Genomic DNA, 139,388 nt, shown 5'->3' with positions numbered 1-139,388 from the left:
CTTTCTTTCTTTCTTTCTTTCTTTCTTTCTTCACACACAAAATGACCAAAGAAGAGGTAGGTATTTCACCCTTGACCTCTGACCCGGTGCATTATGAAGTTTCGTCTTCTCAGGTGGACGGGTTCAAACTGGTTGAAAGGTAACCGACTAATAGCCCCCCCGCCCCGCCTCTTTACCACCCATACACGCTCATTAATTGCTTGAGTGAAAATATGGGCGAGGGGGTTGTTTAATTGGCGAAAAAAGACGAGGGAATGAAAGAAGATCTGTTTGCGAACAAATCCACTGCTCCTCAATGTCATTCACAGGCTAACGCTATTTGCGCTACATTGAACTGGAGGATTAATATACGGTAGCAGTAAGAGAGACAAACACTAACTAGCATGCCTGGCTTCATAACGGAACATCCACTTGTGTCTCACCACTTACTCAATTGCTGGGCTTCAGTGATGACAAAATAAAAGCGTGATGCAGTGGGTGAACGACGTCATCATCGTGCAAGTGACCAATCCATCATGAAATTTAACAACACTTTTAAATCGCCAGCCCCAATCAATTCATTGTGTTGTGTTAGAATTTATTGACACTCTTTTCCAAAACTTTGAGCCTGCATGCAGTGTGTGTACAAAGATATATGTATGCGTAGTGTATGTACCATTTGCGATACACTGAACACCGCCATGATGGCAGTAGAGCAGACAAAAGTCTTTTTTTTTTCCCCCTCATCTCTCATCCTGACCTCCTATATCCTTTGGACATTGTTCTCTGAATCCTATTGAACCAGGAGTCCACAGAGAACACCACAATAGAGTATAATTATGTGTCCGTGTGTGCGTGTCTGGCTTAGTCCTTTAGAACAGTGTGAGGCCGGCCGGCCGGCCGGCCCAGCCAATCAAACAGAACAATGCCTTTTGCGCGGAAACCTTGTGATCTCTTTAAATAAAAGCCTCTGGCTGGCGGCATTGTCTCTTTGAAAGAATCATAAGGAATGTGGACGTTCCAACTTAAGTGCTTGACTGAGTGATCAGCACGGTGACATTTGACAACTTGATCCACATTGACTGAAAAAAACGTCAACCCCCTTATCTTGTTTTTGCAATCCGATGCAAAAGCAGCCACTGATTTTGCTCTTTGCATAATTGCTAGTGAGCATGACGGTGTGCAAGTGTGCATGGTCAAACTACAAGCTTCTACAGGACTAAGGTGTGTTTCATGAAACAGTATTGAAAAGAAAACTTTTGTTGGGAGCGGTTGCAGTTGTTTCTTAATGAAGCTTAACTGCTTTCTCTTCTGACGCACTTCCAAAAATGCTCATCGCTGGATTCGCTTCTATTATTTGTATCATAGACATGTCTGCGCACGTTTATGGGCTCCAAACGCTCAGTGGCCGTAGCATTAGGTACACCTGCATTCCCTTGATGAGCAGAGATGGGTAATAACCAAATACCCAAATATCCATTTGGCGGCATATACTAGAAATGACATTTCTAGCTCATGCATGAGGCTAGTTTAAAAAAAAAAAAACAGTCAACGTGATAGCGTAAATAAGAGCCGCTAATACTAATACGTACATTGGTTCAACGACTGCAGTTTTTGGAGATTTAAAAATAGTAACTGCAGAAGACTTATAGTGCTTGATGTACACCAAATGTTGCCCAAAACATTTAATAAAGCACACCAAATGTTGGCCAAAACATTGAAAAAAGCCAGACATTCAATTATTTCAAATCGATCAAATATTACAAATGTGCTGCCGTAAAGAAGACAAAGAAACCTAAAATGAACAAGCTCTTCCCACTATTTAGTTTGGACCCATATCGGATGCATACATTTGAATTCTCAATCTCATTTAATTGAAGCACTTTGTCCCTGTTAATAACGCTTGCAAAAGAACTGCCGTCGTCAAGTCAAATGTTCATCCTAATCCTAAATGTGGGATTGAAGATGCCTAACCTATTTCAGTCTATGTGAGTCTGTGGGCACAGCATGTGTGCAAAGCAAAGCGTGTGCCATTAAGGTGCTCAGTGAGCAACTTCAGGCATGATCTCTGGCTTATTGGCGCTGGTTAAGAACTGTGCCACAAAGTTGTTTGCAGCACATATATATATATATATATAGTTATATGAACCCGCACACAAAGACTAATGGCCTCCTGTCGCTTCTCACCGTGGAGATGAACAGGCCCGCCGCAGTTGAATCACCTGTTGTGCTCAAAGGCGTTTCCATAGTAACAGCCTTGGCTCCTTGCCCCGTAAGACCCTCAACAAACACAGACCCCCACCACACTTATTTGGAATGCCATAAAATGCGCGCGCACACGCACACACACACACACACGCACACACACACACACACACACACACACACACACACACACACACACACACACACACACACACACACACACACACACACACACACACACACACACACACACACACACACACACACACACACACACACACACACACGTGGCTGCTCTTCAGAAGAAAGGGTGAATGTAGTGAGGATATAAAGTGTGCCGGGCTAAAGAAGGGAGCACATTGTGAGAGTCAGGCTTTCTTTGTGTGTGCTACCCTCAAGGAGCCCAGCGTGGAAAGGGTGGGTGGGAAGGGTGGGGGGGAGGCGCCTTTTGTAAAGTAAGTTAAAAAAAAAGTGGCCTTCATACACATCCTTTCTTCCCTTTCTCTTTATTGGGAGCGTGTTTTGTCTCCTCCCTCCCTCCTTCCCGTCTTCCTCCTCAACCCTTCTTCTATAAATGCCACAGTAACGTCTTGCTAGCTATCACAATAGACGACCTGTTTTATGGACAGTGTGTGTGAATGTGTGTTTGGAGGGGCTTCAGGGAGAGAAAGAACGAACCTATGCCTCCGAAAAAAAGACTGATGATGTCTCAATGATGGAGGAAGGGGCCTATTTTGACTGTACACAGTATACGGTCTCCTTTTCAGCGAGACATCCAACTAGGCTCTTTTTAACAAAATGTTCCTCTACCGCGTTTGATGGACATATTGACGTAATTAGAATGATTTTTCGGACGGATGCCCAGAAGCTGGAGGATGAGAAGTTTTGAAAAAAGGACGGGCCAAGCAAAGATGGTAGCGGCTTTTCCTCCGTCTCTGGTGTGGAGGGACGGACGGAGGGACGGACGGGGCCCTCGGCCAAAGGCTCCCGCAACCGTGCCAAGATTGAGCTGAATGATAATGATTATTATTTGGGTAGGTAGCACCTGGACCCGATGAGGGAAGTTGCCATCACTAGTTTTTGTTTGATCCAGGCGGATTATCAAGGTTTGATATTTTCTCCACGTACACAAATTTAAATAGTGAGCATCTGTTCTTGATGACTTGATTCTTTGGATTGTCCTCAATGTTTCAGTACCCTTGACATCAAAAGGCCAGGAGAACAGAGGAAGAGGGGGAATGGAAGGGTGAAGAGTGGGAGGCTTTTGTGTCTCCAGCCTGGAGAGCTCCTTCTCTAATGAGGCCCGGCCACTAACGCAAGAAGACTGGGCGTGCGGGCGGGCGAGCGAGCGAGCTATTTACTCACCATTGTCCAACATCCGTCCGTCCCTCCCTCCCTCCCTCCCTCCCTCCCTCCCTCCCTCCATCCATCCATCCATCCATCCATCCATCCATCCATCCATCCATCCATCCATCCATCCATCCATCCATCCATCCCAGCTGACTTCGGGCAGTGACTGTGGACGTTTTTGTCGTTTCACTCAAAAGCAAATTGGTCCAGAAGTCTGTGAAAGGCCGCAGCCTATAATTGTGTTTGTTTACTACCACGTGCACCTACCTAGCTACCGCATCAACAGTTAGTTAAATCTGCCACTTGGCTCTCTCTCACTTTCTTTCCATTGTGCTTTTCCGCCTCAGGCACTTGAGAAGAGACAATGTAATTCCAACAACAAGTTGCATGGCTGCGTGCGGAGACGGTCGATGTACAAGAAAGGAAGGGCAACTGCCATGGGGGGGTTTGACGTGTTCCGACTTGTAACTTGTAAAAGTGTTTCACGAGAGGATGCTTTCAATGCTCAAAGCAATGGCTGGATTTTGCTTTGGGGTATGCTGGTTCCATCCCCAGTTCATCTGAAGCCCAACAACAAGCTTTTGAAAACTTTAAATCTGATACTGTGTATGTTTCCACACTAAGCTGTTTATTTATATCAGCGTCACTTCCTTGTGGTGCCTTCGACTTAAAGCCTTAATGACTGCATGTCTTTGTTGTGCTTAGTGGATGTGTCTGAGTGAGATGAAAAACAAGTGTTAACTCCAGAGGCCATCAGCTCCGCAACCCTGGACCATTTGGTGCGCTGCCACATTGGGATTGGCATTTTGGGGAAAATGGAAGCACATCAAATGAAAAGCTAGTTTGGCAAAATGTGAGAGGGTCCCCCTTTCAGGACTGCCAGACTGCAATGGGCAACATATGTATGTAATATGAAACAGTATGGACAACACACAATGGAATATGAAACCATATGAAATAAAGTCGCGTGGAATTCCAATGAATCAATTGAGGGTGTCCCCCGCCTACTGGCCAAAGTAAATTGCTTTATATTTCTTGTTTTGCACAATATCGCAACTTGATTGGATCCATTCAGCTCATATTGCTCACTGTCCTTTGGCATTGGTGTATTTCTTCTTGATAAGACAATGCTCAGAGTAGCTTTTAGAAGTCCGCTTAGAGCTCAACATCTCGTTTGTGTCAGTGCAAAGTGAAAAACAGCAAATGATGTTCAATCAAAATGAAAGGTGTAAGATAGCAACTCTATTTATAATGGTGCCTAACGCACTGTATACAGATGTCAAGATCAGGTTCCACTCGGGTGTGCTCAGCTGCAGATATCTATGTATCTATCTGTCTGTCTGTCTGTCTGTCTGTCTGTCTGTCTGTCTGTCTGTCTGTCTGTCTGTCTGTCTGTCTGTCTGTCTGTCTGTCTGTCTGTCTGTCTGTCTGTCTGTCTGTCTGTCTCTCTCTCTCTCTCTCTCTCTCTCTCTCTCTCTCTCTCTCTCTCTCTCTCTCTCTCTCTCTCTCTCTCTCTCTCTCTCTCTCTCTCTCTCTCTCTCTCTCTCTCTCTCTCTCTCTCTCTCTCTCTCTCTCTCTCTCTCTCTCTATCTATCTAGCTTGCATTGTTGCAGTTGAAGGTCTTGTTTTACAAATTCACCTTGACACATTCCTGGCTGTCAACAAGTGAAATTGTGCGCATAGCATTGCGTCGCCGGATGACACAGTGGCTCGCTGGCTCTCTCGGGGAGCGTGTGAACACCACGTGTGACAGCTCTACTCATCAGACTTTGTGAAGACCCAGGAATAACTAGTATCAGCGTTGGACAAAGCACACTGTGTGATAGCACGCCGTTCATTCACCAAATTGCACAATCAATACATCAGCTTAAGCACAAAAGGCTGGCGTGTATTTCTTGGCTAAACATTGTTTTCATCGTCAACGCTCTTTACTTAGCGAGAACAATGCTTCCAACCAGAGTAGACACGCAGGTGCATCTGTAGTTTGCTCAACCTGCGGCTCTTTTTATTGTTCTGTCAAGCTTTTGTTGCTTGAATGATTTCATGGTTTAGTTTCAGAACTCACACACACACAGATATGCTACGCATACTGATACTCAATTTTCACGTTTGGAACAATTACGGTCGGTGAAGCGACTTTTTGAAGTAATGCGGCTAACAGGATGACAGACAAACAATAAGACGTATGCTGTAATTGCTGAGAGTCCAGTCCATTCTACAATTTGTACAAACATTCCAGAAAACATTTTTTCCTTTTGTGTGCTTTCAAGAAATGATTGAATAGACAAGATAGTGGGACTTTTACACCATTCAAAAGTAAAAGTAACAGCACACACACCGTCTTTTCTGGACTATAAGGCGCACTTGAATATAAGCCAACCGGATAAAAATGTCAGGAAAGAGATGGCTCTTTGAGGACAGATCCCTTTTATTATCATTTATCATTTGTGTGAAGAAAGATTCATTCTGACGATTCTTTTTTTTTTTTTATCTCAAACTTATGCAGCTCTTGGCTTTCAGTAATAAACTCATTTTGAAGTTCTCATCAATAAAAGGAAACCACTCAAGAGTAATCGATGTGCTATATGTGCTGCTTTAGTTCATATCATATTGTTGACAAAGAATAGTTAGTGTATATTTATACTAGTCTGAAATGCAGGCAGGCAGGCAGGCAGGCAGGCAGGCAGGCAGGCAGGCAGGCAGGCAGGCAGGCAGGCAGGCAGGCAGGCAGGCAGGCAGGCAGGCAGGCAGGCAGGCAGGCAGGCAGGCAGGCAGGCAGGCAGGCAGGCAGGCAGGCAGGCAGGCAGGCAGGCAGGCAGGCAGGCAGGCAGGCACGCAGGCAAGCAGCCACGCAGGCAGACAGGTGGCTTTGTTGAAATTCACAATGGTGTTTTGGAGAAGGAGGGGCTCCAATCATCATTGTGTTTCTGCAGAACGCTTTGCATTTTTCGCCGTGTTCCCAAGTCGGTCGGCACATTCCGCTGGCATTGTTATCCGGCCCGTTTCCTACGGCCGGCGGCTTTTGTCTGTCTCTCCCTCATTGTCCTTGCTTCCTTTGTTCCGCAGCTCCAACAATGGCTTTTTTTCTGCCTCTTTATATATATGTGCACTTTTTGCCCTTGTGTGTTCAGTTTGTTTTGTTCTGCTGTCTGCTCTGTTCTTTCTTTCACCCAGTTGCAGAAGTGGCAATTGTAAACATATGGCCATAAATGGACACACCGGTTGGTTCAAATGTTCTCACTCTCACAATGGTTGATTGCAAGGCCTAGCTACACTGAGGTGTGTTCTCTTCTCTTTTGCCTCATATTATCACGCAAACAATAGGCTTTCGGTATTTTTGCAACCAAACCGTCAATTAACCCTCAACCGGGACTTCAACAGTGAGTTGCGATAAAATAGCGATGTTCTTCCAAACACGTGCTTGGAGTCGCCGGTCTGTCACTCGAGGTGAAACTGATCTCGAAATGAACACAATGAGCAAAGGTTCCCAGGTGTCAAATGTATTTGTCAAGATGTGATCAAGGAAAACGAAGCGCATCAATGACTCATAAGGCCATTCAGTCCCAAGTGTGACAGTTAATGATGTGTTATTATTGTCTGAAAGGAATGGTTGAGCCCAGCCCTCCAGCGCTAGCGCTGCGCCTCCTCTCCGATGTGGACGGCAGCATGACGTGTGTCAAAGTGGAACAAGAGGAGATTGCCAGAGAAAGCGGGCTTGCCAACACCCAAGCTACTCTCAAGATGTCTCCCTCTCGCGACTGGCTGCTGGGGAATCAGCCTCTGGTGGCCCGTCAGCTTACGCCGCCGCTCTCCTGTTCGCCTTTGGTAAGTAAGCAAAGACAAACTTGAATGCATATTGGCAATTTCATTGAGCAATATTTGGAGGCGTAGCAAAATGTTCAATTGATAGCACGTTTGTATGAAAGTTGATTTTGAAGCAACTTGTAGTGTCGCTTTGTGGTATAAAGTCAACAAGTTCATTCATGGAACACGGCTGGAAATGTTAAGTGTTGAGCAGGCACAAATTTGCTCCGATTGTTTGACCAAGCAACATTGCACTTACTGTATACACAGCCACTTGTCGCTAGGCGGAATACTTACTACGTGGAGCGCAATCCGTTGTAGACACACACCCATGCAATACAAATGGCAAATGTCAGTCACACCCACTAGGCTAGGGCAAGGCTGGAGCTAAGTTGTCGGGACTAACACACCAGGCAATTTCTTTCAAAACAGCACAAAACGTTGATTTACTATATTGAGCAAATGGACTCTGTGTTTGTTGAATGAAGATGTGCGCGTGTGGCCTCTTGTCAGGAGGATTCTCCGGGTAAGGAGTTGCCACACATACAAAGCCCGGTGACAGTCAAGATGCAGGATCCGCCAAAAGGACAATCCAAGGAAGGTGGGTCCAAACTCTTTCAAGCTCTTTGTCCCCACTAAGCAATTTGATCAGACACAAATCAGTCCACGAGTGATTCTATCCAGTTTGTGTCAGTTGTGTGCAGACATGTCTAACCCAGGTCCAGAAAGGTAAATGAGCTCCCGACCCGACCCGACCTGACCTGTTTTGCTTGAATCAACCAGCAGGAAACCCAGAGTCTCTGGCGGAGAAGGAACTTCAGTTGTTGATGATGATCAACCAGCTGAGTGGACTGAGGGAACAACTCCTGGGTGCCCACTCTGAGCAGAGGAACATGGCTGCCTTGCTTCTGGAAAAACAGCAGCAGCAAATGGAGCTGGCTCGGCAACAGCAAGAACAGGTAGGGATACTTATTGGCACACTATCCTGATCCTGCATAGCACATACAATGGCATACGTATGTGTGTTTCAATCACGTGGATTGTGTCTCAGATTGCTAAACAACAACAGCAGCTGATCCAGCAGCAGCACAAGATCAACCTTCTTCAGCAGCAGATTCAGGTCAGCTGAATTTGGAAACTTTCCTTCCCATGTTCAAAATTGTTGGTGCATTGGACTCATTGGCCATTTCAACCAGACTTTCTTTCCATTTGTAGTGATTTCTCTTGTGACATTGTAAGTTGAATTTGTCCTCCCTCCCTTCCCCCAGCAGGTCAACATGCCCTACGTGATGATCCCCGCTTTCCACCCCAATGCCCAGAACCTTTCAGTGCCCTCTGAGCCACAGATAAGCTTGCCGTTGCAGCCCATCCCATGCAAGCCAAGTTAGTCAATGCTGTCTTCATGTTACAAAACATTTCAGATGAAATAGGTTGGACTGTACCATATTTAGCCATTTGGGGAATCGAGTAGACTGGGAAAGCGCTTCGTGAAAGTGATGTGTTCCAAAAGGCAAATACTCTTTGCTAAATATGCCAACGACATGGCAATGTGTATTTTTCCCCCACTCAATTTGAATCGGTTTCTTTTTTTCCCCCGTCCATTTCAAACTGTCATTTCTTTTTCAGCTGTCGACTATCCCATGCAGTTGCTGTCCACACCTGCCAAGAGGAGCGCTGGTTCCTTCCGACAGGTACCATCATGTTCAAATTGCCGCTCTTTCTCTTCATTTCAATTCTACTTTTATTATTTATCGATTGTTTTTTTTCATCGGAAAAGCCCTATTTAAGGTAGAAATATCATTGAGGAAGCAATGAATGATTAAAAGTCAGCATTATATGTATATACTGTGCATCCAGATAGTGTGACTCTACAGGTATAGAAATTGTCAAACACACCACACCCTGTTTTCAAAGGCTGCTGTCTTTTGTTCATTTGCGTTTGTGGGGACGACATGTTCTCAAGTGGATTCCCGGACCTCGTTAAACAAAAGACAAGTACAAGATGCTGCAAAGGGCGTGACAGATACGCTCAGACATGCTTGCTTGACACATAGCTGTCACGGACGAGGCAGGGCAACCGTGTGCAACACGGGCTCTTTATTTAGGGGAAGGGAGAAGGAGACAAGGAGGAGAGCAGGTGCACAAGGCGGTGGCAAAGCAAGCTCCTGCGAGCGACCCTTTGCTTTTGACATACTTTTCTCACACCATTGACTCCATCTGGCTCTTCCTTTTTAGGAAGCCGGTCAGCCCTTGAACCTGACGTCCAAAGCTGGAAAAGCCCCCAGTCCAAAATGTATGGAGATGGCATATGTGGGGATGCAGAGCACGTACAAACACAGGGATCTGCCAAAGGACGCATCAAGCAGCCCGCCACAGTCCACCCTCAGTGAGTTGCGCTCAATCGCATCATTTCACATTGTAGCAAAAAGGATTAGTATCTTGAAGTCTTTGAACGAAAACATTCTCTCTCTCTCTCTCATGTCTGGCTCAGCTTTACTCCGAGACAGTGATGTGGTCACCCAGGCCATTCATGATGCCCAGCAGCTACTGAGGAGTCACAACGCTGGAGGGCACGAGCGAGAGAAAGAAACAGACACCAGCAGAAAAGTGGTCAGCCAATCTCCAAATATTACAAACCTCTCTTTTTCTTGACACCATCATCAGCATCAAACTTATCTTTTTTTTTTTTGGAAACACGAGTTCATCTCTAAGCAGCCCCTTTTGCATCCACCAGCGCAGCGCACTATTTGAAGGTCACATGTAAAACTTCTATTCTAGTCTTTGAGGTGGCTGGCGTGGCTGGCGTGGCGTGGCTGGCGTGGCGTGGCGTGTTGGTCCGAGTGTGGCACTAAGGCCACAGCTGTTGCACAATACCACAAAGGGCTGTGTGTGTGTGTGTGTGTGTGCCATTGACGTAGCCACCTGCCTCCTCCTTTGTCTACTGTAACATTGTAGATCCAGCTCCACCTTGCCTCTAAATGTCCAAAATCACTGGACTGTTTTTTTTTTTTACTGTGCAATGGGAATAAAATGTTCATCAATGTGAGCTGCCGGTCACATTCCCAACACCCTGGTCTCCTTCACCTCCTTCTCTTCCCTCCCTCCCTCAGACAATAAACACCATTTCTTTGTCCTCATTCTCTTTCTTCTCATTCACAGCTCTGGTTTTGAACAGCTGCCGACGTCGTACTTGTCCGCTGTACATTCCGTACGGCAAAATAGCCGGCTGGCCGTGCTACGCCTCGAGCACGCCCTTCGAGCAGCTCACCTACTATTTTCTTTGGTACGACTCCAATTCCAAGTTTGTGACTTTTCACGTGGCTTTTCTCGACAGGAGTGCAAATATCCTCCTTGCGGTGAGAGAAGCCTTCACTCCGAGCGCCGCCACGCATTGCTGGCCACTGACGACCACCTCAGCAGTGACTCTGAGAGTAAGTGGAACCCAACCGGCACGACAGGAACGGTGACATCATCCATGTGATCGTTACAGAAATACCAAATAGCCATCGTGACGGACCTATTGTATTGTATGAACTTGATTTAGGTGCCATGCAGGTCCCAGGCAGCTACTCTGAAGCCCGCCCCCTTCCGTCCGCAGGCCACATCAAGAGACCCATGAATGCCTTCATGGTTTGGGCCAAGGATGAGCGCAGGAGAATCTTGCAGGCCTTTCCCGATATGCACAACTCCTCCATTAGCAAGATCCTGGGTGAGTAGTATCCAATCTTTATGCTCATTGAAAAGTAGAAACCCGAGCGACTCGCTCGAAACCTCACTCCTGCCTGCCCACTCTAGGCTCCAGGTGGAAGTCCATGTCCAACCAGGAGAAACAGCCCTACTATGAAGAGCAGGCCAGACTGAGCAGGCAGCACCTGGAGCGCTACCCGGACTACAAGTACAAACCCCGGCCCAAGCGCACCTGTATCGTGGAGGGGAGGAGGCTGCGGGTGGGTGAATACAAAGCCATGATGAAGAGCCGGCGACAGGAACAGAGAACAACCTACGCCAGGAGGTAGAAATACCACCCACCCGCGCTTCATTTGTGCTATCCACTACTACTAAATAGCAGTGGCCGCTTGCCACTGCTATACTGAGGACAGACAGAGTGAGGTGGAAACAATTGATCTGCTGTGGCGCCCCCTAACGGGAGCAGACGAAAAAACAAGGATCTGGCCCATGACGGACATTGGTCAGGCGCTTAACAAATTCACCTCACAATTGGAAACCGGGCAATGTATGGATGACCGTTTTTTTCCAGTCACATTTTGCTCCAGATAGCATCATTTAGGTTTGCATTTGAAATTTTAGGGACTGCAGGCGTGGATTTGGGTGTGCGCCCGCTCACACAATGCCAAGGAGGAAAGACATAAATAATGACCTTAAGAGAAACAATCATTGCCAGACACCAATTTGGTCATTAGTGCAATTTCTACATTGACGTCACAGGAGGAAAAATCGTTCACATGCAAAACATTTGATTCTTATTTTTTAGTTATTTTTTTTCCAAAGAAGTGATTTTTTTTGGTGGTCTATTTAGTCCAACAGAACCACAGAGCATCCACTACTCTCACAACGACGCCTTGTACCCGGCCGGCGGCGGCGGCGGCGGCGGCGGCGGCAGCTCTGTCTCCGTGCCGTCCATGTCCTTTCACTCCTCCCTCCTGGATCATTACCTGCCGCAACCTCCGTCGGCATCCCATGGAGTGGAGGGCCCGCCCACAGCCGCCCCTCTGAGACAGACGGACAGACAACGACAGCAGGCACCATACAGCGAAGGAGAGGAAAGTGACAGAGGGGATCCGAGTGAGAGGGAACTTTTGCTCCTGACGGATTGAATTCCAAAGGAACTGGAAATAAAAGAAGTCACTGAATTTTAGGAAGCCGCAATAGCTGTATTCTCCAGTGACACACATCCAATGGACAGAAAGGCAAACTCTTATCTCACTCATTTCATGGATGGGTGGATGGATGGATGGATGGGTGGATGGATGGATGGATGGATGGATGGATGGATGGATGGATGGATGCTTCAGGGAAAAGACACGCCATGCGCTTTTGATAAGACGTGACTCATTTGTACACCAGCACCGCACTGCCTCCTGCTGATTGGGCTTGGTTGGCACAACACAGACAAAGCCTTCTTCTTGCTCGTGTTTCTTTCAAATGACCTCATTTGAACAATTTGGTCTGTTGCTTCATGCATAGCGTGCAGAACTTGGCCTTGTGTATTTTCCTTTTACCTCTGTGTTGACTTTGATGAATGTTTGACTGTTTGGTAGACCTTTGCTGTGTATACTCCGGATGTGCGTCTTTGGTCAGATACTTCCCAAAACTAGATCTATACGTATTAGAGTTGCGGAAAGCATGAAAAGACCACCTTTATGCTTCAGTTCCTTCTATTTCAAATGACAAACTGATAGGAAATAAAATGTGCCTTAAAGCACCATCTTGGCCAGCTACTTCATGAGAAGTCATTTTGGTCATGATCAAAACAACTTGGAAAATGTCTCGATCAGTTCTTCAATTCAACTGTCAGGAGCAGTTTTTTTTGTCTTTGTTATATTGGTCCCCAAAATGTACCTTTAGCTGTGCAATGCTTTCAAAATGAACTGAAGAAACAAGGGTGGGCTCTTGGTTTTGTTCGGCGGCTGTACATATGTGAAGCGATGGTATTCTGGTGCAATCATCTGCACTTTTTCAAAGTTTTGTTCAGTGACAGATTCGGTCTTATTTGTTTGTAATTCCTTTTTGGTCGGATTACGCCCACATTTCGTTCCTAGACAACTGTCCAAAGATGTTACGTGTGCCGGCATCTGTTTTACTATGATGAGGTTATGCGTTTCAACCTTGGCTCAGACCTCCTGCGTGTTGTCCAGATCATCTGGCTTCTTCCCACACTCCCAAACACGTGTGAGCTCCATTGAAGCCTCTAAATGATCCATGGCTGTGATTATGAGAGTGAATGTTCTTTGTCCAAATGTGCCCCGCCCGGGTCAACTGGGATAGGCTCCAGCTCCTAAGAACAAGATAGGTGGATGGTGATGAAATGCCATCGGAAGTGTCGCTACGGTTGCATCTCAGTGCTCACTTTACAGAGAGAAATGAGAAATGATAGCGTTGACCTATGCTGGAAACCAAATGTGGACTTTTTATATTCATCCCATTTGTCTGTATTCTGTCTTTGCTGTAAGAGTTTTCAGAGTTTCTGATTGTCCATAAATAGTCGGTGTGAATGTGATGGAAAACAAACACAGCTGCTCCATTTCAAAACACATTGCTGGACACGTGCATTCTTTTGCATCTTCTAATTGCCCGACATGGGAATTACCCCTGGATTGAATTTCCCTTGGGCCAAATTCCACCTTGACTCATACAAATGGTGAAACCTCTGTGTTGAGGACGCTGCACTGAGAAGAGATGGACATCCCCACTCTTATTTACCTAGAGACATATTGATAAGGCACTGATCGTTACCCCTGCTGATGTAAATACAGAAAGATACTTTTATAATAATAATAATAATAATAATTTTGTTTTATAAAAGGTTGTGTAATTTAAAAGTGTACTTTTCTGTTTTGTCAGAAATAAAAAATGCATTTTGCTCTGTGTGGGTGTGCACTAGTGGAATTTATCAGAGTTGAGTTTGCGCTAGAGGCGGGGTAACGCCTGCCGATCACAAATCATTGTGTAACAATTGTAGAATCTTTGCATTCCAGCTGGCAGAGTTCCAGATGAAAATATTCCCACAAGAACTTGTCGAACCAGACACACCTCTAGAGGAGGAATGAGAGAAGGGCACTGCACCGCTGGCTGCTTCAACGCAGGCAGGCGCTTTGAGATTTGACTTTCTCCAGTACAGCTGATCATATCATAGCAAATCAAACTGGGGTTAGAGGTTCAAACTAGGCTTAGGGTTTCAAACTCGGGTCAGGGTTTCAAACTAGGGTTGAAATTGCTCAAGGATGCTACCATTTGCACAACTGTCGTGGTATCAAAATGATTCCTATATTTTGCTGTCCACGCCACTGCATCATTTCCAACCTTTTTTGCGCCACGTGTCAGAAATATTCTCGCGGACCGGCCTTTATAAAAAGAAATCATACATTTATAATAAGCTTCTTGACCTGAATTAACCTGTGACAAGAGACACAGGTGCACCGACGGATGTAATTGGGAGAGAATCGCCATTTTTTCCCCAAAATAAAATCTTACTCATTTTTGCTAGCTTTGCGGGCTCGACTGGGGAAACATGTCACGTGACCGGGACGAGCGTCTTGACCTGAATTCATTTACATATATATATATATATTTCTGTGCGGCTTGGCGGCCCACGGACCGGTGGTTAGGGACCACTGATTTACATCTCACTCTGTGTGATAGTTGCTCCTTTCTGCAGTGACTCAAACTACTGGAGACGCTCACGTTTTTCTATACGCGATATACCTGATTTTGTGCTTTCTTCCTCAACCCGGTGGCAACATATAGAGGCAGCAAAGGGACAGGAACATGTGTGCAGTTTGTAATATATGACACCATCAACCTGCATGTCGTTTTTAATTCTATGCATTTTATTAAGCAACAGCCAATACATGTTAAATAGATCCTGCAAGTCCCACCAAGGTGTAAAGAATCAATGTACACAAACATTTGACAGTATAAGACTATTTACACCCTTCATCATTTGTCACTGTCAATGAATCTGTACGTGTCAAGGTGACGAACCATCACTAGAAAGGAAAAAGAAATAATCCTTCATGTGTAGAGTGATCCTTTAATGATGTCAAGTCTGACATCACATCTGTACCTCAAATGAAGCGTTTGCAAGCACACCAAGCGTTTCAGTGGGATTTCAACACAATAAATAAGACAAATCCAATGCACACGTTAACAGTATTTCGCTTTTAGAATTTGTCCCCTGAGTCAGCACTCAAAAGAACAACTGTTTGATTCATTGTCAGTTGCAATGTTAACTTGTGTGGGAAACATGTTGAACCCCAAAACTGTATCAGAGCACAAACCTCAACTGCCCTTGCCAACTACCCATTTAACTACATAAGTTGACAATACAGTAGTTCATTTAAAAAGGGGAGGGGGGGGGGGTGGATGAGAGCAGATCTCAGTGTAAAAGAAGAGGTTGGCATAAATTGAGAGCCTTCCCTACATTTAGTCATTTAGAAGAAACACCAGGTCCCTTGCTTGCTCTTTGTGGTCCATATGGAGGCAGTGCAACATGAATGCCTTTAAAAATGCTGACTTAGCACAGATATTGCGCGTTAAAAATAAAGTTGAAACGGTTTGCATCACAGTATTCAAGTCACAAGGACTTTGTCTGAGCCGAGTGTTGCGGGGGAGCCGAGGCGGTGATTTTCCATGGTCTGAAAAGTTCAGAAGGAATGTTCAACCAAGCGGATGGCTCAGTGTGACCATAAAAGTCAAGATGGTGGGGGGGGGGGGGGGGGGGGGAGAAAGCGGTTTAAGGTCAGATCCCATCCAACTTCATACAGCAGCGTCATTGCACAGTCAACGCAGTTGCTTGACCAGAGATGTTACACGAGTCTTCCAATAAATGAACAGATGTTTTCCCTCCTTGATTGCTCCGAGGCATTGAAAAGCTTTCCCATTTTGCACATCTCCAAACATCACTCGGTACATCGACAAGTAGCGGCAGCAGTGGTGGTGGATTAGCGGAATCTTAGCACCAGAGTGGAGGTAACAAAAGGAAGGAATGGTGTCAAATGCACACTCCACAATCTGACAAATGTTGATTGGTCCACCTAAGCACTTGTTCTTAATGGCTGCTGAGGCACTGATGAAGAGGAATTAAGTCAAAAGATCACGCAAGAGCTCAGCTGCCTGGAAGCAAGACCTCCAGTGTTTGTAAGACAAGTGGGGGAGACAAATATTGAGCTACATTTGGGGAGGAATCAAGTCTTTCGGGCAAAGTGCCATGAGGAAAAATCAGTGGTCCAAATCATCGTTGGCTGCCACGGATGTCGTGGCTGCCTCCGTTTTGGGTCACTCTGGAATCTGCAAGGCCATCACTGTGGGTTTGATCTTAAAGTATTGGTTGAAACGCAACACAGCGTACCTGTGAGAAGCAAATAGCTTGAAGTTGCGTTCCTTTTGACATTTTCCGAAGCGCACGCCGCCACTTACCCGAGGAAGTCAAAGTCGATGGAGGAGTATTTAGCTTGAATGAGGGCCCAGAAACCCCAAAAGAAGTGAGAAGCCTTCAAAGAGAAAGTAGAGTTCAATGACGTACATCACAGTGCCTTTGACCAATGTCGATTTGCTTCCTTACCAGAGCAAACTTGTTGACCTGCACATAGAGCGTCTCTAGTTCTTTAGCGCTGACCTCTTCGGTTTTCTTGGTGAAAAGCTTAAAGGCTTGCAGGTAGAATCGGAGCCAGTCCATCTGCATCTCCCGACTCGGGTACAGCCCATAGTCCAGATCTGCCATGCCTTGTCACAAAATCAAAACCAGACTCTTATCATGCATGCATGCATGCATGCACCGTTCCACGGGCCATCGTGGTCCATGTCGTTCGCTGTTTGCGTGGTCTATCTTTTGAAAGGCAAAGGCCCGCTTAAACAAGTGGATTTGAATTGGGCCGCCATGTCACCCTCGAGGAAAACATTTCCACCGGCATCATGACGCCTGCCCGGCAACCACACAGCTGCCCACTCAAATGGACATTTGGGATGAGCAGAGAGATTCAGACAGTTGATTACACGTGGCCACGGCATCAGACATCTCCCTCCGTGAAATGAGGAGATGAAGTAGCGTATGCCCAAAAGATTTCGACCCCCTGTCCATTGAACCTGGATGGAAAAGGTCACCAACCTGCAAATTCGTTAAAGTGGTTGCCAATGTCAAACGCCTGGTAGTTGTAACTGGAGTATTCATAGTCTATGAAGCGAACATGAGCTGAAAGACACAAGAAGAAGAAGAAGGCTGTCAGTGCATTTTTGCAAACGCACGCGAGGGAGTTCATTAAGAGGGTACATTGGTGGCATCATTAATATACATACTCGAACTATAAGTTGGTGGGTTTATTGCAAATAGAAATCAATATCAAATATCTTAAATGTTGATATGGTCAAATGACACAACTCCACAAAGTGTACTATGGACCCTCTTTGCTGTTGTGTATGATGTTCTTGCAGAGCAGGTCATTGTGGCAAAGCACCACAGGCGATCCCAGGGTGGAGAGATGCTCCTTCATCCACACCATCTCCTGCTCCAGCACTTCCTTGCTGGGCACTTCTTTTTGGATTCTAAATTGAGGAGAAGAAATTCAGATTTGCCACTTGAGCGACGATTCCAAACCAGTTGACAATGTCACAGCAACGGAGGGCGGGCGACAAAGTCAAATGAACAAAGTACAGGAGGTCTTTGCTTTACGACGGCGTCCCGGGAGGTGCTTACGCAACAACCTCAAGCTTTACGCACGGTAAAAGTGCGCTCGTCTAATATTGACCGAGGCTAATGCTTTCGTTGAAATCACAGTCAATATTTGCATGTCGAAAGCCATAAACATAAAACGAGCAGGTCATTGTGTCAATTTAGGGCTTCGTTAGAACTTCAGCCGAGCCAATGACATGTGTGATGAGGAGTTGATCATGCAAGTCCTCCTTGGAATTTTGCTGCTGCTTCTTTCTGGTCATCTGTGGAAGCTTCCAGACATTTGCTCAAACTATTAGGCACCAGTTGTCTATTTGTATCTCACTAGTACAAAAAAAGAAAAAAAAGATCGGTTGAGCAATTACCGCATCGTAACATCCGACAGACTCCAGAACATATTGTCTGAATGAAACTTGAGACCATAATGGTGCTCAAACAATCTCCAAGCAAAGTCGTATCGACTAACAAAAGCGGCAACATCTCACCTGATGTTGGAAGCTTGTTCTGTGAACTCCGTCGCCACAAGGGAGAAATATTTCTGCATCTTAATCCAGAGGTTGGCTTTGGGGATGCATCCGTTATGCGCATGAATGGCGTGGATATGAGCCATCTCTCTGGCTATCAGTCTGCGGGAGCGAGGGAGGCCAAATATTCACATTCACGGAGCAATTGTGCTGTCAATATTGTGGCTATGGGTAGCTGCTTCCAACCTGAGCAAGGAAGGATCCCTGACATCTTGAGGCCCGAGCGCTTCCCCCTGCATGTATTCGTAACATATGCCATTTTGAAATGTGCAGTAAAGACGGGGAGCGCAACCATTAGCATGCAGCACCTGAAGGAGAAAAGGAAAACATGAAGTGGAACACTACCCATGGCTAACAACATTGGTGGATGTACCTGAAAGCTTTTAAGCTCATTGTCTCTGTCCACAATTAGCTCCGTCTTGTTCCCATAAACACGCACCAAGACCACATGTTGGGGACTTTCCTCCACATAGCAGCCCACCAGTTTGTTGGTTGTCCCTTCAGTGAAGAACTGAAGAAAGAAACAAAGAAAACATGGGCTCTTTTTCCAGACGCTCAATGTAAACACGAGTACAACACTAGGTCTTTTCCCATCACACAATCAAGATTTAAGTAAGTGGGCCAATACGTTCAACTGCAGCCAACACAATAACACAGACACGGTGGTCAGGTGGTCACTGACGCATATCTGGCATTCCACGCGTGGTCCGTCACAAAGGTGGGCTGGCGGGCGGGCGGTCTGGCTGGCGTGTGGCCATCCTTGTTATGACTGCCGACACACTGGCAAAAACACTGTTGTCTACTACATGACTGATCCCTTCCATCTGCCACACAATACGCCGCTAACACCGGTGACCCATACGTCCATAGACAGCAACTTTGGAAGCAGACGGACGTAAACATTGAGCCAAGCCTGGTTGGTTGGTTCACGTGGCGGCGGTGGTGAGGAGGGAGGGACGGACGGACGGACGCTGTTGGTGGAGCAACTTTGGAAGCAGACAGACGTAAACATTGAGCCAAGCTTGGTTCGTTCACGTGGCGGTGGCGGAGCTCATGTGTGCCCTGGCGACCAGTTGGCCTGGCCTGGCCGGCCTGCCTGCCTCCCACAAACCGATAGACGGGTTTTGCCTCGTCACAAGGTTTTGACGTGGACAGGTCAGTGGCCCATTTTCATTTGATCTCCCACAGTTGTACAAAAGGACTTTGGGCAAAATACACTTAAAGGTCACCCAAGCTATGTATAAAAGCACCAAGTCAACACTATCTCTAAACAATATTTATTCATGATATACGATCTACTCATTCTTTATAAGTAGAAGATATTTTGGTGCATCCGTACATGAACACTTGTTTTCTCTTCACTGACTTAGATGACTTGTGCCAGGAATGTCGTTTGGAGAGTAGACGCTCGCTCGCACACTTTTCAATCAACATCAATCAGGTTGGAATGGAATGGAATTTGACCAGAAGGTTTCTACCAATGGTCCAAAATTGCTGCTCAATATTTTTCTTCATGGCATATGGCGCTAAGTAGTAGCTGGGTCTTGGACTGTGTTAATCCATGATACAAATAATGCAGATCCGGTTTGGAAGATAGATCGCTCCATTATAGTACAACTTGAATTCCCTGCATACTGGACCCAAGACTCTTTCTTTCTCAAGTTTGTCAAGACTAGCCTTTGCATTGAATTGTTCAATCCTTTCACTAAAATATAATAGTATTTTTGCATAAAATGGAATGTGCTCAAATAGATTTGCAACTACATTTAAGTTGCCTTTCGAGAAACAACCATCAATTTAGTACATTTTCGGTGTATTGCAACCAAATGTTCAACTACTTTGCAGCTATAGAGTACAGGGAGTCTCCCAGTGTTATTTGTTGGACTTTTGCTGTTTGCCCTTGACAAAAAGGGTCAAGTAGTGTGGGAAGAAAATAGCGTATTGTCTTTTTTTTGTTCCTGTTTGTCCCTTGTGATGCACAAACACAGTAGTGTACTGTCAACATTAGTTTGAGCCTAGCATACAGCCAGCCAGCCAGCCAGGCAGGCAGGCAGGCAGGCAGGCAGGCAGGCAGGCAGGCAGGCAAGCAGGCAAGCAGGCAGGCGAGCAGGCTAGCAGGCTGGCAGGCAGGCAGGCAGGCAGGCAGGCAGCCGGCCGGCCGGCCAGCCCATTGCTAGCTTCTCAGTTGACATTTTGTACCTTGGTCTTGACACGGTTCGTGTCCCACGCCGGTCTCAGCTCTTTAATGATCTTCAATGCTCCTTCCGTCACGTTGTGCTCGTCTACAAAAACGTGAATCTTTGGTATAACCGGCGAACCGACAGGCACATGGATCTGCGTTTCCATCCCACCGTCTGATCTCCGTCCCCGAGTTGGTCGTTGTGAGCAATTTGGAGGAAGTGGAGCATACAAGTGTCGCCAAGTCAACGCGTTTAACGAGATGTGCCGTCCGTCCGTCCGTCCGTCCGTCTTCTTTGATGCTGCGGGGGGGGTGGGGAGGGGAAGTGTTGTCGCTGTGCGGACGTGGGATGAAAGGCGTCTCTTCACTCTGCACTGCCTTTGGAGAGAAGATATACAACGCCGGCGGGTCGGTCGGTTCCGAGAGGCTGTCAGCGGCGGCGGCGGCGGCGGCAGCGGCAGCAGCAGCAGCAGGAGGAGCACTGTTAACGCTTCCTCCTACATGTCCCCGCCCATTTGGCATCATCCGATTGTACCGCCATTTGAGACGACACGGCCGAGCACGCCCATTATTTTCACGAAGCTGCCCGAAGTTGGACGAATGGAAAGGCACTGCAGTCTATTTGTCTTCCCGTTAGAGGTCGCCACAGCTTCCCTATTGGACCTCCAACTGTCGAACAGATGGAGGCAGTAAAGTGATATCATAGGGTTTGTTACTAAATGTAAAGGGCGAAATGTATCCCTGTAATTACCAACCTCAAATTAGTGACATGGCAGCAATTTCAAAAGTAGACATTTTGAATTAGAAATGGACTTGAATGGGAAATGGATATTATGTATATCAATTTGGTAATCGCTTCAAATATGTGGATGCTTTCATGCTCCACACTGTACAATAAAACTTGTCAATAAGACTTTTAGTGCAGTCCTATATGCAGATTATTTTTTTGAACAGCTGTTCAAAAATAAATTGAAAGTGAAGATTTTTATCAAGACAAGCCATGCTAAATTGAGTGCAACAATAGCTGAGTTGCAATTTATTGCTTTGTTTCAGTATTTATGGTAGTACTGTAGTATTTCAATTGAATGTATGTGTGGGGATTGCTCAGGGCTCAAGTCTTTGTACTTGAGTTGTTGATTTTGTGATTGTGTGTGAAGACAGACAGACACACACACACACACACACACACACACACACACACACACACGCGTTGTAAGCCATGTTACTCAGCAGGTTGTCAAGGAGTCAGCTGAAGCTTTTGGGGGCCCAGTGCCCCCCATATTCTTGCTTTCACTGGTTTGCACAGCTTTATTTATACAAGTAGGGTGCCAGATGCTGCTTTGGCCTATAGCAACCAAACTCCGACAAACTGTATTAATTGTAGTTACTGTATATTCCTATTTCTTTTCAACCTGAAGATTGTTTTCATTTGCAATGTGACTGCACGATGACGAGGATTGCCAATGTGAAACTAGTTGCATAATTGCACAGAGGCATCTTTCCTCTGCGCCATACAAATAGCATTGCTATTTTCTGATGAAAAGGGTCATTGAGAGACAAAAAAGTGAATGAAAAAAGCGTTAACATACTGTTTGTTGAGTGAGTTTTCACTGATGGTAGGCGAAATAGAATCATTCTTTTGGGACTGCAACCACCACATTCTTACGTTGATGACAAGGAATATTATGAAATGAAATCTTTTGAAGTGAACAGATACTGCTATGAAAAACAACTTGGATACTTTTGACCTGGAGAACACAATGTGCCAAGAGAAGCATGTGGAAGGAGGAACAAACTTAGGACAACCTAAGCTGGAACATCCAAACAATTATATTAGGCCCTGATGCAAGCACTAGAATTGTCCAAAACGGACAAATTCGCAGAGACATATATGAGTGTTTAGTCACACCCAGGCAGGCTCAATGTGGGAGCTTGCTACATGTAGCCACATGCCTCATCTGCTCTCCATAAACTTCGGCCAGGCTCTTTGCTCGCTCTAACGAACCTAATTGCAAGTCTCGTGGAAATATTAGCGAGAGGGCAAACCTTTCAAATTGAATGGCGCTTTTCAGGTACGCATCCTGGACAGCTGAGAGGTCCACATGTTGATCTGGCTATCTCAGGAATGAGGAAATGAGCATAATCTTTAACCCGCGCACACACACTCACCGGATCATAAATCACATCTCTGTTGACGCACTCAACTCTTACTAGCCAACTTCCATTCGAGCCTAATTTGTCATGTCAAAAGTCCTGTTGACACACTCCTCATCTATCACTGATTGCATGCTGAGGATGGAGGAAGACTCGGGCAACTTAACACGTGAAGAGTGATTATTATCGCACACACCGATTTAAGAGGGTGTTGTTCAGGATGTTGTTCTTTCTCCCAAGGTTGAAGTGGGGCTGAGAACATAACATACGTATATGCTGCATTTTAGAAGAGTCAAATCAAATGCTGGATGTGTGCTGAAGTGGAGCCGCTGGAATTTCTGATGAAGCACAATGTACTGGTGGGGCAATAAGTATACCCATGCGGCCTGCGCGCGCTCGCTCGCCCCTTTGGCCTCCCACATGTGGTAAGGGTTGCCATTTGGGGCTGTGCTCTGCTGGGTGCAACGGAGCCCCACCTCCAGGTTGGGGGAGGGCGGCGACCTGCGTCCAAGCCAGGCTCATGCTTGTCCTTTGTTTTGACATGTCATAAAGTGGTGTTACCGGACAGGCACAGAATCATGGCAGTCAGTGGCACAGTCTGGAAAGCGGAAGACCTTCAGAAGAGCATACGGCAGCCAACACAAAGCCCGAAAGCCTGCCTGATCCATAATGTAGTGCGGGCGGCGGCGTCACTCCTCCTCCCAAAGGTGAAGAAGCGGCCACTTGGGCACACTCCAAAAGCTCCCCAACCGCCTTTTTATTTATTGCCCCTTCCACGCTCCCATCCTTTCAATTTGAAATAAGGTCCTTTCACCCCATGCAGGCAGCAGATGACAGGTCAGGAGAACAACACAAGGGCCTGCTGCTTAGCATTTTGCACACATACACACACACATTCAATCAGGGACTACATAAGGAAGCATGTCATCCGAATGAAAGGGTGGAAATCCATTCCCTGGGTATTTCATAAGTTACAGCAGAGGCAAGTTCCACCCACATACTGAAACTTGAAGATCTGAAAAGTATTATTTCCTTTTCATGTCCAAAGGGGATTGGATTATTCCTGGTGGGTGGATGAGGTTTAGTATATGCATGTTGGCCAGACTGCACGCTTGCAGAATGTCCACTGGGAAATGGCCATCTGTAACCAAGATGGATGTGAAGAATGACTCCAGTATACTTGTATTGTTTCCACTTAAAAGTAGCTGAAATACATGTTTTTGTTGATCTAGTCTTCTTTCATTGCATCTGAAACCTCCTTTCCTTTTTTCATTGTTTGGAATGTTGGAAAAAAGCTTCAGATTCCAAGTTTTGAGGAAGATCATTTCTGGAACATCTGAGTATTTGCATAATTCTCATACTTGGAAAGTATCACTTGCTCCCCCCCTTCTTTTGAACATACCCAATCGCATTTTTTAGTTACAATGTAATATAGTCCAGTCAGTGGAATGCATGTGATGCAACATGCATGGCGGGCGCGGCGCGGCGCGGCGCGGCCTAGTCATGCCCAGGTGAGTGTCTCAAGGCAATCTTTGCTTTGGCTGTCAAACAAATGACAAGTGGTGAGGTCAGGTATTTCCACTAAGAGTTCACACACACACATTGACTTTGAAAGGGAGCCTGCTGATGCCAATCCAAGTTTCTCTTCCTCGTCGGCCACGGACCAAACTGACAGCCAGTGTTATATTTTGATTTGTGTGTCATTGCCGCAATTGAATCCATGAACGTTCAAAGTTAAAGACACACGTTTGGTACAGTTGCCCCCAGTCCCCCCGACTACTAGTAACGCAATACACATTGGTATATGTTACTACTGGTAGCACGCAGTTGTGAACTAGTATACTTGTCTATCTTACTGTAATAGAAAGTCAATAGTGAGAAAAACATGGTCAATTCATTCTACTACTAGTCGTCCTGTTACATACGCATGTTCAGCGCACAACTAGGACATGAAATGAATGCTCAGAGAGAGAGAGAGAGCTTGCTCTAAACTCCCAGGATCAAACCAAAATCAATCCAAAAGACAGAATCCAACAGCCCCCGTCCCGTGCGGCACCTTAGTGGTGGCTGGCTGGTCGTCAAAGAGAGAGAGGAGAGCATCGCATCGCCTCGCATCGCAGAGAATTTGCATTGGGTGGGTGGGCGGAGTCAGGCTTGAATGGGACTTTGTTTTCTCCTCTCGTAGGGATTTGCTCGACTGGGAAAGAACGAAAGAGAAAGAGTGTGGGAAATAGTACAAGTGAATGCGGCATCATGGAGCGCACAGCTTTCGCTTGGAAGCACGTCCAGCCTTGGCCGAGAGCAGCGCGGAGGAGCGAGTGGCTCCGGAGCGCCTTGGCCCACCATCACTGCCCCGATCCCGGCGTGGAGAACGAGATCGTCGTTCTGGCCACCGGAATAGACCAGTACTTGCAAGAGGTCTTCCACCATCTTGCCTATCCCAACCGGGACGATTGTGTGTCGGCGGAGGACTTCAGCACCCTCTGCGCCGTGCTCGGTGTCACCGGAGCCCAGAAGAGCATTCAAGGAACCGGGGCTGCTGCGGCTGCTGCTGCTGCCGCTGCCGCTGCCGCCGCCGCCGCCGCTGCTGCAGAAGGCGACGAAGACGAGCAAGAGTTCATCGACGTATGCGCCGGGCTGCCTTGTCAGATGACTTTTAAGGACTTTCATTCGCGTCTGTGCGGCTTCTTTCGCGTGCGCTCTGCGCCAAGAGGCTCGTCCTCCGGGCCCGGGGAATGTGTGTGGCGACTGCCCGTTACCGAGGAGACGGAGCTGGTGGAGAGACACATCAGGCTTCGGTGGCCTCGTGTGAGAAGGAGAAAATCGGTCACTTTTGATCGAACAAGGAATCACAACAGATCCACAGCTGGCCGAACTGCTGACGAGACTTCTTCGGGTACGCGGAGTTGGGCATGTTGACCCACCTCCTCTTTGTTCATTTGACATTCTGTTAAATCGACCAAGCCGCAAACGGCATCTTCTATTTCGGGGCCGTAGATCTGAGGGCATGTTGAGGGGGACCGGTGACACCCCGCATAGACAGACCTACAGTTTTTTGAATATCTGGTCTCACCCACTATGGAATGTAATGCTATTCTCTCGATGATAATAATCTGTCATCATTCATACAATATTGCTCCTGCAAGGGATGGCTACGAAACGTAGTGTCGACGACAAATTGCATGGAAAAGCCCCAAGAGCACGCTTCTTTGGGAAGCAGAGTCCTGAATGGACGTAGCGAGTGGCTACAGCGGCAGCCGAATATGAAGGTCATTTTCAGCAAGAGCCTATGCTCATCAGTTCCCTTTTCTCTTCCTTCATTTCCTCAGACGAGTTAGCGGCGCTGAGGGAGTTGGTGGAGGACCTCCGATCGGCGCTGCAAGGTAGCGACGCTCGCTGCTTGGCCCTGGAAGTGGCTCTGAGACGAGAGCGGGGACGCTCACAGTCGGCGGCTCCCGTCGGCGTGTCGTCGCGCGCAACTTCCATTTCCCTCATCCCCACACGGCGGATTAAAGGACAGCTCAATGTTGCTGGAGGAAATGCTGGGAGGAGGTTTGGCAGAAAATGGGACATGAGGGACCCGCTTTTAAGAGAGTTGCAGCTGATCCGCTCCTCACGTGACGGACAGCTGGAGGAGGCCATCAAGTTCAACCAACGTCTCGAGGAGGAGCTGCGATGGGCATACCAGGAAGTGAGCAAGCTTCAAGGGGTGGAGTCTGCGCTCAGGAGGGAGAACGTCCACATTAGGTTGGCTTTGGCTTCAATCAAATGCTCAGCTGGTTGATTCAAATGTCATGGTGTTCGTGACCCCCACCAGGCGGCGAGCGGAGGAAGCCAGGGAGGCTTTGAGCTTGGGCCTGGAGCGGGTGCGAAGGATTCAGGAACAAGCCCAATCTGTGCCACAACTCCAGTCCAAGATCAGCCAGCTGGAGAAGGAACTGCAGCAGTACAGGTACGTAGGTTGATACGGCATCTCGGTCGTCATGCAAGCGCAAGGCTCCTTTGACAATTTGGTGGCGACACATTTTGGTGGATTTGATGCAGGTGCAGGCCAAGATACTCCCAGCTCTGTGGGCAGGCTCGATGTCATCATATTCCATTCATAAATAGGAACACAGTTGACGTCCATCATCAAAGCGGCCAACTTTCAGCGTTGAACTTGAGCGTGATCCCAAATATCAGTGTGTGTGTGAGAAAAAAGTCACATTTCTCTTTTTTCCTTCCTTCAGATCCGGCTGCAGTTGTCTTCCAAAAGGAGAAGAATTATGCGGTAAGTCAGGTGAGGGACTGATGAAGAAGAAATAGATCTGACTTTTGTCATCAAAGCCACTTTGATGGATTCCTTCACAAATTTGGACTTGCCATGGTTTGTGTCCAAATTTGAGACACATTCATTCAAACTTCCAAGGTCTCACTTGTTTCATTGCGCATTTGTCCACGTGCTGCTGTACATCTCAAGCAACCGGTTGGAGTGTTTGCAGATGCCGAGTGTCTGCAGAGAGCAGTCGAGGGAAGAGCTGCCTCTGCCGAAGAGGAGGCGGCTGACCAAGGACCACGCTGCCTATCTGAGGCGAAGAAGCACATCAGGCCATGGCACGGATGGCCCAAAGGGTTAGCTCATTCTTAGCGTCCAAAGCAAACATTCTCATCATTGCTGTGGTTCCAAAAAGGTTCCTCTTCTGCCAGGTTTTCGCCCAGTCACGTGGTCTTGTTGAAGGGCCACCTGCACGACAGCACTGATTCTAAAGGCAACGTCCGATGCTGCACCTGGAAGGGACAAAAGCAAGCGGCAAGCAGCCAAGGCTCTGAGGACAATGTGGGTGAAGTGGAGGAGAAAAACAGCCTCACTATGGCCATTCCACAAGCTGTTATTGTGGAAACCTTTCAAGGAAGAAAAAATGCCCGCCTATAATATTCTTCATCCCAGCCAAATAATGGCATATCTTTTTGATGACATTTGGTTATTGCTCCTTTTTAGAGGCCGGATCAAAAGGAGGAAAGGGCAGAGAGAAGGGAGAGTGTGTCTTTGACGGAAGGAAAGTTCAGAGATGCCCTTATGTTACTTCTGGAGTTACGCAATAAGGTCAATCTCACCGCCCCACCTCCATTTGGTATTATTAGAAGGAAACTTAATCATATGAACATATTTCTTGTCTTTGTAGAATTTATCCCGCCGGGAGCTGGGAAGCATCGTGATGGATACTCTAGATATGTGCACTCAGGGAGATGGTACACAATATTCTGCCAATATTGTTTTCTTTCTTTTTTGTCATTTTTCTTTTTTCTCTGTCTAGGCCCATCCCAGGTATTGCAGGTCGCTGATGCCCTCTATGTGCAGTTATCCTCCACTGATCATATTAGGGAAGAAGGTGAGGCCAAAGGAGGCGAGAGGGAAGGCAAATCGTCAGGGCATCAAACTAGCAGCAGCGGCGGCGGCAGCGGCAGCAGCCCGCTGGTCATCTCCTGCTAATTAAGCGGAACTTTTTTTTTCTCTTCTGCTTTTGCAGCAACGTAAATGTTATCAAATCTATATACAAGGTTGAGTTTTCTTCCTATCGGCATTTTCTCGAGTTAGAAAGGGGCATTTGCGCCGTTGTGGAAGTGAGCACAGCCAACTTGAGTCCCAACCAATGGAGGCGGCTCCTCTCACTTTCTACTGTACGCAAAGTACTTTCCTCAGTACTGCATAAAAGTTGCCCGCTGCGCAGTCGGCACTTGGAGACAATGCCCCCAACCAAGGTTTTCAATCGTTTTCCTACGTTGATTTGAAGCTCATTCCATATCAATCGTGTTAATGTACACAAGTGAATTGTGTGTGTCCATTTTCTAGCAGTATGCAACGCGGAAGAACAGTGGATGAGTCAATGACAGAAAAGTGTTTTTGAACGCTGCTGTATTTGTGATACATTCCCAACATAAAATCACTGTGACTAATAAATGTTCAACTTAATTCAAAACACCAGTTGTGGCTAAATCATACAACACTAGGACTTTTGGGCCCAATACAAATTGTCTTATATCATTTAAAAAAAAAAAAAGTGAAGAATTTTTGTAATTCTTACCAGATATTTGCAATCATTTTTCGAGCGAATCACCAGATTATTATTATTTTTTTACCTTTCTGAGCGGTTCGGTTGTAAAAGGTAGCTTGTCTGTGATGAAATCTATAAGAAAAGACGAGACAGTTGACACAGTTGACTGGTATGAAACAAGACAGTCGTTTATTCCCAGCAAGTCATGAAAGAACCCACAGGAAACCCACAAGCTTTAGCCCTGGTGTGAATATACATGCCACCCCCAAATCTCATATTATTATTATCATTTTTTTTTTTTACAATTTAGCCTCGTATGCAGCAAAGATGTGGATAGCAATAGCCCGGGCGGGAGCCCATCTGGTTCCTTGTGAGTTCAACAGGGTTGCAGCGCTGAGGTTAAAAAGGCAGTAGGTGGGTTTTGGTTGGCTCTTTTACATTGCGCAACATGCAACACTGCACTTTTTTAGGCTTCCTGGTGTTTGACAGACAAAATCTTTCTTTTGTCCTTCCCAGGCCCTTGACAAAATGCATAGCCAAAGGGCTGAGGTGTTTGTGCATGGCATGTAAGCAATGCTTCCAGTCCTCCACTACAGCTAAGTTACCGTATTACATTACAATGCATGTCACAATCAAGGAATTGTAAATCGTCGACTAATTTAAGGCGCTAAGCTTTTGATTGGTTACTCTTAGTTGAGCTTGGCTCTCATAGAAGTTAAGGCCATTTTGGGTCATTATTAGGCACTATGCAAACATTTCACCACGACTGTGGCAAGCAGCCAAACAAACAAAACTAATGGCCATTTGCAAAAAGAAAAGAAAAATTTAAAAAAAGAAGGGAAAAACAGGTGACACCGGGGTGACAAAGTAACAGAGCCACAATGACAGGACAAAATAAACAATCTTATATATAGAATAAATATAGTATGTACAAATTGCTTTGTGTGCTTCTAATAATAAATAGACAAAACCATTATCTGCCCTCTTATAGAAGTATTCACAACTCTCCATTAACATAGACTAGAAGAATAGGCTGGCCACCTGGTCAGTAAGAAGCGTTAGCAAAAAAAAAAAGAAAAAAAAAAGGAGAACTGAACAGATGTATGGATAAACAACATGCAGTTAAACCCTCGAAATAATGTTCCTCAAGGTCATTTTGAACGGGGGAGGGGGGGATCTCTAGCGCTCTCTAGTGTCAAATTAGCAAATTACAGTACTTTGTGTTGTGGCCCGGCTTTTGAGAAATTGCATCTTTACAAAGGTTTCTTTTCTTCAAAATCTTATTTGTGACACAAATCACCAAGGAGAGTTCAAGTGATTATGTTAAAAGGAAAAAAACAAAAAACAAAAAACATCCACTTTCTCCCCAAACAAAAGATTGACTGTATATTTTCACATTCAGAGGATGTGCACTGCACATGTATACTTCTGGCCCCTTTGAGATAAGACAGAAGTCTGAGAAGTGGCAAAAAAATTCAAGCATCTCATGTGAGTTTTAGCCAAGACATCTGGACTTTTTGCAATTGGTCAAAATGCCACTTTACTTTCTCATCATAAACTGCATTTCATTCTTCATATTCAGTGTCACAAAAACAAAGAGATGAAAATGGGGGCAGTTGGGAGTTTGTCGCTCAATTTGATTCATTTTGGGCCTCTGAATTTTCCACTCAGGATGTTCTCTCCAATTTTGGCAACAGTTGTGGCTGAACATTATTCTTCAAACTGACTTCTTCATTCCAGTTTGAGAAAATCCAAATGTTGCTTTGTAGTGTAGGCAGAGGGGAAAACAAGTATATTGTTCACACTTAACTGACATCCATTAAAGGCTTTGCTCGTCTTGAAAAACCTCCTGACTTTATGTACCACAACATACTACGTCAAGAACACTACCTAACAACATGGATATATCGGAGCTGAAATCAAATATTAGACATGAACTTCCTGGAGGCAGCCGTTTCAAATTGGCTCGATGAGGACTGATGGTAAGTCTTTGGTGCTGTTTTAGCCAATGGGCCAGGCCCCCAGTAATGATGAGGGCTGCTGGCCTTATAAATGAAGCGGGGACCCAAAATACAAAGAATAATAACACAAAATTGCCATCATGCATGAATTCTTACAAGCACAGCCATGGTCATGTGTGAGGAGGACATGAAGGTTGAGTGAGCTGAGCGGAGCTGACAGGTTTCCTAAGTGTCTTGTTTATGACTGAAAGTGTGACAACTGGCCTGCTTTAGGGCACAATTGGCAAAATGTTTTGCTGTTTCTCTTCACAATACCTGGCTTGTCTTGATGTCAAATACGAATGGAAAGAGCATTATAAGCCGCCTTGTTTTGAGAACAGCCAATGAACAAACATTGTGATCCTATGGACTGACGTTCCACTTTTTACAAAACGATATTAAACCGTGATTTATTTTGCTGTGGAAAGAAATATGAATGACAGTTACATGGCTAATTCCGTCTCAATTTGCGGTCAAAAAACGAAGCTAAAACAGAACAAAGTATAGCTTAAGTAGCCAGCCATATGCACTCTGTTAAAGCACTACGATACGTACAATTGCATTTCAATCATTTCACAGAATTTCAAGACAAAGCACTTGGTGATTAAGGAATATTGGCTTGTTAGGGTTTTTTATTTATATATACTATATATATATATTTTTTTTTTGCTCTTTTTTTTCTTTTGCAGATGATCATGTAAAACTGATTTCTTGGCATGATCCCCCATTGAAAATAATGAGGGGAAAGCCTTTCAAAATAGAATGGATATCAATTTACATCAAGCAGATTTTTTTCCCCATAATAACACTAATAATAATCATCATTTACAATCATACAGTAATATCAAGAGTCAGGTGACTGACTCTCTTATCATCAGTCTGTGGGGCTGAAAGAGACCAAAAGAGTTTCCAATGTGTCCACAGTGCACACAGTCATTATTGTAAACCGGAGCACTATAGCATGTATTTTTAATCAGAAGCCTCCCTCCAAGGGATTAGCCCTTTCATAGGAAACATCCAGTTTTCCATCATTAGTGTTGACGTGTGCAAGGAAGGAAGGAAGGAAGCAAGGAAGGAAGGAAGGAAGGAAGGAAGGAAGGAAGGAAGGGAACCCAATCAGTTTCCCAAATCGGAGTCTCGGTCACCAATGAAAAAGCGCATGTGGAAGCAGAGGGCGAGGAAGCCGGTTCCCAGCAGGTCACCCAGAGCGGTCAGGTAGGGAATAGAGAAGTTGTCGGGGTCCATCCCTCTGCCCCACATCCAGTGGACCATCCAGTCCGCTAGATAGAGCAGGATCATCACCTGCCACAGAACAAACACGAGTCAACACGCACAGACTAAGCCCTTCCGTACCGTGACGTATGCGCGCTTTCCAATTTCTTTGTGGAACAATAACATCACTAAATGCACAGACAAGGTGTGAACAGCATCTTGTACCGACTTCATTCAATTCATTGCGTGAATGTAGGAGCAACTTTCCACCACTAGAAGTTACTAATAGACTGTAAAAGGGGTCACGAGGAGCTCGCGTCACCCCATTACGTATGCATCTGCGTCCACCTTTTTTTTCATGTCAACTTATCTGACCGACTCAACTTCTTTGGTTCATTCCTTTACAGCATAAAATAAAGATCAGCATAGGGCTGACAAGAACATCCACAGCACACTACTCAGGGGGGTCATCCAGGCAGTCCTTATGGATTTGGGCACAGCCAACACTAGTGTCATCCAGGCAGTCCTTACGGATTTTGGCACATCCAAGTGAATCCTGCTAAATGAATCAATAATTCTCGAGTAACATGCGTTTGTTTTTTTTACCTGCAGCAGTGCTGCGCCCATGTAGAAGGTGATAAAGACGGGGGTTAGCGTGGTGTGTCCCCCCCTCAGCGAGTTGATGGTGTAGAGGAAAACCAAGTGACCCGGGGCAACCAGGAGGAAGAGCACACGTGCTGAACGGGAGTTCACAGCTAGGGAGCAACGAGTGAGCCAGTTAGAGTCACTTAGGTACATAAATTGCAGCATTCACTCTGTGTTTGAAGAAACACATTCTTTGCACTTTAAATCAATGACCATTCATCAACTGAGAACCTACTGGAGGTGAAGAAAGCGGTGCAGGGTGTGGGGCACTTCCTGTTCCGGGGAGTAGGGTTGGGATCCCCCATGGGGATCCCATTCATGTGCAGGTAGGTGGAGATTCGACTGGCCTGAACAGCAACCAGATTACCTCCCACACCTGACAAACACAGACCAAGCTTGTAAAGGCTTAGTGAAGGGAAGGGAAAGGGGTAGTGGAGACCAGGTCACGCAACAGACAGGTAGCATGTCAGTAGTGCAAGAGAACAGGACCGACACAGAGGGCTAGGTGTGCTGGTTTATAAAGGGCGGCTAACGAGCTGAGAGCAGCCACAGGTGCGGCCATGAAGGGAGTCGCTTTGATTGGCCAAGCCTGAAATTGGCCACTCCCACAGCGACGCAGCCCTCCCTCCCTCTCTCCTGACCTTTGCTCATTTGGAAAGAGGTCATAGTCACTACATTGCTTTTTCGGATCATTTCTGAAGACCGAAAATACAACAAGCATCGAGTCCTCACCGTTGATGACTGGAGTGAAGACAGCCATGCCAGCAAAATTTGGGTTGGTAACGGTCTTGTCAAGAATAAGACCACCGACACTAAAACACAGCAAGTTGATACGATTAACGATCATCGGTTTTGGAAGTAGAACGAACATAGTAACGATGAAATAATACGAGCGAAAACAAGAGAAAGCGTAATGAGCTGCGTCATACTCTATTTATGATTATTTGACATGTATTTACGTAGCAGGCGAGCTAGCACAAAGTAAAGCAGAGAAGGACATACCTGCTAATGGCCATAGCGATGATGACTGGCTCCCATCCGGAGTAGAGGACTTCCCTAGTAGATGGGATCTTCCTGGCTATCAGCACCCATATCGGACACAAGGCCACAAACACGGCACACACCAGAGGATTGGCGTAGTTGTTGTAGTCTGCATCAGACGAGCACATTCTGTCATTTACATCCATTTCATTTGGTTTGGGCTTGCAATTCCAAAGTCAACGTTTCAAAGAAATGTGAACTGGGACAGCAGGGTCGTAATACTTTGAAACCGGGATGTGTCAAGTTGGATTTATGCGCGTCACAATGCAAGTCAGACCGTGTGTAAACACGATAGGTATGAGGTGGGGTGAGGTGACACCTCAGTCGAGTCACAAGGTTTTGGATTGTTCTAAGAGGTGTGCTGTGTTTGTCCTGCCTGCGTGGCTGCCTGCCTGCCTGCCTGCCTGCCTGCCTGCCTGCGTGCCTGCATGGCTGCCTGCGTGGCTGCCTGCGTGGCTGCCTGCGTGGCTGCCTGCGTGGCTGCCTGCGTGGCTGCCTGCGTGGCTGCCTGCGTGGCTGCCTGCCTCCCTGCCTGCCTGCCTGCCTGCCTGCCTGCCTGCGTGCCTGCATGGCTGCCTGCGTGGCTGCCTGCGTGGCTGCCTGCGTGGCTGCCTGCGTGGCTGCCTGCGTGGCTGCCTGCGTGGCTGCCTGCCTGCCTGCCTGCCTGCCTGCCTGCCTGCCTGCCTGCCTGCCTGCCTCCCTGCCTGCCTGCCTGCCTGCCTGCCTGCCTGCCTGCCTGCCTGTCTGTCTGTCTGTCTGTCTGTCTGTCTGTCTGTCTGTCTGTCTGTCTGTCTATCCGATGATGGAAGAGATGTCTGTCTATCCGATGATGGAAGAGATGTTGGAATAATAACAGGAGATAACGTCACAAGACCGGGTGTGGCGACAATGAAGGCAAATGGTTGACACTTCTTTCACGCATCGTTCAACACTTGAAACATAGCTGTACAATTCAGCTCAGCGCAGTATTGTTTGCAAATAAAAACCTCATCTGGCTTGCCCTTTGCAAACACGTGACAGTCTTACATCCTGTCGTGCCATTGAATGCAACAAAATGGAGTCATGGGACACGCAGTGGAAGAGAACAATTGAAGACATCCACCGTTACATGTTCTATTGTCGTGGCTTTTATAAAAAAAAGTGTTTGGTTTGTTCGGACAGTTATCTGTCAACCCAAAAAGTCATGCGAAATAACATCAAGCTTTCTTTAGTACTCCCAAAGCATTGAATGTTCCAAGCAGCATCTTCTGCAGTGGTGGCGACCAAAACAACATTTATTGGGTGCATTGTTGAAGAAATTGGCTCCAAGTCAGCCCTACCATCATTCAGAGGTTCTAAAAGTGCATCGCTGAACTGACTCAAAGTGGCTGTCTGGTTTCCACACCAACGAGATCTGAGGTAGACCACCTCCTTGCAGGCATGACACAAACCCAATCGCGGAGTATTACGCATAGTCCTCTGATTGGTTTACCGCCTTGCTCTACGTATTCACATTTTAGAATTTGGTCCACACAAAAGGCGCACCTTATTAAAAGGCGCACCTTTGGTTTTCGAGAAAATGAAAGGCTCTTATGGTGCGGACAAAACGGTCAATACATTCGACTCGACTTGATGAGTACCGTATTTTCCGCCCTAAAAGGCGCACCTAAAAACCTAAAATTTTCTCAAAAGCCGACAGTGCGCCTTATAGGCCAGTGCGCCTTATATATGGATCAACTGATGAATTTGTTGATCCATACTGGTTGTACACAGTGCTCTGCCAAAATGTTTCAGTACGTTTTAGTACGACTAGTAAATTACAAGGTCGCATCGCTTCCCAGCATTACGGCAACTGTAGTCAGGGGGCGTCACCGAATAGCTGTTGTACCCGCGAGGCTATTTCATGTCAAAATAGGCTGCTCTGTTAATGTTTCGAGTAAATCTACGGATCGATATGGAAGGGAAACATAGGTAAGTAGTACCAATGCGTTAGATCGAACTTTAGTCAGTTCCGATCATTTTATAGGAGATCGTTGAGAAACGCGATTGTTTACACTTTGCTGAGGCTCATGGGAGATTGCGAGCTGAGGCTCGTGAGACTTTGCGGATGGCTAATGCTATTGCGATAGCTGCTATACGTACCAGGCTATTTCATGTCAAAATAGGCTGCTCTGTTAATGTTTCGAGTAAATCTACGGATCGATATGGAAGGGAAACATAGGTAAGTAGTACCAATGCGTTAGATCGAACTTTAGTCAGTTCCGATCATTTTATAGGAGATCGTTTGAGAAACGCGATTGTTTACACTTTGCTGAGGCTCATGGGAGATTGCGAGCTGAGGCTCGTGAGACTTTGCGGATGGCTAATGCTATTGCGATAGCTGCTATACGTACCAGGCTATTTCATGTCAAAATAGGCTGCTCTGTTAATGTTTCGAGTAAATCTACGGATCGATATGGAAGGGAAACATAGGTAAGTAGTACCAATGCGTTAGATCGAACTTTAGTCAGTTCTGATCATTTTATAGGAGATCGTTTGAGAAACGCGATTGTTTACAGAGGGCTCGTTGGTTATTGGCTAGTGGATGCATACCGCAACCCTAGTCAACCTCAGTTTGATGCAGTATAGCTTCTATTTTATGCGCCTTATAATCCGGTGCGCCTTATATATGGACAAAGTTTTAAAATGGGCCGTTCATTGAAGGTGCGCCTTATAACCCGGTGCGCCTTTTAGGGCGGAAAATACGGTAATTGTTGGCGTTTCCAAAATGTTTGCTCGCCGCTCCCTCTCTCTTTGTACCTTGTTTGTTCCTGCCTTTCGCTGCTTCAGGCATGAAAATTGACATTGCTTGTGCTTCATTTATTCATTCATTCATTCATTCATTCATCTTCCAAACGGTTTTTCCTCGGGCCTTCTGGAGCCTGTGTGCGCTATCTTAGGGCTGTGGGTAGGGTTACACCCCAAACTGGTCACCAGCCAACCAACCGCAGGGCCAAAAGTTTGCATAAACATCTCCCATAATTCAGAAAAATGTGTGGGACTGTTAAAACGGTCAACAAAGCCAGCAATTAGCAATAACAACCAAAATGTCTAATGACGTTCAAATGTCATTGGAGAAAGAGGAGCTCCTCTTCCCCTGTGTAGTTCTATGCAACACAAAAACATGCGAGAAGCGCAAGGGCCACGCAATATTTCCTTTTTGTTCTGAACCTAGCATCAAATGGAAGTCAACCCTAAAATTGTCTTTACAGTAGTAGTATGTGGTCTTTAACGTTTTGCTGTGGTTACCAAGTTCCTTGTACAGCCCCGTGGAGATGCCAGCCAGCAGCGACAGGGTGATCAGGTCTCCGAGGCTGGCAGCAATCGGTGTGGCCACATTATCTGGGTTGATGCCGACCTTTCTGGATGCAATGATCACGCCAATCATGATGAGTCCTGCGGGCCAAAGCACGGAGACGGTCACTTTTGCTTATTGCCGTGACATCGACGTTCCCCTCCCTCAAAAAGAAAGGAGACCAACGAACAACATTTCGGATGTATCGCCACGTTCACGGCGGCAACTGCAAATTTGAAGAGAATAAGATCTGTATTTGTGAAAGAACACTCTCATTTCTTTTCGACTTCCAATAAATTAGCATAAACAACCAAAAGTCCTGGTTCGACAGGCTTTTGTCACACCCTCGTTCTGTTCCTGTTTGATTTGGGGTGGGAGGGGCACACTCTTTTGCAAGTCCTCTTTAGCGGAAGCCATGAAAACACGCCAAGTGCATACCTCCGATGCGTTTCAAAGGCAAAACTAACATCTGAAAGTGAATGTGAAGTGAATTCATCGTTGTTCATTCATCAATACTGTCAGTCATATGGTGGAATAGTTTCGCTCTGACGGAAAATGGCAAGGTGCTATTTTCTCAGCTGTGTCCAAATGTCAATTCCTACGTAATCAGTTCACATACCTAGTAGCAGAGAGGCAATAAAGGCCGTGGCGACACTGGAGGCACAAAGCAGCACTGCATGGCCCAGCCTTAAGTGGCCCTCTGGAATCCAACCAAAGATGACAGCGGCAATGGAGGCCAGGAACCCTACCACTGTGGCCTGGACCTGAACACATGCACACAATCGGCAAAATATTTGGACATACATGAGATGTTTGATTTTAAATTGGCTAACCCTAAGCCCACAATGGTCTCTTTGTTAAAGCAAAAATGACACGTGTCGTCGCTGCACGGTTGATATTTGTAACAACCCGATCCGCATCGAAACCGACAATTCCACGCGCTACAATGAACGCGGGCGAAAACAAACAGGAGTTGTTCGCTATCTCTGGCCTTGGCGACTTCCAAGAAGAAGCATGCAAGTTAACCATCACATTCTATACCTGGATGAGAGCCAGGTTCCCCATGATCATGTTCCACATGTCCTTGTTGGTGTCCATCAGACCAATATTTGCCTGAAAGACAAAACACAGCCAGTTAGTTGTCACTCGCACACGTGAATCTGCTTGTGCACGGCGTTGCCTCTTGGCCCCATCGGAACAATAAGAGATCAGTTTTCCAGACAAAGATGCTCTGATCTCGGATCCCCACCCCGGCCCAATCCACTTATCTCATCTCCTTCCTCTCTTGCACACGGAAATGGGATCAATGGCTGGTTGGTGGTCACAGTGGTCCACTGTGCAAGAGCCACACTCAGCCATGACTTTTCATAAAGCAGACTTTGAAAAAAGTGGATTTAGTGGCTCACCCCGCTTTTAAAAGTTTGCTTCCCCTCCATCCGTCTGTCTCTATGACACGACTGCTCTGACCTTTTGGTTGTTGTGTCATCTAGCAAATATCATATATATCATATCGCTTCCTCCTGCTCACATTTGATGAAGTCAAACTACAAAGGAGTTGATGGTTTCTGCACTTTGCCACCAACTCCAAAGGCCCCACCCACACAGAAATGGAGCGTGTCTATTTTCATGATTTCAAGGTTTTAAGGAATGTGGGTCCACGCAGAAACAAAAAGTCTGCATTTCATAAGAGGCAATGCCATAATAAATCACTGAAAGGAGAACGTAAAGCTATTTTAAAGTCAAACCAACCTGTAAAAACTTGCATGTTTTTGGTCTGTGGGAGAAAGAGCGAACCCATGCAGGCACATTGAGAACATGTCAACTCCACTCTGAAAGGCCCCAGCGGGCAGGTTTGAACCCAAAACCTTCCTGCTGTGAGCGGACAGTACTAACCATCGCGCTACGCCAATAGACAGCAGGAGGAGAAAAATGTGGATCGGTTGACTGGCTTTAATACAAGCAGCAGTGCTTGCGTTACGTCAAAGACGATGCATGCGTGGCCATGCGTGGCCATGCGTGGCCATGCGTGGCCATGCGTGGCCATGCGTGGCCATGCGTGGCCACGCATGGCCATGCATGGCCATGCATGGCCATGCATGGCCATGCATGGCAATGCTGCTATGCAACTAAACGTGGACTGCATGTCTGTTGAGCACACCAACCAGGCTATCAGGGCCATGTGCATAGAAAGCCCTCCCTCCCTCCCTCATAGAGTTGCTCAAAGAGGGCAAACGGCCAGGGATGTGGGGAGATAAGAAAGCTTAGGTGGATGGAACAGATAAGGACATATTCGGCAAATATCAGCCAATACAGAGCAGAGCACTGGGGACTTTCAATGAACTCCAAATACAAAGAGGCAGACAGAACATTTCTTTTTGTAGCCTTTTCCTACGCATACAGTGAACTAATGCAAAAATGCAAAGCGATTTGCAGACCAAAATGGTCTCAACTGTGGGAGGTTGAGTGAGAAGGAAGGTGAACCAAAAGCTTCATGGAAAGGACGTCAAGTGCAATGTAGTCTCTATGGAATAACGAGTACAAGAAAAATCCCAAAGCTGCCTCCATGATGCTTTTAAAACATATCAAGGAAAGTTACAGTCGTTCTAATCTCTTAATCAGCAGTGACGTGGAAAGAAACCGCTGGAGCCAACCAATCAAAAGCTGACACTAATGTATCAAGACAAGCTCCCAATTCTGGCCCAATTTGTGAGGATTGACGCATTGTAGGCTTAAACAGGTTTGAAGAGCAGATCTTGGATTTCATGCACCTGATCTCATGTATGTAGTTTATGTCTGGACTGTTTTTCTTTTGCTGATTAAACAACAGCTGTAAATATGCAGGAGATTCATTTTTTGCCCATTGTTAACAATTTGCTGGTTTGAGCAAATGTTGTCTCAATAGCTTAACAACAGCTTCTGGAAACATAGGCCTTTGCGCGCCAGACGTCACATTTCATAAGAAGCTTGGAACCTCAATCGGTTACAATGTCACCTTACTCATTTGAGCCATGGCAGTTGCACCCAGAGGTAGGTAATCAGCATTGTCACTTGTTTCCCACACATGAGTGGAAAGGAATGTGAGGATTGCGCCGCTTCGCTGCAATTCGGCTCTAATTCTCTTCAAGGAGGTGGTGCGCAATAGTGAAAGGCCGCTGGCCTCTCAGCATGTCAAACGGACAATCATGTTTCAGTGTTGCAAGCTCAAAACCCTGTCTCGGTCATGAGATCCACTGACGAACACACTTCTCAGTTGACTTTTTGGGCTTGAATGTTATGTTAAAATCGAAAGAACAAATTGGAACGATTCGCATTGTTGTAAGAAACGACTGTCTCCGTCGCTGCATATTCTGATCAGGGTGCATGCTGGCGAGTTCATGGAATGTTTTATCATACGGACTTGAAAAGTATTTGAGTCAATATTGTAGAAGTGCTCAGAGGGAAGCCAGCTGACGACAAGTCCAGCCCAAAGGCAAGACTTTGGACTTTCATCACGCAAGATGTGACAAACTGACCAATCAGGTTGTAACGTCAGTTGGCTGTCATGTGCGTGCTCGTTTGAGATCAAAGAAACAACAACAAGCCGTATGGATGGTAGAACAGGTTGAATTGAAACAGACAAGCAAGAGGAATGTTGCTATCAGCTACTCTGAAACTACTTTGTCAATAGGACCTCTGACCTCACCCCTTTACAAATGATTGTCAGTTTTGGGATTGCCACAATTAGGCAACTCTTGGGAAACAATAGAATTAAAGACATATGGAAAATAAAGCCAAACGTTACTTACTGCTGTGGAAAGTCTGGAGGCTAGCGTCATCTCCAGGTTGCCTTTTAGCCCCAGTAGTGCAGGAACCAGGATGAACACCTCGGAGACCTCCGTAAACACAGTCCAGTGCTGAAATGATCACAATGACATCAGATGTGCAACCCAGGCGCATCTATTTGACAAATTGTTTTCCTCGGTGTGTCTCTTGACTTGACACTGGTGAGGCCCTCGAGGCGATGCTTTTAGACCCCTTCATGTCAAACCTCTAACGACAAGGTCAAGTGAGGCTTCATATTGGTCATTGGTCATCTTTGAAATGCTTTTTACCTCCTATTTTCTCTGTAGTACTATCTACCTATACACCACGCACACATATCACATGCAGTGTATATAGTATATACTGTACATACATACGTATGTGTCGATAGCAGACCGACGGATGGACGGATAGGTACCTAGATAGGTACGTAGATAGATCCGTCGAAAGATGAGTCGATAGATAGATAGATAGATAGATAGATAGATAGATAGATAGATAGATAGATAGATAGATAGATAGATAGATAGATAGATAGATACCTAGATGGATAGATACCTAGATAGATACGTCGATACGTGGATAGATACGTGGATAGCTACGTAGATTACGTCGATAGATACTTTTAGGTGTGCCAGTGAAAGACTAGCAGTTCCACGACTCGTGACTCTGCTTTTGCTGGCTCCATCCAGCTAAGACTTGGCTTCCGCCTCTGTGAGCACTCCTCTTTCACAGCCACATGCTTTTAGGCCGACTCCATCTCACTCTACTTGTGTCTCACAAGCTGGCTCTCCCGTGGTGATATATGTTGTTGTCTCCATCCAAAACGGGCTCTTTGCCAAAGCGGGCTCTCTCTCTCTCTCCCTCCCCTCAGTTCTAGGAACGTGACAGGACAACCCCAGTATCACTGTGTCCGGACCTATAGGAGTTCTGGAATGCCATCCTTTCAAGGGTCAAGTAGCCCGGTTAAGTAACATGACTGAATTGCACTTGCAATCACTTGCTGTACCAATTGGGCAGCTGAACCTCAAGGCACGCAATGTTGACGCAACTCAGCGCCGTCGTGGGCTCAGTTTCAGTTTGCTACAGTTCTGGAAGATACAGTTGAGATAGGACCCCACTGAGGAGTTTTTATCAAGTTCATGATACACTACTTCTACAAATGCACAAAATATCTTCAAACGCTCTTAGCAAAATGAAACATCTAGAGTTGCAACGATGAATCGATTAATAATAAAGGAAAAAATCAGAGATTAATAATAGTAAAGAGTAAGAGCCAATTGTCAGCCTGTCAATAGCTAATATGCTCTAATCTCCATGAAAGCGGATTCATGATTATATTTGTCAAAAGACACTTGCTTGGAAAACAAAAATCTGCAGGTTATGAACTAAAACAATAACTGAATCATAATCATTTCAGATGGTTCGTACAGAAAAAGTCAAACGAGTTTTTGAAATAAAGAGATGAAATGGGAAACATGATTTTTGATACAATTCCTTGATTAATCGAATTAACCACTGAACATGACTTGTGATTCGTCCACTGCCAAATGACGACATGTATCATGAATGCTTCTAACCGTTGGGGATCCACTTCCATTTGCGTCCATTTCTCCAATCCAACAGCGAACGTTGAGTCATTCACATGAAAGTAAACACACGCCTCGTCGCCTTCGGGGCCCGATTGTCATAACTAAATAATCCATACGGCAAATATGGATCTTTGATGACAACACACTAACTTTTGTCAGTACTTAATCTCTCTTGTTCTATTTGTGGGCTGGCTAATCCCGTAAATAGGGGTAACGTAGGCCGTGAGCGGATGCAAAAACCACCCGCAGGGTTTGACTCCAAAAAGTGTCAACAACTGGCAGCGCCTGTAGAGCTCCGCTCCTACCAAGGCCTCTGTGTGACCAACACCTTCCGGACAAGATCCTGGCCACATCCTCGCTCCAAACGCTGGCACCATGCTGGATCATGTGCTTCTCACACGCACTTGCCACAGCTCAGACTCATTCACCGGTATGCTGCGAGATTCACCTGATACCAAAGCAACTCCATCCCTCCAAACATCAACGCTACCAAGATGCAACTTGGTCCCGAGGCGTTCGTTCCCAGGCCAGCTGAGAGACGTCCTGGGTCGTCCCCGGCCGGGGTCTCCTGCCGGCAACGTCATCAGATGCCCTAGCCACCTCATTTACGTATCTGCTGTCAACGTGGAAGAGAAGCGACTCGACTCCGAGTCCCTCACGGATGAGCTTCCCACCCTATTAAATATACTATTAAGGTCATCCGTTTGAGGAAAGGTATTTTGAGCAACATAAAGCCCAATAGAAGTCTTCTGCAATGACTATTTAGCGCGAAATACGCGCAAAACCCCGGAAATGACGAATCTACTCCAGCGTCGTTCCCTAACGTCGCCAGAATGCTTTGCATTCAAGTTGCCACAGCTGAAGCAAAATGAAAGCTTCTAGTAAATGTTGAGGAGGCTTTCAAGATTTCCATTCTCACGATTGACACCACACGACCTTTAAAAGCCATATATAACCCTGTATAACCTCAGTCTTGAGATTCTCGCCTTGGCAGTGAGAGACTGACACTTTTAGGCCATTCGACTGCCAAGTCACCGAGCGGAGTTACGCAGACATCTCCAGACCACTCCGGACAGTCTTTCTTTTCTGGGCCAGGCTCATGTGGGAATGATGCCAGAAACTCGGCATGTGTGTGAGTGAGTGAGTGAGTGAGTGAGTGCTGTAGGAAATCAAAGTGACTTACAGTAAAAGGTCACATTTCTCAAAGCCCTGCTGAAAGGCAAAGTCGGAATGTACCAGGCAGGGAGAGAGAGCTAGTTAGAAAGGACATCGGGGATTAGCTGAGTTAGCAGTTAACAATGTTATGGAGGGAAGAGACTCCACAGACTAGTACAGGCAGGCAGGCAGGCAGGCAGGCAGGCAGGCAGGCAGGCAGGCAGGCAGGCAGGCAGGCAGGCAGGCAGGCAGGCAGGCAGGCAGGCAGGCAGGCAGGCAGGCAGGCAGGCAGGCAGGCAGGCAGGCAGGCAGGCAGGCAGGCAGGCAGGCAGGCAGGCAGGCAGGCAGGCAGGCAGGCAGGCAGGCAGGCAGGCAGCCACGCAGGCAGGCAGGCAGGCAGCCATGCAGGCGGGCAGGCAGGCAGGCAGGCAGGCAGGCAGGCAGGCAGGCAGGCAGGCAGGCAGGCAGGCAGAGGGGAAAGGAGCAGCCCTTAAGCAATGGCGGCTGTTTTGGAAAACAGAGACACCACAGCAGCATGGGGCCTAACATGGGACAGCGTGAAAAATGCTTGACCTCAGAATTCCACAATTGTCGGGATACCCTACTTAAGGTTTTCACACGTGTATGTATTTTTCTTATCTGACTAGGTTTAGAAATGCGGTCTTCTTAAGAGAACATGCACTATAATGATTCCCTATCTTATTTCTTCGAGCCTGACCTTTTACCACATGGTTTCTCTTATACTGATGAACTATGTAATTCCATGTCGTGTTTAACTTGCAAATCCATGTCGTGTTTGCTGCTTGCTCTCTACTCTTCGTAAAAGACACGTCTTTCTGCACTCAAAAGACGATCAAGATGCCTTGCGTACAACACAAATGAGTGTGAAATATTCGGCCACGCGTTTATGTGACCAAATATTCGTGCCATAACCAACCCAGGGGAATGAGTGTGGTTTATAAAAGCCAGAATATAAGCGTATTTTACGGGGAACGCTTTCTCGAAGCCAGAATATAGCTTACGGGTGTTTGCTTGAGCAAGCGGAATATTGACAATCTTCTGGTTTTGAGACAGATATTGACTGCATGTCAACAAGAGTCATCGTTTCCATACTTAAGCCTGGCCTGATCATCATCATCATCAAGCAAGGTAGCAGGCACTCACTCTCCAAACGACGTGGTTAACAGAACCCATTCCTCCATTCACCAATTTGTTCCAATGCTCGAGCAACAGGCCCGGCCCGTGGTCTGCTTGCACAAGCAGTTGGGCTTCGAGTTAACTCCGACCTATGATTATTTTGACGTTTGAGGGGAACCCACACTTACAAGACATATCGAATCAAGTCGCGCTATCTACTGTACGACTTTGCTGGACCCTGTGACAGCTATTTCGATGAAAATTCCAGAGCATCGAAAATGGCCATAAGGCCGCCGCAACATTTGCTTTGCTATGAACACAGACTGGATTGTGAGCGTAAGGTGTCGTCACTCACCTGGACTATGTCGAGCACCATTCCCGCCGCCACTGTCCCAAACCCGGCCAGCAGGAAGGGGAAAACCACCTGCAGCCCGATGGAGAAGGAGGTTTCTTTGAGGGGCGCCGGTGGTTCGGGGCTCTGGTCGTTGCTGGTGTCATCGCTCTCGTTCTGGCTGGCATTCTCCAAGAGAGCATCCTCCTCGCGCTGACCTTTGGCGTTAGCCCGACAGTCCATCACTACAATCTCCTGCCGTTCTCCATTCTCCGGGGTTTCGTTGGCCATTTGCGTGACCTCTTTCAGCTCAAACTCACTCCCACTTTCTGGGTTCCTTTCCTCAGTAGCCTGAGTGAAGATCACCGGGTGGACGGTGGAGTTGAGGAAGGCCGGCGGAAGGGGCCCCCCCTCCTTCTTCATCTCAACGGCCCCGGAGGACATTTTGTCGGGCAGTTTGTCTTGTTCTTTCGACCAAAGTACCATGCGGAAGCCTTTGGAAGACAATGGGCTTACCGAGAAACTATGTCTGCCTCAAGTCGCTGGAGCGCCACCTGAGCTGCTTTTGATCCTGATGGCTCCAAGTAATTTAGCCCATTAAAAATGCGGTGTTATCGTTCTCCAAAGCCCAAATGGAAATTGCTCTGTTGGGGAAACTAAATTGGAGCAAAGCACGTGCATCCGTTTGTCTGCACACCCTGTGTTCCTGACGGTGTTTTGGGAGCAGGACCAGTATGTTCTCCATTCAATGCAAGCAGCTCCCTGTGGGCTGGCAAGAAAAACAACAAAGCATACCAGTTCAATGACTTGGCGGAGGGACTCACCACAATAACCTCTGTTGGTCAAGAGTCCCGGCTTGAAGTTACTAAATGTGAAAGGTCAGATGTCCGAAGTGGCGGCTGGTCTGATTGCAATATAACCAAGGGGCTGGCAATGTCTCACCTTACACCACGTGGCTGCTGGAAAGGTCTTTTCACTGAAGATATTTAAAGGTCTGCAGCACCAAGATCGAATTACCAGCCACGGGAAGGGACTCCTCCAAACAGAGTGGACCATAAGCTGAGAGAAGAAATACATCAATTGATTAGACATTGAGCATTCAATTCAAACAGCTGCCAGTCCGAGACCGTCGTCATTTGGAATAGCCAGAATGAGCTTGACGCATGAGCCTTCATCACAATATGTATGTACTACGTGGAGAGTAGACAAAGTGCAATTCCTTCCGAGACCTTAGACTGGAATATTGTCAACTGAGTGAAAAAAGAGAGTTATCCAAAACACCTGCTGAGAGGTCTCACTGAAAGCTACAAAAATCATTTTAGTTGACGAGAAGCATTTTTTCTTTTCTTTTTTAATCCAGGCCTGTTTCACGAGTTTAATCGTTAAACTAATCCTGTTGAACCATGATTCATAAACAAAGACTGATTTTCATCGGGTTTTTTTTTTTCCAAATCAAATTTGCATTTATTAGTAGTAGTGGTAGTGGTAATATTTCTTGAAATTGTTTTTCTTCCTTAACAACTATTTCGTCCATGTATTAAAATATCAAAAAGACTTCTCACTTAATAGGTCGATCCATAGACATAATATAAATGAAGAAAGCTTTTGTTTAAGCATAAGCAAACCGTGGGACCATGAAAAGATGTCGTTCTTTTAATGACATAGGTAGAGAGCGTGTGAATACTTTTGCCACGACTAAATAGTGCACGGCAAAGGTGGCAAGTTGCAGGTGCGCATTCCACCTGCCATTTTCCTATTGTGCTGGCTACTTTGCGACACATGAAGAAAAAACAACAAGTTTGGATTTCAGCTTTGCTTTCAGTCTTGACATAACGCAGCTTTTCTCCGCACGCGCGCACGCGCGCACGCACGCACGCATGTTGCGACATCGCGTTTATCCCTGCTGAAACCATCCTGTTTAGTAGTCACGACCAACACCAGGCGAACCCAACATGGCAAAGGCGTAAATTAGTGCTCCCTGCTCACCACTGAATAGAGCAAGCCTCCCTCTTCTATTCTTTGCCTCATTTGGTCAAGGCCAGGAGGCTTTCTGTTCCAAGCCCGGCTTGCTTGCTTGCTTGGGAGAGAAAGTCAGTGCTACAATCTAAGCATGTCTATTTAACTGCTTTACGCGGTGGCGTGTACAAACGTGGCACCGCCGTTGGAATAAAACGCTGATAGCGAGAGGGTGGGCGAACACACTTTGCAGCGGGCCAGCCGGCCGCTGGCCACTCGTGACACATTCCGCCGCCAGAGTGAATGTTGCGCGACTGTCAACGGTTCAAACATAAGAGAAAAAGCGCACGTTGTTTTGCGGCTCACGTCACGTCACGTCACGCCACGTCTGTGAAGTGGTTACCTTTGCGTGTCCGTGGCCCGGACACGACCCGGGTTGGAGTCCGGCGAAGTGTCTGGCTGCATGTATATCCTTCCTTCCTTGCTTGCTTGCTTGCTTCCACGCTCGGGCTGGGCTGAGCTGGGCTGAGCTGAGGCGCGTGCCGTTGTGCACCCCTTAAGTATGGTGTAGCCGGCGCGTACGGTTACGTGGATGGTTAATAGTTAAACTCTGTCAACTTGGCTCATTCCCGACCTCTCGGCGTACCGCACCCGTCTGTCTGTCCGTCTGTCTGTCCCTCAGTCCGTCCGTCCGTCCACTGGCCCCCGCTACCCGGCTGCTCGGATGCGCATCTGCAATACAGCCGTCCGATGCAGGGGGCCAGGAAGCCACAAGGCGAGCCCTCCCTCCGCACTTTTCGCTGACGGGACGGGCCTAGCAACCCTCCACTCTGCTCTGCTCTGCTCTGCTCCTCTCCACAATTGTCCACTCTGCTCTGCTCTGCTCTGCTCTGCTCTGCTCTACTCGTCTCCACAATTGTCCACTAAAGCACCCATGCAGCAGTCAGTCAGTCAGTCAGTCAGTCAGTCTCCACTGCTGCTATGCGAAAAGAAAGCTGCTTGGGCATTTATTGCACAGCGCTGCTGAAATCCTGCTTAAGGGCTTCTCAAGTGGGTCATTCCAGACTTGGAATCAATATTGGATCATGCAACAGATACTATATTGTAGGGACATGTAGTCTGCCTTCAAATTGACTCCATAAACCAGTTAGTTTTTGTATTTATTTTTTTACTCTGGTTAATATTGGGCTGACTTGCATTTCTTAAAAGCCTTTATTGAACCAACAGTGCCATCTAGAGGAGTCCAACAATTCAATTGCTTCATAAAGCCAATTTGAAGCTTCATTTTCCCCATCACTACAAATATGGCATTCTGTTTGTCTCACAAGAGTATAAATCTTACACTAATCTCAGTGGCTCACCAGCAATGAACACCACTGCATGGTTCGCAAATAAATGCTTAAACGGCTTGCTGACTTGGCACGTAACTAAATGAACTGTCAGTGGAAAAGATTGAAATTTTACTTCAGAGCCTTTTGGAATCTTTGGGTACCTACGTGCACTGGACTGAATGGATCCCTGTTAATAATAAACCAATTCGCAGACTAAATACAAACTTCTTACATAAGTGTGTGTGCAGTACAGTTATTCATGCGCTGGCCTTGAGATCAAGTGAGTTTTTTGTCTGTTTCCATATTCTGTGTGGAAAGCAGAGGAAAGTGTCAAAAGACTATCAACTGTTGGGTGAGAATATTCATGCAATATATTTGCTTCCCTAACATCCGTTTGTTAAAATACATGTCTTCATTTTTGGATTTGTTTCAAATAATAAATACATATTGCAAATATTCCATTTTTGCAGACATTTTTCTCTTTGTTTTCACCTTGTCAGTATCTGAAAATGTTTTGAAGAGAAAACTATCCACCTTTGGCCACATCAAATTGAATCGTAAATATTTTTGATCACAAGGTGGTGAATGAAGCTCGCCGATCAGAGAGCAAAGGAGTGACCCACGGATGCATCACAGAGGAGCTCGCAAAGGAAATCATTATAGTTTCTTGGCCAGTAATTGAACTCCGGTTAGCAACAAAAGTTAAAGCGAAATGAAGGGAAAGCTCTTTACTTCATGTCATATTACAAGATCATGTGACTTTGCCCCGGTGGCAATTAGTGCGTACTCCGATCCCATTTTTCCTGTGGAAAAATCGATGGACTCTAAGAATCAATTAATGTTTGCCTTCAACCGAGCAAAAGTTAAAGTGTGCCACAGAGGTCATGGAATGCAGAAAGCTGCTTATTGTAAGGGCTGCTTCTTCTGGTTAATGATCACCCGCAAACCAGGAAGTGAGGTGAGACTAAGGACAAAAAAGCGCCGGGCCTCCTCACCATCTTGCGCTCGGTTCCTGGCAACACAGCGGCAGTCGCTGCCAGCTTTGGGCCACTTCTGTCCTGGCGATTCTTTGAGCCCGCAAGAATGTCGAGGGGGAGATTTGGAATCTTTCCCTCTGCTCAAGATGAATGGCTGCTGCCCAAAAAAAGAGAGTGGAGGAAAAAAAACGCCCCCCCCCAGCGATCTCCTCTAACCTTCCTCTTAGATTTTGAGAATATGAGCAATCTGTTCTCCTCCTCTTGGTTGTCCTGAGCGTCATTATTTCATCATTCAAACGCAGTTCTGGAAGAGGAACACACTCTGTCGCCACCTACTGTAGCACTTGTGCAATAATCTTTCCACGGTCTTTGTGAAAAGTGGTTTTCTTTTGTAATGGTGAAAGTGTTCTGCTCATTTTCCACATGCTGCTGGTCAAGACACGGCTTATTGCCAGTGGGGAAAAAAAGTAACAAAGAGTTTTACAAATGAAGTCGCTTGTTCAACTTTGGGATGCTGTAAGTGAACGAGTTTGCATTCACGGGTGACTAAAGAGTAACATTGCGCAGCTTGCACATAGCTCATTCATTGAACAAGCAAAGTCGTCGCAGCATGGAGAAAGAGATCATCAAGTCGCTCTTGTACTTGTACTGTATGTTTCATACTCTCAAGCCTTAAGCATGGGTGGATGGATAGCCAAGGAATAAAGTGCATGATTCAACATCAATTTGAATGAGCCATGCTCATTGATTAAACAAACATTTGGTGCAAATGAAACACTTGGGTTGCTAGTTCTATTTCCAACTTAAAGAAGAAATCGAGCAAGCGAGACGGGTGCGCACTTGCGCAAGAAAAACAATGCGTGTAACATTGGACGAGACAAATACACGTTATGTAAGTGGTGAAGTGGAAAGCGTTGGTCTAGTTCAAATAAGAGCTTTTGGCAAACATTCACAGCAGAGCAATGATGCAGCACACTCTTTTCAATCTCATTCTGTGTAAAAGACACACTCAAGGGTGAACTGTACAAAAGTCTAAGCTCACCCAAACCTCCCATTGCTATGCACAATTGCAAACCCATGTTCAACGAAATATAATACGTTGCTTTTATTCGGACCGGGGCTCACCAAGTCTGCTCCCTTATCCAGCCTGGATTGGATGCAACACACCTGATTCAATTCATCAGGATGCCTATCAGGCTTAATCGAGCGAGCTTCAGCTATGTTGGAGCAGGGCGCCACCTAAAACAGGCCAGAGTTGCTGAGCCCTGATCCAGACACATCATCTCATTCGGGTGGGGCCGGCTTTTGTTTCCTTCCTTTTAGGCTGAGCCCCAAATCCACGGAGCCGCCCCTGCCAGCAGACAAACATTTGACTTACATTTCATTGAGCGCAATCTCGCCAAACCTCGACAGCAAACGGGTGACAGAAGCCGAGAGGATGGCTAATCCGGACACCGCGAGTCGAGCAACATGCTGCTCCACCGGAAAAGAAAAATACAGCTGTATTGCTTCAGTGCTAAGTGTACAATCACTTTACTCGATATGCCCTTATCCTGTTGCCTTGGATCTAAATGCAAAATCTTATTTCTTACACAAATTATGAAAAGCTTCCTACATTGCTTCAGCATAGAGCGGTGCATGTGGCAAGAAAAGCACGTTTTGTCGATCGAATCAAAATATTGATGACAATTTTCAGCTTCAGTGCAAATGCAAAGTTCACAGAACATTTGAAGTCGTCGACTGTAATCTGGCACTCGTACTACCCAACTTTAAAATGTGGATTTCGTACAAACTACATGACATGCTGTATAAAAAAAAACTGAATGTCAGCTTCTTCGAGGGAAAGATCTCTACCATACAAGGCATAAGCAACAAAACATGTGCACAATACAGAAACAGATTTGAAGATTTCCCCAGAAAGCTAAGTTTGCATATCCAAAGCGTCCGTCAGCTGCATGACTGTACATACGTAGTTGCAGTATTCCTAAAGCCCAGCAAAGGGCAGTGTTGTCTGGTACAGTGGCTGTGTGATTTCTGCTGATGTCTTCATTTATTTGGGATCAGACTACAAATACTCCTCTTCTTTGACATAGAGTATCTCGTGGGCTGAACTGGGCACCTAGAAACAACACATAAAGACAGATCCTAAAAAATAGCATCCGCAGCAGGAGTGGACCACGTACGTGCTCCATACACTCCTACCTTATCACTTCATCTCTGCACTGAGGAGGATATTTGGTCCAAAATAAATGCTTCATAGATTTTCTTTCGTTTGAAAAGGATGCTGTCTGACACTTTTTGCTATCCAAATGACCAATCGAGAATTTCCATCTAAATTCATGTCTTCGAGAACATTACAGAACTCGCTCCATCCGTACTTTACGTAGAAGACCTGGTATACTAGCGCACCTGGTTGACTCCACCCACGACTAGAAGTCGATCTCTGATGACGATGGAGGAGGCAGAGCAGCGGGGGAACATCATGGAAGCCAATGGCTCCCACTTTTTCTTCAGAGGATGAAAAGCCTCCACTGTGTCCAGTGCAGAGGGCTCATGACCTAATTAATCACAGTGGCTTCACTTAAAATGCATGGCGGTAGATGATGATGATGATAATATGAAGGCCAATGTTGGAATTTGAAATGAAACAATTGAATTAAAAAAAAATATATACACATATACAACCCCCCCCCCCCAAGCTTTGACATGAAATTCCACCAAACATTTGGAGTGGCTTGAAGCTTACCTAATCCACCCGCTACCACCATGCGTCCACGCAGCAAAGCAGTGACAAAGTCAGCTCTCTTTTTCTTCAAGGACACGCTCTCATCTGACTTCAGCCACAGACCTGACGCGGGGACATACATACATACCGCCTAAACAAGTGGGGATGACGTTGATTGTAGGTCATGCCTACCTTGTTTACAGTCAAAAATGTGGACATTGTTGGTAAACTTTGACGTCTGATGTCCTCCTCCCTGGCGCAGACCTCCCAGCAAACACAGCCTCCCGCCATTGTCCCACAACACACCCGCATAGGAGCGCTTACACGACAGCATGGGAAGCGCGGTCCACGAGCGCGTCTCCGTGTCGTACATCTCAAAAGCCTTGACGGGCCGCTTACACTGCCGCCCGCCTCAAAAAGACAATCCATGAATATTGGAGACGAAGCATCTCGGTATTTGTGATCAAGCGCTCTTCCTAATACTAGAAAGTACCTGCTACATAGAGTTTGTTATCCAATAAATGCGTGTTGGCATCATAGCGCGGGGTGGGCATGGGAGGAAGTAGAGCCCACACATCCTTACGAAAGTCGTACTGTTGAAGGATGTTACGAGGGAGCAGGTCGGCACCCATTCCGCCCACTGCAAGAGCGCGGCCATCTACGTGCACACAGACGTGTACAATTTTGAGCGCACAATGTCCGATCGTTACATCATGCCACGAGAGCTATGTTGTTGTTGTTTTGCAAGATTGAGCCTACGCGATTTTTTTTTTTGATGGTGGGTTTCCTCCGGGTGCTCCAGTTCCCAAAAACATGCACGGTAGGCCGATCGACCGCTGAGCAATCTCTTCGATCCATCATACCTTTTAGAGTTACGGACAAGCCCATCAGGGCCTCTCGCAGGGCGCTCCTCTTCCTCCACCTCCCTTCATCTGTGTTATACATTTCCACCACCTTGACTGGTCTCTGGTGTTGTCCCACTCCGCCCACCACAAGGATCTGTTTCCCAAAGACTGCCACAGCAGCTCCAGCACGTGGGGTGGGCATCGAGGGCAGGCGTATCCAGCGGTCGCCCTAAAACGGGCATCCTCTCGAGCGTGAATAGAATACCTGGAGTCAAGTTTGGGTTGTGTTTTGTACCTCTGGGGAGTAGAGTTCCAAGGTGGCGCATGGCCTCCCTGCAGCGTCGCAGCCCCCCAGCATGTACATCTGCCCTCCCACCTCGGAGAGAGAGTGGTAGACGCGGCCGCTGGGCAGTCGGGCCAGGCTCTGCCAATGAAACTCGCGAGCTGAAGGCACCGCCATGGCTTCACCAGTGTACCATGAATGGCGTCGGCTAGCAGGAAGAAGAACGGTGCTCGGACGGTGACGGGGAAACAAAAGTCAGGAGACTGACTGCCAGGAGTGAGTGGGAGGGGAGCGTTGGCTTGAGACAAGACTCCCAGCCCCAGGGTGACGTCTCTCACCTTTCAACCGGGCGGGGGGGGGGCCTGCAAAATATAGACCGAAAAAAATGAATCAAGTAGTACGATCTACAAACATCAATTGAACGTTTCAGTCACATCGGTTCGGACTTTGTGGCTTGGATTTGTGTGATGCGTCGGTAATATTCTCAAGCTTGCTTCTTTTGTGAATTCTAAGGTTGCTTCATTATTTGTGGTTGGGCAGGGTGCTTTCTGGAGTGGAGCACTTGGAGGCTTGCAGCGAACTAGCAATTCACTCCGGAGTCCTCTACTGCTTTGCGAGCGGGTGGCAGATTAGAAAATGACGAGGCGTTTGGGTGGCAGTCAAAAGGGAACAGACAGTATCACTGAATAGTATTGAACGGAAAATCCACATGGTGATTTGTCATTGGGCTAGCCAGCTGGGCTCACTGCGCTCCACTGGGCACGAGCCGGCACCGACCGGCTGGTGAGCCCCCAGCCGGCCGGGCCTTTCCATCGTGCCTGCCCCCACAATATCAGGAGCGAGCGACTGTGGGGTTTTTTTTCTTCAGAATGAGGACTCAACTCTTCAGTGCGCACAAATACTTTTGAGACATAACAATTCCATTTAGTGCAAAATAATAAGACCTTGAACCGTTAACTCTCCTGGAGTTTGAGTTCAAAGTGAAACATTGCAGCAAAGAATCATCTGAAACTTTTAACTGCGATCTGAATGTGAAAAGGAAAGTAGCAGGTTGAGGAACAGACGGCGCTCTGGAGCCTCTCTCTTGTGAGCTGAAGAGCCTCTCGACGCTCCTGCGTGGCGGCGCTGAGGGCTGGCTATTTTCCAGCTAACTTGGCCGGAGAGCAATTTCATTTGGACTTTTCTTCAGCCCAGTAGATGAGCGGATAGGCAGCACACTGGTGTGGATTTTCTGCAAGCGGCCAGCCGTCATGGGAGCGCCTCGGTGACGATGATGCAGGGCCATTTGCTTTTTCCAGACAACTTTGTGGCTGCGGCGGGCTGCTTCATCAGCAGGTGGCTTCTCCTCACTTGCCTATTAGAGATGCAAATAATTGCAAACAGGATGAGCAGGAAATTCCAAGCACGTAGAAAAACCCAGAGCGGAAAAATGCACAGTGGCATTCTCTTACCAGTGCTTGGTCATAAACACGTGTTTTGTGCAGCTCCTGCACAAGCATCTTCCCGGCTGTGCTATTATCGGTGAAATTGCAAGACAAACAAATGATTGTCCCCACACTTTGATGACATGCGTTGATTTATTGACAATAAAGCAGACTTTGACTTTGGCACATCCACATTGGGGATTAAAGCTTTACTCTTCTTGATTACAGTTTTAAGAGTAGTTCATGCAAAATATACTATTATTCACTTACTAAGCTCAACGCTTACTTGACTAGTCTACTTAAGTCTGTCATTGAATTACAACTATTTGTAACGTTTGAATTTGTTAGCTAGAAGCTAGTGAGTTACCTTGGCTGGAACTTCTGCTGCAAAGTGAGTTTCTCTCCACGCTGACGCCTTGATGCCTGCCGGTTTCCTCCTCCCAAGCACGCAGCGACATGTTTTCCATAGATCCAAGTCCACAAGCCTCCTTATTGTCTTGGTCCAAAACTCTCCGTAGAATGGTGATGAATCTGCCGGGTTAGCTCTTGAAAATCTCGAGTGCCTTCTTCAGTAAACTCCAGCATCCATCTCTGTCTCTCTCTCGGGAAACTTGTTTTCTGTACAATAGCTTGCGTTGTTCAACTTTTGTTCCCTTTTTTTCATATGATCCTTAAGGCAGGCTTCAGTGAGAAGTCGCAGTGCCGCATACTTGTGTCACGATAACAATGATGCATGGCAATGATCCGCTTCTCTCTCATGCTGCTGGATGCCTTAACATTGATGTTGTTGTCATTGAACTATTTACAAGAGATCCAAATGCTCCAGCACAGCTGTCGCTGCATTTAATGAAGTGTGGCTTTTTGGCCCTGTGCGGAGTGAGCTGAGACAAAATCAGTTGGCATAAGCTTTCAAGGTGTGTTTTTTGCACCGCTTCATTGGAACGAGCTGCTAATCAAACTTTGGCTGAAATTTCGATTGGTTTGAAATCGCCACACAAATGTTTCTAGAAGAGAAAATAGGGTTTGCTGCTTTCGACAATGTGATTTTAAAGCCATTGATTAAAAACGTCATGACCTCCTGCCTATTGCCAACTGAGCAAGTTGGCAATATGGGACCACTGGGACATGCTGTTACATGGGACGTTTCATTGTCTTCTGCTCTATTTGGGTGTATACGTATATATCAAAGAAAACCAGATGGCATTGTCAAGTACTACAATATTTGAGATAGCACGCCAAAGCATCGAGCAATATCAATTGTCATCTACTATCCATTACCGCGCGTCATTGACCACTGAAGAGCGCTTCTGCAATTTCTGGAATGAGGCAAATAAGAGGCCACCGTTGGTTGCATTCGAAATGCTATTAATCAAGTGGCTTCACGAAGTTGACTCATTAACTTTCTCTTTTTATGGTGCAGAAGAGCAACTTAATAACCCGGCCCGGCGGCCAGAAGCATATGCCGCGTTTGCTGTCAGACGCTACTCACACTTGCCGCCCGTCCGTTTGCGCCGCCTCTCCGTCGGTGCGTGCGTCCGTTTGCGGCGCCTCTCCGTCGGTGTGTGCTGCTGCCCGCCGCCGCCGCCGCCGCCGCTGCTGCTGCTGCCGCCGCCGCCGCCTCCGCCGCTCCCGGTTGCTCTCTCATTCGACGGCGCCCAATAATTGGAGACGGGAAAAGGAAGCTGCTTGAGGCGGAGGAAGATGGCTTAACAGCTCCAGACTGTGACAAGACGCAGAGCTCCCTCCCTCCCTCCCTCCGCTTGGAATGATGTGGGTCGTCCATGAAATATTTATCTTGGCCTGCAAATTGAAATCCATCCCTTTTATGGACTGAACGGAACGGGGGCAGGCGCAGGCGCTTTCTATTGGGGATGATTAGTAGGGTGCGCTCCAAGCAATGCACCTTTGAAACATTTCCTTTTTATTCTAATCTGCTATTTGAAATATACTCCGCTCTTTTCATATTTCACCAAGACTTTGTTGAAAATGTCACGCCGAATGATGACATTTTCTAAACGAAGAATTGATGATGTGTTCTCTTTGTATTCATTGTTAAAAAGTGTTGTATTGGTGAAGAATTGCCCTATACCGCATAAGACTATGGTCACTAATCTTCGGAAATATGTTGTGCTAAGGTTATAGTTCAATGATCAAAACCAATGGGCTATACATTTACACTTGTCTTCAACAACCATCCACCTATATTAATACTTACTATCATGTTGGGGAGATGGCCATGTCTGATTCAAACAAACCTTACGCTTATCTGTTATGATCTGCAGAAGCAGGGTGAACCTAAACCAAAATCCATTCAAAAATAAAAAAAAACGGTGATAATGCCGTGGAGGAATTGTACAGGACGGAGTGAAAAACAAATATACCCGGCAGGAACAGCAAAAGAAAACAATGAGTTTATTTTTCTCGCTCCGTTCCTATCAAACATTTGACACCAAAAGCAATATAAAAAAAAGTACTTAGCTCTCTAAGGTACTGCAGCATTAGGAAGAATCGAGATAATTGACTTATGTGTGGTTCTTTGGCGTACCACTAGGGAGAGCCTGCATATCACAAATGAGAATCACTTGTCCAGCGCTCTACAGTAGATTGTCCTCCACACAAAAACAGCATCACCGTTTCACTATTTACAGCCGAGTAGAAAATGCAAGGTGCCCATGTTTGCATGTGCTACAATTAGCTTGATCAAATGTCGTGAGACCCAGCAGGAGCTACAAAATTCAGCAGATAGGAATTTCTACCATACATGCTTAGGGCATTGACAAGGTGCCTCCTGCTCGTTCCATACTAAAAATGCCCCCAACCCCAAGGACGGGATTATAGTGAGCCTCATTTACAGTGGAGTTGTGAAGCTAAAGTCAAGATCAGTGTGTCATTTAAAAGCAGACAGTGAGACTATGCCCCAGAAATCCTTGCTGGAAAAAGTGCGTACTCACTTGCTGTCAGCACTGTTTTGTCCTCCGGGGACCTAGCCTGATTAGAGCGTCATCATTCTCCCTCTTATGCAGCTCAACACAAATACACACAGAAACGCACACAGTGTCTCTTGATGCACGTTGCTGTGGGTTTGTTTTCTTTCCGGCCCCCCAAGACCAAGTCGAAAGATGTTATTTCGAGCCTCAAATCTCCCGCAACCTCAATGACAGGCTCTCTTTGCCCCAGATGTGTGGGATGGAATCGCCACGCGAGCAGGGTCAGCTGGCCATTCGAGTCATTGGACTCATTGGCGAAAAACACTCGTCTGAAGCAAAGGGAGCACTTTTGTCAACATTCAACACCGCACTATAATACGTCTGTAGTATTTGTCACCCAAATTACGTATCCCTCAATTATCCAATGGCCTCAAGACATCTCATTGTATTGCAGAAATGTTGTGAAATGCTCTTAAAGGTCATCAAATAATAATGGATGCCAAAAATTCAGGTCATATTTGTTGATGTGCCTTGACTTGCCACACTTGACTCTTTGAGTAGTCACCACCACCACCACCAAGAAATGCTCAACTGGACTCATTGCTCCTGTGCAGTCATTGGTGATGTCTTGACATTTGTGAAGGAGACTTGGTCGTCGTTGAAGTCTGTAGGTACAAGGACGATCAAGATCAGAATATACGCAGCGTAACGGTGATGTCCCAGGAAGGCAACGAATGAATGCGTTGGTGGGATGACCTTCAAGACAGTATAACCATTGATCACTTATTACAAATAGCAGCTTCCTTACCTTCTACGAGTCATATCATGGACTCTGCAAAAACTTTAAAAAAAAAAGATCTTTCACTGGTGAATATTTGCCTGCCTGCCTGCCTGCCTCCCTCCCTCCCTCCCTCCACTGGTGGGTGTTGAATGGCGAGAGGACCCCATCACGCTCTCTCATTCCTCACCTCTCCATTCACTTAGCTGAGCCGCCTCTGACCTTCTTATGTGTAGACTTCCAGTTTGTTAACTGCCAAAACAAGTGAAAAGGTGAAGAGAGTGCATCGCAATCAGTTTACCGTGAAGCTCCACTTGATTTACACACATATCAAGATATCGCACAAGGTTACAGAGGTTATTCTGAGCAGACAGCTCTGATGAGTTGCTTGGCATTAACAAGAATCTCTTGAAGAAGGGCCACACTTTCCCTGACCTCATTTCCTCTGCCTAAACACGTACGCACGTGCACACGTCTTTCCAGTGAGCTATGTGGAGTGCAGCTGCTGCCATTGCCCCCCCCCCATACTTGGCCAGTTAATGGCACTAATTTGCTCAGACCATGCTTCCCTGTTTTAATATGCCTGCCTCTGATTGCAATCTGTGAGTAAATACGGATTCATATGTAAAATAGGCTTGTTTGGGATGACAGAAACATTTGGAACAAAGGTTGCACGTATAAAAACGGATGCACGATGAATTGTGAGAGAAACGCAGCATTTCTTGCTAAGTTGCCACTGGGAATGAGCCCACGATACGTTTGAACATCTTAGCAGCCGATGAGATTTGAAGGCAGCGTTGCAACAATTCACAGCATCTTTTATGACTTTTGTCGGCACTCTAGTTCCCATAGCAACCTTTCTGAGCCGATAGATAAGAAGCTGGGGAGTCAGCCTCCCACATTGTTTGGAAAACACGTACACATTAAAACAAAAGGCACATCAACACGTAATTGTGTCTGGGGAGGCGTACGCGCCACCTTGTTTCAAATAAACCAGGCATCCATGGTAGGTGAAGTGCTGCTGCAAGATTGCTGCTGCAAGATTGCTGCACACAAACAGGCCATCATAGAACTTTCCTATGAAAAGTGTCTCGAGTCCCACGTCTGTCACTTGTGTGGGCAGGTGGAGTGTGCTGCTCGGATGCTCATGATCAGAGCAAACGGAAGAATGGGGTACACACAATTATCATAGAGGGAAAGCTGAAAGACAAAAAGATGGAAACCACCAGAGAATGAAAACAACTCATCTATAATAACTGCAAAACAGAAGCAGCACCATTTCCTTTTATGGCACAATCTAGCACAAATGTAACAGATGACTTCCCCCAAATTTTCCATGGGACAGTTTTTTTTCTTCAAATCTCCATGCTGAAATAGGAAGCCATCTCGAAAAATGGACAAATATTTTTGCAAAATCTTCTGTAAGCAATACGGATTTCTTTTTTGGTCGAATCAATAACATCCAGCCATTCGGAAATATTCCAAACGCATTCATGCGCACATCCCTGGCCTTCTACTTCATCTTTGCATTGATCTCTTGGGTTACCCACAAAATAAATGTGGAATTGGAATCACATGAACCCAAAGTACTTATCTCTGTGACAATGAAACATCAATCACTATTTCCTGACATTTGTTGCTTGCCTTTAATGACCTAAATTGGTTCCTAATTGGCGCTGTAGCTGACGCAGTACTGCTAGTTCCCTATAGGTGTCGCTGCAACACCAGTAGCTAAGAATGCATGGAGTTGTAGTTTGTCCTGAGACCCAACAAAGCTCACCCAACCGAGCTTTACACATCAAATGACTTATTTCCCAAAGTAGTTCATGTTCATATGTTATCGTAAATATGAGACTACAAGGGGAAATAAAAAAAATCATATTCAGGGATTAGCGGAATGTGTAAATACCACAGATCCTTAATCCTTAAATCGGCTTTATGTTATGATAGTATGCTAAAGCCCTCGAGGGACCAAAGCTTCATGTAATTAATTGTGTTGTGATCAACATCGAGTTTTGGGAGCAATGGCACAACATCCAGCAGCAGTTCACGTTGGTCCCAGCTGTGAAGGGGTAACATGATTCCAAACAAATTCAAATGAACATAACTCAATGAATTTGAAACAAATCACATGTGAGCCACAGTGAAGGTGAATCATTTGGACGGAATCCTACTGTGGATTCCAAAAAACCTGCTTGTGGCGCTCCTAAACAAGACAAGCAACTCTCCAGTTTTCTTTGAGGGTAAGAGTAACCTCTTTTTGAAACCTTGAAATAAATTGCAGCTGTGTGCCTGAAGAGTGTCAGTGTTGAGTGGAGACAGGCTATTCTTTTCTTCTGCTGGGAGGGCAAGTTTGCATCTTATTGAAAAAGTTGTAAGACAGGCTGTCAGGTACAGACCTACCAATATGTGGCCACACAAACACAAAGCTGCAGCTTTTTCACACCAAACATAAGTACGTCCATACTTTTTCATCCGTCCATCCATCTATCTTTCACAGAGACAGTTTTTTCAGCATGACCTGTTTCGATATGACATCTTGAGCATTTCCATTATTTCATTGGCATTTCATTATTTGAGTTCATCTGATGGAGATGAATTGTTTTACTTCATTCGAATTTGTAGTTTGCATCCAGGTCCTAGATGAGCTCATACTTCGGGTGACGACTATTGCTAGATGCTAGTATGTTTGCCAGCATAAGCTACTTTGTGATTGGTTGATGTTTTAATCGGATCTTTTTGTGGAATCATTAGGTCACATACAATTGATCCTCGTCAGAGTATGCCGTCTTTGTACCTGTTCACAAGGCCATTCGAAGCAAGTTGAAAGATTTTATTTTTTTTACTCCCAGAAGCTGGTGTATTGCGTAACAAGGACGACTATCTCTGAATAGGGGAATTGAATTCTACAGCCACAAAGCCGACCCCCCCCAAGAGTCTTTTTGGAAAAATGCCCGGCTTTGTGCATGCGAAGCCTTTCTAAAGCTCCACACTTTGCATGGCTAGCTATCCTTTTTTCTTCTACCTTTGTGGGCAAATGAATGTACAAGGATGGATATGTTCCGAGTTGCGTCTTTGGGGGGTGCACTTCCCAAACGCCTTCCCATAACCGTTCCAAAGATTTTCTCACTTTTGCCATGGACAGATCAGAAAGGTGTTTGTTCTCTTTGAACAGAGGATTATTCACTTTGTCTTCTCTAATAATAGAAGCAATTTTGGTCTTGACGCAACAGTCAGTGCCCACTGAACACAAACACCCACTCACTGCCATACTCTAAAATGCTGTTGGAATTCATACATTTAAATGTAGAACAGTCTTGCTTGACTTTGCTGCTCAGCTACCATCGTGTGCAGCCAGGCGTCTTTCTGGAGGAATGAAGGCACATAGGGACTCGTGCATTTGGGTTCCCCAGTCCATCATGAGGTGATTGATGAGATGGCGAGTGGACAGCGCAGAATCCTGCTTGCAGTCTGATTAGGATGATCGGAGTGCATTTATGCCTTTGCTGTTCTTACCGCTGCCGTTCGGGGAGCCTCTTCAACATTTCATCTTGTCGTGAAAGTCATGATCAAAGTTGTAGCAGGCACATTTCTCATGTTGCTTGGAGGGATTGTGCTTTGAATTGCTGATTTTTGCTCTCCACTTTTCTATGAATAATGAACTTGCAACATGTCATCATTGTACGAGCAAGGCTTCTACAGCTGGCAAAGTGTCAGCAAAAGTTGCACTCGCAGCAATAAAGTCAGTCATCCGGTAAGAGGATGTCTCGATATGGTTGGCATGGAGACAAGACCCCCCCTCCCGTATACACGTGCTGACCTCACCGATTGGGGCACACTTGCCACACGGTTGATGCTCGCCAGTCTCACGTACACAACCAATGGATTGCAATCTGCATGCCCGGGCTTATAATGACTTTCTTGACAATAATACACACTGCATTCTCTTCACGTTAGCTGCAATAAACGTATTAAAAAGGTCTCCCTACCTAAATAGGCAACACATTCTGAATTGCACAACAAATCTTGATTGGACTGGTTTAGGATGCACATGGTCGGTCACGCTTGTGACATCTTAAAATGAAGTCAAGGACACTGGCTTTGTGCCCCCAGTTGCCATAATTGAGCATCCAGCCACGGTTGCCGGGGTTACTGTATCCCATCGGATGGCCGGCCGGCTCTGTGTTCTTATGCTAATGAGAACATAGCAAAGCCACATGATGCTAATAAAGCATTTACTGTGGATTTGGGTGTGTGTATACGTTTTGTGAGATGACCGACACCGAGGTTCAGTGCGTGGATAGGTCACAATAATTAGTGGAATGAGTGATATGAAAGATGCCATCGAGATGCTGATGTTCTATTTCTGTGCTGTGCCTGGTCTCCCACCCCTCTCTAGCTCCATCTCACCTCTCCCACAGACTTTCAGCTTAGCACTCTCCTATTACATTATTTACATCTCCTTCTCCCCCTCATTTTGGTGCAGTTTATCAGTTTAATCAGCCCGTGCTGGCTGGCTGGGTGAGGGGTGGGAGGAAGGGAAGGGGAAGGGAAGGGAAGGGAAGGGAGTGGAGTCGTGATCTGCATCACGCCTCTTGGTGATGCTTCTTTTTTAGACATCTGCAGCAGCCTGTGAGATGCATTCCCTGCCAATTAGGCGGAAAGTCACTTGAGGAAAATGGCATTCATCTCTACATCGCCCACCGTCTTCAAACAACCCCACGGCCACACAAATGCGTAGAAAGAGACTTTATTCAAATATGCACGGCAGTGGAAAAATGTACAAGGAATGTCATCAGGCAATATAAGGTGCAGCAGCAGCAGCAGCAGCAGCAGCAGCAGAGCTGGTGATTTCATTTCAAAAGGGAAAATGGAGTGGGCACAATTTCATTCAAAAGTGGGACAGATATTACATTCTCATTTCATCATGGCTTTCTGGCTATATGGCTTTCTCAATCATTGCTGCTGACATTATTTATTCATCAATGCATTTTAAGAGGCACACGAGATACAGCAACGACAACCAAAACAGCAGAAATGACAAAAAAAGTCACAGAGTGTGGTTGGTTGGTTGGTTGGTGGTTTGGGGGAACAATGCAAAAAAACCCCAAAACAAATCAAAAGGGAATTTCTGTGGAGGCACTTTAGTCACTCTCTGAGCTAGATTTGTCTAATGTTGCCTCTACATGAGCATCGGTTTTAGCTTGCTCCGATGAATAGCGACTTTTTGCGTGCGTGTTTGTGGTCTGGTCGCACATCCTTGCTTTAAGGCAAGTGTCTCTTTAATGAGGCTTTGCAGCAAAAGGCCTTTCTTATGGCTCTTGGTGTACAATGCATTTTAAACACATTCCTCTTTGGATGCACACACACGCACACACACACACGCACACACGCACACACACGCGCAGACACGCATGCACGCACGCACGCACGCACGCACACACACACACACACACACACACACACACACACACACACACACACACACACACACACACACACACACACACACACACACACACACACACCCTGACACGCTGATTGGAGCTTGTCAATGAAGTTACCTGATTGCCGGACGTTCTGAACAGAGTAATAGCTTGTCGATAGTATTTGTATTTTCTTCCCCTTTCAATGTCTCACTGTGACACTCTCTAACCTCATGTTTATGTATCTCGTTAGGCCGCGTTGTTTTTTGGGTCTGTCAAACACCTCTTCGATGAATCTCAATTCACTTCTATTGAGCTACAAGATAGTCAAATTATGAAGTAGGAAATGAAATGAGTAATACACACAATTCTGTGTATTCATGGAATATGATATTGAAAAGCGGTTCCCATGTTCAGGTTCCATTCTATCTATTCTAGACTGTTCATGTCCACAAGCAGCATTGACTGAATGCATGTCAGGAAGCTTTACATATCCCCAAAATAAATATCCAAATTGACAGAAACTTGAACTCAAGTCATGTTGGCCTTTTGTGCTCAAATGATAGCTTTGCTTTTCGATGAGAAGATCAACTCATTAGTGGCCTGGATGAAGGCTTCTTATTGAACGCTGTTGGCCTTGTATTGTTCTTGGACACAACAAAATCAAATGGTGTTTAAAGCTTGCGCTACATCAATGAATGATTGGTGAAGTGCTCTCTGGGGAGTGAGTAGACACTCGGCTTTACGGGGGGGAATAAAACGCCAGCAGAGAAATCAAAGTCTCATTCAGACCACAGCCACTGCTCAATAGCTGCTCTGGTATCGACCACATTTAGCGGCTGTTTGTGTGGAGGTGGGAGGCTCATGGGCCCATGCATTGTCTTGGGATTGGAAAGAGGTAAAAGGGTCAGAGACTTAAGATCCATTGGTGGTGGTGATCTGACATTAACAAAGATCTGTTTGCAGCCCATGTCAAACTCAAAGGGATCAGGCCATTGCATATTAAATGCGTTGAGTCAATGTTTCTTGTTAAAATACCAAAATTGCAAGCTGTCTTCATTCTTAAGAACATTGAAATATCGCAAGCGTCTCTATACTTGTCTGTAATTTTGATGCAAATCTTGCAAGCTGTGAAAATCATTCATGGCTTTAGACCGTTTGAAGAAGACGTTTGTGTGGGTGGGACAGTCAGTCGCATTCGTATATCCAAAGCAACTTCGAGCAGAGCGTGGACCTCCACTCCCGATAATTATTTTTACTGTGTATTTTTTTGGATAGATTCATGAAAGTATTATGATAGTGCTAGCAATTTTGTGCAGGCTTGATGACCAATCAATTCTCCAGAAAAAATAAATGTTGCCCTTCCAGACAAAATGAATCCATATGAAATATACAGCAGCTCTGGTTATTCTTCAATTCATCTTAATCTGCCCTCTTGCTAAATTCACTGCTGCTGCTTGTGGAAACTAAGCCATGTTGTGACTCTCTTCGGAGTCTATCAATGCTCTAACGCCTATTCATTGGCCAGAGAGACCATCATCTTCATTAGCTCAAAAGGACTGATGGGAAGAGTTCGTGCAGTGCAGCAAGCACACAGGAAGGAAGGAAGGAAGGAAGGAAAGAAGGAAGGAAGGAAGGCTAAACTCGGTGAGCTATTATTATTTTTATGACTGTTGGAAAATCTACTATAGCATGATATCAATGTGCTATATCGCCCAGCACTAGCATTAATAAGCATGGGCTGAAGCTTCCTTGAGGAAAAGCGCTCCATGTTTTACAGCATGCACACACGACTTTGAAGTTAAACACACACATAATCATTTGTGCTCTCGTCGAACTGGAATTCAAATTCTCTCATTATACGTGAAAAATCCAGGGATGGAATTGCATACATAAATATAATAGCTAAGCTGAGCCTTTCTCCCCCATTCTATATTCTCTCTTCTTCTTTTCCTTCCCTGCTGCTGGTTCTTTTGTGTTTACAGCCTTTTTTTTTCTTCCCCCTAATACCTCATCCTCTTCCTGTGGTGCATGTGAGTATATGTGTGAAGAAAAAAAAAGTGATCAAGTCCCATGGGAGAGACGGAGTGTGAATCTCCCTCCCTCCCTCCCTCCCTCCCTCCCCAGCAGCTTCTGTAATAGTGGCCTCCTCGTCTGGTTCATCTCCCACATTCTTGACCCAAATCTAATGCGACAGGACTCATTTTCACTGTAACCTCCCTCTCACACATATCCGCACCTCCTCCTGTCCCGTCCCGTCCCGTCCCGTCCCACGACTGCACAAGTCGTGCACCACCCTTCTATTTTTATCTTTTTGTCCTTGAATTACAATCCCTGAGCATCGCTGTGATCCATGAAGGAGGAGGGGGAAAATCTCCCCCATACATACATGTGTGCGCACGGTTATCAATTTCAAGTCAGTCACCATGACTGAAGCCAACATTTCTCTCATTAATGAGGTGAAATGGAGTGAGCGTTAAACCAATGTAATTCTGACAGCTCAGGCTGTTCCTTCCAGTATCCCCCCCCCCCCCACTTTGGAAAGTTATCCACTGTAGCCAATTAACATGACTGCTTGGTCTACAATTGGACTCTTTCTTCCGTCTTCATTCCTCCCTCGCATCTTTTCTTTCTTTCTTTCAACTCATCCCCTCCTCATTGGCATTGGTGTTCTTTCTCGGTGTTGGCGCCTTGTGAATCATAATAGGTGTTCCGCACTGTGAAATAGCTTCAGCTTTGTTGAATTTCAAAGCGTGCAGTGAGAGTAATAGTAAACAATCCGCAATTATTAGCATCACATTTTAATAGGCTACAAGAAATAGAAGAGGCCGAGTGGAGACAGCAGCGCTGAGCCTAAATGTAATATGCAAGGGGAGGGGGGGATTATCGCAGAGTGCCAGGCTCTGCTTTTTGGGACTTTGTTTCCGTGACACCGTGACGTTGGCTTTGTTTCCCTGACAGCGGCCGTGTGTGTGTGTCATTGTGTACGTCTATGTGTGTGCGACATCCAGGCATCTGTTTCCTGCTGGAAAAGGTTAATTACATCTCCAATGCCTGACTGGACGTGTGATGCATAATCACAAACACTAATGAGACCGAGGAATATGCGGCGGGTGTGTGCGTGTGCATCGTTGTCTTTGGGTCTCCATGCAGATTTTGAAAAGGCATTGTTATAGTGGCTAAAGGCATATCTTATCCACTTGTTTCAGGCTGGAGCATGTATTGTGGCAGCCGCCGCCGCCGCCGCCGCCATGCACACATAAAGATTCAAGTGACGCATTCCAACAGGTGATAGCTGTGCTGGTATTTACGGGCGGGCTGACACTCCTCCCACTGGAGGACTGGCCGGCACTTTTTGTAATTACTCGTCTCTCTATTAATGAGAGCGAGATGTGGAGCTGTCTGAGGAGGGAATTGTCAAAGCCTGTTGCTCATTGTGACCCCTGACTCCTATCTTTACACTCCAGCGACGCCGCTGATTGGACAGCTGCTCACTTTTCGATCGTGCCCAGCTCAGTGTGAAAATCGAGATGAGCTCCGGCGCACCGCGGGTGACTTTGGAAAATGGCTGCCGAGCTTCTCGCCGAGTTGGAATTCTCACTCAGTTGAACGGACGTCGACGGGAGAGGCCGGAGGTGCGGCGGCGGCGGCGGCGGCGCTTTGCGCGGCGGCTTTGGCTCCAGTTCCGCGTGGAATGGAGATTAAGGATGAGAAAAGAGCAACGGGGTATCGCCGAGAGGTGTGACCAGAGCAACAATGGATCTCTGGAGCCCACTGACTTCATGTCACCAAATAGTACGCTGGTAAATACGAGAAAGGAATGGTCGACAATTGGAAAAGCAATAGTAACAGAAAGCAAAGAATGGCAAAAAGTCACACCTTTGGGCTTGCTGCTTAAACCTAGCAAGTCGGAAAGGAGCCAGGAAGTCTATTAAAAAAAAGTCTTATGTTGCAATCTGCTTGTTTGACATTCTTTTTAACATTGTAATGCTTGTTACACATGTGTCTCCCGATCCTTCCATTCCTCTACCTTCTGACTTTCCTCTTCTTGTAACTGTTGCTTTTTCTTCAACTTGAGTCTGTTGCAGAGGCTGTTTAGGCCACAAAAGCAGAGACAGGTGAAGGGCATCTCCAAACTAATTTGCCGCCGCTGTCACGTCGACCTGTTCACAAGAGGGACGGGAAGGAAGAAGAAAATATCATAGTAAAACATTCCAGCTTTGACATAAAGTGAATATCATAAAAATCATGAAAAAAAAAAATCCACAGATGAGCCGCACTGGACGATAAGCCGCAGGGTTCAAAGCTTGTGGAAAAAGTAGCGTCCGGAAAAGAGGGTAGATTCTATTTTTTCTCGGAAACAACGGCTGATCTCAAATTAAAGGAGAGAAAATAGGTTGTCAATGCTTTTGGACCTCACGCAAGCAAGGGGTGGATGTCCTCACTTGTTAGAAAAGTGCCATTTCATTTCAATCATTGGACAAAAAATAAAAAATAAAGCACAGTTCGGCACGTAAAAGCCTCAATTAAGTAATGATCAAATCATTTCTTGTTTTGATTTTCTTTGTCTGATCAAAGCTTTATTTACTTCAACACTTTCCCTACTTTGACATACAGACGTGGTCAACGGAAGAATTGTGGTCGATTCAAATTCTTTATTTTCTCTGTTACTTAACATTTTTCGCATCCAGTTGTCCATTTATTGCATGCTTTGTTTCTCTCTCTCTCTCTCTCTCTCTCTCTCTCTCTTTCTCTCTCTCTCACACATGCACACAAACAGCCCCGGGGAGTGTTAAGGCTCACTAAACTCCCAGCGTTAACACTTTTTATGAGTGTGCAACCGGCAAATCCCAAACGAGCAGCGAGATTAGAAGACACAAGGTGAAATTGAGAGCTTCATTAAATACAAACCTGAGTCAGCAGGACCGGCAACCCGAGCTGGGGAAGGGAATGTACCCAATGTGTGTGGAGGAGAGCGACAAAACACGGCATGTGTGCATGCATGTGACTTTAGGGACAGAAAAAAAAGTATCATTCTGTTTGGATGGAGGCAATTAGCTGACACGGGCTTTGGCCAGCCCATGAGCAGTGACAAAAAAGTCCCAGGCCGTGCATGTTCTACGACACACTTGGCCACATCCGGCTCACGCGCGCTCTCTGATTGGCCCTCACAGAGCCCATCAACTCAAAGTAAAACGTTTTTTATTTGGAAACTTGTGATTTTAGTGTGTACTCTACTGAGCAGAGGTAGTAAACAAGAACTATAAGTACGTATGTACATATATATTATATACACACACGTATAGAGCTCTTCGTGCTCTCGTTTTACCCGGTGTAGTCATTTGTGTGAAGAGTTCCCACTCCGTAGCCAATGGCTTTAGACCCTATGTGACATGCCAGAGTCAATCACATAGGAATAGAAAGCCATAAAACACAGCAGCGAGACAGGCAGTGCAGTGCGGTGCGGTGCAGTGCAGTGCGCTGCGGTGGTAGCAGAAGTCAACTTTTGCATGCGGGTTCAGGAGTGGCGAGCGCTGGGCTTTTAACAGAGCCAGCTTGTCTGACAGTTTACAAGGCCCCGCAGAGGATTTCCAAAACACCGAACTCTGCTGTCCCTCTTTTCTCCCGTGTATCTTCCCAAGTCCCTAAACAGCGGATGGAGAGGCTCACTTCACTTGTGCTGTGCTGTGCTGTGTTTTTACTTGCGGGCGGGCGGGCATGCAGAGATACAGCAAATGAAAACAACAGCCTGCAGACCTTCTGTATTATTAATTGGGTGAAAATTGATGAGTCAACATTAACACACAGAGGCAACGAGAGGCAGGCAAAGCAGCAACAAATGAGTGGAAGGCATGCTACCTGCAAAACATTGCGTGCTGAGCTACATTTTAATACCATGGAAGATATGACAAATGTTGTAATTAGAACATTTCAGTCGATATGAAAGAAATAACCATTTTTTTTAGATGAGCAAAAGTATCGTTATTTGTGAGTACAATTGTGTCAAACAAAGTCGTAGAACAACACGGATATACTCGTTAAAGGGTCCATACGCACGCTCAGTCCTTGTGTAATCAAAATGTTTTGGGCACGGTGGAGTGCTAAATAATTCCCCCGCCGTTGACCGTTTTTGTGGGGTGATTCTTGGGCGAACGTGTGGCCAGGAGTCTTCTGCCTCTTCTGACCCTAACACTGTTACACTGTTGTTTTCTGCCATGTAGTATCAATTTGAAATCTTTGCTTGTGTGCGAGGCCCCAGAGAATTGGCGTGTTGTCGTGTGACTGCCCGGTTCGGTTTTTAGGGTGAGATTTGTGCTTACATTGGCTTGGTGAAAAAATGTCATGTGACGGCCCTCAACACGGATGTCTTTCTTTACACCATCAATAATACTTTGCCACATGAACACTTGAAATCCAGGAACAGTTTCCATATGAATAATAATAATAATAATTCCGAAGGCGTGGAGAGATACCTGCAGATTCTTTTCTACTCACAAGGCGAGGTTTGCTTTTTCAGCACGAATCTTATCTCAGTCTCAATATGAGGCCAGTTACTAATCAAGGAAAGGTATCATCTCCTCTTCTTCTTGTCTTTTTTCCACATCCACAGCTCCATAACGCAATTCTAATCTTCAGAGCTGGTTTCAGGTACCTGCACAAAAGCTGAAACATTCTTATCTGGGCCCCCTTCAGCCCTCCCTCCCTCCCTCCCTGCCTCCCCCTGATGGTTCCCCAATCCTCTTCTACTCCCTTGTTAAAAACAAAACGTCCTTTGTCGTGGTTTCAAATGAAACAAACTCCAGCCTCCTCCCTCCCACCCAGAGATCCTCACAAATTAGATAAGGCTGAAGAAAAGCCAGAGCTATAGCCAAACGTAAAGAATGAAATATGCGCAGTGTAAAGATGAGCTTGGCCGATAGTGACGGCTTGCTAATTGATGTGTGCCGGGACAGGAGACAAAGATGATCTCGGGGTTCAGGTCTACCTTGGCGTCTGATGGACTCCAAGTCTGTGTGGCAAAATGCCCTCCATGCAGGGGGAACAAAGAACCTATTGACTTAACAAACAGGAGCATTCTGTCTTCTCCACAGGCTCAGGCTTTGTGCTAGCCACTCTCCCAAAGATAACCCCCACCATCTCTCTTACACACAAGCATAGAAAACGTACACCTGTGCTGGCACAAAACATATGCAATACTATCCGACAAGCCAAGGATTATTCGCACGTATTAAATCCACAAACGGACATGGAATATCGTGCCATTAAGTCATGTGCCATTCAAATAAATGTGACACTGGACGGTGCTGCATGCTGATGGTACGTATCTGTCAAAACTTTAGTTCTTTCATTGTAACTAAAACATCTTGGGGTGAGGAGCATCACCACAGAAAGGCAGAGATGCAAAGCTGGAATAGAGTTTGCCGTGTTAATAACCAGCAGAAAGTGACCTTAGGGACTGAGGTTATACAAGGGCCAGACTGGGAGCAGAGGGATTATAGCAGCGCCGCACTGTGGAGCTCTGAATTTGCTGACTGATAATCATTCCAGGAGGCAATGAACTGGCAACCATGAGAGCCACACAGATAAAGCTATAGCAAAGCTGAGAGACACCAACTGAATACGTGACCTGATACGTATCTTCTGATTAAAATGGATCACTCAAACATTTTCCTGTCTATAGAGAATATGTGTGTTTTTTTTTTTTTTTTTTAATGAAAAAGTAAATGCTAAACAACAATTTAAAACGATAAACAATGGGAGGAAACAGTGTGCTTTGGTATCGGCAGCCTTTGCTGTAAATCAGAATGGAAACACACTGTGATTCGTCCCCCATGCTGCGAGACAAACAAGCTGTCTGAGGACCTCCAAAGTATATCAAATGTGTCATTCTCTATCCGGCTCAGTGACAGCTCATATGTAGATGAAGAGATACTCAAAATACGAATTAAGCCATCCAACAACAACAACAACAACATAGCATCTTCAGAAAATTCCTGCTTCCCAGAGGGGTGCAAGCTGAAAAATACAAAAACATTGTCGGGGGAAGGAAGGAAGGGATCGGTCGGGTATGTCGTGCAGTGATGATGATGATGATGATGTGGAGACTTGAAGGACTCGCGTCTAATCAGGGAATACTCCTCGGCATTCTCAGTGTGAATGCATATTAATTACAAAAATACAAACGCGCGCGCACGCACACACACACACACACACACACACACACACACGCATCTCCTCTTGATCTCTAATAGCCAATTTCACCCCATTGTGTTCGATTCCATAGCGTCCCACTCACTGACTGTGCGCGCACACACACACACACACACACACACACACACACACACACACACACACACACACACACACACACACACACACACACACACACACACACACACACACACACACACACACACACACACTTGTCTGTAAAGCTTGCACATGGGGATTGCTGTAATTGAGAGGCAGGAGGCGAGGAGAGGATAGTGAAAGCGTGAAGCATGGGGAGAACAAACAATGGGAGGGAGGCAATGAGAAAGGAGCAGAAAAAAAAGATGACCTGGGAAAGAAAAACACACAACACAAGGGAAACAACACCATCACAGGAGTGCAAACTAAGAAAGTAAGTAAGTACACACACACACACACACACACACACACACACACACACGCCCACCCCATATATGTATATATGGCCAACATTTGAAGATAAAATCATATCTGCAGTCTGAGTGAGCACTGAAGTCTGACAGGTGCAAACAGCAAAAATACGCAATTTAGCATTTCTGCCTCATAAATAAAATAATGCCATTACATTGACAAGCGTCCAGTCAAACTATTCCTGTTGAATACACACCGAGCGAGCCTTAAATCCATAAAACGATATTATTTGCTGCGACAAACTACCAATTTCCATCAGATGCACATTTGTGATCGTTTCAGTCAGCATGCACGGATTAGCCACGCAAGATACCAAAGCAAAGCCCAGGGCTTCAATGTTGACTTGATCCGGTAAACAAAGGTCACGAGGTCCATATCAGCCAATCGACAACTTGTGCGTAAAGAGCACTCTCCCCTCCTCGGGCGCAGTAAAGAGTCATGGAGCAGCACTGGGGTTCTGATGCTTCCACGCCCTTCCAAGCCGGGTGGCGAAATAAGTATGCCCACACCTGCTCAGCGCTTCCATAGAAGAGGTTCCAAGCACTCTGGAGGGGAACGGTCTCCGCGAGGGAGGAGCCAAGCCATGTGTGGAGGCCAGCCAGCCCGCCCGCCCGCCCGCCCGCCCGACTATATCTAGTCGCAATTGTTTCGCCTCGCACACCAGCTCGCTCGGGGTCCTTCCCTGCTAGAGAAGTGACATTCCATGTCCCAAGAGATGCTTTAGTTTCTCAACCTCTTTGGCCCCTCCCTCCAGGCCTGGCTCCAATGTTTGATTTTGGGATGGCTGGCGTGGTTAATAAACTACTTATTCAAGATATGGTTGAACAAAACAGGTGAGCTAGTTGCCATGTGATGTCATCAAATGTGATGAACGGCATTTTGAATTTGGCATTTGAATAGGATGCTTGGATATCCGCTCCTACCTCCGAGCACGCCACCGTAAAAGTCATTGTTGAAACAACTCCTTTTTTTCTCTTCTCCGTTTTCTCTACTTGTCTTTCACAGCCTCCCTAATTGACCCTCACACACAGTATGAGAGCACATGGCCCATTCCTCTGTCCCCTCTCTCTCTCTCTCTCTTTCTCTTTCTCTCTGTGAGCCACTTTTGCATCTATTTGGGCGGCTGTTAGAGGCAGCTGGTGAGCCATCATGTGTTTTATCACCACATTTGATTTCTTGGGTACCATCATGCTTTATAATACTATTCTTATCATTTGAAGGATCCAAATTGTCATCCGTTACAGGCAGCTGTAGTGAGTAGAAAATGACGGCACTAAGACAAACATGTAGAGAGAAAATGTTTCACCATCATCTCACTGGGATTCCTTTTGCCCCCATTTTTCTATGTGGATGAACACAAATGAAGCTTTTTATTAAAATCCTTTTTATGGACTGGAATTGTGGCGGCTTCTGCCTGTAAAGGGAAGGTGGTGAGCCAATTTGAGTTGAGCTTGGGGTCCTGATTTAGAATGAGATCTATTTCGGCTCACTCTTAAACCCCACTGGGAAATATTTAAATCCGCTATGGAATGTGTATACTATGTGAGCGCGCCAGGGAGAGAGAACACGTAAAAGAGTTTAAGCAGAAGAAAACATTTGACATCAGAAACAGTACAGGAGTACCTGTAATAATAATAATAATAATAATAATTTAAAAAAAATGAAACTAATCTTTCAGGATAGAGAGTACAAACGTACAAGAGCCTTTGTATGAACTAGCTCAGGATAAGCGCTATAGTTAGTAATTCTGAAGCAGAGCACGTAGCGAGCAATTCAAGCACACCCTCTGGCTACACGCACACATGCATACACACATTGGACAAAGCACAATTGTGTCACGAATTCAACATCCAGAAAATAGCCACTTTTAAGCCCTGTGACCTTTGTTTTTGCAATGTCATCAACACAGTGTTAAAGAAAAAATAAAGTTGACACGGTGTCTATAATAAAAGAGCCAACATGGACACTTGAAGTCAAACTTAAATGAAAGCAAAATGGTGAAAAAAGTTGAATCCAGAAGGAAATCACTCACCTCAGAAGCGAGCATGGCGCTCCCTCCGCAAGACGGACGTGTTGAAAATGACGCCTGTCCTCACACAGACACATGCACAAACGGTAGCGATGCACGTGTGTGAGGAAGGACCATGACTGGAATGGACTGGAAGGAGGTGAGCAGCTGGAGGAGGAGAAAAGGAGAGCAGGAGGAAAGGGAGGAGAGGAGAGGAGAGGAGAGGAGAGGAGAGGAGAGGAGAGGAGAGGAGAGGAGAGGAGAGGAGAGGAGAGGGTTCGGCGGGCGAGCGGGAAGGTGAAGAGCAGAATGAGGGAGAATAATGAGGCACAGGAGTGGCACAACATAAAGTAAGAGCACAAAAGCCTGAGAGGGCGGGCATCCATCCCTTTATAGATACATACTATGTGTGTGCGTGCGAGCCTTTTATTTTGTCACCTACTGCACTACCAGAAAGAGCATCTGTTCAACTCTTCTTGCCTCGGAGTTCTCTATTCATCACTTTTTTTCTTACGCTCCCAAATGATCGCACATTTCATGTTCTCTGGTAGTTCTGCATCTCTCTCGCTTGCTCTCTGTCTCTCTCATCTGCGGAATACAACATTTTCGAGTTCCGAATGTGAACTAGTTTGCACAGATGTGCAAGACCATGCCAAGAATACAAAGTGTAATCATTTGAATAGTTGCTGTAACTTTGACTTGACGTGCATTAGCAAATCCATCCTGACTTGCATATTAAGTTGTGTCATGTCACTAGCACGTGGAAAACATGCAAACTAAACACTGGAAAACTGAAGCAGAGATTCGAAATCTGGATCTCAGAATTGAGAAGCAGATTTGCTCAAACTCTAAAACTCAACTTCTTTCGTTCTTCGTCCAATGGTGTGTGTCGATAATTTAAAACAATATATATATTAGATTGGTTGACACTTTTCACTTCAGCTCTTTCTTGTGGATAAAAAAAGTCCCTCTCTCTCGGCAGGCACACACACCATGAGTTCCAGGTGTGTGTGTTTCCATGTGTGACGACAAGCGGCTTCTTTGCTGGAGCATAGAGCAGCCAATCTCCACATCCAATTATTTGCTTCTCAAAGGAAGACAGATGGGGAGAGTGGAAAACATGTATGGGACCCAGATAGACGGACGGAGCCAGCGAGGGAAAGACAAGCTCTTTGAGAATCTGCACTGGGGGGAATTAATTAGAATGAAAAAGAAACCAAAAAAAAAAAATGGAGAGAAAAGAAAGCCGCTCTTACTTGAGTCCAGAAAAGACGTGAGCCTGCAGTCACAAGCGAGCAGCATGAGTGAATAAGAAGCAGCTCAAGATCAAAAACTAAAGCAGGAGAACCACATGCACACCATTTTATTGCAGTTCATGTTCTTTTGAGTTTTTAATGCGTACCCTCTTCAGGCATCTTCTGCTTTCGAATCCTTCTCCATCTTCTCCCTCTTGCTTAGCTTCATCTTCTGGGATATTCCACGAAAGATTCGACTGGTGGGCTTTAGAAGTACAACTCCCTCCAGCTTTGGGTCTTCTTTCGGAGTCGTTTACGCTGCTCCTTTCCTCTTATTATCTGCCGTAACATTTTTCTTTCTAACTTGGGTTGATGACACAGCGTGCGTGCGTGCGTGCGTGCGTGCGTGCAGAGGGGGAGGAGAAGAAAAAGTGGAGAGAAAGAATGAAGACAAAAAAAAGGATGGGGGAGGCAAGTGTAGGTAGGTAGGTAGGTAGCAGGCGGGAAATGATGGAAGCACAGTGACACATCATGGAGGCAGGCGCGTGTGTCAGATGATCTACGTTGCTACAGATTGCTCGAGAAAGGTGGACGGTGATTCAACAAGCATGGCGCCACCTCCTCCACTCACACATGCACAAACTTTTTGGGTTGCTTATCATTCATGAATTTGGTTTCCCCACGCATGGCTAACCGACTCATGCAAATGGGAAAGTGCCCTGAACAGAATCCTAATGGAAGGGAGGGATGTGAGTGTGTGTGTGGTGTCCGGAATTTGGATGTGTGTGTGTGTGTGTGTGTGTGTGTGTGCATTTCTTTATGTTCTCTGGGGAAAAAAAAGGAGGAGGCTTCCCTGGGACCCGGATAAAAGGGAAAGAGGATTGAAAGGCAGCTTTTCTGTGACGAGGCTGGAGTTTATTGCTGAAGTGAGCGCTATTGGCAACCTGTGATCAAGTACAAGGATCCACACATTGAGCTATTGCAGGAAGGCAGGCAGCCTCGCAGGCAGCCTCGCAGGCAGGCAGGCAGCCTCGCAGGCAGGCAGGCAGGCAGGCAGGCAGGCAGGCAGGCAGGCAGGCAGGCAGGCAGGCAGGCAGGCAGGCAGGCAGGCAGGCAGGCAGGCAGGCAGGCAGGCAGGCAGGCAGGCAGGCAGGCAGGCAGGAAGGCAGGAAGGCAGGCAGGAAGGCAGGCAGGCAGGCAGGCAGGCAGGCGGGCAGGCGGGCAGGCGGGCGGGCGGGCGGGCGGGCAGGCAGGCAGGCAGGCAGGCAGGCAGGCAGGCAGGCAGGGAGGCAGGGAGGCTGGCAGGCAGCCACGCAGGCAGCCACGCAGGCAGCCACGCAGGCAGGCAGGCAGGCAGGCAGGCAGGCAGCATCCAGACACAAAAACAAAAATGGTGTCTCATTACTGGGATTGTTTGTCCTATGAATCTTCTATAACATGTAATGCTGACATTCCTTTCGATACAATCCCTGCTTGCCACTGAACAATTCCATCATCATCATCATTCTGTACCCGGCACGAGTAGATGACCCATACCAGATTGTCAGGTTCATCATCAGTTAGTTGACTCTACATAGTCCTCACAGACAAATCCCAACTGTTCATATTATTTGTATGGATGATCAACCATACATATTTCAATTCTTGGATGGTTAGTGTTTGCGCTCTTCACAGGAACTGTTAAACATAGTTCAATCCCTCCAAAGCCATGATCAGTTAGGGCTTCTCTTGATGAGGAATCTCATTTTAGTTCAATAGTGTACCAGGCCCTGAATTTAGTTTGATAGTGCACTGAGCAAAACCAGCTTCTGTGAGAATATTGTGTCGATAGTCCGGGTCCACAGCGGGATACTTAAGAGAACGTGACAGTCTGTTGTGGAGAAATGACAGTAAATGATTCAGCAGCAGCTCGTAGAGAGGAAAAAAACAAAGAAAGAATAACTGGTGACATGTCCCAGTTTGCCTCTCACCTGGCTGAGTCAGCACTACGGATAACGATTGGATGCATGGATGGATGGATGTTGTGACGCCATTGTTGTTAGTGTTGAAGTTGAATTCAGTGTATGAGTGTGTGTGCGTGTGTGCTGGAAACCTCACACACAAGGGTCACTTACCAAGTTTAATTGCGGCTATGCTTGTGTATACAGTACACATGTTTGTAGCATGCTTGAGATCCTGATTGATGGGTCCCTCGACAGATAGAAGGAGGTAGCCTCTGCCCTGCCTGGTTTCCATGGCAGCTGCTGGCTTTATTACTCTCATTTTCAGCCCTCACACACACACACACACACACACACACGCACACACACACACACACACACACACACACACACACACCTTATTGTATACTGTCAGGGCTTCGTTGGCATCTCACCCTGAGGCTTGTTTTGGAGCAGTTCAGAAAGTTGTCAAGAAGGAGAGATGGCTGATGTGTGACTAAATGAAGTGCAATGGACAAACCATCACACAATTTCACACTTGAGTTGCCTCTGGCTCTTCTACTGTCTCACACACACACATATTTAGGCATACACGCACGCACGCACAAACAAACAAACAAACAAACAAACAAACAAACAAACAAACAAACAAACAAACAAACAAACAAACAAACAAACAAACAAACAAACAAACAAACAAAGGAGCATGTTGAAATGAGAACCCCCAGTCAACCTTCCATCCGCGTAGATCAAAATGAGGCAGGCCAAAATGGAAGCCGGGAAGTCATTTTCCACGCCCTCGCTGAATTCCCCCCCACACCTAATATGACCTCGGATAAAAAGTTAAAGTTAAAGTCCCAATGATCGTCACACACACCTGGGTGTGGTGAAATTTGTCCTCTGCATTGAACCCATCCCCGTGTGATTTTAATCCATCCCCTGGGGGAGAGGGGAGCAGTGAGCAGCAGCGGTGCCGCGCTCGGGAATCATTTGGTGATCTAACCCCCCAATTCCAACCCTTAATGCTGAGTGCCAAGCAGGGAGGCAATGGGTCCCATTTTTAGAGTCTTTGGGTTTGAACCCACAACCTTCCAGTCTCAGGGCGGACACTCTACCACTGGCCAATTGCAATATTGGATTATTGAATTGTGTGCTAGGAACTTTTTACTCGATATTGTACTGCAGTGTTGTGAATTAGCGCAACTGGTGACTGGAGTTGAGAATTAACACTAGCACTATAAATAAAATCCATATGCTTCCCATTAGCTGCAAGTAGTTATTGTATTGTCTCTGTAAAGAATTAAAGAGATAAATGAAAATTCACTGACACGGCAGTTTATCGGAAGAATTTGCTTTATTTCAATGATTTAATTCAGAAAATGGATGGATGGATGGATGGATGGATGGATGGATGGATGGATGGATGGATGGATGGATGGATGGATGGATGGATGGATGGATGGATGGATGGATGGATGGATGGATGGATGGATGGATGGATGGATAACACATACTGTCAAAGTAACATTCATTTCCTCTACTGCAAAGCAGCACATTGCAATGAACTGCCAATGCAACGCAGATCAAAGAATTCAGCCGTTCTGGACATTACCGTACTAAATAATCCAGGTTGATGTTAATGCATCTGTTTATTCAAAGCCCTTCTCACACCATTAAACATTTGTATTCTCATCTGAAATAGGAGAAGAGAGGGGAAAAGAACAGAGGATGAAAGAGATGCAAGGACACACGGTGGAAAGAATACTAAATACCGATGGGTGCTTAAAACAATAAAGACACTATAAAGGCACGCTCGCTCGCCCTCTCGCTCTCTCGCTGGCTGGCCGGCCGGCCCGCACGGGCACCAATGCACACACATGCACACTCTGAAACGCACAACCACCGTGTTGTGCTTTAGTGGCCCCTCTGGAGCACTTTGAATAGAATATATTTGTACCCCAGGCCCAAAGAGTGAGCATTATGGGGCTACGAGGGGAATGTTAAAGCCTGGAGGGAGGCCATTAACCTTGGAGGAAAACTTTAAGAGTTGCCACATCACTCAAAAGTTTGGCCGGGGAATGCGTATTCACGACAATTACGATGAAGCTATTATTTGGAATCAAATTAGGACTGTTGTCATCTTACAATTAGAAGTCATGTTTTCATAATTTAGGCATCTTTTAATGGCGTGAGAGGGAGCGGGAAGGAAGGAAGGAAGGAAGGAAGGAAGGAAGGAAGGAAGGAAGGAAGGAAGGAAGGAAGGAAGGAAGGAAGGAAGGAAGGAAGGAAGGAAGGAAGGAAGGAAGGAAGGAAGGAAGGAACTTGTGCATCCTCATTTACCTGCAGAGACACTCTTGTTTCCCTTCACTATTAGGAACGCAAGCGTTGCTGCTTAGCTTCTTAATGAAGATGTATGAGTCACAGTGGCTGTGTGACAGATGTGTGTGTGTGTGTGTGTGTGTGAGACATGTCATCACTGTCTAGCACACATGGGCGCTGTTGTCTGCATCGTGTTTGATTGGTTGGAGCAGTCGGCAAATGACACACACACACACCAAGTGCTTTTAGTAATAAAACATCTTGATGGATAGCCAGTAAGGTGGGGGTGCACTCAAATGTCAAGCAAGCAACTATCAGCAGAGCAGAGCAGAGCATTTTCAATCATTATTCATTCATCATAGCGCTAGACATAATGCTTGAGTTTGGCACTTGTTATTCTTCCCGACGTTTGTCATTTGAAGTCTTCTTGAGACAAAACATATTTCAGGGCTAAAAAGAGGATCAAATGTCATGCCTTCATTATTTTTGCCTTGATGAAATTGCACGGACACCAAGCGGTCCCATCGTGAAAGGCCAAATGTATCGCTCAGCTAGAAAATGTCAGTGCCGACAGAGAATTACAAGAGGAAGCAGATAATGATTCTCACAGCTCCATTACAAAGTCACATCCCCACAGAGCACCGTTCCTTTTGGATATTGCCACCAAACAAATAGAGTAACGGCCCTGTCAATGAAGTACGAATCGGATCAATATTTCTAGTCTCTCTGCGATCCGAATTGGAATCCAAACTCTGATCGGAATGAAGACATTTTGTCCATGTAAACGGACCCCTTGTGCTTTGGCTTCGTCGGCGTGGACAACCTTTTGAAAAAAGCTATGTTGACGGCAGATATTTAAGATCTCTTTCATTTTGATACTCTTCTTTTGACAGGTCCTGCACCTGCTGTGTTTGTCTTAGAATGGGCATTTTCTTCTTTCTGTGTTTGGTTTGCAAATGGACTCAAATGTCTCAGTCAAGTCCGCAGCGTTGCGATAAGAATTCTCTAAAGAGCTGCCATGAAACTTATTGCACAATCCCAGTCATTATTTCACTCGTTGAAAAATGTTGTGTTTGTGTGGATGAGCTGTAATGATGACAAAAAATATGAATTTGTTCTTTTTCACTTCCACAACACTTTCAGATGTGATTTGTATCTCTTTTGGGAACACTCAATTTCTATCGATGACATCATTACCATGACTTCTGTAATTACAATCAAGCCGGCTCCATGTTGCCCAGGCTGAACTTTAACAATAGCCTTGAAGAAATGTGAAAAGTGTTTTTGTAATCTGCCGCTACATACGTATGGAGCACGCACGACACTGACAAGTAAATATGTATTTTCAACATAGAATCTTGCAGTAAAGACAGGATTTGTCTGCAGAAAATGAAAACGGTGCTTCAGCCTAAAATGACAAACCTCTGTGGTGTTTTTGGAACTTCTTACTTAGCAGCCTAACCTACTGCAGGTGCCTCATTTGCCAGCGCTACCATCGCAGACAAGAAGGCCATTCATATGGCCCAGCGGTTGTCCTTTGCTAAGTGCACAGCTTTCGCTGCCTCAGTAAGGTGCAAAATGAAATCAGAGAGACCTGTTAGAAATTCTGCCATCAAGCAGACATGACACAAGTGGAAAAACAAACAGACTCGAAAATAGTTTCTTTATAAATGCCATCTCCGCATTCAACTCAGATCCCAATCAAGAATTTGAGTGGCTTTATTGGATGGTTTTACAAACAGATTTACCTTTGTGGGCTTAACCAAAAGTATTCCTTTGTTATCCACTGTAAGAAACACTGTCAATTTCGTTACAATCGAAATCGATGCATTCAATTCCATTCAGGCCGATTCTCCAAATCAAGGCCAACGAATACTTCATACAGTGTCAATTTCCACACGTGATCATTTACTGAAGCAGTCAAGCACTCGCTCACCTTCGCTTTCTTTTGGCTAGATCATGACTGCTCTCTAGTGGAATTCCAGCATTATCACACCAGCCTCCGCCCACTTTTTATTGTCGTCGTTGATACTGCTAGGTTTCTTTTAGCGACTTTATTGAGATAGTCGCTTGTGTTGGCATTTGTTGAGTAGAACCATAGATGGGGTTTTTTGTCCTCACTGTGTTTATCATTGTGTGCCATAGCTGTCTGGGGGGGTTGGAGTTGGAATGGCTCCATTTTGCCATCTTTCTGGACCCCTGAGACACCAGGCAGCTAGAAGAGGCCCTGGACAAACTGCACTTATCCGAAGCACACAACCTCAACTAGTAAAGTTGTTTTGAAAACAACAAAGGGGACTTTAAAATCAAGTCACAGTGGTCAAACTGCACCTATCTGAAGCACACAACCTCAACGAGTAAAGTTGTTTTTAAAACAACAAAGGGGACTTTAAAATCAAGTCACAGTGGTCACTACTCAATTCAAATTGCCCAAGGAAATGCATTTTTCACTTTCTGACAGCTTTGTACATCCAGTATAGGCCAGAAAAAAATAAATAAATAAAAATAAAGCAGTTCACTGTAGGAGCCACACAAAGGCTGCCATTGCAACAAGTTGCTTGCTTCACTTTTCTTCTTTCAAAAGTGCTTTTTAATTTGCTGAACGTGGCTCATTTCTCCCAGCTGTTTCTGTCAAAAGAAGTGTGAAACTGAGGTTAAAAAGAATACTTTTGAGAACCAAAACCAATTGAAAGTTCATCGAGTGGCGAAGAAAGTAAGTAAAAGCAATCCAAGAGTCATTCATTTCTCTTAAAGCAAAGTAGCGGAGTAGCATAGTCTTATGCAATGGTCAAGTCAATCATTTGGCCTGAACATGCAATCATTTTGGTGCTGGTGTTTTGTTTTGTTTTGTTTTTTAATGCAAAAAAATGGTGCTATGCTGCAAAATTCAAGCATGCATTGAATCCATACCTTTCGAGTGATCATTAGTGATCCCTTCTGCCATTTGCAGTGGCCGTTGACTTGTAGCCTGGTTGCCACTGGTCATATCAGTCTCCATGGCAAAGGGATCAGAATGGTTTCCAAAAAGACCGCCTTGCCTCTGTTTTGCCAAGTAATTGTCATATTGATTTACAGTGAGTCACAAATGCCACAAATAGCTCTTTGGAAAAACAGCTAATTATTTGACAGTGAAATAAAAACAGTCATATTTACAATTATTTAATCAGATTGTGCATTGCATAGAATTTATAAAAGACTTACACATTTACACACACACACACACACACACACACACACACCCGAACACTTACCCTGAAGATTTCTTCTACAGCTTCATCAGTAACTCTGTCCATCTCATCTTCATTTAGTAGATCACCAGAGATGGTTCGATGGAGCTCGGGAGCAGCCTCCTCCTCAATGTTTCGAAGTCCTGCCTGAAGGATATAGTATCTGGAGTTATGGCATCAGTATATGAAATAGTCATCGTTGTCCTTGTTTCTTTCTGACATACGTACAATTATGTAACTATACTTGCCTGTATCTCATTTGTGGCGCTTTTCTTTGTTGGCCTGTAACCATAATATTCCTCCTGTCTTTTTTTCATTTTCCTGAAATAATCCTGAATTAAAAATGTCGCATAGAATTTTCCCACAGTCACTTCATCATCTGACAGCAAAGAGAAGAGAAAGCAAGAAATGAGTTGTGAATGATTGCTTCTTCGTACTGTAGTCAACTCAAAGGTGATATAAATACCAATAACTCAAAATGTCTTAACAGTGACCATCTCTATTTGTAATTATTACCATTCCACCTCGTTTTTCTGTCCTGTCGTACATAATATGAAATGTACTGTAATACACGAAGCGTCGGTCTTCACGCTAACCTCCTATCGGTGGAATGACCTGATCCAGCAGTTTCATACTAGTACGCTTCCAGATCTTCTTAATAATTGCTCTCAGCTCCTCGTTGGCTTGTTCAAAATTACCTGGAAAATAAGAGTCAATATGTATAAGTTGTATAAAAACAAAAAAAAAAAAGAAAAGGAATGAAAGAATAGAAATGAAAAACCTTCCGTCTTTATTTTCAGTGCAGTTCTAACCAGGGCAAAGAGCGTTGCGTTGAAGGTGACTGTTCCATCACTGTTGAGCGGCATGTTCATGGAGACGAGCCTCTGCATCATAAGGAAAAAGACTTTGAATTCATTTTTCTTTGTCTTTAATTTGGACATTTAATTCAAAGTAGATCATGCTTGTCTGTACTTTTATTTCTTCTTTTTTTATTGATGTGTATTGATTTATCTATCTGTTGTGTCACAACCAGAGCTGGCAAATCCAGGTCACTCTCAGCCACGCCCCTGCAATCACGCTATTCACTGTCACTTGTTCCCAGCGAGTTAACTTCCCTATTTAAAGCCTGCTTGACTAGGTCCGTCAAGCGCCACATGTGCAAAGTGTGCTGCTATTGGTATCCTGACTCCCTCTACTTGTACTCAAAAGAACCAGTGGCCAGGTACACACTCATTGGTACAACCGCTGCACTTGTATCATGAGTGCCATTTTGCAAAAAAGATATGTTCCTTCTTTTCTGGGACTGTTTCCTTTGAAAAATGTAACCAATATATTTGTTGGCGTGCTGGTTGAGTAGGACAAAGCTTCCTTGTCAGTGGTACAACACAAGCATTGTTTGCAAGGAGTTCCTGTGACTGTAGTTGCTAGACAGCTCTTGGCAACCATCTGACCAGTTTTCCTTATCTCATTTTGAGGTTTCATCAAGTGTGTTTCATTGCCACTATTGGACCAAATTAGTATTCGCCATTTAATGTTAGGTATGCCTGTCAAAAATGGTTTGCATTTCAACCAAATGAAAAAGTGCAAAGTGCTCTTTCAGTGGATATACGTATCCCCACACAACCGTTTTCATCCATCTTGCTCTCTTTGTAAGGAAGTAATGCGGCCTCCGAATGAATTCCTGACTTCCTAACTAATGTCAATGCACTACAAATATCCTAATGGGGAAGCTACACGTATGGACATGCTACAATGTCACTTTTTTGTGAGTTCGCTCGCTCGCTCGCTCGGTCAGAAAACATTTCAATTTGCGTGCATTTTGAATAATACCCACAACGTTGCCACAGAGAGAGCACACTTGGCAAGCCAGCAATTTCTTCAGCAACATTGCATTGAGCATTGAAAAGTCAAAAATGGATGTCCGGACATTCAAACACATTGCTGATGTCATTCATCCCTGAAAGGCACACATACAACACTACCGTTTTGTTAAGTGCTCTAGAAAGTGGACTTTATACAATACAGTGCTGCTTTTCTTTGTAACACAGAAAAGAAAATGGGGGGGGGGGGGGCTATTAACAGATGAAGAGTACCTTTATTCCTTTTTCTGGGTAATGTTAATTTGATATAAGAGTATACTGAGTTCTGATCTTGAGTTAAGATATTAAATCAAGGACGCGGTCTCGTTGTATATACTCAACAAGTACATCTGACTCCTCCATTTTTTTCGAGGTTAAGTGGAGTCTCTCACAGCGAGCGGACTTTGGGCCAATGTTTGTGTGTGCCTCTTCGATGTGTGCGTACCTTGCAGGCAATACGATGGGGACAAAACTTGCCAAAACCCAGAGGTGGGGGGATTCTCCGTAGAAGGGTCACTACATCCAGATGCTTAATGCGCCCCCTAGGGGGGAAAACAAAAAGTTGAAATACGAATCAATCGACCGATGCATTTGCGACGTCACTTACCACAGCCGATGGCAAGGCACGTGTACACAATCAAGCATTCACAACTTAAAGTGTTGCATGTTTTGGAATGTGCGAGGACGCCTGCTTTAACAGATGAAACAAGCAAACTTCATACCCAATTCAGTAGAATGGTGTCAGCCCACGTGTCTGACATAACGCAATGACCACCAGTTCGGCCAGCGTTTTTCCAAAGCTCTCTTTTGACTACACACTACGTATGTAGTACGTATATCATCAGTTACTTACGTGGCCTCTGGGTCATATTCTGCCCATATTTTCTTGAACTCATCCAAGTGCTGGGGCCCCAGAATGGACCAATCACGGGTCAGATAGTCAAAGTTATCCATAATGACAGCCACAAACAGGTTTATAATCTGTGAATGAGATGAGCAATATTGCCATTAGAGGTGACAAAAGATCAAAACGAGCGTTCTACCTAATACACAGACTATGTGGACAGATTTTCTTTCACGGCTGAATAATGTGTGGCTGATCAAACTCTTTTTTTCCTCCATCTCACCAGAAAAGCGCAAAGCATGTAGAAACTCAAGAAGTAGATGATGGCAAAGTTGGATCCACAGGTGAACTCTTCTCCAGGTAGGTAATCTGATTTGGCGTCACATTTCTTGCCATACATACTTGCGAGCATCACTTCATGCCAGGCTTCACCTGTGGCACATCTGCAAAGCACAAAATGTTACCAGCGGACCACTCGATTTGATCATTTCATTCATCATAGGTCAGCGTCTGAATGATGTAAAAATCGAACTAAATCTGAATTCATCTCGATTGCTAGTGTGGCAGTCTTGGAGCTATGAAGTGAAGCTGTATGCTGCCGTGTGCCTTCTTCGTGTAGTCTCCATTTCCATCATGTAATTGTTTGTAAGTGGTAAAGGGGTCATCGCGTTCCATCCTTTGATCTTCTACTGCTATCACACAGCAGAAAGGCTCACACTCTCCTCTCCAGCTGAATGGCCAGCTCTTTCTGGTGCATGTCTTATTGTTACTTGATAAAAGAAGAACAGTGCTTTTTTTCCGCCACTTTGAATTCTAGCACCAACCTGAATAAGAGCAGCACAGCCTGTGGAAAGGTCTGGAAGTTATTGTTCCTGTTGATGTACGTCCCATCAACCAAAGCAATTTTGCCAAATATCTGGAGAGAAATTGCCATCAAAGTCGGTTCAGTCTTGCCAAACCGAGATTTGGCAAGCATACGTACCTGCATTCCAACAACAGCATATATAAAGAACAGCATTAGAATCAGCAGGGCCACGTAGGGAAGAGCCTACAAGAAAAAGAGCAATCAAGCCAAACAGCAACAGCCTTATCAATTCAATTCAACATCATGTCATCTGTTGTCTAACATGGCTGGTATACTGTACCTACCGGCGCACCACTTTTCGGTGGAGTCTGGGGATTAGTCGGGTTGTTTCACCCGACTTAATCCAAATAGATACCGAGCCAAGTCCATTCCGGCTCTGGTCTTAAAAATCAATTCGAAAAGGATTTGCTGCATTGCTTTTGCCATAAGAATGCATTGTGCCGATGATTCCCTTCGACGGACTCTCTTGTATCAACTCATCTGTGCTTCGAGGAATCGTACACCGCCACTGTTTTTCCTCTTCAATGAGGTTTTTGATTAGCCTCTCTACACAAAAGCTTAAGAGTGCTTTTCAAGATGCTATCCAGATGACCTTTTGATCTTGTCACTTTCTCATCTCAAGATGGATGCTTGGAGGGCTTACACTAGAGGACAAAAATGGAACCAACCTGAAGGGATTTTATGAAGGTCCATAGGAGATTCCTTATTCCTTCAGAGCGATTCAAAAGTTTCACGAGACGCATAACACGAAACAGTCTGAAGAACGTGATTGACACACTCATATTCTCCGAAGACTAAAAAGAGAGAAATAGTAAGAGCAGTCCACAACACTCCTCGGTGACCACTCGATTGGACTCCGACTCACCGCAATTGCTTGCATCGGATCCACTGCCTGCAAAGAAAATGTTGTTTTTTTTCTTGTTCCTTTTTGTTGCCAAAATGTACAGTGCACTATAGAATCTACAATGTATGCATTTGACAGTCTACGTGCAATCACAATGCATTTGATATAGTTACATCACAGCCATGGAGACAGTAGAGCCCTCCAGAGGACACCAGTGCTGCCTGTATGGTGGGAGGGCAAAAATCAAGTCAAAAGAAATTGGACTTTGGTCCTCATACGGTTTGTCCCAGAAGACAAAAACACAACAAATTGATGACCAACAAAACAGAGCACAGAAGTGAGTAAAAATTCAGGAAAACAAGGTGAAATACTCACATCGATTTCACTCAGAATCACATCCACGACGCTTCCAATGACGATGACAAAGTCAAAAACATTCCAGGGGTCTCCAAAGTAACCCTAAGACAAAAGCAGAATGTGGGATTATTAGCATTCATTTGTATTGTTCAAAGGGTAAATCAAATAGTGCCTCCTTCTAAATCATTATGAGGCCATGTGTTGATGTGACGTGCAATGTCACCGATTTTTACTCGCCTTAGCTTTGAAGGCCATCAGTTTCAGGATCATCTCCACAGTGAAGAGCACAGTGAAAATGACATTTAGCATGTCAGATAGGTGGGAAACATGGTCGGACTGATTACAGTGCTGTGGGTCAAAGGCCAAACACAAATCTGTAAGGTAAGGTCCATTTTGTAAAAAAGATTTGCTCTCATCATACAGTGCGGTGAATCACGAGGGAATGGAACCAATCACTTTGATACTTTTTAAATGAGTTATTATAGTTTGTGACTCTAAGGGTGATTCAAGACAAATGGATGAATGGAATGAATTGAGTCGAAATGATAGTCTTGTATCATAATAGTTGCCTTGGATGGAATTAGGCAAAAGGAGCAATGCAGAGATATCACAAGAACTTGTATAATGTGTACATACCTGCATTCCCAGGCACATGGTGTTGAGCATTATCAGAAGGAACATAAGGTATTCAAAGTAGCAGGAAGTGACAATGTACCACACTTGATATTGGTATGGGTTCTTGGGAATATAACACCGCAGCGGTCGGGCCTTGAGAGCATACTGCACGCACTGGCGCTGGAGAAATCATTCAAGTTATGTCATTGAACTATTTGAAGCGTGCATCCATGGAGATTGGAAAAAGAAATGTATGTCGTTTTGGGACACATACCTGGTTTTTGTCAAGCTCACAGTTTTTATACTCTTGCTCTCCTTGCTCCTGGAAGGTGACGATGACGAAACCAACAAATATGTTCATCATGAAAAAGGCAATAAGGATGAGGTAGACGATAAAGAAGATTGAGATGGCAACTCGGTTGTTGTACACCGGCCCTTGATCCTCCATATTTGAATCGATGGCTTTGTGAAGGATCCTGAAGGGAAACACACAGGAGAAAGAAAGAAAGAAAGAAAGAAAGAAAGAAAGAAAGAAAGAAAGAAAGAAAGAAAGAAAGAAAGAAAGAAAGAAAGAAAGAAAGAAAGAAAGAAAGAAAGAAAGAAAGAAAGAAAGAAAGAAAGAAAGAGAAAGAAAAGGTATTTCAGTGGTCATTATGTGCATTTGTCCATCTTATGATGGTGACTTACTTGGGCCATCCTTCAAATGTGGAAATGGTGAAGAGCGCCAGCATCCCGTTGAAGATGTTATCAAAGTTGAGTTCCGAGTTGGTCCATTCCCTCTTGCGGACCTCCATCTCGTGAAGTGCTCCTTCCTGATACTTTATATACCAACCTCTGAGTAACAAAGGTAAAGGACTTTGGAACACCGCTGTTGCACTCTGCTTGCTTCGGAGTTATGCTTGGGTTTCATTTTCTGCGCTATTATCCAATATCCATCAGCAGCACAAGCCAATCTCATTTCACCATGCTTTATATTTACATCAATGTGCTTACTTGCATTCTTCTTCAGTCATTTTGTCTGGGTCTGTGCAGGAATAGAACTTTCCCTGATAAAGTGTTGCACAAAAGATTTTCAGCAATCGAAGGTGTCGACGTGCAGCGTATCAAGTTAAACAACAGGAAAAGAATGCTATTCCTCTTTGCAATAGGATTACCTTGAAAAGCTGAACTCCAATGCAGGCAAACATGAAGTCAAGCAGCATGGTCACCAGAACAATGTTCCCGATGGTCTTGACAGCAACAAACACACACTGGACCACATGCTGGACATCAAATGAAATGACAACACTTGAATACCTGATGAAGGCAGAACCCAAAGCTTGCCATCCCATCATTTCCAGCCCCATACCTTGAGGCCCTTGGCTCGATTAATAGCTCTCAGCGGTCGAAGTACCCTCAACACCCTCAGAATCTTCACCACGGAGATGGCACTGGATCTAGGTTGGAAATGACAGAATTACAGAAGTTTGAATTGGAAGAATTGAAGAGTTTTTGGAATCCACCTACTCCATTCCCATGGAGAGTAATGATACACTGACGACCAGTAGATCCAAAATGTTGAATGAGTTCCGGCAGAAAGAGCCTTTGTGCAGAAATGCGCCATACGTTGTCATCTGAAAAGCAGTGAACACAAGAACTGAGCGTTTTGGTTTTGTCACGATATTGAATTTGGATGTTTTTACGACCTTGAGTACAATCTCTGCTGTAAACACTGAAGTGAAGACGATATCAGCATACGCCAACACCTGTTTCACGTGAATTGCAATTGTGTGAATGAAACATTTGAAAGTTGCACAGCCGACACATGCGTACTGTTTATCACCTGGTTCCTGAAGGACACGGGGTCGATGGGATCCTCAGCCGCTAAAGAAACGGATGACAGAAGGATGAAAAGGAGGATGATGTTGGTGAATGTGGTTGCATTTATGATGCGATGGCACAGTTTGCGGAACCTAAAAAAGGGTTTGGAAATACAGAAAGTTTCATCAATTGTCAGATTCAACATTATGGAATTCAATTTGACTTCAACCACATATACATAGGTACCAATGACGGTGAAAATAATCAATAGGAGTGCTGTAAGTGCAGCTGAGAGCAAGCTTTATTGCCTCTTTTCTAGGATCATTATTCATTTGTATTTTTTTGCTGACATTTTGTGAATGTCAGCAATCAACAACATCGTACTTGTTTTGTGGCCCAAAGATGAAAAATGAACTGGCTTCTGGCATCGGTACCGCTTCTTCCTTCAACTGAAGATCAGCCATTGGACGGGGTCTCGGACTTTCCGGGATCTCAGGGTCCTCTTCTTCATCGTCACCTAAGTAACATGGAAAGGGGGATTAGCATGTCTTTTTTCGATGCAAATATTGAAGCGTTGTTTACCAGGAAAGTCAGCTGGAGGGAAAGGGTCTTTAATTTCATTCACGTTTGACTCAAACTCATCAATTTTGAGCTGAAAGTTAAGAATTGGATGAATACACAAAGCAGTGAAATACATTTTAGCTTTGCCTAAAAATCTCTTACTCTAGCAGTCGTGGGGAAGCCCTCAACACCCTTGGCTTTCTGCTCGGCTAATTTCTTTGCAAGATTTGCTTTTTCCTCAGAAGTCTTGTTGGGCAAGTTGGTCCTATGGAGCAGGAGATTCAGAGGATCGCTTCGTTGTTTATATCAGCGATGGTCGGTCGGTCGGTCAGTCGGTCGGTCGGTCAGTCCGTCACAGAACATTTGTCTTTTGTAGTTATTGTGCATGCATGCATCAAGGTAGATCAACCTGAGTACTTTCTTTCTCTCCTTATCCTCTGCTTTCTCCTTCTGTGCCAAAGTCAAAGACTCGGCCTCCGCCAAATTATCGACCGCAATGGCCAGGAAGACGTTTAAAAGAATGACTGAATAATTTTCTGGTCAAAGAATATCACTTCACGATTGGGTGATGAGCATGCAGGCAAACGCAAAGGATACAATTTCCACAAACAAACAGGATGACGAAGTAAATGCTGACGAGGATTCCAGGCATGCTGGGTCCCCCGTGCGCCATGATGCCGTCATACATGACGGCGTTCCAATCCTCACCTGTAAGAATCTGAAACACGTAGGTGGCACTAATTTACGAGCTGCTAGCAATGATCAGCAATAGAGAGCAAAGCCCTCGAAGCAAAACCGTCATTCCTGTACCTGGAAAACAGTAATGAGGGCTTGAGGGAAGCTATCAAAAGTGCTGCGGGGTTTTGGTTGGTCCGAAAAGTTGAACTTTCCTCCAAACACCTGCATACCCAGCAGGGAGAAGATGACGATAAAGAGGAAAAGCAGGAGCAGCAAGCAGGCGATGGAACGGACTGAGTTCAAGAGGGAAGCCACCAGATTACTCAGAGATGTCCAGTATCTAAAAAGTATAGCAACCGTATACGTATATGAGGTCGTTATTCTGCTGGAATGTGTTCTACGTCGTACTTCAGATCATTTACCTGGTGACTTTGAGCAAGCGTAGCAGGCGGATGCAGCGCAGCACTGAGATACCCATGACCGACATAATGTTCATTTGGACCAGGATGAGCTCCATCATGCCGGTGGACACCACAAAGCAGTCAAAACGATTGAAGAGTGACATGAAGTACGACGACAAGCCAAGCGCGTACATCTTAATCAACATCTCCAGGGAAAACATGGCCAGCAGTAGAGTATTGGTGTTGTCTGCGCGGCCCGCAATGTCAAGGAATGCCCAGGGGGGGAAAAAATGACAAGAGCAGAATTTCAAGAGTTTTAGAATCATACATTAAAAAAAGATATGCTTTCAATTATTTTGATCCAAATCAACAATGAAAACATCACATTTTGGAATGAATCAATGAATTGTCTGCTTATTCTTTTACACTTGATCCCGAGGAAATAGAAAATGCCAAATGAAAATGAATAATAATAGACATCATACGTATATTGATTGATCTCGTCAGGCAAATATTGAAAGGGCTTACAAAAACAGATACAGAATGTACTTGGTTTGAAGTCAGTGAGTAACTGGATACAAGCCCAAAGTTGGGAAAAAAAAACAAAGATATTCAAAGGCAAGCCATCTGCAAGTGATTGTGGTTTTGGAGTGAAAATGATGACCAAGAGTGTGTGTTAAATGGCCCAAATGGATTCATGCAAAAGTGTCAGGGAAGCGTTGCTCTGACCTTGCCAGTTTGTGAGCCTTTCAGACTGCTTGTGGTGTTCTGTCGCAATAGCAAGTGTATTGAAGAAGACCAGCATAATCACCCACCAGTAGAAAAGTTTGGACTTAACATACACTAGGCATTTACGGCGTAACCAACGGTTCCACTTGCGAGCCTGTTTACTGTGCAAATGTGAAGAAGAAGAAGAAGAAAGGAAATGCATCTGTACAACTTGTATTGTAATTAAGGAAAAAACAGCTGTGGACAGTGGCAGCTGGTCAATAAAGAGTGCTTCCGCTTAGCTTAGCTTAGCTTAGCTTAGCTTAGCTTAGCTTAGCTTAGTTTAGCTTAGCTGAGTGAATAAGACCAAGTCGCTCAATATGTGAGCAAAATAGCAGTGGCTTTTAAATCCTCATCAAGACCTTGTTGCAAGACTTTTCCAAAATTTGTTTTATTTTATTGTCTTTTTTTTTTTAATGTAATTAAGAACAGATTTGCATTCACAGATTTGCATTCATTCATTTGCATACTATATATTTGATTTATTTTATAAGTATATAATGTCCGCCCTGGAGAAAATTCCACCCAAAACTTACTAGTAATAGATGATCAACTGCATTGTGTCCATTTTACCGGCACTTCCTGCCTCTGATCCTCCATTTTCAGTGGGGAGCAAACCTGAATAGAGTCATACATTTCCATACAGTTAGCGTTGACATTGTGACCACCAAATATGGCCTCCGTATAGTGCTATTGCTTCCTTTCTGAATGTGGAGCAGATTTTGTTGCGTTGTCAACAGTATTCATTTCTTCAGCTTTGTTGTGTAGGCCTTACTCTGGCCTTCATTGTCATTATCCATGACTTCAGCTTGGGTGATCCACTCCATATAACCCTTCAAGTCCTCATCCAGCTGCTGGGTCTCCCTCAGCTTCTGAAACTCACCCCGGGACTTGGCTTTCTCTCGTTCTTTGGTGAACTCACTAGCGAGAAAGAAGACAAGACAAAGATCATGAGTGGGTGAATGATCCTAAAAGAAGATCATCATTCCTAAGGTTCAAAGGCTTCAAAAGTTCTTACCCACTAAGCACACCAAGAACCAGGTTGAGCACAAAGTAAGAACCGACCAGGATGAGTGTGGTGAAAAAGATCCAGGGCCATTCCATTCCAATGGCATCATTCACCTGTTAAATGCTTTGTGTCATATTTGAGCCCAAAATGTTTCGACAGCACACATCGTACCCAGTATAGAACATCCGTCCACCCTTGCGTAGTAATACATTGGTACACAGTCAGCATGGAAAATCCCAAGTTGTCAAAGTGAGTGATGCCATGGTTTGGGCCAGGCCAGCCGGCTCGACACTCTGTGCCGTTGATGGAGCACCGACGGCCGTTCCCTGCTTGGGCACATGGGGCGGGCTTCTCGTTCTCCACTGTTGCAACGATGTCTGAGTAAGGACAACATTGCAAGAAGGTCACTTCCTGGGCGTGCCCCTCATATTTAAATAGGTACACCTTCTCCATATGCAGGAAATACAACTACATCGCCTCTGACAAGCCTACAATACATGTTTAGTATATGGAAAAACAAGTAGAGCATACCAGTGCCTGTATAGTAGCATGTTTTATGCATTTTACATTTGAATAGCTCAAGAGCCATTATAGAGTAGATGGTGACCATGAAAAAGACCAGTAGGGTTATGTGAAACAAGGGCAGCATGGACTTCAGGATGGAGTTCATGACCACTTGCAGGCCTAAGGAGGAACACATTTCATTTGAGACAAAAGCCATCCATCTTTCAGTCTTTTTCTGTTTCTAGGTTATCAACTGTTGTGTGTTGTGGATGACTGCGGTGGACTTACTTGGGACTCCAGACACCAGTCTGAGTGGTCGAAGGACTCTGAAAGCCCTCAGAGCTTTCATATCAAAACCACCACCTTTTTCGCCAACTACAGGCTCAACTCCACTGATATGATGAATAGCATCAACCGCCACAGTAAAGAGTCTGAAATAGCACATGAAGTACGGGTTGAACAAATGGAACATCAACGGGTACTTTTGACTTACAAACGCACTGAAAGCTAGCAAATAATGTGCATGTAGTATTTAATTACAATTTTCAAATGAAGGAAACAATTAACAAACAAAGTAACAATTCTAAAGGATAGTTTTCATATTTCTATAAATGGAACCAGCAAAACTTACCCAACTGACACACAAACAAAGTCTAAAATATTCCAGCAGTTTCTTAAGTAAGCATCGGCATGAAAAAGAAATCCATAGGCAATTATCTTCAGGAAACATTCTACAGAGAAGATGATGAGGAAAATGTATTCCAGGCTTTCCTGTAAGACAACAAGCATGACATACTTGCTAAGTGACGCGACTGAAAACCACCCCAACCTCAACCTTATTTACAAATTATGGTTTGATTTCATTCACAAAGGATTAGTTGACATCTGTTAAAGACCACGCACCATCACAACGCTGCACAAAAGGTACGGTAACTACAACATTAAAAAAAACACACACACACACACACATGCAAAAATCAACAACATTTTCTTAGGCCTCCAGACTAGTATTTGTTATACAATCAGTTTGTTTGTACATTTCATTTCCTGCACTGTCATCACCTGACTTGCCAAAATGGGAAAGGGGTTGAAGCAATTTCACTCCTATAACTATATTGGAGTGATTAAATCCAATCCCCCCCTCTACCTACCTGTTACTCTCACTCTACCTGTTGCTCATCTGCCTTGGACCTGGCACTGGGGTGCCCTATGCCTAACTTGTAGTCCATCCTGTGTATGCATGTCACTTACAAGGCCGCAGTGTATGGGAATGTTTTTTATGGCCTCTCCCATTTCGGCGCAAGGCATGCGCTCTGCTTTTACGCAGCGAGCATGGTAGCAGTCTATTTTCGATACATAACACACTGACGCACTTATCCCGCTGCCCTTCATGGGGATAAAGCAGTTACATGAGCCCATCCGTGTCCTTGTAGACTTGTCCTCGCAACTTGCAAGTGATCCTGCATTAGATTTGAAAATGTGTAGGTAGTTTTGATTCTGTTTGAATTAAACTTGGTGTATTACTAGTGTTTTCGATGATTTATTTATTATCACGCCACCCTAAGGCGAGCGAGTGGATCTGTAGAGATGGATGGATTTTTTGTTGCTTTATTTTGCTGACACCATTTTCTGGAGCATTGTGCATTTATACAATAAAAGTTTGATTCTGTTGCATGTCGGCATCAGTAAGCGTTGCTACTAGGGCTGGCTATTAAATCTGATTTTCAAAATTCCAATTCGATTAATTAAGGATTCTCTGCAGTTCCAAACCCTTTTTTTTTTTCATATGGAAGACATTGGCAATACTGCAGAACAGTGGGCGGGACCACTGTGCCGCCACCGGTTAGCACAGTTGGGGTGCGGCTTCCATTCCACCTCCGGCCCTCCCGATGTGGAGTTTGCATGTTCTCCGCCTGCCTGTGTGGATTTCCTCCAGGTCCTCCAAAGACATGCACGCTAGGCCATACCAACTTGTCCGTGCATGTGCCCTGCGATTGGTTGCCAACCAGTTCAGGGTACGGACTGATGGAATAGGCTCCTGCACGCCCTCTGCCCTCGTAAGGATAAGCGGTTTAGAAAATGAATGTTGAAATGTGTGACCAAATCGTTTGCATAAGAAATGCGTGGTATGCTAGGCTTCCGATTTTGCCTTTATCCTGCCTCAGCAGCATCTTAGAAGCCACTGAAGATATTTCTGCTTTGCTCGTCGGGCAGTCACATTTTTTTGTGCACCACTCATTCTTTTCTCATCTGCTTCCTTTACAACCTTCTCCCCTTGCCGTCTTACTATATTTGCGAGTTGCTGAAGAATGAAAAGGGTAAAAGCCTGCACCGATGACATCTCAGCAAAACAAGTGGCGGTGGCGTGACGGGCTTGTTACTCTGCCGCTCTGCTGGTGGCACAACAACAAGCGACAGTCCAATTAAACATAACCAGTGCTGTGTTGCTCTTTCCGGGTGACCGACATGTGACAACAGCACAGTAGGCATTTTATTATTTTCTCAAGGGACAATTTGAAATTACAGTCACTCAGTACTTACAATTCCGTTCTGTACTGAGATTTTATCCACTTAGTCCTTTTCTCCTTGTTCTATTCAGGGTCACGGGCAAGCCGAGGCCTGTGCCAGCTGACGTAGAGCAAGGGGCAGAGTAGACGTTGGAATGATCAGCAGCCACAGGGCACATTCCACCAACAATCATTTCATGTCTTTAGGCCAATATGAGCACAGGATGAACATGTAAACACTGTGCATGAAGCCCCAGGTCCAATCCAAGATAAGCACCCACCCCTAACTTTGTGCTGTTAGGTGGCCCACCACTGGCATTTTATTTCATGGTTCTTCATAAGAACATGTTGGTCACGCCATGACAATGGCGTCACCCAAATGGAGAAAAAATAAACCAGTCTGATGTTTTTGCAGACTCCACCCATTGGTTTTCTGTTTTATCTTTCTTGTTCAGAGCAGCGCCAAGTGTGGCATTTTGACTCCTTTTCACTGATGCTCGCATCCCTGATCCTACATTGGGTTATTTCAGCTACTCCAAACCAAAGATTGTAGTTGTTTGAAAAAGAGTAAAAAGACAACATAGACAACAACAATACACACAATCATGCACCAGACGCACCAGATTGCTGTTGGTGATGTTGCTGTCTTCCTCAGGCATGGGTAAGTACACAGCGAGGGCTACACAGTTGGCAAAAATGGCCAGGAGGATGATAATTTCAAATGGCCTGAATGTCATTTATAGGAACATGCATACCTTGATTGAACCTGAATCCGTTCAGATTCCGTATTATATGAGAAACATTGCTTTGGTGTCGACAGGAAAAAGACATTTTTCTAAACGAACCCCTCTTTCAAACTCCTGCTCACAAACTCAAATTCACACTCAAAAATCAATGAGTCAAGTTTAAAACTAACAAAGTGTACTCATCCAAATAGATTTGCCTTGAAATGAGGATACTTCCACTCCACGATACTGATGCAAGCCCGACGGAAGGGATTCTTGAGTGTCAAGAAGAGGAGAGATCGAGCAGGCCTTGGATTGCCACCGGTAGCCATCAGTTTCTTTAACTTCTCCTTCTGTTTTCTCTTCAGCGTTTCTTCATCCATGATGAAGGACGACAACGGGGGACTGTTACTGTCTGCCATCGCAACAATTGACTTTTGACCGAAAACCAATAGTGTTCATGCTGCGCTCCCGCTCATCTTTATGCGTTTGGGGAATAGCTGTCCCCTTGACTTGTAGACGACTGCTTGACTGAACAGCTGCTTGCTCCAGAGAATAAATATAGACAATGAACTTGGCAGTGGTAGCGTGAGGTGGCTGACATGACGTATGGCCACAGATAGTCTGGATTGCGAGGGAGGGAGCGAGGGAGGGAGGGAGGTTATTGTCTACGACAGAGGTGAAAGTGTGTACGGATAGACGTAGATAGATTAGATACATTAGATACAATAGATAGATAGATAGAGAGAGCGAGAGCGAGACAGAGAGAGAGAGATTGAAACTTTTGAGGTTATTCAAGCACAATTCTTTTTGGTATGCTCCTTTCGCTTCCCTTAGGTGTGTGAAAGCATACGTAGGTAGAACGGGGCTAGGTAAGGAGGCAACAAATCATGGGCAGTGTGCTAATCAGACAAAATGGACCAGACACAAGGCTGACTATTTAGCTGAGCCATCAACACATTACGCCTGTCTCTTTGGCTCTGACGGATGCTTGCACCAGAGGTGTTAGTCTTCAGACAGCTGCAGCTCAGTAATGTGACACTCAAACTGCTGTAGCTCGGGAGCTCCACACTTGTAGTTTAAATAGATTTCAAGTACAACTGCATTCTTAAGAAACTCCATATGTGTCATTTGCACCGTGACAAACTGAATGTCGACGCGTTTCTATTCATTTCAAACAACAAAATGGTGTTACAGATTTGCGACTTAGGCAGCGTCAATATGCCTGGCTTAGTGTACTTTTATTTCAAACAAATAATGACGCTTAGGTATCCATCTACATGCATTTATATACAGTACATATACGTCCGTCCGTCTCCCTTTCTCTATGTATATGTCATGAACAGGTCAATGTGCGATACAAAGTGATGGAAGTGAATTGTGGAAGGGCTTTGCTCATGTCTATGAAGCGAGATATAGTGTTCTAAAAGCCTATTTCCTAATGCCTGGGGACTTGACTCACATGGTACAATGTTGGCTGCAAAAGACAGGGAGGTTTCCAGCAACATGTTGGGCCGTCAATAACAGACTGTACCCACAGCCAAGTGTATAAACAAAGAAGTGTTCTGATACAAAAGTAATGATTATTTTTCTTTTTAACAGTAACTACGTATTAACGACTCCCCACAGGCAGGCGTGGCAGACATGCATAGGCATGAGGAAACCAATTCATGTTCAAAGGATTGTCGTCCAGACGGATGTCCTCGAGGTTGCGCCGAATGAAGTAACGGTCATGGCTGTCACAGAAGGTGTCTTCGTGCAGCGACTGGATGTTGTTGCCCTAATTGCAAACGACAAAGAAAAGTTCTTATTGTTTGCACACATTTCAAAGTCAAGTTGAAACGGTGCCATCTCTTTGCTGGAGCTCTCCGTGTCCTTGTATTGATGACACTTTGAATGCACAGCGATACCATATTGAGAGCCTCAGGCCCATTGTTGTGCCATTCATCCAAAAGCATCACCCCGTGTTGCAGCTTGTCAATGCATGGCCCCATGTTGCAAGAGTCCACAATTGGTGGAAGTTGAAGACACCCCAGTTCTTGCATGGCCAACATGGATAGGGATTGGATGCCACGGATTTAGACCAAGTTTTGAGCGTAAAGGCCTTTTGTGTACGTAGGAAATGGTTGAGCTCTTTGAGTGCAGCTTGTGAAAAATGGCAAGTCAAATTCATTTCTATAGCCCTTCATCACAAAAACATATCAGACGGCCACCAAATGAAACCAAAGTGTCGTGTTTCTTCCTGTGCTTACTTGCAAGTGTAATACTCGGAGACTCGATGGCAGCGGTGTTGGAATGTAATCCAGGTTATTATTTGATAGGTAGAGGAACTCCAGCTGACTCATATCCTATGTGAAAGAGAAATACACGTTGATAGCAACAATACAACAGGAACCATTTGAATACGGTACCCAAATGGATTCCACCCCTATTTGACTTGTTTCTACCTTGAAGGACTCGGAATGGATCCCTTGGCTGTTGAGTCTGTTGTTTCGCAGATCAATGTGCGTCAAGGTAACTGGTAGTTCTGGCAAGGCCTGGAGGTTGTTCTCAGCTAATAACAAGTCACGCAGCTGCTCCAGTGAGCCAAATACATCTTCATCCATTTCAGAAATCTGGTTTCCAGTAAGGTCGATAGATTGAAGCTTACCTGTAAATCAATGCAAGGCAAATGTCACGTGTCATTGTATTAGCCTGACAAATGCTCTGCTTGTGCTGAAACTGCTTTCCCACCCAGGTTTCTAAAGTCAGTGTTCTTAATGTGTCGGATGCTGTTGAAGCGTCCGTAAAAATGGCTGGTGTCCTTGGGCAGGGGAGGGATCTCTTTCAAGCCTGTGTCATCACAGTACACGCTCCCTCCAATGCATACGCACAGAAGGCAGGTAGGCATTCCTGCACACATACCAATGCGTAGACTCACTCTCATGGCTGAGTGCAGTCAAATAAGCACAATGAGGGTGTTTACAAACCCAGTCCGGTCTCAAGTCCAAATAGGCCGGATCCTTTGAAATCCAGAGTAGGCAGAGTCACTTTTTCATCACGGTGGTTAACTTTTGCTTTGCTGCCTAACCGTTCGACGCTTGCAGCTTCGGTCTCGACTTCAATCTGTCAATCGAGTGTAAAGGAGTTTAGTGATCTGTTGGTAATTGTTGGTTAAAATACCCCCAATAAGAGGTCATATAATAAGGGTACCCTACTTTGTCAAAAGTATCGGAATCGATAACGCCCACTTACTTCTTGGTCCAAGTCCTCATAATCGTAAGTGTCACCGTAAATGTTGGCTTCCAGGTTGTCCCAGTCCGTTACACTGTTCAGGTCATAGTTGTCCAGGTCAAAACCATCATCATCTGATTCGTGGAGGGGGGCCGTCAAGCAAGGGTAGGGCCCCGAGAAGACCAGGGCCATCAAAATTGCAGAGGTGATGAGGGTGTTCATCACCTGCACACATAACAAAGAGGTTTGTTTCCATAGTTAGGAACGGTGGCTGGGAGAGCCACCAAGGGCAGGCACCTCAGCTGTCAACCTTACTGTTGTCCATCAATAGTATAGCAATCATTTCAAAATGTGAATATAAATGTTCCAGTCTACAAGGGGAAGTACAATACTGTATGGTGTCTTTGTGGTCTTTCCAATTGCTATATTCATTTTCAAATGGTGTCTTCTGTTTTCCTGTTGAACACAACGTCCCAATTATACATATCGATGTGGATATCGTGGCGTCATTTCCATTTGAATCAATTAGTGGGCTATTTATGATGTTTACCCATTGAGCCCAGTCAAAGGGGTATTTTTAACGGTTTGGTCAGAATGCCTAAAGAATGTTTACTTTGAAAGTGACATGAGCCTGTGAATGTTGTTGGACTGCAGGAGCCAATCTTCTCCTGTCAGGCAGGACCCATGACTGATAGCCTGACTGGACATCACAAACGACACATCCAATGATGAGATCCATTACAAGAGCTATATGAAACACTATTTTCCTGCAGATGCTCAGCATACACCAATTACAATGAACTTGAGATGTTCTGTCATGTACATAAAAACAATCATTTTGAAAACCTATTTTATTAACATTATTATTTTTGAAATAATCTGTACAATGATTTGTCAAAGTAATTCTTGTGCGGAAATACATCCAAAGTTGGCCAGGACTGATTGCTCGCCGTAAGATGATGAACATGCCAACACATGATATGTCAAGTGGGGAAAAGAAATACATTCAACACCAATATCTGTATGGCGTATAAACATGACTATATCTTTATTTCTTTAAGTTTTCACGCGGTTTAATTGACTAATGGTGAAGTAAGAAACTTACGGTTTTTGTTCTCCTCTTTGTGAACTTGACGAGTCCAAGACCTTCAGTTCGACTTGTGTTTCCGTTTGGGATTCCCAGACTGGTCCCAGAATTCGGACGTGCCCTGTTCTACCCTTGGCCTCAGCTGTGTTTCTGAACAATGCTTCATTATGAAGGCAGCGGGGTGTTGTTTTGATGACTTAGCAAAATGAAAAGGGGGCTGGCCTGCTCATTGCAGTAAATGTGTACTCAGCAATCAACATGTTCCTGACAACAAACACGGAACAAGATGTAAGGACAATTCGTGAAATTCGACTGAAATATTTACAACATGATGCACTCTGCCATATCAGCTTGAACCCAAGCAATGAAAAATGTTTGACCATTGTTATTTACAGATGAGGGTTCTAAATGAAGCTTATGTTGGGTTCGTTTCTTGACCAATTTCTGGTTTGATTTATTCTGTTTCAAGCTTGATTTAATGTTGAGAAAAGTTGAACGTCAATGAGTGACTTGCAAACCATGATGGTGTTGATGCATGACAGGAAATTGGTTTCCATGATATGGTTTCTTTGAAACACAAAATGTCTCTTGGAACATAGAGATGAGTTTTAAGTGCAGGAAGATGCCCTCAGTTGTCATGCGAGGGGGTAATCGGAGGCCTCAGATCTCGCCTCAGATAGCCATTTTCAATTTGGATGTCACCTAACCCCCCTGCCCATCCGGACAAAATGGTCCAAAGTCCGTCAAAAGCCAAGTTTTATGAATGGACAGAGAGGGGGGGGGCTAGCCCAACTAACATTTAAGGGGAGGCCTTTCCAGAGGGAAGGACCGTCGTATCGGGAGCCAGTGAAGGGAGGCCAGAATTGGGGTTATGTGCTCCCTCTTACAAGCACCGTCGGCATGTTGGACCAACTGGAGACGCTTGAGGGAGGACTGGTGCATTACAGCGGTCCAACCGAGATAGAGTGAAGCAAGGCATCAATCGTTGTTTCCAAGTGCTGTTGAGAAAAGAAAGGCAGCACCTGGATTAAACAACATAACTGATTTGGCGCTCCAATTTAAAATCACTGCCCAATCTAAAAGGCAAGTTTGAGACTGTAGGCTTGAGATAATGATCGATGAAGAGCTAAGAGAGCTGTTCGTTGACATTTTGAAGATACAATGCAGGAGGTGTGGATGCAAAAGGAAATTGAAAGATTTCTTATCATGTGATAACGTGAAAAGAAAAGCCATTTTATAATGTTGCCTATCCTGAGGGTCTTTGCTGCTACGATAAGATTTAACAATCTTTGGAGATATCATGTGCTCAATCCAATACAAAAAATAGAGTGGCTATGTTTGTAGGGCAATAATGCAAGAATTCAAGAAATGTCTTTGAGCATGCCATGCATAGCTTCATACAATGCTTGGGAAGATTTGAGCCATGTCTTGATACACAAGTTGCCATTCCATTAAAAAGGGTAGAACTCTTCAATACGACGTCATTAAGTTTGAGAGCAATACAATTTGACGCAATACAATAAAAAACAAAACAAAAAAAAACACGTTAGCTACATAATTGAATATTTAAATAGACCACAACATAGAGTTGGACTAAAAAATGCAAATCAATAACACCCAAAAAAAAAAAATGTATTTTTTTAAATCTAGAAATCACAATAAATATGAGGTAGTCAGAACATTCGTTAACCTGCCTCATCTGTGAGTAAGTGGGAGGAGGTTCTACAAAGGCAGAGGCAGGCGGTGAAGACTTGTGATCCAGCCTCCCACCCATGTCGTCTATATGCATGGATTGATGTGGCTCAGTGAGTCTTCAGATCTCCGCAAGACACTCAGAGTGTCAAGCACCTTGGCTGAGATTCTACAGGGCTGTACAACATCCCAGGCTCCATTTTTGGGCAAATGACGCTGAAACTTGTTTGGCTTTTCATCTCATCCAGATGAACACACACGCGCTAGACTTCATAACTAAGGTAAGAGTCATGTCAAAATGTTCCCTCAGTACAGTATAGTGGCTCAAATCATTTGCTTCTTGCTCCATGGTGTTCTTTAAAGCAATAGGACTTTGCTACAGATCAAGATCATGTAAGTATCTCACCTCACCTAACAAGGGAAAGAAATGAATCAAATTAGAGACTTCCTTCTATTATTATTATTATTTGCTATTTCTAATGAATGTCAAACATACTTTTTGAACTTGGTGTTCAAGAGGACGACTTGCAAAGTATCCAGTCGAGCAGTTTATTCTCAGATTTCTCTCATCTGTGACTTGCTTTGGTGAGTTCTTTGGCCTCACATGTTCATTGCGTGCTACTTGACAGGTGCTTCAAGAAAAATTAAAGCCTGGCGCTTGGTTGGTGCCGCAAAAGATGATGCATGTACGAATATTCTTAAGGTTGAGTTGAGACAAATATCCACTTTCTACTTTCATGTTGTTTACGATAGATTCATCATTTTACCATTCTGTATTTTGGTCACTAGAGGTTTTTTTCTATAGGTTTGTGCTGTTGTTCTTGGGTAACTTTGTGCCTCTCTTAACTTATTACAAGTGCAACAGAATTGTGCCATTGGCATAGTGAGACAGACACCTTTTGTCAGTGCTTGCTTCAGTGGTTGGTTTGGCGGCAGGTGGGATGCCAAAAGTGACAATAATCGCTAATCCACTGTGTCTTTTTATGGACCTTTGCGAGCAGCTTCAACATCATAACATGACAACATTTTGATATGGTCGCAACCGGACCCTAACCCTAACCCGCACCGGACAAGTGCATGAGTGATAGGAGCAACGGAAAAAGCGGGCTGCTTTGTAGATCAATCAATGTAGGGTGGCTAAGTGGGCAGGGGTTAGCATGTCTGCCTCACAGTATGTATGGATGTATGTATGTATTTTTGTATGTATTTACAATCATTTGGAATAGACAAACTGTGATCGATGGGTCGTCGGGCCGTGGCCAGATTCCTCATCTAAAATGGCCATTTTTCAAGGCATCAGTCATTCCATGATTCCATCCAAACGAATGGATAGAAAGGAAGAAAACAAAGTGTGCTTGTCAGTGAAAAATGCACCATGGATGATCCCTTTAATGTGTGAATTCATTGTTGTCAGCGAAGCGCAGGCCCGCTCGACCGCCCGCACACTGCTCATGCGTTGAGTGGAGTTGCGCATCATGGCACACTGCATGGCTCAGTGCAGTGGCTCTTCCTCATCTGCGGGCTGGGCTAGGTTCCTTCTGCTCTTGATAGATTTCTTTTCGAATTGTACTCTTGGGTTAAAGTGACCTATTACCCACCACTATGTGCAATTTATTCGCCAACAAATGTTTGGAATCGGAAGCAGAATTGCAAGACTGCGGCTTTATTTGTTGACTGTTGTCTTCCGTGGTTTGTGGTGTATTATGACTTTCTTATGCATGTTTGGCACTGAAGTTGCTGTTCGCTATTTATCTGCGCCTCGGATTAGGCCTGGGTCTTAATAAAGCCTGCTACTATGTGCAGGCACCTCTTTGCTCAGCCTCCCTCACCTGCTTCTTCTAATAGCTGCTCTGATGCTGGTATGATCATGACCTGCTCTTCCAGGCTTTGTCTAACCACTAACACACTGAGTGAGTATCTGTCTTTATTTATAGGCATGGTATGCATAGCAATGCTTTCTAAGAATCTTTATTTCTAGGGGTGGCTCTGTATACTATCATTCATCAGCTTGCCTTGGTCACAGCATTTTCAGTAGCTGATTTAAAACCACGCTAGCGACAGAAAGTAATCTGTGTGGACGGATGGACGCATACATACTATGTGCCGTCTAAGACCCCCAAGCCAGACTTCAATGGGCTTTCACTTCCATAGCGCTTTCTACCTTGGTACTTTCACACCATTTCCTAATTCACCGAGTGGTGACATAGCATCAGGAGCAGCTTGGAGTTCAGTACCTTGCTCGAGGATACTTCAACATGGTCACAGTGGCAGGGAGGGCATGGAACTGCCAACCTCTGGTTGGGAGATGACCATGCTACCCTAATAGATGCCCTTTCATTTCTCGACTTATCATCTGTCCTTTCCTTTAGGCTTGGCATCCGCGCTTGTTTCTCATCGTCTGCTTTCACCTGGTATTGGGTGGTGTTCCCGGTCCATGCCGACACTCAATAACGCAGGAGCACCTGCGGAGCCTCAATCGCCTGGTGAGAATCATCCATCCATCCATCCATCCATCCATCCATCCATCCATCCATCCATCCATCCACATGGACACTTTATTCAGACGAAACGCTTGATTGAAATCTAACTTTGTAACATACCAGGTTGCTTTTGTTTGAGTCTTTAAAAGAAAACTAACGCTCTTTTGTCCCTTTGTAGATTGACAATCAATTGGACCATGGCTGTTTAATAATCTATCAGTTTACTGAACATTTGAATTTGGTAAGTGGATATTAACACATGACGTTTTCTGCCTTTGGGCAATTCCTATTCAATTGGATGCGTTTTTTGACAATTGTCATAAATATTGTCATCTTTTTATAACCATGACATCAAATGGATTGTTGGGTTTGTAGCGACCTGAATTGCAGTCTAAAAATAAAAATCTAAATTGTACAAAATCAATTGATAGGGCAAAATCTTTGCTGCGCGATGACTGCCGGGATAGGCGACCCCTGACGGGGGGGGGGGGGGGGGGGGACAAGCCGTACGGATAATGGATGGATGGTGAAGACTATTGTATTTAAAAGACTACCCTATTTAAAAGAGGATTTTGCACTGTTAGCTTTGGGGTTTTTCTTCAATTTGTTACAGCACTGCACACACAAAACTACGATGAAGTGGGAGAATTGGAACTGTCAAGTGTGTGCGATTTGCTTTGCATTGCATCTAAATATTCAAACTGGGAGGGGGCAGCACCGACTGTCATAGGGCGCAGAAATGACCCAGACGAAATGAGATACAGCGTAGGAAGGAGTGTTGTCATAAGTGCTATCACATGCCTCCCTCTTATGACTAGCTCCAATTCAGAAGCTGCAAAATTGCTTTGTGGAAAAGATATGTCTGATTTGTTATCATCATTATCTGCACAACAAAGACCCTGCTCAAGGTGGTACATACTTTGAGTTCAGTCCAAAGTGATCATCTAATTTTGTTGATGTTAGTTCACCAGATGTTTTACTCACATCTTAACAGCAAAGCTAACTACATCCTGATTCATGATTATTTCAAAAACAAAGAAAGAAAGAAAAAAGGCACATCACACAGAGAGAGCCAACCAGTCCCAGCCACATGCACACCACTGCCACTGAGTGGGAATCAATCCCATGCTCCCGGCACACGAGTCAAGTCAGGCAAGTGACTCTGTTTAGAAATAGGACAAGAAGAATTGTAGAACACAAGAGTGTGGAAAATTCCACTACAGGGGTGACGTAAATCACATTTTTAGAAATTGTTGAGCCCATAAGAGCAGAATTGGAACACTTGATCAATATTTACCATTAAAGAATGTGACTCGTGGCAGGACATATCCTCTGGGCCAGTCTGCCTTATTTGCACCGTTTCATCTGGTAGTTTACTCTCGTTAAATGTGCGCAGAAGAAGAGCAGCAATGTGAAGCGTATGCTGAGGCAGAGTAGTGTATGCCTCATCTAGAGCCTATGAGGCAATCAGCAAATGTACACGAGTTGGAAAATGAAAGTACGTACATCCTCCTAAATGCTGAACAAGAACGTGCCTTGCTCTTTTCATATTTTGCTGTCCTTATTTCTTGATTGATTGTGTTTTACAGAGTAAAATCTGTTATGTCAAAGCAGCGCTCCCACAAGTACTTGAGCTTCTGAGAACGCATTTCCATTACAGTAGGAGTTCAGACAATGGAAGATATGTCAACGCGGTGGAAAAGGCCATCTCCCACCTTTACTCCCAAGGATGTATATCTGAAATAAATGAAGAGATTGAGGTAAGATTTTCATGAGCGCAATCAGCAAACACAATGGATGGTTGCTGGAAATGGGCCTCTGTAGAGAGAATATTGCAATATTTGCAGCTAGAATAGTCATTCTTCCTGATTAGTCTAATGTTATCCTCATTGGGGGGGAAAAATCTTTGAAAAATAAGGCCATTTCTGTGTGTACTTAGGACAGTCCCTCAAGGTTATTGAAGATGGTAGAAAGCTCACCAAGGGAGGCTCTGAAAAAAGCCCAACGTGTGATCCGGATGTATATGAAATTGATGACATTAAGCACTTGTCCTGTGGACTGGAATTGTCAATCGGAATATTCTGCCGGAGATGATTTAAATGCCACTCAATTTACACCTACCAACACCTCAGGTAAAGAAAAAAATCCTCACAGGTAAAACGAGTGCTTTACAGTGGTACCTCAACATTTTTCCGTGAACCGTTCCATCACGTTTTTTTTTGCCACGTTTAAACTCTCAGGTACCGCTGTATAATTTACCTGCTGCTATATATTTAACCATTATTTTCTCGTTTTGTTTTACTGTGAAGCCAGATGCCTTAAGAAATGTCACGTTGGATTGGTGAAATTTGTTGCAATCTTCATTTCAGGTGAAGCAGAAGGAGGCCACAAAGAAAGCCCGTCTCCTCCAATAGCCGGTACGTATGTATGTACGTACGTACGTACGTACGTATGTATATGTATGTGTGCGACTGCCAGCCAAGGTTTTACAACATCTTGCAAGCTCAACAACTTCAATTAAGAGGCATTTTTCTTTTCTTTTTTTGCAGGTCAATACTAGGGAACCGAAGCAATAAACAATAAACGCTATTAAATTCACATTGTGTATAACAGTAAAGTTTATTTTCACAAAGCAAAGGTGTCTGATTTTGAAAAAGCTCTGCTGTAATTTTATAAAGTAAAATGATTAAAATGTTTTTAAAAATGATTCCTTGACGTTTGTTTAATTACTCTACGAAGAGCTACAAAAAAGTTCATAGTACAAAAACCCTGAAAACAACCACACACGTACACACGTGCGTACGTGCATACAACCTGTTGTATGAGGATTTATGATGATTCATTTGGGGATTTAAGTGACAATCAGGAAAGCATATGGTCATGTCGAATGGAAATCTTAAGTACGTTTAATTTTGCACAAATGTGCGCAAAATGAGTTCTTGCATTGAATGTTGGTTTGCTGTTCAGCCTTCTTTGAATGTCAATTATTATTCTTTCGCACGGGCTAACCATTTGTGCGTTCCTTCCCCGGTAGCAGGATGAGGATGGCTGCCCAGAAACGATGAGCTCATTTTCAGATCATGAGAAGGATACGCATATTCCTATCATCAAAGCCAATCAAAGTCCAGCGGCAAAGACAAATGCAAAACCACAGTCGGCTGCGGTAATGAAATCCAATTTTAAATGCAAACAAAATATTTTGGCACCGTTGTCTCCAAGACATTCACAAACCATTGGATGTCATGTTACTGCAGTTGATTTTTTGAACACATTAAGAGCCACTGGATAAGTCATGCAACAAAAAAGGGTTTGATGAATCGTATATCCAATGTACAACAAATGTAATATAGCCATAAATCAAAAAGTCTGAAATACACACCGAGGTCTAAGCGTTACACCATGTACTGCACGTAGTAGTTCACATGGAGTAAATACACTCAGTCATTTTTTAATACTGTGGTAAGAATGAAATGGTTGAGAGTCTCTCCTCCAGTATCTGAACAACGTTTGAACCATCCTTCAGTGTTGGAGTGAAATGTTCTCTTAGACCATGCTGGAACCACTCTGCAAAAACTATGAAGGAAAGAGAAGCATGTGATGGCCAATCTTAGTGAGAGTAAAAAAAAAAAAAAAAGGAATTGGAAATAAAGCCAATTGTGTGTTGAGCTACTGGGAAAATATTCTTACAGCATTGAGGAATGGGATGTTGACCACTGACAGCACAAATGCCAAGGCCATTGGAAAGAAAGACCTATGGACACATAGTCAACATCAATCTACTAAGGCAGGTGTTTGCATATTTGAACTGGGATTCCATTCAAAGTACGTCATACAAATTCATTTTGTTACACTTTGTCTGTAACCGACCTGAACAAAAGGACGAAGCCGTATCCCTCCACGAGCATACCGATGATGGGCCAACGGCACAGCACTAGCGACACACCTCCCAGGAAGAAGAAGGAGCCTCGGAACTTGTGTCTTTGGAAGAAGAAGTGAAAGGTCCTCTTGAAGCCTATGATGAACGTTAAACCTGTCAAAAACAGAATCTGCAGAGACAAGGAAGAATGAAACATATTCTGGACTGAATCCCCCGATTGGATCTGATGGAATAGAGAAAGTGTCCAATTGAATACTGCTTACGTTCCCAAAGGCCAGCAAAACAGAATCAAAGTAGAGCAATACACCAAAGAGCAGAAAAAACAAAGCAAATCCCACCAGGCCAATTCCAATCTCTGAAAGGAATGACATTTTCAACATCAAATTGTTTGAATGGTGTTGCACTTCAAAGAAACATAGAAGACTTACTCTGAAACTCCGTAACGGCAACCATGGTAGTGATCCTTTCTATGGTTTCTCTTCCAGTACTGTGCTTTTCAATGAGACTGACTGAGTGCTTTCTTTTTCTCATCTGACCTTTGAGTGCTGATTGTGTCACGTAGCCGATGTGAGGTGAAGATTAACTAGAAGCATGCAGACTCGCCCTGCAGTGATATCATTGATCCTTGGTCTGGCTGGCATGATTGGCCGTCTCCTCTTTGTAGCTGACTGCATGTACGACACTGTACACCATTAACATCACCTACTGTTGCACACGCAAGAATTCTTGACATCTTTTCAATCTTGAATGGTCATCCTGAGAAACACATCAGCAGAGTTAACATTATTTGAAGCCAGTGTGATAGCACGCTAGCAACCATGAAGGACTACGGGTGGAAAATAGCACCTCTGCTAAATCTTGTTATTGTTTCTGATGTGACAATGATTTCTGGTATCACATGCTGTCCTTTAAACAAACTCAATCATTCATTCATTCATTCATTGTCAGCAGACCTGACGGTCCAGTGGTTAGGATGCGGAGCTTTCGCGGCCTGAGTTTGATTCCCGGTCAGGGAACCAGATGCGATTGATTGTATTACGTCATTCAGACTCCATTTTACGAATATGATGAACTCTCAACACATGAGGTTGTGTGCATTGAACAGTAGTGTTCAACATGAAAGACAAAGTGATTTGAGTTAGCCTTTTATTTCGACGTACAGCAAGACTGAAGAGCAGCATCATCATCATCATCATCATCATCAAATGAATGCGCTTGTCGATCGATGTTAAGCAGGTTTCACCTCAGTAGTCTCTCGCAGTGTTTTTGGCAGTGAAATACCTCATTAGCAAGTGGAGTTAAAGAGCATACATATATATACGTATATATATATACATGTGTACTGTATTTTCATTCCAAACAAGACATACTTTATCATACAAAATACTGTGATGAACTCTAAAGCATCTGGCTGGAAAAAAGACATTTGGATACATTCACTTTATTGCAAAGTTTTGTGAAAGCAAGCACATTTGTCTTTTGGACTTTCTTTTGAATCATTTGCATAGTTTGTACATTTTTCTTCCACCATAGTAATAGTTGCTAGACAGAAGAGAAGGACAGACAACCTGGGGGATTTGGAAAATATACCATAAGAACCACCCAATATTCTTTAACAACTGGACCAAAACACCAACAGAAACATTGAAAACCACTTGCTGGCTGGCTGGCTGGCTGGCTGGCTGGCTGGCTGGCTGGCGGGAACCATGTTGACATGTTTCCATCGATTGAAAAATATCAATCTATGTTCAATCGATCCAAAAGCGCAACAAACTTAAAGCAAATCTTTTGTTGATGAAAAGTGTAAAAATGACATCTTGTCTTTCCATGCATCTAAAAATAGAAGTCCTGCCACTTTTGAGCATATTGCCTTTCTTAAAAAAAGAAAAAATAGAGATCCATCTAATAAATCTTTGTTTTGTTTTTGCTTAGTGAGGAGCATAAGTGCTTTCAGCATAAAATGAATTTCCCCCCATTTCCTTGAAATCCCAAAGACAGGCCACTTGGACATTGAGTTGAAGAAAGGAAAATGCAAATGGTGGGTGATACACAAGACGAGATGTTTGAATTGAGTTACCACTGATTTATCCTGCTTTATAAAAGGTAGTCGGAGCAATTACATTCTGGACCAATGTTCACATAGTTGAGCTCTTAAAGCTATACGATGACAAGAAATAAGTGCCATAGTAAATCGAAATAAAGTCCCAAAATGTACAATTATACATTCTTTTATTAAGTATTTTCCAAAATGTCTTTTGATTCAATTCAAATCTATAATTATGCTGGCCATTGTGGACTTGTATTGGCACTACATTTGTCTTTGAAAACTTGACTGACTCATTGTATGAAAATGATTTGGAATGTCACTATCGAAATGAAAAGGTATCAAACACATACTGCAATGCATGTTTGCATGAAATGTAACCGTTTTCTTATGAGGCAGTATTTCTCCGATACTGTATTCCCCCCCCCGCCAACTTGCACAGACAATGTTTTGAGTTCCACTTCTAAGGTCACTTCTATTTCCACGGAACGTGTGTAGCTTACTTCTTTTCAACAACAAATATCCATCATTCTAAACATACAAGTGTACTGGTTTCATTTCTTGAGCAGTATTACGGATATAGTATGTATGTACAATGTGTTTGAATAAATCTGTGGATGAGCTGCGTGCGCATCGTAGCCTGCCTGTACAAATGCTTGCTTTTGGACTCATTTGTGGCTCTTGCAAAATATCTCTGGCACATAACCCAAGTCAATTTTGGAGTTATTTCTGGCCCCCCAAACAGAAATGCGACAAGTTTCCCAAGCCGACAAAAAAAGATCATAGTGTGATTCTTGCAGCCCCATTCGACCATCCAAGAGAGAACTTTGTTTTTCCACAATGACCGGCCGGGTGTGCGTGTGCCAATTGTCAACGTTATTGTGGTTCAATGCCCAAACTCAAATGAAGACACGCTCATTGAGGGTTGGAAGTGTCATTGAGCCTTTTAAAATCTGAAACCATTTCTTATTACTGCAGATTGTTCAAGAATGCAACCTTCTTATGCTACCTGTCTTTCATTCACAGTCCGTCAGTCCTCTCTAAATTGTCCTGAGCTACAATATCTTGACATAATTTGGATATATTACACTACGTATAGAGCTCTTGTACTGGCCCAGGGAACATCGGCTATATACTGGCAACTGCTTTGCTTTGGAGGACTTGAGAACTTCAAAGCTGGGCTCTTGATATTTACTAAGCCTGTACTGTAGAGAGAGATTGATTCCTTGGAAGGAGACAAATGCTCCATTTCCTCATAGCCACATTGACAGCTTGCCATGCTTTTGTTGGATGGGGCGCTTCAAAAGTTCAAGTCACTTTGTTTGTTTGTTTGTTTGTTTGTTTGAGGTAATCTTCTTTGTAAATTTCACACAGTAAGTCCTCAAAAAGATGCTCCATCAAACTTGACAGCAGACAGGGCTTGAGCTGTAGGCAACAAAATGTAGAGTAAAGAGAGAATGTCAAAGGGAATACATTTCCAGGTGTCAAATAGTACCGGGCAGTGGCATTAGTTTTGGTTTATTTCTTTCGAAGATGACCATGACTAGGACTTGATACATTTCAAGTCAAGTCAAGTCAAGTTTATTTGTATAGCCCTAAATCACAGGCAGTCTCAAAGGGCTTCACATAGACAAAAATGGACAATTATTCTCAAAGCATCCCCTGATCTTAAGCTCCCAAAGCTCCTTTTACCATGCTTTAGTGCACTGGCCATTTCCTCCGCTCACCCATGCATTCACATTGTACGAAATGTGTGGCTTTTCTATCATTATGTTCTTATTATTTCTATTATTTCAAACTACCACGCAAGTTTTTGAAATGTGGGAGGAATACGGAGCACCCAAAGGAAATCCACGCAGGCACGGGGAGAACATGCAAACTCCACACAGGAAGGCCGGATCCGAAACGGAAGCCCGCACCTCTGAACTGTGAGGCGGACGTGCGGACGTGCGTGCGTGCGTGCGTGCGTGCGTGCGGCAGTGTGCCACCTGCCTTGATTTCCAGTGAATGCAAAATAAAGTCAAAGAGCAGTCAAGACGCATCGATTCTTTTTCTAATTGCTCCACTTCTTCAGCCAGTGAAGCAAGGTGCCAGAGGAAAAAGGTCGGTCGGTGAACAGTCACTTACCTGGTCCCGTTCAGGCATTCATAATGAGGAGGTGGGAAAGTCAGCAGAGGAAGGGGGAGAGTGCAGGCTGCTTGGGGAAGTGGGGGGATCTGGGGCGCACTGGGCTGGAGTCAAATGAAGGGAAAGCATCAAAAACAAAGACGTCAAGGAGCTCAAGAAGGGATTTGCTCCCTCATTGCGGCATGCAAACACACAAACAACACCCTTGAGGTTGTTTGGGCCTGTTAATAGGGCGCAACACAACAACATAGTATCTGTGGTAAACAATTGTCAGGCAGTCGACTTAAGCGCACTTTGTGACAATGTCATGATGTCTCCCTCCCTCCCTCCCTCCCTCCCTCCCTCCCTCCCACAATATTTTTCAGACAAACAGCATGGGATCTTTTTGACGCATCGGCTCACCCGAGAGAAGGCGGCTGCGACGAGAGGCTTCGGCAGCCAGAGCGCAGGAGATCTCAATGCGCTTTCCTGCTCCTGCAATTGCTGCTGGAATTGACTGGGGCTCCACCCTCCACAGGCCCGTCCAAGGCAGGAACAACATTTTGCAGACTGAGCAAAGGCACAACAAACACACACATACAGCCAGACAGACAGGTGAGAACTGGAAGGTTAAAGTTTGGCTCCCCCCCCCACAAACTACAGATTGTTTTGTCGTCGTTGTTGCTCAAACTAACAAAATGGAAACTGAATTTTTAATGAACCTTTTCGATTCTGTGACAAACATACTTGGATTTGGCAATCAGAGTTTTGATCCGCTCAAGTTTCTTCTGCTTTTCCTTCTGCTCTTCCGGACTCAAAGGGGTGTTGTCTTCCATTTCCAGGTAGCGCTCTGGGATAATAACCTTCTCCGGAGCCATTAGCTAAGAGGTACAATGTATCATTAGTCAGAAATGATATGGAATTCATATGTTTTATTAGCCAAGAATTACCTCTCTGTTAATGTCCAGATCATAATGTTCGGGTTCGACCTGCGAGCGTCTCAAGCGGGCAATTTCCTCGCGAGGTGACTCCAGTCCCGGACCTCTGACTGCTGCCTCTAAGTCATTGATGTCGATCTCGTGAGCTGTTAGCCGCCGTCGAATCTGCACACATGATGGTTTACCGTATATTAAAGCAGTGGCTCTCCAGTTCATAGTGCATTGCTACTGTTGACAGTGAGTTTGGACTGCCGATGGAGTAAACTTAGAGCAAAATCAGATTGGCATTTTTCAGGGGAACACTGCATGGTCACAGAGCGCAAGCCACATTTGACAAAAATGGGGCCAATCAGTCGAAGCAAACAAACGAACAAACAAACAAGCGAGCAAGCAGTCCAAGAACATAAGTGAGCTTCCTCAACATTTCACAGTGGCAGAGGCAAAATACCACTTTGTAGCCGGCGGGAGACTGCACGCCTGAGAGATTGAGACTCCTCCTTTTGTCTCGTACAGAGCTGCTCTGGTTGCGCCGGATCCTTTCATTTTGTTCCTCCACACTCATCTTTGACCGAAGCTCAGCTGGAAACACAGCGCTCTTCGGACGTTCCTGTGTCAAAGACCACGAGAGAAAACACGTGACATTTCAACTACCAAAACTCACAGGGATCGGAATGCCCAAATATCATAATGAGTGGTGGACTCAAGCGTTTAGACGATTCAACTTCATCCATCCATTTTGCGAACTGATTTATCCTCACCAAGTGATACTGAGATGGTCGGAACATTAGGCACAACATAACAACACGTTTTGTCTTGAGAGCGAGATTCGGCCATACACGCATTGCGGTTTTTTGGGGTTCCGTTATGCTTTCCCATCTTGGAGGCCTGTATAAATAGTTTCATAATTGTGTCTGATAAATTGGGGAGCAAATAAATGCAAGGTAGATGCTTTGTCCAGCTTTTCATTTCCTTGACTGACTGCTAACGGTATTTCCCAAGCGATACAAACTCATAGCCAGTGAGACTGAAAAAGACCCGACTTACTGTATTGTTCTCAATTGAATCCATGGATTGAATTCCACATGACGAGTTCTACGTATTTGACGCTTGAAGCAAGACGTACGTAGCTTGACTGGCTGCTCGTGTTTGGTTGACTTACCCTGGAAATCCCATTAGCCATTCTCCCATTCTGACGGGAAAGTCCAGCAGACCAGCTAGGTGAAGCATCAGCAGGTGACTTGGTTCTTGAAAGGACCCCTGAAAGCAACAAGATTTGGTCACAACCGTGGGAAAGGAGATTACGTGCGCTCAAAGCATGATTCTCTTGTGCATGACAAAGCATCATTGTTATGCATTTGGATTTTTTCTTTCATCTGGCTTCCAAACATGCCAGAGGGCATGTGAATCCCATGTCCCATGAGTTACTCTGTACCAACCACAAGATAATAATCATCAGCTCAGTAAATTAACTTATCGCATGAAAACCTCAATTGTTGTACCTTTGTTGATGGCGGATCGCCTTTCCAGCCCTTGGTCTTGTGGCTCACTCATATTATTCTGACCTCCAAAAGTAATCTGTAAGAGAGAAGATAGATATACTTGAGCGATTGAACATCCCTCCTAGATGAGAACATAAACGATCTGAAACGAGCAAATACTATTGAAGACTTTGATTCTTTCCTCGTGTGCTTCTTTCCATTGAACATCTACAGAGTACTTTCATGGCACGAGCAATGCATTACTTCTTGCGCCTGATCACACCAGCTCAGGCAGCTTTAATCGTTCAAAATCTTTCACGTATTACAATAAGTTACTGTGTAAAATGAAATGGTCACTCCAAATGTATCCATGAGGTGAGTTATGCGCCACATGTTTGCTGACAGGAAGTAGGTACTCCAACATCATTGGTGCAGAGCCTTCATTTGCAGTGCATTTCAAATACAAACGCAGAGTATTGAATTGCCGTGGTTTGACACGGTTTCCGATTAGCAACAAATAATCCACTCGGACCAAAGGATATCAGATTCGGCAACGGCTTCAACCGACAGACAGCGGTGTCGGATGAAGTGCATTCAAAAACGTGATGGTGAGAAATATTTATGGGTGGGGCGCAGCAGACGTGGAATCTACAAAATACCTTTCTGACGTGAGAATCTTCCACATCACCAAAGTAATCATCGATGCCCAAGCCGCGTAGCCAGATGGTGCTGTCAAAGGGCAAGGGGGGAATGGAGGGGGGAAAGGTAGTGGAGGATTCCAAAGGGAAATAGGACTTGGGGAGTGGGGGCCTTGGGGGTGCACTTTCCTAGATCACCAGAAGAGAAGAATACCAAGCAAGAAAGGAAGCAAAACATGGAAAAGGTTGAAGCAAGAGAACTGTGCGCATCAGCGGGAGAGAAAACGAGCCAGCTAAATGCAGAGGAGCGAGGAGTGAGGAAACAAGTACGTGCCCAGGAATCACCTGGCCCGGACCCTATCAGTAGCACCCACCTACATTTACAACTTGAATGAAATTCGATTCTTTTATTTTCACCACTATTTCATCGCCATTCTCTCGGTTGCCCGGCCTCACTCCAGTTGCGTAAATGGAACATTAGGTTTTCACATCTATTCCTCATTGTGTCGCCATGTCACTGTAATCTGCCCTTCACTGATGACACACGTACACATTTTTGGCAATGGCTTTTTTCCCAATCAGATTTCAGACTCACCAAACAAGATCTGTAAAGTCATGTTGATATTTTTCATCCTTTTAGTGGTTGAGCTAATTCTTCTGATATGTAGAATTAAATCGACTTGCGACGTGCGCCACAGTGTTGACTTATTTTGGATGGCCAATGTTGGACATGAGTAAACGTTCCTTTCTTAAAAACTGGACATTGTGAGGGTAGTTCGCCCATCGAAAAAAGTCATCACATCATCTTGAACATATTGAATCCGATTGTAATCCCACTGAGTTCAAATCATTTCTAATGCGCATGTGTATACATATGTTAATGTCTTAACGGTTCTATTTGGGGTTTTTTTTTGTATAGATGGGATGTGACGACTGTAATAACCAGGATCTAAGGAGTCTAAAGAAGTTCAATCATTTTCTAAAGATGAGTCTGCATAAAAACCTTGTCTGAAGGCTGACTTGATGAATCAGATTGTGTTACCATACAAAGCATTGGATCAGTGTGAGGTTCCGTTTGATCGTAGGGGCGAGTCAGCATTTTAGCATTACGTGTCGAATGGAATACTTGCTGGTGCTGTTGCGTGTCAGCAAGTGTGAAATCTGGGCCATGGCATGATGTTAGCACATTAGTTTGAAAGATGTCCTGGAAAAGCAGGATCTGCGATTCAGGCACAGTAAAGTGCCTGTTCCCCTCACCATTTGGATATTCTACTAACAATGGAGATGCATGAATGGTGTCAGGAAATACATCTTTTCTTTGTCCAATCTTGACCTCTTGGCTGCAGATATTTGACCTTATCCAAGCAAAATCTTGGAGTTGCATGTGATCTTGTACCAAGTCTGAATGTTGATTGGAAGTAGACTCCTGGCATTGTACTTGGAGAAAGTCAATATGTGTGGCTTTGCTCGTGATACTTTGATCCGTTTCCTCAATCACAGTATCCAATCTACCCGAGGATTCGTTCAGACTCTGCAAAACTAAGGCCGATGGAGGCAATGCGCATTCACAGCTAATTGTGTTCATCTTTTCAGCATTTGTGCTTTTGTCAGGTTCCCTGTAACTTGTTGGTCTTGTTTTGGGACTAGATTCAGTGTCGAATTGAGGAGGCATGACACAAGATTTGGGACGAGGTTTAGGGGTAGGCTTGCTTCTAGAGTGTGAGACGGGTGTTGAAAAAGGATTGACTCCTCGCTGGGTGTGTCCGGTGCTTACCTCCGGGCCCAGCTGTTTAGAGGGGGAGACCTGGGAGCCGGGCACTGGGGAGTAAGGGCCTAGAGGGCTGGTGAGGCTTACTGAGCTGAGGGGACTGGCTGGACTATTGGTGCTAAAGGAGCCCGAAGCACCACTGGCCACTGCAGAAGAAGAGAGGGAGACAGGTGATTGATTGATTGATTGATTGATTGATTGATTGATTGATTGATTGATTGATTGATTGATTGATTGATTGATTGATTGATTGATTGATTGATTGATTGATTGACTGATTGACTGATTGACTGATAGTGAGACACTTGCGCTTGCACATGCTTTTATTTCTGAGGATACCTTTGTGCTTTGCTGTGTCCGTGCCTCTGGATGAGTGATTCTTGTGTAGACCCTCTAATACATCCTGGACTCTCCAAAACTCTTTCTGGATGTGCCTTCGAACCAATTCGCTCTACACCCAAAACAAAATAAAGGAATACCATATCAGAAAAGATCTTCACAAAATGTGCGGTTGAATCACATACTACTACTTTTTGTCAATTTACATAAAGATGACATCATTGCATAAAGAATACTGACTCAAAAAAGTGTCTCCACCTTCCCAGTCAAGGTTTGGAGTGAAAGATGAAAACAATTACCTGGATGCCTGCGTTTAGTTGTTCCCATAGATCTCCATGAATGGCATGAGCCTCATCCTCTAATGCTTCAAATTCCATACGAGTGGTAGTTAAAGCCTGCAAGTACACTTTCTGATTGCATTGTTTCTGCAGTTGGGCAAAGGATGTTTTGCCATGGCAATGACAGTGATGGAAAATCTTTGAGAGGTTTTTCAAAACCAACTCCAACCAAGTGTAGAAGCAAGCATCTGGCTTTGTCTTACATTGGAGGCCTGGGAAAGCTCCCCTCTGATGTTGATTAGCTGCTTTTGTAGCGTTTCCTTTTTGATATGAAGCTTTTCCATGGCCACAGGTTGGTTCTGGTACTTCTCCATCTCCTGATGAGTCGCCACCAACGCCTCCTCGAGGCTGTCCTGTAAACAGCGACCACGACAGCAACATCATCTCAGGTTAGGCTTTCAAACTAGGGTTTCCAACTGAGGTTTCATACTATGCCGACCCTATTATGAAGATTATGTTTTACTCTGTATGTTTTGCACACTCCTCGTTAAATACAAAGCAGTTCATTGGTGAACGTGTTACAGCGTGACGACAACAAAAAATTACCTTGTCCATTCGTAATCTGTGAACAACTGCTTCATGATCTTTCACAATGTGATTCTGTTCACAGAGCCGGCCCAAGAGTTTCTGTCAGACATCATGTCGAACAAACAAACAGAAACTGAGATGAAAACAGATGTAAAAGTATGTTGAACACAAACGCACGCACACAAAGGACAAACACATACGCAGGCACAGACAGACAGACAGACAGACAGACAGACAGACAGACAGACAGACAGACAGACAGACAGACAGACACAGACACACACAGACACACACACACACACACACAGTGTATTTCAAAACGCGCAAGCCCATTTATAGTGTGACTTACACTCGTTTCAATTTCATTGAGCTTGAGTGTTGGGTGCAACTCTCTGTAGACATCATGGAAAGGAGGCACCTGTAAAACAAAGACATCAAAAGGCGTGTTCCCAAAGGCGTAAAACAAATGAAAACACTGCAATGTGGGAACCATTTTCGCCATTTCTACTAATGGTACATGGATGGGTGCCTTGAGATACATGATACCTGAGTTTCTCGAGATACATAAAAGGGTGAGGGTAACACATTCCAGATTCCTTCATTTAAAAAAATAAATTAAAAAAAGATGGCACGTTCCCCATTACATGAAAGTAAAAAAATGAAACAGCAAAAACAAACATGCTCGTAAAAATTTAGGGACTTGGAATATTCCACCAGACAACATGGTGATCAACATGGCACCTGTTTTTTCTTGCAGACATTCAATTTAGAAAACAGTCTTTGAGATCAAATAAAGTAACCATTGTTTTGAGGTGAAAACGATCTACAAAAGTTGTCTCGAACAGACAACGACAACTTTATCTGAAGTCAACAATCAAAACGCATAAAAACACAAGTGAAGATGACCATGGTTACAAATGGTTGCGATATCATGTATTTCATATACGACATCATGAAAATATCAGTACTGTCTGTGTACATGCAAGGATGAGAGGTTAAACAAGGGTTTTTGGAAAATGACTCATCTTTTCAAGGGAGGATTAGAAAGACACGTGCACCCTAAAACATACACAAGGAACTTCTAGTAATCTGATATAGCGCACAAAGGAGTATGATTACATGGATCTAAAGCTGTGGCTTGATGACGAATCAACTCGTCTCATTTTGACAAACAAAGAATCCAGACTGTCGTCCTCAATCGGAAGAGTGACAGAGCCATACGTACGGTCTACGAACCTCCAAGAAACGGTGCCGTTTTCAAATTTTGTCCACTTCACAAACGTGCCATATCCAAAAATGGCGGATATTTTCGAAAACGGGACCGACCATGTGATGGACAACAGAAAGCAAAAAAGGTGGGTGACAGAACGCCGCATGCAGACAAAAACACGACCAAAAGAGAGGCAGGCTTAGGGAAGTGTGGTTTATCTTTGGCCTTGGATGAAGGATACAATTGATTTCCTTACTGTAACTTTTGTACAAAAGTTCCAAAATAGCATCAGCATGAGAGTTGTGATTCTATCTGGTGCTCAACAAAGCAGTTTGGCTAGCGGAAGCCTGCCTCCCTGCTGCGCTCTCGCGCTCGCTCCTCTCTTACTTGAATGCAGAGCTTTGCTGCAGAGGAGGATCTCTCCACCCTTCGGGTAACCATACCAATTAAGCGGCTTCCCTCCAGCACCTGAAGATTCAGCTCAAATGACATACACCTCACAATCACAACAACCCGGAACACCTTGCACTTTGAATTCAATCTTTCCTCAATAGGGGAAAAAATGAAGGCTGGATGAAATATCCATCATGTCTGCACGAAACACTGGGGATGGCATGACTTTACAAACAATGCAGATGTGTATGCCTACCTGCTGGTCTAAATAATCCAAGTTGCGTTGGAGCTGGAGATCTAATATGTCGTCCTGAACCGTGCGGCAGCAATGGTGATCAATAGGGTGGGTGAGCACACAGACACATTTTCAGATCGGACACAAGCAGAGCAAACAAAGCACCCCATCACATCACAAACAAATGTGGTGTGAGGAGTCCATAAAGCGCTCCTGCGGTCGGGCTCCGCTTCAGACAACGTAATGACCGACCGACTATGGTTGCACATTACATTGCAAAGCTATTATTACGTGGTCTGGAGTTGCAAGGAATCTTTCCCGTAAATAAATCACCATCAGGGATTTATGTATATCAGCCATATGCTACGGTATCTGTTTGGCACACTTGGAAAATCCCTGGTATCTGCTGGAGCCAGCACCCATCACTAGTGGCACCACTCATGCATTTATCCATCGATCACAATTGCTGTTCTCTTGTCTTCAATCTAAATATGAACTCGAAATGATCATTGTTTTTTCAGGCAGTTGAACAAAAGTGCGCTGGAGTATTGAGTCTCGCTCGCTCACTCACTCACTCACTCAGAGCTTGACTATATTTCAAAACGACGGGCCTACCACCACTTCACTTTCTTTATCTTCTATGATGCCCTCTAGATTGAAATGCATTGCAGCACGTACCATTTTATTGTGGATGGAAGGGGAAACAGGGTAGTTGTGGTGGTGGTGGTGGTGGTGGTGGTGGTATAGTCCTTGATTTATGGACCTCCTATCACCAGAGTAGTCATACTGAAGGAAGGGAAGACCATCATGAGGAAAGAGGAAGATGAAACCAAGAGTGACAGCAAGGACGTTAGACTGGAGAAAGGTGAAAATGCTCACAACATGAATTTTCATTCTCTCTTTCATCTCCATCTACTCTGCTTAACACAAAAACAAATCTGGAAATGAAATGCAGGCATTTGGCTCGTTTTGACATTGGTTGCGCCGCCTCGGAGAAACTACCAGGGAAAATTCCAAACCAGCGTCACTCGAGTGTACGATCATCCGCGATCTCGCTCACCTTTGGCGAGCTGAGCGATCTCCTCAGGTTATAGACGGACGGATCGGCATAGATCCCGTCATCCCTCATTCGCCCCGAAAAGCGGTCCAAGCGTGCCGATGGTGATCGAGCCGGTGAGGCAAAGTTGTGCGCTACTGGCGAGTAGGCCCCCCCGGAGGACAAGGACGGCGACCTGGGCACAGACCTGGAACGAGGCTGGATGGAAAGGCGTCTCAAAGACTTCACGTCCACTCCGCCGTAGGACTGCGGTCCCCAAGAGTCCCTGGGATACACTTGGTGAGGCCCGTCCCTCAGTGAGCGACGCTTATCCTCGACAGCCCAGCGGTGGTCGTATGCCCCCACAGCCGAGCAAATGCTGTCAGGACGGACTCCTGGTGGATACAGTGGGTACTCCTCCAAATACTGGGGGCCGCCACTCGGGTAGCCATAGTAGTTGAACCCTTGGTTTGCCGGGTAATAATGCGATGGACTGAGGGGAGGGAAGGGAGGAAAAAAACCAAATCAGATGAGATTTGAGTGACAAAGTGTCAAGCACTTCTTCATACTCAAGCAGCGAGAAGGCAGCTCAACCAAAAGTACATTTCAAATGGGCTCTTCAAGCCAAGCCAAGCCAAGCCAAGCCAAGCCAAGCCAAGCCAAGCCAAGCCAAGCCAAGCCAAGCCAAGCCAAGCCAAGCCAGCCCTTAACTTTGTTGATGTTTACCTGTTGATGTCCTCCTGGGACACCATGACCCGCCGCTGGTTGACCCAATGCTGCAGTTGCGCCATTGAGCTTTTCCTTTGGGCCACTCTCTCGGGGCCAGTTCGAGGAACAAAACCTCTTCTCAACACCACGTTGGGATGCTGTTCCCTGGTGTCATTGGGTGGCTGGACACCCCCTCCCGCTTGTCTTTGAGGCGTAGCCGTGCTGTGATTTTGCGCTTGAGGGGGTTGACTCTTATGGTTTTGGGCTGTGGGGAAATGATGACTCCAACCGTTTGGATTGGGGTTGGTTTGAGCATGGCCACAGGCAGGCCCTCCGCCTTCATCTTCAGTTTTTCCTCCGCAGTCCTCTTGTCTGGCACTGTTCTTCACTGTGCTTTGACCAGAACAAGACGTTGACAGTGGCGGCGTTTCCAAGTTGTCTAGCCCATGGTCATTTTGGGTTGCCGTTATCTGTTGTTTCACTTCTATTTGCGGGTCGCTGTCTCGAGTAACCATGGTCCGCTCTGGGGTGACAGCTGTGCTTGATCTAAAACAGAAACAAACAAATCAATCAATCCATCCAAAAATATTCCATGATATGTATCCATTATGTATGTGTACCACTTGTCTTCATTAACTGGAGCACAGTGGACTTTGGGCTACGCTTTGCACCGCTCACCAACCAATCATCACAGAGCTCCACCACTTAGTGTACAAAGTACACTGCAGGCAAAGGCCATGCGCCGTGTCCATTTCCTATTGCAATATACGTATGTACGCTATACTATATGGAAGGCTGCTACAGACTGACCAGCCAGCCACCATTGCAGTGCATACTTTGAACTGCAATCATTTCAATTGCCATTCACGTTATTGGTATACTTTCGGATTCCACCAATAAAGGAGTGTATTTGATACGTATTAAGTTTGTTGGTTCTGTGTCGGTCGGCGCGGGTGCGACACCTCTGCGATGGATTAACGTTGACCTCTGCGGCCTCGCTCATGGCTGTGATCCACTCCTTCTGTTCTTCATAGCTGTCTGTACTGAAGTAATATGTCCTGGTTCCAGCATGTTCCGCCTGTACGCAAAACACAACAGGAGCTTTCAACTCCCCATTTTCTTCTTCCTCTTCTTCTTCTTCTTCTCCTTCTTCCAACCACACCTAGGGATGATGACAGAACAAGAACAGATAAGAAAACAAACGAAGCACACGCTCGTCAGCATTTCCGTTCAAGTCATTTGCAACAAATTCATCCCCACATGCACACGGCAGATGCAAACGTTTTTATGCATGCATGTGCATGAAGAGCCCAAAATTGGATATGGAGTGATGAGTAATACAACACAAGCATCTAAAGAAATATGGGTTTAGATTAACCAAGAAATATTTTTGAAAAAAAATCTCTTATGCATATTCTTTGCGGTTCTCTTGTTACTATTTCCAGAAATAACCATCGTAACATGCACTATCATGTCAATACCAGGCATGCGTATTTGCACACACTCAATAAGAGAGAAAAAAAAAGAAAAAAACACCACTTGTACCTACTTTACTTTTATAGCCAAACAGGAAACAAGGAGTGAAGGCCGGCAGAACTCACGGGGATGGGTAGGAAGAAGAGACAAGGAGGGGAGTGGGGGGGGGGGGGCAAGGTTACACGTTGGGATTACAAAGGTCTTTTGGCTCCAACGATTTGCACGTGTAAAATTGGAAAAATTCAAGCTGTGCTATCAATCCTGGTTAGTCAACACTTCCTTCCGGTTGAAAGCACTCACACTAGCAATTGTTACAACTACCACAAGGAGGAAGCAGAGCCAAACAAGAGAAGATACCGCCGAGCACAGAAGCATCTTCCATGGAGCTGATACAGGAGCAATCTTTCGCTGATATTTTGACCACGTTGTTTTCATTTTTACCACTACCGTCCAACTCTTTGGGCTCACTTATAAACGCCTTTATTTTTCAAATAAAACGGCTAACAATAAACTAATCAGGAATACACTCTATACATTGTTACTGTGGTAAATAAATGACTATCGTAGCTGCAAACGTCTGCTTTTCAATGCAATATCTACATCGAGGCCCATTTACAGCCACCACTCTTCTAATATGGTCCGTCCATTGTCTTTGCTAATGGATGATTAGAGACAGAGAGAGATTCATATCAATAGAGATATACATGTTCCGCCTACTGCGGTGCCAGTGCTGTCATGTGATGCAATGCAATGGGCAGAAGGACGACACAGCACCACCCAGCAGTAACCTAGCAACAGAGGAGGGGCCGTGTGCACGTGAGCGCGAGTGCGTGCGAGTGCATCTTCGTGTGTGTGTGTGTGTTTGTTCCTCATTGTTCCTTGACTTGACCTTCACTGAATACAGAAGGCAGGAAGGATGCAAAGAGTAAAAATTGACCGTTGGGAAGCGACGTGGGCGGATTAATCGGCTTCGTACATTTGATCACCCTGATTGGCTGATAGCTAGCGAATAAGCGCACGGGGCAAGAAGAGGAAATTACGGACAGTGAGCAATGGAAAGCCTTGAGAATTTCACTCATTTTGCACTTACAGAAGAACAAGAAGGACAAAGGATTGCTTCACCTGACAGTTCATTGTGGGTGAAAAATATAAGATCATATATAAAGAAAGATGCATTTGATTGTATTCATCTTTTTTTTATTCATCTTTAGCCATCTGAGATGAGTTTTTTCAGCTAATCACAGCAGATAAAAATAAATAAGTCGATAAAAAGGTGTGACTATTTTGTTCACACGCTGACACTTGAAGGATGTGAGGGTGAGGCATACTTGCACGGCCCACACAAGTCATACAAACACACCCATAAGTTGAGCAAAAGTGCACTGGAGTATTGAGTCAAGCTCGCTCACTCACTCACTCACTCACTCAGTCACTCACTCAGTCACTCACTCAGTCACTCACTCAGTCACTCACTCAGTCACTCACTCAGTCACTCACTCAGTCACTCACTCACTCAGTCACTCACCCAGTCACTCACTCACCCAGTCACTCACTCACTCAGTCACTCACTCACTCAGTCACTCACTCACTCACTCACTCAGTCACTCACTCAGTCACTCACTCAGTCACTCACTCACTCACACTGCGCTGGCTGGCCGGGATGTCACAAATCTGGAAAATTCCAAATGGTATACCGACAACGGCTTCAGGCGGATGGCTTTCAGACACATTTTAGGAAGTATGTATCAAATAAAAGATTGACTTGGTTGTGTAACTTTACACTTCATGGGTGATCAACTATTTGTATACGATTACAAAGTAGTATATTTCTTCACCTAGAACTGAAATGCTTTCAAGCAGGCAGTTGAGAGGTTTTTCCCGCACAAGCTGGCTACGGACACACCCCTGTCTGAAATAGTGCCACTTTGTAAAGTTGCAGGTACAACAGGTTTGGAGAACTGCACAATAGACAACCAGAAATAAAACAACTCTTGGTATGAAAGTCACTCATGTGGGGATGCGTTGGACAGGCTTCACCATATAACATGAACACAGATTTCATTCAAGTATGTCTGATAAGGTTAGGAAAGATTAACACCTGTTCACACCTGCTTGCTCCTTTTGTTAAACAAACAAACAAACAAATATTATTTTGGACTGAAAACAGAGGTTTGCTTGCTTTCTCACGTCATCTGTGAGTCATTTGTCATAATTCCATGTAAAAGGCAGAAGCAGTTGGGAAGATACAGGTTAGAACATGATCCTTCTCAATGACAGCCTGAGGGAGATTGGGAAACTTCGACATTGTTACGTCACGTCATCTGTACCCTGTACAGCATTGTTGACAAATGACCAAAAGCACCATGACGAGAAAGAAGAAATTCTGCATGTAGCAAAGGAGTACCAATTATTATCGATTGCGGGAGTGAGTGGGAATACACCAATAGCACCAATCAATGCAAGCACGGTGATAACATATACTACCTGCGATACATTCAAAAGCCAAATGTTATTGCTGGGAGAAAACCATGCTAAGCTCTCTTCCACTGTGCTGCACATTTCAGATCAATTTGTGTCATTGCTGATGCAAAAATCAATGATGTTTCCAAAGCCGCAGGGTTGAGGAAGTCATACTTTCAATTTACCGTGCACTGATTCATGAGAACAGCATTTTTGGGGACGTGAAGGAAAGGTCGCTTTTCTCACTCACAACCTTCTCGTCTCCATATCCAATTGGTTAACGGTCCAGAGGTTTCTGCAGATCAACCCCATGGTTAACCCCAACATTTGCAGCAAAATTGGTGCCATTCATTAACGTCAAAAACAAGCAGTCTTGGCCAGATGCCAAAGAAAGAGGCAACCAGTTCAGGGTGTGTTTGTAAAAAACAAAACAAAAAAACCCATAATGTTAGCGCCTTCACCTCACACTTCTGTTGTTTGGCATTCGAATCAAAGCTGAAGCCTTCTTGTGTCTGTCTTTGTGCGGCTTTTCTCCAGGTGCTCCGGTTCCCCTCCCACATTCCAAGTACATGCATGGTAGGCCGATTCAGCACTCCAAATTGCCCCTAAGTGTGAGTGCAAATAGTTGTTTGGCTATGTGTGCCCTGCAATTGGCTGGCAACTGGTTCAGGGTGTCTGAAGTCGACTGGTGGGATAGGCGACCCTTGTGAGGAAATGGCTGGCTGGCTGGCTGGATGAATGAATGAATGGATGTCTACTATTTGAGAGTTTTTGCCTATGGCTACGATCTGGCTTTGCAATTCGTAGATGATGTTCATTAAGTTACAGTGTCCCGTCAAATAAATACATGAAATTTGCTATTTATAGTGCGTCTTGGTCCTTAAGCCCCGGGAATAGTGATGATTCACTCTACTCTATCGGATTGTTTAAAATTAGACAAGCCTTTCTTTGATCTAGATGTAACTGTCACACTTTGTTCAGCTTAAAATGGGCTTGCATGACTTCAAATATCTTATATTATTGACCTCTTTCGGACATTTCATCACTACGTTGAACTTGACTTTTTGGTGCATTTGTGTTTTACTGTGTGGCCTTTAACATTGAAAGCTATTGAAAGTGGCTATCATAAGTTGATCCCTGTTACTATTAACTACGGTGACATTAAACAGAACTAAGTGTCTAATCAGGAATATTGATGAAATGAACCCCATGGCAGGCAGGCAGGCAGCCACGCAGGCAGTCCAAGCTAAGTGTATTTGCCGTACCAGATCCAGCTGCATGTGTACAAATGTGTGTGTGTGTGTGTGTGTGTGTGTGTGTGTGTGTGTGTGTGTGTGTGTGTGTGTGTGTGTGTGTGTGTGTGTGTGTGTGTGTGTGTGCGCGTGTGTGCGTATGATTGTGTGTGTGTGCACGATGGCTACATGTGCTGGACTTTGCTCCCATGCTGTAAATGCAATGAGAGTCAACAAAAAGAACAAAATGTCCTGAAAGGTGAAGGAAAGTCATAATGACAAACACTGACTGCAACCAATTTCCAGCTTTCGGTCGTCTTGTGTGTTTCACACGGATGCTGACACGCAAATAAGATATTATGAAGATAAAATGATGTCAAAATGTTCTTAGAGAGTTGGAATTTCATTGGGTGATTCTTGCCTGCCAGTACCAGCAAATGTGTCAATTCTTTGGGCTCTATTATGGATGCCCAGAACCAAAATAGAGCCAATCAGAAGCCAACACAAGCAAATACTTAGAACTCAGTAAATGCTGCTTGCCCAACTTGCATTGACATTGGTTTTTTTTTTTGTCTTTTGATTTTATATTTGGATGGGATGCCGTCAGTGCATATCGCCACATCGTGTCGTGTTATGGGAATACAAAGAGTCTGTTGTTTTACTTCTTCATTATAGTATTGCAGGAAATGATGTCTAACAGCAGTCCCATTCCTGACGTGAAGTTACCGCAGACCTCTCGATACTCCCATCTGTCTGTCCCCTTGCTCGGGATGTACTGACCTTAAAGGCAAACTTGCGGGTGATGTTATCCGAAGGCTGCACTCCTCCAATCCGGAAACTGAGCAGAGGCAAACTCCCTAGAACGGCGTCCTCCTTCTCATCTGTGGAGAAGAAAACAACAGTGTGAAAATGCGCCAAAGGAACAGGATCACAACGAGCATTGAGCTTTATCGAAAAGTCAGGGCAAGACAGTGGCGCGTACACTTTGAACCACGCTGACAGTATCCATCATGTTCCTTTCAAAAAATGAGAAGCACTTCGAATGGCTCCAAGTAGTCACAAATAGGAGCGCTGGAGAAAAGCACTCATGTCGAATGAATAAGAAATGTCAGCATGATTTCTTGAGAGCTCCTCCAATGGATAGGATTTGATTTGTCCTTTTCTCTTACCTTCTATTCTCTGAATGTATAGCTCTGCGTGGCCAATCGTCCTGCTACTGACTGCTGTGTGTTTGTGTGCGTATTGAGGAAGAGAGCGAGAGAGAGCCAGAGAGCCAGAGAGAGAGAGAGAGACAGAGAAAGAGAGAGACAGAGAGAGAGAGAGACAGAGAAAGAGAGAGACAGACAGACAGAGGGGGAGGGTTTGTGCAATCATACAATACACTGATCCCTCCTCTGTGTGTGCGCGCATGTTCGTTATGTGTGCGTGTGTATGTGTGCGCGCATGTTCGTTGTGTGTGTGTGTGTGTGTGCGTGTGTGTGTGCGCACGCGCAAGCAAGATAAAGATCAGCCCATATGAGTCAGTGCAGCAGGAATTTCGCTGTACCTGCTGGCGGTCTGAACCAATTCAGCGTGGAGCGCACGATATTGGGACACGCACGCCTCTTTCTGACTTTCTGCCGCAATAGAAGCAATTAGTGCCTACTCCATTCAACGTTCAAGATTGTTTCCTCATTCAAGCTGGTGACAAGCTGACGACAACTGACAAAAAAGAGAAAGAATGTGAAAAAAAAGTTGGAGTGCAAATGCACTGATTTGTCTGAAATAGGGTAACTCAAGTCGGAGACGAAATGACACTAAATGTTAGCTGAGTGGGTGTGTAAACACATGCAGCGGCGGGCGCCAACCACAGCACTGCGAGAAGCATAGGCAGCTTTATAAATCACAGCAGGGAGCTGTGCACAAAAGTGCTTTTCTTTCGCCCATTCTTTGCTCTTTGCTGGCATGGCTATCACGTTGCTACATTACACGACTGCTCCTCGCCAGGCCATCTTTTCCAAAATACAGTGGGGAAGAAGGAAACGTGGTCAGAATGAAGAGAAAGAGACTTGCACCCAATTACGATTGCAGCTCGGCCAAATTATTTGGTGTCGTGATTTGTCTTTTCATGTTCACACCTATTTCAATACAAATGGAATTGACATACTTTGTAAATCCTCCGGTGAAAAAGGCCGCTTAATAAAAAAAACACAAGTGCACAGTGACTGTCCAGACCGATGTAGCATTCACATTTGATTGCAAGGTACTTTACAGCGGCGCTAAGGTCCAAAAGACAGGTCACCCAGTTAAACATACTTAGTTGATCATTTATAGGTAGGGTGCCACGTTTTGAAACGCCATCATTGCGCTTCAACAATGAATACAATTGTAGTTGTTTAATGATTCATATGGCTATGTCTACGATAAGCCATATTAGCTCTCCTGCTGGCTCGAAATAAATTCACCCCAGATGTTATTAAGGATGAATTTCAAACACACCTTTATAGTAGAAGAGACATCTGTCAGAGAGGACAAACCACCTCTTGTTCCATTGCTTGACTCCGCTACTGGCCTGTAGGGAACACACATGCGATGCAATTATTATTCCATCAAATTCAAATACTGCACTACCAATATATTGCATCATCTCTTTAAGACATTGGTAGAATGATTATTATTTTCCAGCTTGGGAACTTGTCAGTTGTACAACATCAGCTCCATCCTGAATAACGCCCAGCAGAGGTTTCACTTCCTGCAGCTACTATGGCAAATATGCCAGTCTGTTTTGAAAAATATACCTACCTGCTTGTACAGCCATCCTGCTTTGTGGACTTCTGCTTTAGGATTCCTGCGCATGGAGTTGGAGCGCTTCCCAAACGTAGCTGCCTTTCTTGGAGTTCGAGATGTCTGAAAGTCAGGAGAACATTTGAAATGACCAAATGCCCATGGTAGTATATACTATCAAGTGCTGCCAATTTTTATAGAAAAATGCTATTTTTTCTGGGCACACAAAATATACATACATACGTACATACATGTGTGTTTCTTACCCGTGCACAAGGTGGTACTTCTTGAGACACCATGTTTGTACTTTTGGTGTGATTGACCTTCTCAGCACCAGTGTTGACTTTTCCTTTCATGGTCAAATCACAGCTCCTGACAAGAACAATCATGTCAACATGTGACATTGCCTCATCTTTCTCAAAATGCACTCAACCTTCATTAAACTCACGTTTGAATCTTTCGTCCTGTCGAGACAATAGCAAATATAGCGGAAAGAAGTCCCATTTCCCTTACCGCTGAACTACCGTATGCACTATGTACGTACGTACTACGTACGTACTACGTACTGCCCCGTTATTACGCATCAACCACCAATCAAAATAGCTTTGAGAACGTTTTGCGTGTGAAGAGCTTCCAGCACTGTGATGAAATTAGCACGATGAGAAGTGTGTGGAGAGCACGTTTACTCACTGCAGATTGGTGTGTATCGCTGCAGGTTCTTGCAGCTGGAGCGCGTTCATTGCTGATCCAGCTGTTCTACTGCCGTCATGTTGACTGCAAACAGACACATTTGCAACATCAAAATAAAGAGGTTTCATATGAAATGGTTTACCAACAGTCGTGGCTATTTGGACGGCGGCTCGTGTCAGGGCAGCCAGCAGTGAACCGCTCAAACGTCCATTGATGAACATAGTGGCGCAATTGTTAGGACATTGCTAACGACATACTTTTATTTGCTAAAATGAATGTAAGAGCTGCCTACGAAAGCAAGATGATCAGAGTAACTTATCCAATAGTTCACTCTCATGCCACTGCTCTAGATGGTACTCATTATCAGCTTTGTATCGGCAAGTGAATGTAAGAATTTGCCTATAAGCAGAGTGTGAGCAGGTGTTGGGTGCATGTGTGTGTGTGTGTGTGTGTGCGCGCGTTTGCATGCATGTGTGTGTGTGTGTACGTGTTTCTAGTTAACCTACAAACCTATTTAGAGGCAGCTGCTAATGAAGTATATGGGTGGATAAACACGTACTGTATATAGTGTATGCAGCTTGCAGTGATGCGGTGTAGGTTGCTCCTTTCTTTTCTCTTCACTTTATGCCTGCATTCCAACAGCATGCTGTTAGCTTACTTGAAGACTTTGATCATTTCATTTGCTGAAAAAGACATTGTGTGGATGCTGTTGCTCCAAAACAAAAAAGGTTTCCTCTCAACATGAATGATGCCTTCACAGATGTGCAAGTTACCCATGCGAGATGGTGCTTTCCCTCATTGGCCTGAAGGGACTTCCCAAAGTCATTTGAGATGCAAATTCATCTGACCACATCATACTTTGACACTTTGACTGACTCAAAGGCCCACCGTGTCCCCAGTCGAGGCGCCGAGCGTGAGCGTTTTGGTGCACTCTGAATTCCCGAATGGCAAAATCACGCAACGGACCGACTTTCCCAACGCTCACACCTGAACTCGGGCGTGGATTTCCGAACACGCCTTTGGTAGGCAAACATGACGACCCAGGCAGCGGTCTGACATCTCTGACCAAATAAACAAGCCTTATCCTTCTGGCAGTGAAAACACAAAAGAAAAAAGGAGGAAGAGGGGAAAAAAACAAAACAAAGCAAGACAGCAGGAGTTTGATTTCTCTCATCTTAAAGTAGCCGACCTGCTATGCTATGCCAATGACGTCGCCATCCAAATAGAATGAGCACACTACCACTCTGAAGAATACTTTGGTTTTTTAGAATGAGCAAACTTGGCAGGTATGCTAAATGATTGACTTTTGTGATGCCAGAAGGTTGTCATTTCTGTGTTCACACACACTGTGCAGCCAGCCGGTCACCGGAAGGCTAGTATTTGTCATTGGTCATGAAAACTTTATCAGAGTAAACCTTATGACGTAAGGCTGTACTGTACACATTCTTATTGATCTGATATTGTAGCCTTCATTAAAGAAAGATTGACTTTTAGCTGTATACATTGTACAGTATGTCAGTGTGGGCATGCTGTTATGAGACTCCACACTTAGTATCATCTATAACTGATGTCTACTATTCATTCCTGAATTTTTGACTTCGCATCACAGATACACAGACGTGTACAAACAAGCACAAATACCGGTGACAAAGCCACAACAACACACGAGAGGAGGAGATTGAGCTTCAGTGGGTCACCACACAAGCACAAGCACAGGATATTCCTTTTCAATCCATTTGGCTACACAACGCACAGCATTGATAGATAACGCAACAGCTTATCCTGCAATGTTTCCCATTGATACTGCATTGCAGTCATCTGTGACCTACAAGCGTCTGGCCATCCATCGGCTCCTTCCTCTCTCTCTCTCTCTCGCTCGCTCGCTCTCTGTCAGCCTCCCCTCTTCCTTCTCCCACATCCCGCCTCCATTCTGCCCTGCCTCCACCTACCTGACTCTCTTGTCCACTCGGAACTTCAGCATCCTCCCTTGGATCACTCATGTACAAACGGTATGGCGGACGGCACAAACAGAAGGACACAGATGTCGAAAGGAAGAGAAAGGAGGAGAGCTGAGTAAAGATGGGGAAGGGGAGGGAGTCACATTGCTGCCACCCTCTTTCTCCTTTAGACCGCATGCCTCTCTCTCCCTCTGGCTGCTTGTTTCCTCACCTGCCTCGCCCTCTCCTTTCTCTCTCTTTAGTCCCCCTCCTCTCGTTCGGTCACACAAACACAGGCACACTCGCCGGCTTCTGGCAAAGAAATGCGGAACTCAGCGTATCTCATAGCTGATACATTACATGCTGTACACACACACACACGCACACGCACACGCACACGCACACGCACACGCACAGGCACAGGCACAGGCACAGGCACACACACACACACACACAGCCTTAGCACCATGTGATGGATGTCTCAGGCAGGACATCTTCTATGAGGCTTAAGGCAAGTGCCCAGCTCAGATTTGCTGTATTTATGCAAACAGTTCTTTGCTTCTCTGCTGGAACAGCTTCATGAGTTGTTGAGAGTGCAGCCAGTAAACATGCAGGACATTGAACTGCAGTATGCTGTAACTGAGCGGTCGCCAACCTTTTTAGCATCAACGACCGGATTCTTGTCCGATAACATTTTCACAGACCGGCTATTGTCCAAATGAGTTTGACTCCATGCATTCTGTTAATTGCTGTGGGTGGGTCCACAGTGGTCATGGGGCTCAAAGCTTCACTTTTCCCTTGGATGGCTTGTGAGCGCATGCAGACGTGTCTTGGTGCAGATGGTGTAAATATGATCATGCAATTGCAATTCTAGCAGGTGCTTCTCACCACTCTGTTTTCAGAAATACTCAGCAGTAGGGCAAATGACAAAGACAACAGACGTCTGTCCCAGTTGGCAAATTCGTCAGTCAGTCAGTCGATGGCATGCAGCCACCAGAGGACGCATGCTGTCCTCTGGTGGATAAAAACAGACAGACACACACACACACACACACACACACATACATAGTAAGTTCTTTTGGGTACTCAATATGCTCTGTAATATTATTTATTCATGTATCCATTTATTTATTTATTTATCTATCTACATTCCAAAGTTTGCACAAACAGACCATAGTGATTGAAAAAATGCAGTCCGGTGGTTAGCACGTCCGCCTCACAGTGCAGAGGTTGTGGGTTTGATTCCGACTTTGGCCTCCCTGAGTGGATTTTGCATGTTCTTCCCGTTCCTGCATGGCTTTTCTCTGGCTAATCCGGTTTCCTCCCACGTTCCAAAGACACGATAAGCCGATTGACTGCTCCAAATTGTCCGTAGGTGTGATTGTGGTGTGAATGCTTATTTAATTGTGCCCTGCGATTGTCTGGCAACCAGTTCAGGCAGGGTATATCCCGCCTACCGCTGAAAGAAAGAAAGAAAGAAAGAAAGAAAGAGAGAAAGAAAGAGAGAAAGAAAGAAAGAGAGAAAGAAAGAAAGAGAGAAAGAAAGAGAGAAAGAAAGAGAGAAAGAGAGAAAGAGAGAAAGAGAGAAAGAAAGAAAGAAAGAAAGAGAGAAAGAAAGAAAGAAAGAAAGAGAGAAAGAAAGAAAGAAAGAAAGAGAGAAAGAAAGAAAGAAAGAAAGAGAGAAAGAAAGAAAGAAAGAAAGAAAGAAAGAAAGAAAGAGAGAAAGAAAGAAAGAAAGAAAGAAAGAAAGAAAGAAAGAAAGAAAGAAAGAAAGAAAGAAAGAAAGAAAGAAAGAAAGAAAGAAAGAAAGAAAGAAAGAAAGAAAGAAAGAAAGAAAGAAAGAAAGAAAGAAAGAAAGAAAGAAAGAAAGAAAGAGAGAAAGAAAGAAAGAAAGAAAGAAAGAAAGAGAGAAAGAAAGAAAGAAAGAAAGAGAGAAAGAAAGAAAGAGAGAAAGAGAGAAAGAAAGAAAGAGAGAAAGAGAGAAAGAGAGAAAGAGAGAAAGACTGCTGCTTCAGCACGCCTGCCGAGTGGCAGAAAATGAATGGATTGATGAAAAAAGAACAAACCAATGGAATCTCATGGAAATAGATATACTTGACTATTTGTGACATGTACGCTCATTTTGTATGAACATTGGCTGGACTCCTCCACTACTGCGTACACTGTATGCTCTGCCCTGAGCACATCTCTTGTAGCATGAGTCTTAGCAGTACAGAAGGCATGACTAGCAATCATGTCGAAAGCGACTGTGCTGTAAGTGCTCCTTGACACACGAAGCGCCACGATGGCAACTAATTCTAGAGCCCTAGGGTATTAGCCTCCTTACCAGCAAGTCGGCCCGTCACGACAGGACGGCGAGTAGCGCCGATGCCATGCGCTCATCAGATTTTCATTTCTGCCTTCATTGGAATTGTGAAATTGTGAATTGATAGGACAAATCTGAGCAGCGTGAGATGCGCTGGGTGCTAAGTCATTCATTGCTCAAGTCGTGTGAAATCAAAGTGCTGGATCATTAGCATGAATGAATATTAACATTTGCCATCACATTGTATACTCATGACAGATGTGCATCTCATTTGCACTTTGATCAAATGAATAGAAATCATGCCGTTTTTATGGAGTTGATTTGATTTTTCATTCGGTGCATGTGCCCCTCGCATGTTTTTGTGTGTCCAAAGAAAAGGAATGCGTTTCTTTGTGTTTACAATTCTTCCAGGCGAGCCAGCACAAACCCGAGATGACACACATCTGTTCACACTCTCCCACTCCTCCCCTCCCCTCCCTGTCCCTCTCCACTTGAAGCAAGCCTGCCCTCCATCACTTTTAAATTTAGTTTGCATTTTCCCGCCGCCAATTCAGCAACTGAGCAGTCACTTGAGTGGATGCCAATGTGTGTGTGTGTGTGTGTGTGTGTGTGTGTGTGCGTGTGCGTGTGTGTGTGTGAGGCTAGAATGAGAGGAATTTAAACAAGCGGGAGGGAGAAACAATCTGTCTTTGCACCAATGATCTTTTTCTCTCAATCACGTCTCATTGAGCACACATCAAGCAGCTGGCTTTTTTCTTTCTTTCTTTCTTTCTTTCATCATCTGATGTTTCTTAAGAATGGTTACGTCCAAACTATTGCATATTTTATTGGGAAAGGCACTTTAAGCACCTTCAATCTGGTCACATTGGTTATTGACTCCTTTCTCTGATTTGCTCTTGTAGAAGTTCTATAAGTGTCTATGGCGGTGGTGCTTAACCTGGGTTCAATTAAAGCCCGGCCGGGAGTTCGCTGAGCCAGACTCAGGGATTCAATCGAGGTCAAGCCACATAGACGCACGCACGCAAGCACGCAGACACTGTGCTCACAGTAATCATGAAACCGTAAACTCTTCATTTTCTACACAGAGAGAAGATAAATATGTCAAGATATCCTTTGATGTATTAGGATTTTCGGAGACCGCCCGACTCTGCTATCCCATTAGTCATATCAGCAACTACGCCTAGCCTGAGCATACTCACGTGCACCTACATGCACACACACACACACACACCTATGCCAACACAACTAAAAGGAATCAGAAAAATGCACACTTCAACTCACAAGCACACGTGACAACACAAACTGGAAACAAAGTATACAATAATAGATTGTTTACAGTTCATATTTGTAAGTGGAAAGACTATTGGGCATACAATCTACCTACATCATCCCAATTGAAATGAGCTCTTTAGCATGTGACAAGAGGCTCACGCAATGTACGAGCTAAAAAGCAAACATCTGATCCAAGAACTGACAACTACAAGAAAAGAAAGGATGCAACTATTGGAAAGAAAGAAAAACACAAGTTGGAATTTGAAAGTGCCAACGCTCAACCGCATCCAGATCATGCAAAGAAATATTCAGCTTCATATCATGGTTAACCAACAAATGGAGCCATCCATGCTTGATGTTCACCTGCAGCCTGCCAGAGAAGGCTGGCTGCCGTCGCTATTGGACAGCGCTTTCAATGACTCTGAAACTTGCTCCAACCATCAATTCTCTGACCGCACGGCCATCTCAGTAGAAGAGGAATCTTTCAAGATGTCCTTTCATTTCTTAGGACGTTCTCTGTAATCATGTTGGTCACAGCCATGTCTAGCCTGATGTCTCTCACACATGCGCATGTGATCCACAACCAAAAAGCACCAAAAAAAAACAACCAAAAAAACCACGCGTGCTCCCTCCTTTCAACTCTCAAATGTACAAGTGCTGCTACTTACCTTTCTTAGTTCACGTCACGTCTCTTCTTGTTGTTTTCCACGTTCCTGCCGGTCTTCCTGCGTGCTTCCAGCAAGCTCCTACCAGACGAAGCGAGACGAGACGATGGGGCTGGGCTGGGCTGGAGTGGGCTTGTTTGTAGAAAAGCCCAAGTGGTCAGGAGAGAAAGAGAAAGTAAGAGAGCTTGAATGCATGCGAGTGCACAAATGAAAGAGAAGAGAAATTTGAAACCAGCAAGTCTCCAGAAACAATCAACCCCCCACCCTTCCTCTTCTCTGCAAGCTCCATCCCTCTCACTGCTTTACTCGTGTTCTTCTCATCAACCTCAACACATTTCATACTGTGACAATTCAATGGTGCTTCGTTTCCAGGTTACACTATGTTCATTTGACGTCTTTGCCCTTCTCATTTCTTAGTATTTCATATTAGGCATGATCTTGTATGACCAAAAATCTCATCTGGTCTTGTGGGGTTTGTGTCTCCTTCCAGCACATGTCGCTGAAAATCGGAGATGCACTATGTCAAATGTTGCCGCTGACACCGCTGTTGCATTGCATACACCTCAAAAGCAATTGAATAATCAAAGATGGTTTGCTCAATCCTAACCAATTTGTACCCCCCCCTACCTTTGATATGATGGCCGCCAAGCAGCGTTTGGACAAAGTAATGAAAAGGGATGCGAGCCTGAAAATTCTTCAGCAAACCTCAAAGCAGATGCTTGAAATGGTGACAATTGCAGCAAGACACAGACCTCAAACACACATCCAAGGTGCTTGTGGAATGTATAGACAAGGCTGACGTGAAGATTCTCAACATCAAATTGTTGGATGCGTTGTGCAAAGGAGAAAAGTGCAACCGCGCTGTCCATTTGAACTTTACGACTGAACTTTCATGTTGGAACTATGCCAAGAACGCAAAAATCAATTGAATGAACATGGATTCAGACTTGTGAGCAAACGTCTTCATCTATCATGACACCAGAAGAAAAAACCCAATCCAATCTAGAGAGTGCAGCTTTTCATTTAGGAAATCAACAAACAAAGTGAATTGAGATCATGACGAAGCGCTAATCATTTGCCCAAGGGCCAAAGTGAAGCGCTCTTTTCAATTGTGTTGGTAAGAAGGAAAAAAAATGCAGACCATCAAAGTAGAGGAAAGGTCAGAATGCTAGAAAAAAAGTATGATTGGGACTAGACTTCTTTGATGCATGCAAGCAGATAC

The 139,388-nt window shown here is 44.8% G+C and overlaps 10 protein-coding genes and 2 long non-coding RNA genes across 17 annotated transcripts in view; 3 read left to right on the top strand and 9 right to left on the bottom strand.

The window, feature by feature from the left end:
- Positions 1-12,214, top strand: part of LOC119123557 (transcription factor SOX-13-like) — a 14,448-nt gene extending 2,234 nt beyond the window's left edge. Inside the window, exons 2-13 of one of the 3 annotated variants that reach the window (XM_037252749.1) lie at positions 7,139-7,359; positions 7,852-7,939; positions 8,122-8,297; positions 8,390-8,458; positions 8,610-8,721; positions 8,965-9,029; positions 9,574-9,724; positions 9,830-9,948; positions 10,673-10,769; positions 10,883-11,047; positions 11,134-11,350; positions 11,876-12,214. In XM_037252749.1, coding sequence (XP_037108644.1) covers positions 7,141-7,359; positions 7,852-7,939; positions 8,122-8,297; positions 8,390-8,458; positions 8,610-8,721; positions 8,965-9,029; positions 9,574-9,724; positions 9,830-9,948; positions 10,673-10,769; positions 10,883-11,047; positions 11,134-11,350; positions 11,876-12,173 — 1,776 coding nt within the window. In that variant the 5' untranslated portion in view covers positions 7,139-7,140 and the 3' untranslated portion in view covers positions 12,174-12,214. Of the gene's footprint in view, positions 1-7,138; positions 7,360-7,851; positions 7,940-8,121; positions 8,298-8,389; positions 8,459-8,606; positions 8,722-8,964; positions 9,030-9,573; positions 9,725-9,829; positions 9,949-10,672; positions 10,770-10,882; positions 11,048-11,133; positions 11,351-11,875 lie in introns of all 3 variants that reach the window. The other 2 variants (XM_037252747.1, XM_037252748.1) reach the window with 2 other exon arrangements.
- A 2,671-nt stretch (positions 12,215-14,885) lies between these two features.
- On the bottom strand, positions 14,886-20,973 carry etnk2 (ethanolamine kinase 2). The gene is made up of 9 exons (XM_037252750.1): positions 20,467-20,973; positions 18,641-18,778; positions 18,454-18,575; positions 18,229-18,369; positions 17,474-17,616; positions 17,183-17,266; positions 16,640-16,800; positions 16,495-16,568; positions 14,886-16,426 (listed from the first exon to the last, which is right to left on the bottom strand). Exons 1-9 carry the CDS (start codon positions 20,611-20,613, stop codon positions 16,354-16,356), a joined length of 1,083 nt encoding a protein of 360 aa, XP_037108645.1. The 5' UTR covers positions 20,614-20,973; the 3' UTR covers positions 14,886-16,353.
- Positions 20,974-24,752: 3,779 nt separating this feature from the next.
- Positions 24,753-28,551, top strand: si:ch211-112f3.4 (EF-hand and coiled-coil domain-containing protein 1). 2 transcript variants are annotated; one of them, XM_037251434.1, is made up of 10 exons: positions 24,755-25,135; positions 25,196-25,496; positions 25,930-26,347; positions 26,418-26,552; positions 26,830-26,879; positions 27,082-27,211; positions 27,287-27,416; positions 27,579-27,683; positions 27,763-27,829; positions 27,895-28,551. In XM_037251434.1, exons 1-10 carry the CDS (start codon positions 24,854-24,856, stop codon positions 28,068-28,070), a joined length of 1,794 nt encoding a protein of 597 aa, XP_037107329.1. In that variant the 5' UTR covers positions 24,755-24,853; the 3' UTR covers positions 28,071-28,551. The 2 variants fall into 2 exon arrangements, with proteins under 2 accessions (XP_037107328.1, XP_037107329.1); XM_037251433.1 differs by having other exon boundaries at positions 24,753-25,496.
- A 246-nt stretch (positions 28,552-28,797) lies between these two features.
- Positions 28,798-47,537, bottom strand: slc41a1 (solute carrier family 41 member 1). Its single transcript, XM_037251435.1, has 12 exons — positions 47,219-47,537; positions 45,802-45,918; positions 44,884-45,628; positions 40,629-40,736; positions 37,885-37,956; positions 37,463-37,607; positions 36,798-36,944; positions 33,492-33,639; positions 33,222-33,301; positions 32,725-32,865; positions 32,451-32,599; positions 28,798-31,934 (listed from the first exon to the last, which is right to left on the bottom strand). Exons 3-12 carry the CDS (start codon positions 45,343-45,345, stop codon positions 31,749-31,751), a joined length of 1,638 nt encoding a protein of 545 aa, XP_037107330.1. The 5' UTR covers positions 45,346-45,628; positions 45,802-45,918; positions 47,219-47,537; the 3' UTR covers positions 28,798-31,748.
- A 1,836-nt stretch (positions 47,538-49,373) lies between these two features.
- Positions 49,374-58,300, bottom strand: klhdc8a (kelch domain containing 8A). The gene is made up of 8 exons (XM_037252285.1): positions 58,296-58,300; positions 52,989-53,155; positions 52,712-52,922; positions 52,342-52,506; positions 52,041-52,259; positions 51,870-51,971; positions 51,533-51,681; positions 49,374-51,242 (listed from the first exon to the last, which is right to left on the bottom strand). The coding sequence occupies exons 2-8, from the start codon at positions 53,151-53,153 to the stop codon at positions 51,189-51,191; spliced, it is 1,065 nt and encodes a 354-aa protein (XP_037108180.1). The 5' UTR covers positions 53,154-53,155; positions 58,296-58,300; the 3' UTR covers positions 49,374-51,188.
- A 6,596-nt stretch (positions 58,301-64,896) lies between these two features.
- Positions 64,897-74,387, bottom strand: LOC119123279. Its single transcript, XR_005098026.1, has 2 exons — positions 74,225-74,387; positions 64,897-67,694 (listed from the first exon to the last, which is right to left on the bottom strand). It is a non-coding gene; the product is annotated as an uncharacterized LOC119123279 (long non-coding RNA).
- A 322-nt stretch (positions 74,388-74,709) lies between these two features.
- Positions 74,710-75,872, bottom strand: LOC119123281. Its single transcript, XR_005098027.1, has 2 exons — positions 75,457-75,872; positions 74,710-74,788 (listed from the first exon to the last, which is right to left on the bottom strand). It is a non-coding gene; the product is annotated as an uncharacterized LOC119123281 (long non-coding RNA).
- Positions 75,873-80,828: 4,956 nt separating this feature from the next.
- Positions 80,829-97,812, bottom strand: LOC119123274 (dihydropyridine-sensitive L-type skeletal muscle calcium channel subunit alpha-1-like). 3 transcript variants are annotated; one of them, XM_037252274.1, is made up of 42 exons: positions 97,493-97,809; positions 97,154-97,259; positions 94,658-94,797; positions 94,315-94,457; positions 94,054-94,206; positions 93,694-93,899; positions 93,532-93,635; positions 93,289-93,434; positions 93,050-93,131; positions 92,475-92,635; positions 91,767-91,992; positions 91,477-91,684; positions 91,264-91,384; positions 91,076-91,190; positions 90,829-90,931; positions 90,688-90,757; positions 90,490-90,622; positions 90,128-90,257; positions 89,991-90,050; positions 89,812-89,918; positions 89,654-89,741; positions 89,460-89,567; positions 89,299-89,351; positions 88,993-89,139; positions 88,580-88,781; positions 88,327-88,485; positions 87,928-88,038; positions 87,709-87,792; positions 87,507-87,554; positions 87,355-87,381; positions 87,158-87,283; positions 86,607-86,672; positions 86,449-86,540; positions 85,908-86,067; positions 85,634-85,761; positions 85,226-85,322; positions 83,703-83,805; positions 83,518-83,619; positions 83,170-83,300; positions 82,946-83,068; positions 82,605-82,734; positions 80,829-82,322 (listed from the first exon to the last, which is right to left on the bottom strand). In XM_037252274.1, exons 1-42 carry the CDS (start codon positions 97,678-97,680, stop codon positions 82,285-82,287), a joined length of 5,025 nt encoding a protein of 1,674 aa, XP_037108169.1. In that variant the 5' UTR covers positions 97,681-97,809; the 3' UTR covers positions 80,829-82,284. The 3 variants fall into 3 exon arrangements, 2 of the variants coding, with proteins under 2 accessions (XP_037108169.1, XP_037108168.1); XM_037252273.1 differs by having other exon boundaries at positions 89,812-90,050; XR_005098025.1 differs by lacking the exons at positions 80,829-82,322; positions 82,605-82,734; positions 82,946-83,068; positions 83,170-83,300; positions 85,226-85,322 and having other exon boundaries at positions 89,812-90,050; positions 97,493-97,812.
- Positions 97,813-98,412: 600 nt separating this feature from the next.
- On the bottom strand, positions 98,413-101,706 carry optc (opticin). The gene is made up of 7 exons (XM_037252276.1): positions 101,577-101,706; positions 100,493-100,696; positions 100,228-100,363; positions 99,992-100,150; positions 99,706-99,908; positions 99,511-99,606; positions 98,413-99,038 (listed from the first exon to the last, which is right to left on the bottom strand). The coding sequence occupies exons 2-7, from the start codon at positions 100,691-100,693 to the stop codon at positions 98,871-98,873; spliced, it is 963 nt and encodes a 320-aa protein (XP_037108171.1). The 5' UTR covers positions 100,694-100,696; positions 101,577-101,706; the 3' UTR covers positions 98,413-98,870.
- Positions 101,707-103,383: 1,677 nt separating this feature from the next.
- On the top strand, positions 103,384-108,309 carry LOC119123277 (macrophage colony-stimulating factor 1-like). The gene is made up of 6 exons (XM_037252277.1): positions 103,384-103,531; positions 105,620-105,733; positions 105,909-105,971; positions 107,320-107,490; positions 107,670-107,862; positions 108,100-108,309. The coding sequence occupies exons 1-6, from the start codon at positions 103,499-103,501 to the stop codon at positions 108,249-108,251; spliced, it is 726 nt and encodes a 241-aa protein (XP_037108172.1). The 5' UTR covers positions 103,384-103,498; the 3' UTR covers positions 108,252-108,309.
- Positions 108,310-108,422: 113 nt separating this feature from the next.
- On the bottom strand, positions 108,423-110,203 carry golt1a (golgi transport 1A). Its single transcript, XM_037252278.1, has 5 exons — positions 110,036-110,203; positions 109,871-109,962; positions 109,598-109,776; positions 109,418-109,481; positions 108,423-109,303 (listed from the first exon to the last, which is right to left on the bottom strand). Exons 1-5 carry the CDS (start codon positions 110,136-110,138, stop codon positions 109,274-109,276), a joined length of 468 nt encoding a protein of 155 aa, XP_037108173.1. The 5' UTR covers positions 110,139-110,203; the 3' UTR covers positions 108,423-109,273.
- A 536-nt stretch (positions 110,204-110,739) lies between these two features.
- Positions 110,740-134,116, bottom strand: plekha6 (pleckstrin homology domain containing, family A member 6). The gene is given in 28 exon segments (XM_037252275.1): positions 110,740-113,076; positions 113,779-113,882; positions 114,181-114,245; positions 114,247-114,327; positions 114,505-114,638; positions 114,708-114,860; positions 115,144-115,302; positions 115,855-115,952; positions 116,195-116,270; positions 116,833-117,000; positions 118,586-118,725; positions 118,919-119,030; positions 119,218-119,313; positions 119,460-119,609; positions 119,803-119,883; positions 120,134-120,202; positions 121,382-121,462; positions 121,644-121,697; positions 122,301-122,408; positions 122,683-123,151; positions 123,385-123,912; positions 124,329-124,528; positions 129,315-129,415; positions 131,013-131,085; positions 131,316-131,420; positions 131,564-131,669; positions 131,988-132,071; positions 133,937-134,116. Coding segments are annotated over 27 exon segments (3,609 nt in total). The 5' UTR covers positions 133,969-134,116; the 3' UTR covers positions 110,740-113,076; positions 113,779-113,796.
- Between the last annotated feature and the right edge of the window lie 5,272 nt (positions 134,117-139,388).

The sequence above is a fragment of the Syngnathus acus genome, chromosome 5 (genome assembly GCF_901709675.1).
Source record: "Syngnathus acus chromosome 5, fSynAcu1.2, whole genome shotgun sequence".
Taxonomy (NCBI): Eukaryota; Metazoa; Chordata; class Actinopteri; order Syngnathiformes; family Syngnathidae; genus Syngnathus; species Syngnathus acus.
This window is presented reverse-complemented; position numbering and strand designations above follow the sequence as displayed.

What these genes read in the sequence shown, in the direction of transcription:
- si:ch211-112f3.4 (XM_037251433.1), top strand. Translation starts at nt 24,854, where the DNA reads ATGGAGCGCACAGCTTTCGCTTGGAAGCACGTCCAGCCTTGGCCGAGA. An exon ending in AAGGAACTGCAGCAGTACAG is followed by an intron (nt 26,553 to 26,829) that starts GTACGTAGGTTG and finishes TCCTTCCTTCAG; the next exon opens with ATCCGGCTGCAGTTGTCTTC. An exon ending in GCCAAGGCTCTGAGGACAAT is followed by an intron (nt 27,417 to 27,578) that starts GTGGGTGAAGTG and finishes GCTCCTTTTTAG; the next exon opens with AGGCCGGATCAAAAGGAGGA.
- slc41a1 (XM_037251435.1), bottom strand. Translation starts at nt 45,345, where the DNA reads ATGGTACTTTGGTCGAAAGAACAAGACAAACTGCCCGACAAAATGTCC. An exon ending in ATCGCTATGGCCATTAGCAG is followed by an intron (nt 33,302 to 33,491) that starts GTATGTCCTTCT and finishes GCTGTGTTTTAG; the next exon opens with TGTCGGTGGTCTTATTCTTG. An exon ending in TGGGCGCAGCACTGCTGCAG is followed by an intron (nt 31,935 to 32,450) that starts GTAAAAAAAACA and finishes GTTCTGTGGCAG; the next exon opens with GTGATGATCCTGCTCTATCT.
- LOC119123277 (XM_037252277.1), top strand. Translation starts at nt 103,499, where the DNA reads ATGAACACACACGCGCTAGACTTCATAACTAAG. An exon ending in CGCTAGACTTCATAACTAAG is followed by an intron (nt 103,532 to 105,619) that starts GTAAGAGTCATG and finishes CCTTTCCTTTAG; the next exon opens with GCTTGGCATCCGCGCTTGTT. An exon ending in TTACTGAACATTTGAATTTG is followed by an intron (nt 105,972 to 107,319) that starts GTAAGTGGATAT and finishes TGTGTTTTACAG; the next exon opens with AGTAAAATCTGTTATGTCAA.
- LOC119123274 (XM_037252273.1), bottom strand. Translation starts at nt 97,680, where the DNA reads ATGGCAGACAGTAACAGTCCCCCGTTGTCGTCCTTCATCATGGATGAA. An exon ending in CGCTTGCTCAAAGTCACCAG is followed by an intron (nt 91,685 to 91,766) that starts GTAAATGATCTG and finishes TATACTTTTTAG; the next exon opens with ATACTGGACATCTCTGAGTA. An exon ending in GTGAGCTTGACAAAAACCAG is followed by an intron (nt 88,486 to 88,579) that starts GTATGTGTCCCA and finishes TGATTTCTCCAG; the next exon opens with CGCCAGTGCGTGCAGTATGC.
- golt1a (XM_037252278.1), bottom strand. Translation starts at nt 110,138, where the DNA reads ATGAGAAAAAGAAAGCACTCAGTCAGTCTCATTGAAAAGCACAGTACT. An exon ending in TGCCGTTACGGAGTTTCAGA is followed by an intron (nt 109,963 to 110,035) that starts GTAAGTCTTCTA and finishes CATTCCTTTCAG; the next exon opens with AGATTGGAATTGGCCTGGTG. An exon ending in GGCTTCGTCCTTTTGTTCAG is followed by an intron (nt 109,482 to 109,597) that starts GTCGGTTACAGA and finishes ATGTGTCCATAG; the next exon opens with GTCTTTCTTTCCAATGGCCT.
- etnk2 (XM_037252750.1), bottom strand. Translation starts at nt 20,613, where the DNA reads ATGGAAACGCAGATCCATGTGCCTGTCGGTTCGCCGGTTATACCAAAG. An exon ending in AGGGATCCTTCCTTGCTCAG is followed by an intron (nt 18,370 to 18,453) that starts GTTGGAAGCAGC and finishes TCGCTCCCGCAG; the next exon opens with ACTGATAGCCAGAGAGATGG. An exon ending in CCACTTTAACGAATTTGCAG is followed by an intron (nt 16,801 to 17,182) that starts GTTGGTGACCTT and finishes TTTTGTGACAAG; the next exon opens with GCATGGCAGATCTGGACTAT.
- klhdc8a (XM_037252285.1), bottom strand. Translation starts at nt 53,153, where the DNA reads ATGGCGGTGCCTTCAGCTCGCGAGTTTCATTGGCAGAGCCTGGCCCGA. An exon ending in CATTTTTGACTGTAAACAAG is followed by an intron (nt 51,972 to 52,040) that starts GTAGGCATGACC and finishes TCCCCGCGTCAG; the next exon opens with GTCTGTGGCTGAAGTCAGAT. An exon ending in TCGTGGGTGGAGTCAACCAG is followed by an intron (nt 51,243 to 51,532) that starts GTGCGCTAGTAT and finishes TGTTGTTTCTAG; the next exon opens with GTGCCCAGTTCAGCCCACGA.
- optc (XM_037252276.1), bottom strand. Translation starts at nt 100,693, where the DNA reads ATGAACACCCTCATCACCTCTGCAATTTTGATGGCCCTGGTCTTCTCG. An exon ending in ATGAGGACTTGGACCAAGAA is followed by an intron (nt 100,364 to 100,492) that starts GTAAGTGGGCGT and finishes CTCGATTGACAG; the next exon opens with ATTGAAGTCGAGACCGAAGC. An exon ending in TCCATTCCGAGTCCTTCAAG is followed by an intron (nt 99,607 to 99,705) that starts GTAGAAACAAGT and finishes TCTTTCACATAG; the next exon opens with GATATGAGTCAGCTGGAGTT.